Source organism: Atractosteus spatula, chromosome 3, assembly GCF_055471065.1.
Source record: "Atractosteus spatula isolate fAtrSpa1 chromosome 3, fAtrSpa1.hap1, whole genome shotgun sequence".
Lineage (NCBI taxonomy): Eukaryota > Metazoa > Chordata > Actinopteri > Semionotiformes > Lepisosteidae > Atractosteus > Atractosteus spatula.
This window is the reverse complement of record NC_142708.1, coordinates 61,038,909-61,183,087: the sequence shown is the minus strand read 5'-3', so window position 1 is coordinate 61,183,087 and position 144,179 is coordinate 61,038,909. Positions and strand designations below refer to the sequence as shown.

Here is a 144,179-nt window from a genome sequence, read left to right as displayed (position 1 = left end):
TCCTAGAACTAAGTTTATCCAATTTAACCTTTAACAGGCATAAAAAGAGAAAAAAAACATTATTCAAATCAACTACTTTATATACAGTCCACCCAAGGGTTTGGAATTGGCACCCTATATTATGCATCAAGTTCTACTTAGGTGAATCTAGAATGTTGATAAACATGTAAATGTCTTTTGAATTAAAGGGGAAAATGCTAATAATTTAATATTATTATATTATTTAACCCAGCAGGCAACATGTAGATCCATTTAAGCAAAAACAAGACAAATCAACTCAATTTTCAAGATTCATGAGTGGAATAACAATTTTATGTATACATACTATAGTCCTCTGCGCCAGTCACCTACATTTTTCAAGGTTGTTTGAAAAGGTTTTTGCACACAGTACTGACAAAAAAAGCAGGAGAATTATGACTCTCCTAATCTTGTGTCAGGTTGAAAGGTTCTTCTCTATTAAGGCATTCTCTGTGTCATTTGTGGCAGATCAGTGCCAAAAGCAGTAAAAATGAGTGCAAAAAAAGATTCTTCAAAACCATGATGGCTTCTTTATTGAGATGAGCATTTATCTAAAAACATGGTCCCTTATATATAGTAAAACAGCTTTTATTACAGAGTCCTAATGTAGCAAATAGTTCAATCCATGTACTGTAAAAATCGTAAAAAATATACCTTCAATAATGAATCCTAATCCAAAAAATAGTTAAAAGTGAAAAGTGAGCATCTCTCTTTCTCTGTGTAGATTAGATCTGGGAGCTGAGTCAGTGTGTGAGGTTAGTTCCAGGCTGAAAAACAGAAAGAAAAAAAGCACACTACTGTACACCTGAAGAGGCTCTTCAGCCAAGATGTTACCCTTCCTTTTTATTTTTAAGCATGGAATTAATCTTTCTATTTGAAGTTGAAATCTACCCTTTTACGTCAAATTCAAATTGGTAAATCCTCCATTGAGACATTAAAGAAATGGTTAACAACAACAACAACAACAACAACAACAATAATTTCTATTTGTGTAGCACTTTTTATCCCAAAGTGACCCACTTCATCAGAGTGTTACATCACTATGTTACGTCACAGATTTAGTGTTTAAGCACCAGCATCCTCACCACACACTAGATCTGGTAGAATTTTTTTACCACCTGCATTAAGGGGGGAAATTTAGACTGGCAAGACTGTGATCTTTAGCTAGGTCACCAGCATTGACTGAGAGAGAAGAGTGCTTCTAACTCGTCATCCAACAGTAACCTCATTTTCCATGAAAGCCTCCCATCCAAAACCTGTCTTACAGCTGTTTTCCAGCTCTGTCTTATAGCTCTGACTAATGTCTCTTGGTGTAGCACAATAGATTCAGCAAAGTAGTTCCGGTTCTTTCATTAAGATCAAAATGAATGAAACAGAACTCAGAGCAAATAGAGCCTTTCAGTTTGAAGTATGGATTTCTCTTAAATGCAACACTCAGAAAAAAAAACACCTGTTTTTTTTCCTTTGAAGCCCTTAAAATCTGTAACCACATGACCATACTTTTGTGTGTGTTTATTGGGGAGGGGTGCAGAGGGACTGATGGCAGAAATGAAAACCTGGAAACTCCTTTCAGCAAGTTCACCTGTTTAAGCAAAGGTTTTTTCACTCTTATTTTAGAAACAGACTGGATCAAAGGTATGTCTCATGATCACATTCAATGAAATTCAAAAAAGCCTTTCAGCCTTCTGATGTGGTTGGCACATCGAAGGGAGAAAAAGTCGGATGTATACCAAATGTGACTTTTATTTGTAAAAAATAGCTTAAGAGAATGTGTCTGTGAAGGGGGTCTTGAATTGACAAAGTTAGTCATCCAATACTGTACTTCGATGCTTTAGGCCCAAAGGAACAATTGAAACCTAGATCCTGTGCAGTAAGGATAGTAAGGATTGGAGGGAATTTTTTAATATTGAAATGATCAGGAAAAGCGGGAAACAATTATTCCACACGTACTTGGAACACAGGGAAGCCAAAACATATCGAGCATGTTTTTTTTTCCTGAAAACTGAAAACTGCTTCAATTACACAAAGAAAAAAAAGTTATAAAACAACACCATTTTGACAGACCACTTTGGAAGTTTGCTGGCTTCAGTGGCAGTGTTTGCAGCTTTTCTTAAAAAAAATAAAAAGCCTGACTATGATTATTTTGCTAAAGAAACCTAACCACATCAGAAACCAGACATACCATTATCCCTAGCTTTTATGCCACAACCCACAACAGGCCTATAATTAGAGCAGTCATTAAATACTCAATAAAGGTTTTTTTCCTTTGCATTTTGCTTCATGACATTTCAGCACCCGCTATAAAAAGTATGTTTTGGCATTCAATTTTTTTGTTAGATGAGAAACTATCAATGTTTCAGGCTTGCATCTCCTAACCCTGAATGTTGCACCTTGCTAACTCTAGTTAATCTTCCAGGCTTTGAGATTTTTTTATTCAAGCTATGAAACACTTTAAAATACTCACCCCACAAGCCTGTGGAGAAAGAAGATCACAGCAGTCACGCCTCTAGGTCTGGGTCTCGTTAGTATCAAAGAGCAGAGGGATGCCCTTTGGTAGCAGCTCGGATTGAGCCTCCCTGCCATTAGCAAACCATTAAATGAACTAAACTGTACCAGGCTCACCCTCTACTCCTCCCCAAGCAGGGTGCATGCAATAAGGCACACTAAAAAAAAACACGCAACATAGCAAAGCAATGTACAGCAAAACAAAAAAGGTCTTCCTTTCTTTTATCAAGAGTACCGCAGTACAACAGAAGGGTGGTGTGAACACAACGGACTGTGGGAATTGTTTGAAATATAATCTGGTGTTACAAGATTTCATTTGGAAAAAAACTGTGTGTGTGTGCTTAATCATGTCAGGGGCTGTATGTGAATGTGAGCAGAAAAATATGAATGTGGATTTTTCCTATATTTGCCATTATGACTTTCTAAGTGAAGCAAAATCAAATGTCAGTCAAATTAAACAAAGCTGATAAAATCCACTTGTCTCAGCATACAGTAACTCTTTTTTGCTGTTTCTACTATGAATTCTATAAACCAGAAGAGACCCCCAGAAGCTTTGCACCAGGTGCTTCAACAATGGTCTGATGTTCTGTTTCTTAAGCTCTCAAATTGTTTAGGGAAAAACTGAAATGGTAGGGGAAAGGATTCAGTAAGAACAGCACCATGAATTCAATGTTGCATTGTGGACGATAGAGAGATGGTTAAACTTAACTTGTCTGTATCAGGCTTCTTCAGAACTAAGTTGACACAAATTGGATTAGACATTTAGGTATTCTATTGGTTTATGTAATGCAAGCAGCATGTGTTCATCAGTAATGCCAAGCAGGCTTCATATAGTGTTCAAAAATAGTTTGGATGTATGAATGTAACCTCAAATCAAACAGAATATTCCATTCTAAATCAGCAAATTGCCCATCAAGTAATCATTTCATTGCAACAATCAAGTGGAAATGTAGGTCACATGGCCTGCAGGTCTTTCTGAACTAGTTAGAAGAATTTATCATTGACTTCATTCAGCTTCAATACCACGCTGGTCCCCCTCTGGTAACACAGATAGGGATTAGCATGTTTATTATCTGCCAACTGCATTTTATTCACAGTGAGTATGATTATTTTAAATGGCCCATTGATAGCCAGGTGTGTTTTACATCGGTTTGGGTTCAGTCTGGTTTCTACCTTTGAAATCTTAACACAAAGTCACAATAAGCAAGAACAGAAAGGAAATGGGATGCAGCCCTTCACAAAACAAACATTGTTCGTTGTTACTGCCAGACTAGTGCAGCTCTGTCGTATAAAAAAAAAACGTGAGAAGTATTCATAACTGAATACTGCTCTGAAATGCTACATACTGTATGTGTAACAAGACATGCACTTGACATGACTGCAAATGTCTTTCTCCCTGAGGGATAGTGCAGTTCTCACTCACAGCTTTGCAAGCTGGGGTTCTATTAGCAAATCTGACCCACCCAGCTCTGACAGCATGGCTGATTTTGCCCCAGTGTCTGAACAATCCTAGTCACAGTTGTTTAATGACATCATCCAGTTTCCAAGCAGCAATGTCTGGACTGTAAGGCTGCAATCTGATCAAGAAGAAGGTATAAATCAAATAACTGGACTAGTGTATTTACCTAATGTCTAAATTTCCCTTGGTTTCAAGATCTTTTGCTATATGATGATCAACAGACACCTGATCAGTACTACAGATGCCATTACAAAATGGTTCAAAATGTGAGGCAGGCGCAACACAAAAGTCACCCGACTCTATTGCTAATCACAGAAGTTATCACCTGTTTGTGTTGTCTTAGTTTAAATTCAAATATACATTTCTGAAAGCTTACAGAAATTATTTTTCTATTTTTCTATTTTTCTAAGCAGGCACATTTTTCAGGCAGGACACTGTGTAGTGTGCCAAAAAGTATTAGCTCATTGTCAACTGGATCACAGCCTAGTGAATACCTTAGCTAGTTGAACCTAACCTTCACAGTGACACTTAATGTGATCTAACAGGGAAAGAAGAGTCATGTGGTGACAGATTATACAACAAACAAGTGTCTCACCTCACGCGAAACAAAAGAGGCTGCATCCTGGTAATAAAACACCACAAAACTGCCCATGTGCAACGGCTAGATTAAATATTTAAACTAAATGGCTGCCAAGGAACAAAGCAGGAAAAAATTACTCAGTAGTATCACCTATTAAAGCCAAAGGCCCGACATTGAAAATGATGAACCAGTCTAATAAATGAAAGAATAGATCGTCACTCATTTCAACTTCTGTTGTCATTGAAAGACAAATGGGAGCTAATTAAAAAGAAAAATGAATGCTAGACTGCCTATGAGTAATTATAAATTTTGTGGGTATAATGTGAACTACTGGCTGCTGTCAGGTGGCCCATTTTCAGGTCAAGGACTCTCTGTTAAGGGACAGGCAGAGTGCCAAGAGCTAGCACATTGTTGTGTGTAATTGCAGTTTGTATCCCACTAAGAACAGCATTCTAATACTTTGGCAGCAACTTCCCAGTTATTAGAGAGCTAAAATATTACATTTTATTGGTGTACACATGCCTTACAAACAGAATATTGAGCTTAAAAGTAAACACACCAAAAGTAATTTAATATAAGTAGAATAAGTTAATTGCGATCCTGGGACTGCTGGAATACTTTTAGAAGTTTAATGGATGGAATACTTACAGTATGGAAGTTTTCCGTGACTGTAAGGTTCTTTTCGAAACAATGAGGTTGTTCAATGTTTGGTTAAGGTTAGATCCCTGTTGCTTATTCCTACTGAGGGCTAAGACAGAGGCTGGGTCCTGAAAGCACAGGCTCATGATGGGACTCTTGATCCCATCCAAAACCCCAGTCTATGGCACATTGACATTGAAATACACACACAGGAAAACATCAGACATACCAATTCACCCTTTTATGCTAGGTGTCACAATATAATATTCTAGACAAACTGGATAACACCTGAAAGTACATACCAACTTAACTGTTCATGCAGTGCCAACTGAAACCATGTTCGTACAAGTCATCTCTCTTGCACCTGTACTAAAACACATACTTTCTGTTACCAAAATACACTTACAGATTATTAGGTTTATGTTTTATGGATCACTCCTTTTTTGTACATAGTTAACATTCGCGAAAGGTCTTCATTCTGCCAGTTTTCAAATTTGGGAGGACTAGTTAGTGCCCTAGACTCACTGTCAGGTTGTGGGCTCCTGTCCCACGTGAGGCACTGCTGTTGTACCCTTAAGTAAGGCATTTTGCTCAGACTGGTAAGGTAACATGTCCAGCTGTATACTGTAAATGGGACCTAACGTAAGCCAAACTAATTAATAACAATAATCCCTAAAGCATTTTGGAGCTGCCACAAACAACAATAATGACACTCTCATTCTTCTAACAAGAGCTCAGAACCAAGATAACAGATGTTTGGCAGAATACAACCTTAAAAGTACAGTAACCACCAATCTGACTCATTCCCACACAAGCCTTCCCTGTTTTAAAATCTATCTACTTCACTTAAAAAGATAATTTAGTTGATAGTTTTAGTGGATTACAGAAAGCAGTAACAGAAATGTACGGAGAAGTGAGGTGTGCAATGCTTGTTTTTCTACTTACACATTGTTCTCACCACTTGATATTTGGAGCAAGGTCACACGGCCAACACTGAACTTCCAAATGTTCCTCATGGTATTTCTCTCAGGGCTTCGTGACAGCCCCGACTTGGCTTCTGCCACTGTCAAGCCTGCTGAGTGTGAAAACCAATCATCTGTGCAGTAAAGGTTGAAAAACACTTCTTTTGCTAAGGTAATAAAGCTGGTCACCCAGGTCACCCATTTGCAATGGGCCATCATCTGATAAGATGAAGAAATCACAGGAGCTAGACCAGTACTAGTCATGAGATGGTGTTTGTGTGTATGGGGGAGAATTCAACGACAAAAGTGGGTGGACTTATAATTTTATAATAACAAAAAACAGCAGTTCTTTTAGGAATTATCTGGTAATATAACCAGGTATAACCAGGAAAGCAAACAAAATATTAATATTAAATAACTATCAGTAAATGTTATGTAAATTATTGTGTTAATTTACTCAGGAAGTGGACTTGTCCCTCTTGTTGCACATAGCTTTGCAATATGACTGTGTCATTTCCTGTTCATTCTGATCAAGGTGATGAATGTCACCTCTGATGATGAATGAGAGCAATGACATTGTGGATTGTTTCAGTGTCACGCACACAAAGGGTGTCTGATGTGACACTTTGACCTACATGAAACAGAATGTCCAGGTAGCTAGTTGTTTGTTTCAGTTTCATACAGATTTGGTTGCTTTCGTCGTTGAGTAGTTGGTACTATGATAGTAGAAGTCAGATTGTACAGAGTGGCCTGGTGTGTTTAGGAACCTTCAGTGTTCTAGTTTCAAGGGCTAGGGGTAATTAAACTGATTTGCTGGTCCATTGTTCAGGGAACATACTGTCACGATTGTAGTCCCTCCTCCTTAAGGGCGCTCTGGCTTTTTTCACTTTGGACCTATTCTGTGCACCTGCCCCTTGTTCCAGCCTCCTTCCCGTTCCCCTTAAAAGCCAGACACTCAGTCAGTTCCGGGCTCTGCATCTGATTTCCGTATTGTGCGAGCCCAGGTCCTGAAAGCGTCTGGCCCCGTCATGGTTTTAAGTCTCAGTTCCTGTTCCCCTTGCCGGTTCTGACCCGGTTCCTGGTTTTAATCTCCTGTTTCGGATGGATCGCCTGGCCATGGACTCTAGCTTGTTTTTGGATTCCCTGTCTGGATTATTTTTGGATTGTTTGCCTCGGCCACACCTCCCCCGTGCACCAGCGCACTTTGGACACGCCCCCCTGTTTTCATCCCCGTATTCCTGCATGACTTTTTCCCCAGCGTTTCCTCACTATTTCGGATTGTGTCGTCCACATAGGGTCCGGAAGGAACTCTATTGTTACACATACTGTATGAGGAATGAAGCTATAGATCAACTCCACTCCAGAATAAAATACTGTATGTTGGTGAAGAAACAACTAAGATAAGTTGACCTTTGCAGAATGCATTGTTGCTTCCTGTGCACTTTGTTTAGTTGCAAAACCTTTGGTTCAGTGATAATGTCAATAAGATGAAGATTAAGTGAATCACATTTAATTATAATGCTTTGGAAATAACATGAATCCCTTTTACTTTCCTATCTCAATTTAGCCCTAGCTATTTGGACAACTTTTGCAATTTATGACTTTTTCGTGTCTTACTGAATACTGTTGCATTCATGCAAGTCAATCACACGCAATGAATCCTTTAAAAACAGACCACACGCAGATGTGCACTTCAAGACTGCTATATCCGTTAACTAATATGGGAGATCTGAAAGGCCCCCGATGACAGCAGGTCATCGCAATAGGAACACAGGCTGTACACTGTGCAGAAAATGCTGTAAGGAACTGTGTAAGACATACAGTAAGTGCAAATTGTTTTGAAAGATAAGCTTTTATTTCTAAAATGTCCACTCCTCAAATTAACCTTATCTACTGGTGGAACCTGTGTAAAGCAGAACCTCTTTTGGGTGAATTGTTCATTCATTAGCAAACCTGGCAGGAGAGAGACATGATAACTGTGGCTAAGGATCTGTGCCTGTGGCTGGAAGGTTGCTGGTTCAAATCCCGCAGCTGGCAGAGGAATCCCACTGCGTTGGGCCCCTAAACAAGGCCCTAAACCCCAACTGCTCCAGGGGCGCTGTACAATGGGTGACCCTGTGCTCTGACCTCAAGCTTCTCTCCCTGTCTGTGTGTTTGTGTGTCTCATGGAGAGCAAGCTGGGGTATGCGAAAAGACGAATTCCTAATGCAAGAAATTGATGTTAATAAAGTGATGTTATGTTATAGTGGTACTGTATATAGTGATGCACTTACAGTAGGTCGTGCCAATTAAGAAATTGCTAATGCTGGTTTCTGTAGGGGTCTGAAGGGGTCTGTGCCCTTAACGGATGTGGTAGACTCTGGGTTCAAGATTAAATTCTCAGTGCCTAGCCTCCTATGATGCCTGTTCTGAATCTCAGAAGCCATTATAAGACATTGTTAAAGATCAAGTGGTTTGAGTTTGTTTCTCATTGTGTACACCCCTTAATAATCGTCACGTCTGACATTACTGTGTTTGGAACAATTCTCCTATCAGAAAGCACACTTTGGTAAGGTTATTGGCTGTGTATCATGAGCGAGATCATCAGCTTTAGTCCGAATTCTATAAAAACCTCTACACCCACAACAATATCAGATTCTAACCTTTCCCCTGATGACAGCTTTCTGTGTCCAAAAGCCATCATTATCCATAAGATTTATAATTTGTAACTGAATAGTGGGTAAAGTTTTCATTTAATTAAAACTCAATTATATTTTTAGCAAAGTAAAGGTATGAATATGATTTTGATGTATTACACAGGAAATTAAATCCGTGAATTGGCCTAGAAATACGTTTACCAGAACCAAGAAAAGCCTACCCTTCAGAATGAGAAATTTACTGGAAGCTGTGACAACCATTTTCCACTAATTACTGTATACTTAGCTTTGGAACATTCAGAACAAACTGTCGCATTAGCTTCCGAGCAATTACATAAATCTCTTTACAATTCAGAACATTTCCTTTAATATGCAGAAAACCCTTGTCACTGTACAGTATGTGTACTGCAATCATTTTAAAGATCTGTAAACAACTTAAGGAGATCTGCTATAAAAATGCTTAGCACTAAAATAGATCAAGATATATTATCAACATTGCATTTACAACATTCTGTAGTCATTAGCTACAGAAAGCACTTGTGAATTCTCATGTGAATTCTTTTCTTATCAGAACTATCTGTAAAAAAGAAACGTCCAAAAGTAAGCACTGTGGTAAGTCATGCCTGATAAAAGTTTGAAGACAAAATACTTTGGTGCCTCACATGTTGATGTGAAGATGGCTGTTTATACACGGTTCCTCAAGAGGTCTATGAATGGAACTGGTGATTTGGTAGCTTTTCAAATCCAGTGATGGTTTTTTATGGGTAAATAAGAAAAATCGTGGTTCTGGTAATAAGATTATGGCAAACATGCATAGCCTTTGGAGGATGTTTATAATACCAATAAGTACGCTCTACTTCTTACAAAATCTGACCTCCAGCAGTGTACAAAACAGCACAAATGGCAGTGTCTTTGTCAACTAAAGGAAAACCTACCTTTGCTCCTACCACCACGGAGACCTCTAATGAATATTGTTAGGCTTTTAGTTACTAGGTCTCCATGTGTTAACACTGTGCTGAAGAAAAGGTAACAAAAATAACATTTCTCTCATACAGTCCCTTGCAAAAGTATTCAGAACTTTCCTATGGTGTTCTCTTTCGTGAACTTACAAAAATTCCAGAATGATAAATCTTAGCTTGAAAATCATTACCTGACTGAAGAACCTTACAGTGATAGCAGTATTTATTGTGAAATTGTGTAAACCACTTTTATTGCACACAGACATAGACGAGCCAACTACTGTAATTGTGTGGGTCATTATGGTCATTTTGTGCATCTACAGTATATTACAGTTACTTAGGTTTGACACTGCAAGGGGTTTGAATTTAAATTTTTTCTTTGTCTTAAGATGGTTGTGTATTAAATAAATATTAATTGCTACTTCGAAGTTTCAAGACTGCAAGCTTTAAAATGACAAAATGTGAAAACTGAGCAAGGGCTAGAATAATTTTGTAAGGTACTCTATATTAATGATACATGAACATTAATAGATTATTGGTTGACTGGTGTGAACAAAATCCGACACTTGTTTATGATCATTATTTTTTATGGCAACTCAGTTGTACTGCCAGTACGGTCTACATGAAGAGTCATTGTGGAATCCTGAGATTTCCTCCGATTTACAGTACATTTTTATTCTGTATTTAAAACAGCATGTTATCATTTGACAAACAGGACTCAGTGGTGTATTTCACCTTATTACCTCTTGACAAGACTTCTGTAACTCCTATTTGCCAAAACTATAAGAAGTTCCAGATTTAACAGTGTAGATGCTAAAATATTCAATTATACAGTACTGTACAGTATGTGCCTCTCATAACAATTTACCCAAGTACTCACATTCCTGCATTGGTTACCAGTGACTTATTGAGCAGGTTTATAAAGCATTTATATTGAAGTCCTTTATGGGTTAGATCCTAGGTGTCTCTGGGGGATTTACATATGCCGTATTCCTGTCTGTTCCACAAGTTCACTGAAGTCTGACCTGCTGGTTGTTTTATGCATTGAATCCAATGAGGCAGCTGGGACTGGAGTGTTCAGCTGCTGTACTGCATGCCTGAAGATTTGCCATCTAGTTGGAAGAGTTCCCATCTAGTTGGCATCAAGTTGGGAAAAACTCTAGATTCTTTAAGGTCTAAACGTAAAAATTCAATTTTTGAACATTTTCCGTGATTTTAAAGTAGTTTGTATGCTGCATTGTGTTTTACTATTTAGCTTTTTTTATTGTTTAATTTTGTGAGAAAGTGTGCAATGCCCTTGGCACAATGGTTTCAGTAGAAAAATCATTTTGTATTGGATTGCATTTACAGTATATTGTTTGGTAGTGAAAAAATGGGTACAAAGGCCTCACAGAGGAGGTGTAATAATTAAAGAACAAGTGGATACTCAGTGCAAATTAATATCAAAGGTATATGTTAGTTTACATGTGTATTTTTATGTTGTGTGTCCATGTGCTTTACATGTACATTAAGTTGTAATTCACTTAAATGTAGCCCTTGATCATATACCATTTTATAAATCCTGCAAAACTACAAACTGAAATGTCCCATTTAGGAAAAAGAAAAGACTAAACAATACACACAAATAACCTAACATGTAAACATCCACATTCAAAGATCTTTATTGAATTTGACCTTTAAAAAGACATACAGTAAAATATACTATGCAATTTTAAATATTTCATACAGATGCAGCCATTCAAAGTGCGCGTCACAGACACGTACCGCAGGTGACGTCGCTCAGTATGACGCAAGATGACGCGTGGCACCGCAGTACGTGATTGGTTGACCGACAGGGGCACTCGTGGTCCGTTGGTCTGTCGTAGAAAGACTTACAGTAAAAACGTCTTTGCTGTGCCCGTTGTAGATATTGAATTTTACCACTGAAGGGAAATCTTAGTAGCTGAGCATAAAAAGAATAGGAGCATACTGTAACGCGTGTGAAGGCCATAAACGATATTAATTTTGGAACATAAACATACAGTATATACTGTAGCTGGTCTTGGTACTTTAAAGAAAAAAATACACACCAGTATTCCATTTCTCCCTAAACATTTTAAGCTTTGAAGTCTTTAACTAACATGATACCGGAGTCAACAAGCATACTTTTAGAATTTGATTAAAAGGGAATATAATATGGAATCGCGTATCTAAAGAATTTAATAACGGTATTCGTGTGCTGCGACAGGGCTGTGTAGGGCTTTTTCGCCTGCCTGTTCATGCGAGCTGTCTTCTAGCCGACTGGTCTAGGTGCGTGACTAGCAACTGGGAGGTTGTGTGATCGAATCCAGCTGGTGCCGGACTTTTCTTTTAACAAACATTTCTTCGAAAAAATAGAATAGCGATATTATGGACAATAAATTGACTTTTATATTTCAAAATATCGCAACATGAACGATATTTGCGATATTTTGAACATATCTTCCCTTCTGACAGCGGTTCCTCCTTCTATTGTGTGTGTGTGTGCAACAGAGTAAATTTTTATAGAGAAATGGAGGCTGGACAGTATGCGTTACAATATAAACATTTATATTGATTTAAATCGTGTTCTGATTTAAATCGCAAACGCGTGTTTAATTATGTGTTTTTTAATCATAATCAGGCTAATGCATTTCTACATTTTCTGTATGAACCAGCTTAGAGGTTCATACAGAAAGACAGCTTGTGTTTAAATTGAGTGTAAGGTAATTTATGCTTCTAAAGTCATGGTCAGCATTTATTATTGTACTGTGCTGTAAACTTTTTCTGTGCCTAGTCACATTATTTTATAGCGTTTTTATTGCGTTATTAAATCCGGTGGCGCTGTGTGTTAGAGTAGTTTCCTGACTCCCTTGTCACATGGTCTGTGATTGAATCCCATAGAACTATGACTTTATTTTTTAACAAACATTTCTTTGAAAAAATGAAACGTTTCCCTTGGTCAGAGATTAAATAAAACCTCACTCGCACCAAACAAATTTATATTTCTAAATATCACAAAATACGTTCATTGTCTTCCAATCGAGTCGAGTTGACATTGGAAGCCTGCCACACCCGGACTGTTAAACCAACGCATTAGCACGTCAAAGCCCATCGAGGGTATTGAGCCAGTATTGCCTTTAGTATTCCCCCCTCTCCCCTCAATTCAATTCAATTCAAGGTGTTTTATTTGCATGACAGATGGGTACAAGCAGTGTTGGGTATGTATATTGTAACGCTTACGGCAGACAGGCACTGTGTAAGAGCCGGCGCACCAGAGCAGCGCACCGAGGGAGCGTCTGCATTTCTAACTTAGTTTTTAAAATTAGTCAAGCAATATGAAGCATCTCCTTTTACTTAGTGCCTGAGCATAAAAAGAATAGGAGCATACTGCAACGCGTGTGAAGTCCATAAACGATATTAATTTTGGAACTTAAACATACAGTATATGGCTGGTCTCGGTACTTTAAAGAAAACATACACACCAGTATTCCATTTCTCCTAAACATTTTAAGCATCGAAGTCTTTAACTAACGCGATACCGGAGTCAACAAGCATACTTTTAGAATTTGATTAAAAGGGAATATAATATGGAATCGCGTATCTCAAGAAATTAATAACGATATAATTATATTCATGTTGCAAAAGAACTGCAACGGACATAAAAACTCCCTTGCTTTTAACAGAGCGTTCCATAATTTCTAACTACGAAAATGCCAGGTGAAAGGATTTGTAAACATATTTTGTTAAAGCAAGTCAGAACCCATTCAGAGCCTACATTACATTTTAGCGTTTCATTCTGAGCAGAAGACCCTCACACCTGAAGAAGGGGGAGGTGTTTTTCGCTGGAAATCTCGCCTGCTTCTACTTTACAACCGGAGTGCTGGCTGTGACGAATTAAACCGGTATTACAGGTTACAATCACAGACCATGTGACATGGGAGTCAGGGAACTAACACAGCGCCACCAGATTTGATAACGCTATGAAAACGCTATAAAATAATGTGACTAGGCACAGAACAAGTTTACAGCACAGTACAAAAATGCTGACCATGACTTTAGAAGCATAAATTGCCTTACACTCAATTTAAACACAAGCTGTCTTTAGCCCTCTAAGGTGGTTCATACAGAAATGTAGAGATCCAGGCTCAGAACACACAGCTTCATTAGCGAATACATATGCAGGACAACTAGAGAAGACGTTTTACAGAGGATGGATTTTTAGAAACATCCCATCAGTGACATCACTGAAGTCAACTCCTAGGTACTGTAACTGTCGTGTGGATAGTTTCACAAGAATCAGACAAAGGTTTAAGCATCGCTTGTTCTAGATAAAACTGCAAAAAAAAACAACAACCCATAATGTACTTCTTTGCGGCTCTGTTTGCCCAAATCATATATTCACAACGTGAAATCTAGAAAATAATATTACGTAACCAAAATCCGCAATATGGAAACAGAACCTGTGTAATTGTTGATAGATGATGTACTCGTAACATTTTTTCAAGACGAACTACAACATTTAAAAAATGACTTGTATGTACTTGATATCTCTAATCAATCCACGGGTCCCAGCACGAAACGAAAGTAAAACGCATACCGTTTCGCGCTTCTTATTAGTTGCTCAAAAGTAATTTGACCGTATGAAATGCATAATATAAACCTAGAAACATATACGTGAGTAGTACTTAAGCACTGTAGTATCGGTGTTAAGACATACCTCTCAAATACTGTAAATCAAGTTAAAAATATCTCAAGATTCTGGTCATAATGAAACCATGTTTCGTGTATGTTTTCTTTAAAGTACCGAGACCAGCCATATACTGTATGTTTATGTTCCAAAATTAATATCGTTTATGGCCTTCACACGCGTTGCAGTATGCTCCTATTGTTTTTATGCTCAGCTACTAAGATTTCCCTTCAGTGGTAAAATTAGATATGAATATTCAATACTTAAACGGGCACAGTTAAGACATTAAATAGACATATACATACTGTATACAGTACAGTTTGCATACGGTAATATGTTTATGTCCCTAAATCAATCTCTTTTATGAGCATGTGAAAGGCATGGTGAATCACTGTACTTTGCATGATTGGAAAAAAATGCGTGATTGCGAAATGCTGTGGCGTTACTTTTACAAAGACGGTCAATGAAAAAAAGAATGTGGACCAGGGCAATACTTTGAGTTTACAGCTTGTCCAAGGTCATTTATTATTAATACTATTATTAATATCTTCGTTAAAGACTTTGATGGCTACAGCTCAAACATGAGAGGTTGAGCTTTATTAGCTCCACCTTGCGGAAATTCCGGATACTATTATTTTGCTAGCGGTATTTACCGGTAACTCGCGGTATTTACCGGTAGCTTGCGGTAGACTGCGTACAGCGTACCGGAAAATAATGCGGTATCGCCCGCGCATTTTGAATGGCTGCATCTGTATTTGACAGTAAATGTGTGACAGTCTGTATATAAACAGAATACACATGATGTCCTCTATTATTATTCCATGTTCAACTTTCAATTAATATTTTGTGATTTTGTGCTTTGAAAAAAACAAACAAGCTTTCCAAAAAACGCAATATAACTTAACTGTTAAGCAGTTAATCAAAAACTTTGCTTGAACATATTTTAGTAAATCTTAGCTTTAGCTTCTCTTTGGACTGTAAGGTAGCACAGGAGTGTTGTTTGTTTTGTCCTTAAATAATGTACATCACTGATACTCACACTTCATGTGTCAGAGTCACAGTCCTGCAGGGTTTACGAGTAATTCAAACCCCTCAATGGCTAAAGACCTGGAAAAATCGGTAATTTAGACTAATTAAGCTAATTAACTGTGCTCAGGTGGAAGGAGAGCCAGATGCCCCTGTGGCTTTGCAGGATCAAAGGAGAGTATCATTGTCATACTAGCGAAAAAGTTAGCGACAAAATACCTTATGACAGAAATTTCCAATTTAGACTGCTAGGAAAGAAAAGTCACTCTTGAATCTGGATTTTAGGATTTTTGGAATTCATTTAACAGCTGCACTAGTGCTCACTTAAAAAAAAAACAGTTGAAAGCATTAACATTTGTTGTACAAAATTATGTTTGTAATTTTACAAGTAATTCAAGAGTCCATCCCTTTGGGAATTCTGGGTTAAAAGAAAATACATGACTAAATGTAACAAAGTACCCTTATATTTTTTTAGAGCTGCAAAGTTTCTGTCTTCACAGGGAATTTGCCAAGTGGATTGTAATGAGTAGTGCTATGAGTTGTAAATGGTGCACTGTATATAGTATTTGCATATGAAAAATACTCTGTGGGGCAGAAACAAAATGTGAAACTGTGTTTCTTGACAGATGCAATCTTATCATTCAATTTGGTTAATTCCATTTGATTCAGCAAAAAAAAGAGCTTAGGCAAGGTACTTGCGTTTCTCAATAGGTTTCTCTAATGATCCTTTTTACATTTGGAATCGTCAATTATTTTTCTTTGTTTGAGCCTCCCAGATTAGAACTAACTATTAATAATGAACTCGCAACTATGGTGTTCATAATGCTATAGGATAGTAAGGACCTTGCATGCTTCCTCTTAGTCATCTTCATATTGTCTTGATGAGATTTAGCATCAGTTAGAAGAGTGATGCTGATTCCATGCTAATGGTATTGACATGGGAATGGGTCACTTTTGCTGCACAAAATTTAAGTAGTTCAGTCCAGTTCTAGTTATGACAAGACGAGTCGATGAATGTAAATGGATAGCGTACTTAATATTTTAGTGTCTGGCATTAACTTGTCTGGCTGAGGAAATGACAGCCTTGGCCTTAAGATCAAGTCTACCAAAATCCCCCTCACTTGTGAGGAATGACCCAGGGATCCTGCTGCAAGGGTGAAAATGAGGTGCAAGGAGGGACCCGAGAAATGATGCTGGCAAAGGGGTGAGTATTCATACAGAAAGAGTGGAAGTGCAAGATTACAATGTGACCTCCTCCCAAACCTCTAACAACTACTGTTAGATATACAGTATTCATGTACAAGATTTATGGCATTACGTTTCTTTTTAACTGTACCTGTACATGTGCTTGCAATCTTTTTTCAGTCAATATGCATTATCTTGTAAATATGGACATATAAAATCATATAGGGACATTTAAAAATCACCTATACAGATAAAAGGGTAATGTAGCTTTGTTTAAGTGAAAAACCACACCGAAATGCTAATCGCTTCATGCCCACTGAGGATTCTGTATCACAACTGCTAGATTTTTCAATTCAAGTAAATGTCTTTCTTGGTTTTCCCCTTTCACTGTTAACACATCTCATCACCCTGGATAGTTTCTTAGGAAGCTCATCATGGCCAACATTTGTCACAATCCCTGAAGAGTTAATAACTCTCCCATTACACAGCGTTTTGGTAGGGAGAAATAAATTTGGATAAAGCGGTTGGAAAATAGATGAATTGATTATTTTTAACTTTACTGTATAAGATCACTTTATTAGCCATATACAATCTCTTGCATTGAACATCAAGAAGATGGAGTACCTGAAATGTAGTGATCAAACCGATGGCACAATCGCAGCTGGTGGGGTCCAACTGAACAAAGTGACACAGATCAAGTACCTAGGCTCATGTGTCAACTCCGACTGCACTACCCTCCAAGACGCCAAGACGGGAGTCAGCGCCGCTTGGATGAAATGGCGGCAGGTCACTGAAGTACTGTGCGACAAGAAGATCCCTTTGCGCCTAAAATCCAAAGTCTACCGCTCAGTGGTCAGACCAGTGGCCCTGTACGGAACTGAATTCTGGCCAACGACAAAGAAACATGAACAGGCACTCCATACGATGGAAATGAAGATGCTCCGATGGACCCTCGGCTTGACAAGACTAGACCATGCCATGAATGAAGAGGTACGAAAAACACTCAAAGTCGCCCCAATCACTGAGAAAATGAGGGAATCGCACCTGCAATGGTATGGACACGTGCTCTGCAGCAATGACACATCAATGGCAAAGACCGCCCTCGAATTGAATGTGGAAGGCCGCCGGCCCCGTGGACGACCATTTACGCACTGGCTGGATCTGCTGAAAGAAGACATGCGCCTCGCAAAAGTCACCTGCCGAGACGCCGCAGACCGCACGAAGGGGAAAAATCGGTGCAAACAAGCAGACCCCACATAAGTGGGAAAATGCGAAGAAGAAGAAGATACAATCTCTTGCATTAGGAGTTCATTTTTTCACATACCCCAGCTTGCGCTCCATGAGGCACAGACAAACAGACAGGGAGAAGCTTGGGGTCAGAGCACAGGGTCAGTCATTGTACAGCACCACTAGAGCAGTTGGGGTTAAGGGTCTTGCACACGGACATGGCAGGATTCCTCTGCCAGCCGCAGGATTTGAATCGGTAACCTTCCAGCCACAGGTGCAGATCCTTAGCCACAGTGCCACCGTTTTTTTATTACAGTTTTATTACAGGCAGGAAGTACTGTATTAAACATCATTTTAGCTATGCATTAAAACTGAACTATGAAAAATATTTGAATACCTGTTCGGTTCCGTTACTCCCAATGGTATTGGTGGCAGGCAAGTCATGCAATTAACTTGGTAAAGTTACCATAGTAATTTGAGCCAAAGGATGATTAAGAAATTAGCAGTCTAACTGCAGCAAGTGCAACAGGGATGATAAGATTTAACAAGTATTTCACAGTTACAGTACATCTCTCTCCTGGACCATCATGAGTGTGATCTGAACCAGGGGTCTGACATGCTGTGACCTACTGTAGATCGAACAGAATATCATATAAATGATCCACCTGAGACAGCAGTTCAGATCCAGGTTCTGATGGTCCTTCCATTTGATATGGGTTCTGCAATATATGTACTGTAGAAAATGTCTTCAAGCATTGTACTGTACTTACTAATTACAGTATACTGTAGTTGTCAGCTTCCCAAGTGATCAGGAGAATGACATATCAGTACGTAAAAAAACCTGTGTTTATGTTTAACCAACATCAGGCAGCTGAGTGGCATAGCTTTTCTCCTGTTTCAGTTTCTATTGCCTCTTAGACTGAATTTTTGCTTCAGTGTTATTGCTAAGTATTATTGCCATTAGGAAAATTGCCACATGGGCTCATCGTTTGCAATATTACCAGGAGAGTAGAAGAGTTGGTTTCTTTATGGACATACTGTAGTCATTATGCAAAGTCCTCAAATCCCCAGTTAATAAAAAAAGAAAATTCCTTGCAATATTATCATTGCTTAACTGACAAGTGTAGGCTTGAAAACTAGTTTTCTATTAGATAATAACATTTATTTTAGGCATATCATGGGCCCTAGTGCCAAAGCACAGGACTGTTTATAAAACGAGCCGTCCTTTCTCTAACAATTCATTTCCCTTCAGGGGAAATATTCTAAAGTCATAAACTTCTGAACAACGATACCATAACTTTTTCTAAGATGGAAAAAAGGATGAGTTCCAACTGATGTCAGATTCTTTAAAATGCTTAAAAAACTGACAAAGTAAAAATCACATCAAGTCTGAGAGAGGTTTGCCCTTCTTGTTTCCTAACAGTGATAGGAAATGCCATTTTTGACTTGATTGATGCATTATTGCGTGGAAATTGGTTGCTGTTTACGGAAAATTATATAAACACTTGTTATGGTTTCATGCGGGTGATATCTACTGTTACTGTAACATCTTTCTTCTACACAGTTCTTTCCAACTAATGAAAGGCTAGTTGGCAAACTGAATAGCTCTGATGGATGATGATTGTTCGAAAAATGAAAACTAAAGCCAAAATGAATTAGAGGTAATGTAACACAATATCGAGAAAAAATGATATAAAACTGGTAATATATGTAGTTTGAAATTCCTAGTGTCATACCGAGTCATGGATCACATAAAATTAAATACATTTGTGGGATTTTTTATAGAACAAAATTAGATGCTATTTAAACTATTATTATATCTTTTACATTGTAAGATGGAGACTTTACGAGCCAACAACTAGCACCAAATGGAACAGGTATGAGTTGGATGACATTTAAAGAACCTGTTGAATAATCTTTCAAAATGCACGGTGCTCACTGTGTGAAAGAGACATGCTGGAGGCTTAATTACTTTTCCAGTTGTTTTGCGTCTAGATCTGATCTAGCAGATATCGTGTTAAAAATTTTAAATTCGTTTGAAATAAAAAGCACGTTGCAATCACAGCCAACAGCACACTGCTGCAGATATAATCGGTTAAACTCCAGGGCAATCCTAAAGGTCTTTTCAGTCTGCCTTTGTTTTTTTTACTGATAAAGATAAAGCTCAATTTTATGTTAAAAAAATCTCTAGAGCAGTAGTTACACCTGGGGCTACCATTTGGAATAGGATACAAGATACTGTTGGTAGTAAAGGAGCGTAAAGTACTGTATATGCATTAACAAAATAGTTGCATAAATAAACTAAACTTAATTTCTTTCTTTGCTTCAGATTCCATTTTAACCATGAATTCAACTTAAAATACATTCCTTCAGGGACAGCACCCATTTCCAAATGAAGGCAGAGGAATGCTAACTAATTCAGAACTGATTAATGTTAATCCATTTCCTTATTTCTGAAGCCAGGTACTGTAGACACAGAGGGCAGAACCTACAGTAGTTGAGTTTACCTATTTTTCTACCATTAAATAATTAATAATCAATGAATACTTATTCATTTTAATGCTTCTAAGATTCACAACTAATCAAGAACTAGAGGTAGACCAAGCATTCTATTTTTGCCCCAATATACCATATTGTAAAATGAATAAAAACAGGTAAACTTTCAGAGCTTTTCACTATAGTGGAAAATCTCTAGTTTTTCTCTTTCCACCAGGTCACTTTACCAAACAACAGTTAAGCACAAGAATATTTCCTTTCTGTTTTTTTTAGAACTGGATTCATTGTTAACCTACACCCTCAGTACAAACAGTTACTTTTTGGAAAGGGACAGCAACTTTTACTTTGTAGCAGAAAGCATTCAAAATCACACAGAAAATGTGATGTACTGTACAAGTAGTTTATAGTATTAGCCTTTACTTTGTGAGACAGATGCTACTAAAATAAAAACAAAATAAAAGAATACATTTAAAAAATAATTAGTGTTACTTCAAAAGAAAAAAAGATAGAAATAAGAAATGACTCACCTTTTTTCAGAAGTGTTTCTATTTTCAGCGTACAAGACTTTGTGTTGAAATGCTTTAAGTTAGTAAGAAAATTGGTCGAGAACTGCAGATTTCCTGCTTTTATTTTGCTTTCTGTGACTCAAGGAGTCCATTGTGGGATGCCACAAGAAAAAGTTTCACTAAACAGAAAAACATGTCAGAAACAAATGAACAGTGGGTATTTTATGTATGCTAAGTGTAAAAAATTGTGAATATTTGGTATCATTTTTTTACTGAAATGTTTTACTTGTCTAAACATAGCAAAGAGAATAGAATAATTATGTTGGTCTGTATAGAATTATTTTTGTCCACACACCAATAAAAAGAAAAAATATATAGTAGCTAATTTTTGCCAAATCATTGCACTTTTGCACAAAGTAGCACTTTTGTAGTGACAATGACAGAATGTCTAGTGATTTGAATTTCACCAACTTCAGATTTCAGATGATAGTTTCCATATCCAATCCAGTTCTCTTGTGCAGTATAGAAACTCTGGTAAATATTTCAAGTCTGTATTTTCTTACTGTTTTTTAAAGATCCATTTTGTAATCCTTAGGATTCATCTTGTTGGCACCCGCACACAGATAGACACTCGCAAAGTGAAAAACTACTTTATTTTGAGGGAAATTGAATTAACAGCATAGATTACTTTAAAAAATTCAACATATTTTTTCCTTTAAACAAGAACAAATGGATATTAATGGAATGTTCCAACTGTTCTGCCTAGAATACTATCAATGGAGAAGGTATGTTACAGAACATCAGTTGAAAAAAGCACAGCAATATTTTGGAAAATCTTCAAACCACCATAAAGGATGAGCCAAAAACACAAAACCACAATGGGACAAGGATAGAAATTTATTTATGATGCAACTAAAACTAAACATTATGTTGCAATAGATCATTACAAAATGTCCCAGCACATTGTTTATATTTAGCCTTGCTTTAGCTTTAAAGTCATTCCTTTCCTTGTATTAATCAACTTCATTGCACTGCCATTTTATCTTAACAATGGATTTGAAAATGGTTTTAAATGAATAAAAGACACACTTAAAAAAGCAACCAGGCCAAGTAGGCTTTAAAGCAGTAGTTACCTTGACAACCCAAAGTAAGGCCTGTGGATCAAATTGCCCTCAGACATATAAAGAGCAACAAATCTGGAATTCTAGAAACATCCATTTTGCCAATGCTGAAATTTTATGAATGTTTTGCTCATCATAAACCATTTGGGCCCTTTGCGGGTCTTCAATCAGTATCCACACATGCAGTCTGTGACAGTAGGTCCAATTTGAAAGAAAACTTAGACCCACCACCATTCACAATTCTAGATACAGTACTTGTACGAGATGGCTGGCCTTCCATGGAGTACACACTGTTAACTTTTGGAGAACAGAAAGTCACTGAATGGCATGATTAGAATTCATAAATGGTGAAAACAAAAGATACAGCTGTACATATCCATGGATCTTGTCCATACTGCACATAAGATCCACACATACATTATCCTTTGCTAAGGGCTGCATGTGTGATGCTGATACAGCTATAAGGACTTTAATTAACAAGAACTCACAACAGCACATGGGTTCTGAATTTGCTCATCTTTTGTCTCTGGGGGCTGTGTATCTTTTACAGGCTGCCCTTCCCTGCTCTGCCAATGGAAATAGATTGAGCAGCCAGCAAATAACTAAATAATCTGCAACTGATGAATGTTGGCATCAGTAATATAGATATGGAAATGTATCACATCATGGTATAAAACATACCCCCATTTATTATTGCAATGAGGACTAATGATTAAAATTTACTAGCAGGAGGCTGGTTTCAGAAAAAAAACAGCATTCTGCAGACCAGACCTGCTTCTTCCAGCATGTCATTTGGAAGCTTTATGGGAAAAGAGATTTATGAATCTTTACTCACTCTTAATGTTCAAATAATGTCATTACATGAGGAGGGGATTAAGGAATTATATCATTATGGTATGTAAATACACAAGAATTGGAGCCCAAAACAAATCAATGAAGGTATAAATTGCACAAAAAACAACAATAATGTTTAAAGAAGCATTGAGAGAAAACCGTATTTTATGGTTACAGGACATGCTGTAAATCTGCTTTTCAAGACAATTTATCTGGTACAAATTTACACAAATTGCTCCGATTACAGACCTAAGTAGAAAATGGACTATATATGACCTGAGATCATCCAGTAGTCCACAAAATGTTATTTTGAGTTATATTTGCTCCCTGTCTCTCCTTATTAACTCTGGTATCAAAACTAAAATGCATGAGCATACATCTTATGTATGTAGCTTTCATGTGTTGTATCACTATGGATTTCAGAATACATCTTCTTACCTGTAAGGCCTTGAACGGTTTACATATTGACTGCATCAGTAAACTGTTAATTCCCCACACACCTAAACATAATTTGTGCCCTCTAGACTCTGGGTTGCTTTCTGCTCCCAAAACCAGACTCAGGTCTTTGGGAGAACACACTTTCTGTTCTGCATCTGGTTTCAAGGTTAAGTAATCATCTCTAAACCTGTATACTGTAATTACATTGCCAAGATTATTACCTATAATATTATTTTTATTATTCTTATATCAAAGTTAGATATGAAAAGTTGGTTGAATACTCTGGTTTGTAGGTAAGTAAAGTCCATACCAGAACCACAGAGGCACATTAGGCCAGAGTTCAACCTGGGTTCTGTAGCATTTTACGGACTTCAGAGTATGAGACACTACTCTGGATGGGACACAGACCCTAGTTTGTATATTTGTTTGATTTATTCTAATCATTTGTGGTCCTAATGTTTTTTTACATTTGCTTAATTTAGTTGCAAAGTACCTTAAAAGGTAATGTCATGAAAAGCTCTATATGCAATAATGATGATTATTACTACATTTGTTAAAAACTACAGATTTTTAGTGAGTCTTTTTATCATCTTATTGCTTTCTGAAATTCTTTTTTTCTGATTTCCTACAGTTCTGCAAAAATTTAAGAAGGTCATTGTTTTTGTTTATGAATTCCTCTGGTTTCACTTCGATCTTTCAATTACCTGTATGCATGGCACAACATAATTTCATTTTCGCATTGTGGTCCATCATGACATTCATTTTCATCATCTTCCAGTCAATTCTTTATATTTTGGATAGAGCAAGCGTACAAATTTTAGCATAGTGATAAATGTACACATTTTTGTTTTAGGTAAATTAGAAATAAACTGATAACTGTAACAAAGTAAATAGAAAAAGTGATGTACTGTAAGTACCCAAATCTGAACAGTACCGCAGGATTGTCACAGGGATCTGTACTGTAACTGCTACTCTTCTTAATCTATCAATGATTTAGGTTCCAGAATAGTTAATAAACTAGTCAAGACTGCTGATACCAAATTAGAAGAAAAGTACCAAAGAATAGTTCAAAATTAAAAGATCACAAACATTGTAGAAGCAGCCCATTAAATTAAAAAAATACTGTAAATACAATGTAAGCAGGTGACATTTAATGTAGACAAGTGCAATGTGTTACATACAGATACAGTACTAAAAAACATAATCTGAAAGTCTGAGCTCTTAGGTCTACTTATGAAAAAGACTTGGGTGTTAATGTTATCACATCTCTTACACCTTCTAGACAATGTGGGGAAGCAATAAAAAAAGCAAACAAAATTTACGGCTATACAGTATCATCAAAATTTTCAATGGTGAGAGTTTGCTGCAGTAATGTTCAGTGCCTCTTTGTATTATATGAAATAATTCCTATGGTGTTTGTGTAAATCCAAGACATGCCAAAATGCCCCATCTTCACTCGTCGCAGCCTATGAGAGAACTGTAGGAGGAGAATGCTTTTTTTTGGTGGTTGCTTTGTTTCTCGTTGGCCATGTGTGACCATGCTGGAAGGAAAGCCTTTGTGTGTGTGTGTACTGTATGTGGCACAAACATGTTTTTACTGTTTGGTTTGGTGGGTGACAACATAAAAAGGAAAAAAATGAGAAGAACAAGAACTTTAACTGTAAAAACTGAGTGACACACTGACTTCATAGACTTTTTGTAATGGTTGGAGTATTAAACACGAGGAGGGACTCAAATGAATTAGAGAAACTGAAATATAACAAAGTTCTATTACAATTTCAGGAGGAAAGGTACATCCTAATCTCTCACACATCCACTCACCTGTCTTGCTCCCGGGACTTCCAGTAGTGCCTCTCTCTCGTATCCCTCCTGCTACACCATCTGCACCCCTGCTGCTGCTCCCTTGCTCAACCCTTTCAATATTGGAGGGTTGGGTTTGGGGAGCCTCATCCTTTCGTTGAGACTGCCGCATTCCCTCAGCCAAGGCAAGCTACACCAAATATACTCTGCATATTGTGTCTCTTTCACTCATTTGTGAGGATTTAACTGAGTGTGACAGGGCAGTTGAATTAGGAGTGTAAAAATGGGGCAGAGCCACCAGAGGGCAATGATGAGACACTCCCAGAACAGGAGATTTCGACATTCTCACAAGGAAATCAAGAAGTCGGTAGCTCCTGAACACTGTGGCCTTATACAAAGCCAATTGACAGGGGTTGTGTGTTCAGGACACACAGTCTGCCTAACGTTGTGACCCGAAGTCTCAGGGTGAGATCAGTTGCGATGATTTGGAAAGGATTTAAAACTTACAGGATAGGTTAAAATACATATTCAGAGAATTGTCAATAACAGCTTCAGATAGCTTCAATGCCAGCCCACTGGTATGAACAAAGATGGTTTTAAGTGGGTTCAGCCAAGAGAAAACCTTCGGCTGTTACTTACTGTATATTTTTAAGTGGGAGTTTGGCGAGCTTTGAAATGGACGGGGCAGGTACAGTATTATTACAAACTCCTTTTCTAAAGGTTTTATGTGCAGGTTCCCCACAATGCTACCTATTAAGGGTATCTGGAAGACCGAACTGCTGAATAGCCATTTACCCTGTAAATCTCCATTGACTCTGGATCCAACAGGTTTTCTGGGTCTGTAAGTCACTGTTTAAGGCTGTGTAAAGGAAAAACTGATCCCTAAAAAAATATAGTAATAAGCTTTATTTGTATCTGTTTAATCCTTCTACCACAAATGGAACAGTTTGTGAGAGACAAATAAACTGCATTATTCCAGAACTCAGGGATCACGTGGGAACCCCTTGGTTTGTAAGTATCTGTTTACCCCTCTTTTTTAGCAGTTTCATATCTTGATCAAATCTTCCACCAGTTTTATTTTTTTAAATAAACAGTCCAATAGCTGCATAATAAAACATTAAAACACTGATCAGTAATGATTTCATCTGCTATAATAAGATAGCTCAGATCAAAAATGCAAAAAGATAAATAAATTATCCTTATAGCTATATAAACTTCTCTGGACACTCTATTCAAAGAGCTTAACAGGTCACACATACATGTAGCACACACCCAGATGATGCGATGTGTCCGCTCCTCAGACATCAGTTATGAGTGAGAAGAAGAAAAGAATATTGATGTCAATTCATAGATGGGAGTTTTAGAAGACTATGATTAGTAAAGGCCAGGGGGGAATTTGGCCAGGACACCAGGGTTAACACCTCTACTATTTCCAAGAAACACCCTGGGATCTTTAGCGGCCACAGAGAGTCAGGACCCTGTTTTTACATCTCAACCAAAGGATGGTGCCTTTTTTTACAGTTTTGTGTCCCCATCACTCTACTGGGGCACAAGGACCCACACAGATGGCAGAGTCCGCACTACCCACCAACGCCTTCCAGCAGCAACCTTAGCTTTCCCAGGAGGCCTCCCATCCAGACACTGGCCAGGCTCACACCTGCTCAACTTCAGTGGATTGCCAGTTGTGAGTTGCAGGGTGATATACAGTAGCTGCTGGCTATATGTTTCTCCTTCCACCTTAAATGCTGAGGTGTATTGTACGGCCTTCTTTCATTTGTAATCCTTCCTGTGATCTCTTTTGCTTTGAGGATTCTTTGGGTGACCAAAAATTCCTTTTATTCAAACATGAATGCAGGGTGATATACAATAGCTGCTGGCTATAAATATTCTACAGCCACTGTAATCTGTGTTAATAATTTCTTCCAATTATGAGAATGACTTTTCAATACACATCTTGTTTTTCCTGTATCTCTCCAAATTTGAAATTGTAAAAGTTGACCACATTAGACTTTTACTCCCTCTGTGGAATTTCAGGAACTTTTTTTTACAAAGACAGAAGTGTTCCGGTTGATACTGGCACTTACAAATCCTAGGTTATTAACCAAAGAGGCTTGACACTAAACTTAAGTCTACAATAAACAGAATAAAAACAACTGTTTGTTTATCTAAATAATCTAAATGACCCTTTCTTTCAAATACATTTTGAGCACAACATTGACTCAAAGCTGGCCTTCCTGTCACATTCCACGTGAACTCACTCTGTCAATGGTTGTTATGGACTTTTCTACAAAACAATGACCAGAGCCCTTAAAAGCCCTTAAATGACTGTATCCTTCCATTTGTTATCTTTTTTCATGGTGCTATCTCTGTCTTTTACATGTTTTTCACAATAACATTGGTTTGCTGTTGACTTTTGCACAGAGACATTTCATTTGGCTTTGATGTTCTTTAATCTACTGCTTTTTGGTGTTTAGAACACACGGGTATTGTGGCTCTTCATTTGAAACCCTTATGATATGGCTAACTACTCTGCAAAAAAGATACTCAGAAAAAGAAAACAAACAATCAACTGATTTGGATTTGTCAGATATAATTATAATAAATATAAATATTATACTATAATTACAATAAATTTTATTTTATACAGCACCATTGTAATTATAAACAATTATGAGTGTAATGGTTAGAGCCCTATTTAGTTCTGTGAGCAGATGATGTTTTGAATCCATGTATTTGTCTACATTAACAAGGCACAGACTACTGTATATTAAAAAGTCTACCAGTCCACCCATCAAGAAATTAAAACAGGACAGGAGAAAAGAGGCAGCTATGAACAAAAAAAAATTGTTATACTGAAAAGCATTCAAATTCAGCACATGATATTTTTACAATATTTATTGATTTCACTTTTAGCACAATATGTATTATTTCTTAATAGTTATCATGTCTTTAATGTTGATGCTATTCAAAAATCCTTTACTGAGAAAATGTATCCACAGACTAGATTTATCAAGAGCACCAAAGAATGTTGAGTCGAACTGAAAGCGGGTGACTGGTATAGTGTGTTCAGTTGTCAGCAAAGACCAGGAATAGAAAACAAAAATAAAAAGTAAGTGTACCAAGATGCAGAACTAAGAAACACAACAGGATACTTTTTTGCACAAAAAGAAAGAGTTTGGTCAGTGTTTGGTAGAGTGTCCTCTGAGGACACTCCAGTAGGCTGCTTCTGGAAGTGATAACGGTGGACAAATAAGTTGCACTTATCATTGGAAATAATGGAATTGATAAACTAAAAATATTATTTATAATAATTCCTTACACTAACAGTATATGATGCTTTTTCTGGACATTCCACTCAAAGACCTTTACAGATAATAATAACAATAATAATAAACTTTATTTTATATAGCACCTTTAAAGGTGGCTTCTCAAAGCGCTTTACAGGATGACAATAACAATAAATAAGAAGACTACAACAATAATTAAGAAGATTTCACAAGATAGGAGACAATTATAATTACAACAATACAACAATAACAATAGAGGAGACCGTGGAAGGTGGTATTAAGAAGAGCAGAGGGGTGAAGAATGGAACCAGTTAAGTAAAGGCTTTTCTGAAGAAGAAGGTTTTGAGTCTGGATTTGAAGGAGTTTAGAGAAGGTGACTCTCTAATATCCTTGGGCAAAGAGTTCCAGAGCTTGGGGGCATAGCAGGAGAAGGCCCTGTCGCCCATACAATGTAGACGGGCTTGGGGGACAGTAAGGAGGGCAGAATTTGAAGAGCGGAGGTTGCGAGGTGGGGAGTAGGGCGATAAAAGTTCAGACAGGTATTGAGGTGCCAAGCCATGTAAAGCCTTATAGGTGGGCATGAGGATTTTAAAGTCTACGCGGAATTTGACCGGAAGCCAGTGCAAGGACTCCAGGATAGGAGTAATGTGAACACTTGCACTAGACCTGGTCAGGATTCTGGCTGCTGAATTTTGGACATACTGCAGCTTGTTCAGAGTAGATTTAGATACCCCAGGGAGTAGAGCATTGCAGTAGTCAATTCGAGAGAATACAAATATGTTGATCAGCTTTTCAGCCACAGTTAATGATAGCATAGGGCGTAGTCTTGCGATATTTCTAAGGTGAAAAAAAGATGTTTTGACAGTATGCTGTACATGTGGGTCGAATGTTAAGCCAGAATCGAATATAACCCCAAGGTTTTTCAATTTTGATTGAAGCTCAAGTACAGAGCCATCTACAGACAGGGTTACAGGACTGGCTTTACGAAGTTGATGGGGGGTACCAATAAGCATGACTTCAGTCTTGTCACAGTTAAGATGAAGGAAGTTTTGAGTCATCCAAATTTTTATGTCAGAGATGCAATTAGATAGAATAGAGACAGCCACATCAGTGTCGGGTTTGGTATGGATGTATATTTGAGTATCGTCAGCATAAAAATGAAAGCTGAGGCCATGTGATCTTAAAAGCTGACCAAGTGGGAACATGTAAATGCTGAAGAGCAAGGGGCCCAGTATTGAGCCCTGGGGGACACCAGACTTGACAAGACCAATTTCAGACCTGTACCCATTGAGAGAGACAAAGTGACAGCGATCAGTGAGGTAAGACTAAAACCATTTGAGGGCAGTGTCAGAGACTCCAAACACAGTCTCGAGATGAGAAAGTAAGATGTTATGGTCAACAGTGTCAAAGGCAGCACTGAGATCAAGAAGGATGAGTATGGAAAGAGAACCAGAATCAGAAGCTATTAGGAGATTGTTGGTGACTTTGACTAGGGCGGTTTCTGTGCTGTGAAGTTGACGGAAGCCAGATTGGAGGGGTTCGAAAAGGTTGTTTGTCATGAGGTGGTTATGTAACTGAAGTGTGACAGCACGTTCTAGAATTTTAGAGAGAAAGGGTAAGTTGGAGATGGGGCGAAAGTTGTTAAGATTGTCGAGAGCCATGTTAGGCTTCTTTGGCACGGGGGTAATAGCAGCAGTTTTGAGGACCGTTGGTACAATGCCGGTGCTCAAGGATTCATGTATTATATTGAGGACAATGGGACAGAGAGAAGAGAAACAGGACTGGAATAAAGTGGTGGGAATGGGATCTAAAATAGATGTGGTGGGTTTCATGCGCGTAACTAGTTTGTTTAGGGATGCTGAGTCAAAAAGAGAGAAGCTGGAGAGACGGGAACCAGAGAATTTGGATGAGGAGGGAGGAGGTATGGAAATTATATCCGTAGTGGAGAGAATGTGATGCCGGATGTTGTCAATCTTAGAACTAAAGAAATCTAAGAATGTGTTGCAAAGTTGTGATGAGGCAGGTAATGTGGTAGGGCAGTTTGGCTTGAGCAGTCTGTTCATGGTGGAGAAAAGATGTCTGGGATTGTTTTGGTGATTTTCAATGATGTGAGAGAAGTAGGTGGATCTAGCAGACTCAATTGTAACCTTATATTCAGATAAGTAATCTCTCCAGGCCTGATAATGTACATTTAGGTCGGAAAGACGCCACCTACGCTCAAGTTTGCGAGAGGCTGCCTTCATGAAACGCAGATGGTCATTGTACCAGGGGGCAGGGTGAGAGAAGGAGATGGTTCGAGTTTTTAAGGGAGCAAAGGTGTCGAGGGTAGATAAAAGAGCATTGTCAAGTAACTGTATTTTGTCCTCTAGAGGGTCAGAGGAAGAGAAACAGGATAAGGAGGACAGAACAGAATTTGCAAACCTCGGGTGATCAATTGATCGCCAGTTGCGGAAATTTACAGAGCGTGGGGGGGAGGTGTTAGAAACAGGTAATTCCAGATTGAAGAGAATGGCTAAGTGGTCAGAGAGGCCTAGATCAAGGGGAGAGCAGTGGGAGACAAAGGAGTCATTTGCAATAATTAGATCTAAGGTGTGTCCTTTGTTATGTGTAGGGGTACAAACAAACTGAGTAAGGTCAAAGCATCCCAAAAGAGAAAGGAAGTCTTTAGCCAGACTGGAAGAGGTTGAATCAATGTGTATATTAAAGTCCCCTAGAATAAGGATCCTTTTAAATTTAAGGGATAAGAATGAGAGAAAATCAGCAAACTCACCTAAGAAGACTCCACTGGGTTTGGGTGGTCTGTAAACTGTGGCAATAATAGTAGATTGGGGGATAGAAACATTTCAAACAAAACACTCAAAAGAAGAGGGAGGAGGTATAGCTATAGGACTTAGACTGTAAAAAAGGTTGTAAATAACAATGATGCCCCCGCCTCTGCCTGAAAGACGCGGAAGGTCAAACAAACCATATCCAGGAGGAATTGGTTGGTTGAACAGGAGTCCATCGTTTTGTTTGTGCCATGTTTCGGTTAAACACAGAAGGTCCAGTTGTTTTTCTTTGATAAGATATAATGGGGACTCCCCTCCACCACCACCAGTGTGCAGCCCCACCTGGATGATGCGACAGCAGCCATATTGCGCCAGAACGCTCATCACACATCAGCTATTAGTGGGGAGGAGAACAGAGTAACGAAGCCAATTCATAGATGGGGATTATTAGGAGGTCCCTACTGGTCCCACTAACACCTCTTCCAGCAGCAACCTCAGCATTCCCATCCAGTTACTGGCCAGGCTCACACCTGTTCAACTTCAGTGGATTGCCAGTTGTGAGTAGCAGGGTAATATACAGTAGCTGCTGGCTATATGTTTCTCCCTCCACCTTAAATGCTGAGGTGTGTTGTACAGCTTCTTTCATTTGTAATCCTTCCTGTGATCTCTTTTGCTTTGAGGATTCTTTGGGTGACCAAAAATCATTTTATTCAGTCAAACTTGAATGGATCAAAAAGCATGATCACAAAAGCTCACTTAAACACAGTTTAAGTAATGTCTGTGTCTAATAATAAAATAGGGTATGAAATCACTGAGACTCCAGGGCGGGGAAAAATGAGCCCTTGTGTATCAAACATCACAGGTAGGGCGTAATGTTAAATCCAAGCATTCCCTGGTGCTGCTGTCTCTGGCGTCTGTTCCTCCTGCATTTATTTTTACCTGTAATACCTGACAAAGTTGTAGATTATTAAAGTTGCATATTATACCGTTTCACTTCAGTTACTATAACAGCCATGTATTTTAAACACCTATACTGTCCATGCCTTATTAAAATACTGTAAGAGTAAGCCAGAAAGCCAGAAAACACTCTGAGACCCAAAGATCACAGCAGGCCATTGCTATTCTTGAACATCCTGGTAAAAATGTTAACATTTCCCACATGCCATCTCTGAAAAGGCCCAGAAGTAAACTTATACAGAACAAAGGGTCCCTGTCTTCAATTCATGTTAGGTTTCATGTTTTTCCTGATTGAAGCGGAATTCATGATGGTGTAACACTGTTCTAGGCCTTATACAGCTGTACTCATACTGCCTCCACCACGTTATTTAGCCTGAAGTACCGCAACTCACACTGTAAGTTACTCTTACTTCCTTGTGTTTGTGCTTTTCAAACCTAAACAATTCAGTTTGTGTTGCAAAAATAACTTTGCCAATACAACAAAGAGCAAAACACTTCTGCAACTTGCCTGGTAGCTAGCTACCGAATGGGACAAATCTTGCTTTTTTGATTTTAGTATTATTCTTTTCATTGTTTACTTACTAATGTCAAGACATTCGGCTCTAGGAACTCTTGACTACTTCAATCAGTGAAGGTACTTGCTTCAGACACAGGAAAGTGAGGTCTGTTTATTGTGTGTGCAGTCGTGTCACTAGCCGACTGTGACTGTGATTCCCACATGGTGAGCTCAGTTAGCAGAGTGCAGCCAGGGGCTCGCCGAGCAAATAAAAGTGACTCCTGCAACTTTCCCAGGCTCCTGCAGGCTTATAGTGAGGTGAGGGACACACCACTTCTGAACTTGTTATGTACCTACAGTGCATCAAAAGAAGAATGACTCAATGTGCATGCTTCTCAGAGAAGTGTGTCAGCTCTCCCTCATGCTTCTGGCACACTACAGGCACTGTTGCCACGAGCTGAGATGCAACAGAAACAATTCATGATTCCAAATTGGGAGGATATAAAAATGACAACTAAAAACTGTGAAAAAAAAACTTAATGAACTGAATGCTACAATGTTCCTCAGCCTTTAAGGGCCATGACCTATCATGTTTTTTAGGTTTTTTGAGTACAGTATGTAAACTGAGTTAAGTGAATGATAAGTTCAATAGTGTACAGTAATTAAAAGCTCTGCTACAATAATAAAAAAAAAAAACAGAAGATCCCTATTCCCCCTAAAGACCTAAAATGCAGAAACTGGCTCTATTACAATAAAGAGTGTGATTCACCTTTTGGGAAGTATTGTCCTAATGAGAGCAGTTCACTCAGCTTTGAATTGCCCAAACCCAACATGCCAATGCAGGGTGTTTCAGTGGCTTTTCAAAGTCTTTTGGACAACAAAAAAAACACTACCAACAACTAAAACCTCCTTAGTTTTTTTGGGCATAAAAACATTTTCCCATTGGCTCATGTAACAGAAATAAATTTCTGTGGTTGCTTTCAAATTTGAAATTCATGCTGGAATTAGCAAAATTTAAATGTTTTGAACAAAGTTAAGGACATTGGCCTTATATCCCTTGAGGACTGATGTTAAAATATCCATAAATGAAGCCAGGGCAGGGGTCTCCATTGAGCCTCAATCCAAGATTGGTAATACCTGCCAGCTAATGATGAATCAAGTAATCTGTTCAGTTATGAGAAAACTCTGGTTCAATAGGGTGAAGAGTACATAATTGTAGATTTTAGTACTAAATAATCTGTAACGTATCTTCAGAAACCATTAGTTTATTTGATCAGAATGGAAATGTTCCATATTTTTAAGATCTGGTATATACATGTAATGGTTATCTACAAATTCAGATGGACTAGGACTCTCAAGGACCAAGGTCAGAGATCTCTGAATTAAATAATATCATTACAAATAAAATAATATCATTACAAAGCATATTGCTAAATTAATTTAAAAATAAAAACAACCCTTTAAACTACGAGTGAAAATTTTATTCAAGTTTTAGAAATTTAGGATTTCATTTATTTTATTAGGTGGTCTATTGCCCTGGAAATGGGGGGAGGTTAGAGTCTGGTTACCTTTTGGAGAGATAAGAGGGCTTGAGTGTGTCTGCTAGGAGTTAAATGCTGCAGTTAAACAGACAAGACAAAATTCCTGTGGTTCTGTGTATGTCAACAAGTGAGGAAGACTTGGAATCTCCTGATTCCCAGGGGGACAGTCATTAAGATCTTCTGTAAACAAATGGGGTGAGATGATGATGTTGAGTACTTCCTTCTCTCAGGGATACCCTGCATGGTATTCTTGGAGTGCTTTGGAAGGGCCCCACAGTTGTTCTGTGTTAACCAGGACATAAAGCATTTGTTTTTATAGAAAACAACTCTAATGTTTCACAGATACAAGTCAGACACTGATGATGGTCAGAAATCAATTTCTGGATGTTTTGTAGTGCAGTTCTGCGTAATAGAATTTTAGTATATTATATGCTATAGGATCAAACAACAGGCTTTTCAATCCCTAACAATTCTCATTTATTAATCCTCTTTTGGAAGAATTTCCATTAGTACTAAAAAAATTTGCTCTGCTCAAGGTGCTTCAGATGGTTGATGTACTGTATAGTTATGTTTTTTAATAGGGTTGGTTACATTGTTTCAAATATTTGCTACAGTAGGTGAACTATTTTGGCTGATTAATTATCTGAAGCCTTAGACACACTTTGAAGATATTCAATTTGAAATATCTAGGACCTAAAACCCTTAAACTCTTGACTCTCTAACTTCTGAAAATGCGAGGACCTAAAGATGCAAAAATATCTTCAAATTCACTCCAGACAAATGCTGGGAAATTCTTCAAATGAAATTTGCATCCCCTTCTATTACCATTAGCAAGTCTTAGTGGAACAAATTAGCTTGCGATACTGCTTGAAGATAATAGTTACCACAGTATCTCTCCATCTCTACTAAAACTTTCTCAATTTGTGTATTATTCTTTGAAGTTAATATGTTTTGGCATGTTTGTTTATTTTGCTGATTCTAAGCACTGTGGGGCTCACGAGGAATGTCTCAGACAGTAACCAAGAGGAATAGCTCAGACTATTAATATTTTATATCTCATCCATTAGGTGAAAGCATACAATACAGGGCTCTCATGCTTCACATGTTGACATCAGGATTGCAGTAGCACAGCAGAGTTATTTATCAACCAGCCAGTCCCAAAAACAAAGGTAGGAGGAGTACAGTATGAGTGGGGTAATTGGCAGAAGCAAAGGCTGAGACCTTAACCCAGAGACAGTGCTTTTCTTGTTTATGGACTCCACATAGTCTAAATACACAAACAGCAGCAAAGAAATCAGGCTGAAAATAAAGAGGTGAATAAACGATATACTATGGAACTGTTACCCCTTTAGGGTTGGGTAAAGTTTCAAATTACTTATTATGTTCAGAGGAAGAATCTGAAGCTTTCAAAATATCAGAAAGAAAATGGCCTTATCAGAGTATCAAAATGGGTGGTTGGGACCAATATACTTAGAAACGAATTAGCCATCACCTTTTCTAAATCACCCCTGAATAAGAACAGCAGAAAGAAAATGCTTGCACTTTGAAGACTGTAAAATAACTCTACTCAGAAGCGGAGATAGTACAACCTCCTGATACACAGGAGAGGGCATGCTGGAATGTTTCAAAATGGTTTGAAAATAGGTTCTGACAGATCGGGGAGCGCTTGCTCAGGCAGGGCCTTCCTTAAACAGCTCCTTATCTGAGGGATTAATGTGCCTTTGCCATTTGCCATGACAAGCAGCTGCGAAGGATGTTCACAGAAGTTGCCTGCTGCATCTGGTTTGGAAGCAGAGCAAAAAAAAATTACAGCTTTGCAGAAGAGGGAAAAAAACACAACAAACAAAAAGACACAAGGGATTGACCGTTGTGCCATTGTTGCTTATCTTTAATGACCGTTGTGAGCCCAGTTAGCCACTACAAAAGGGGAACTAGAGCCTATTTTATACCTTTGATGCAAATTCAAAGGTTTGGAAGCTGGATTGGAACTCTTAAAGGGTTGGTTTATACAGTCTGTATTTTGCCTCCTGTCATCCCATTTACTGTAAGCTAATGACTCTCTGAAGATGAGGTTGATGTTGCTACTTTATCTACAGCAGTTGTTGAAGCAGAGTAAAGGTAACAGTATAGAAGTGCTGATCAGGCCAAACTTTGTACAGTGTTTCATCAGTGAGCTTCACAGCCCCCCACTGGTTTAATACCCTTGCCCTACACACCTGCCTAGAAAAGAGCTTTTTTGGAAACTATTTTTATTAGAATTGATAATAGGAGGTCTAGACATTCAGCTACAGCACATATATTCTTGATTTTGTTTCCATATTACTAAATGTATCAAAACATTTAAAAAAAGAAGTTTGCTGACACATTTTGGTAAAAGTTAATAATTTGTGCCAGTGTAATCACAAAAGAAGGAATGCATTGTATCCTACTGATTTAATTGAAAGCAATCCCGCTGATTTAATTGAAGCTATGATACACAATCGTACTGTATATATTTCTTTCTTCAATAAAAATGAGTTATTAACAGCCACTTATTTTATAGTGGATCTATCTTGAAAACTATTAGGTATATGTAAATAGAACTAAAGATGAATATAACAAACTGTATTATGTGAAAAAGAGGATGTGGATACTTGTATGGATTATTAATCAGACTGGAATCAGCATGGAGTACACCTTTACTTGTTCCAATGCAGCCTACATGTGCTGACGCAGCTACCTACTGTACTTAAACTATTATAACATCATTGGCAGACTTGCAGGGTAGTGGTGGGCAAAGCTCTTTAGCAATGAAAGAATGCTATATACTGTACATAATTGAGCATAGGTGCTGACAGTTGTGTGAGAAAATGGCAGTGTTTTTTCTTAAAAGAGTGTTGAAATCAAGTCCTTTGTTTTGTGGGGTGCCATCTCTGGGGAGTGTCAGAATGAAGATGACTTTCAAAATGGCACACAAGGTGCCTCAGCCCATCATTACCTCTTCTTATTCCATCATTTGCTGTTGATTGACATTTCCAGCATGTCAAAGGACCCAGAGCCAAGCTCATTCGACCACTGGACAGGCCTGCCCTCCGCACAGGTCTGAACCCTGTTCTTAGTTTTAAATTAGCATGGGTCCAGTAAAGCTGGCAAACAGAGTTGAGTGACTTCAGTTATGTGTGACATACAGTACTTACACCAGATATGCCTTTCTCTTAAAGGGCTGACACACCTGCACAACCATTGTTGATCCATAGTTTGATCTTAGAACACTTGCAATTTCCTTCAGCAAACACTGCAGCTCTAATCAGTTACTACAGATGTGTTAGCAATAATACTTGCAAGACAAAGTGGTGTCAGAATCTCATGAAGTGTACTGCTCACAAGTCACATACTGTACTGTAAGTCAATTAAGTATATATTGCTCACAAAAAGCTATATGTGTGGTGCTGTCTAATTAAATATTTATTAAGACATTCCCCAAATCTCCTGACATTTGGTTGTCAGTCTCTACCTACTGTACTGTATCTTTATCTATGATCACTTCCTGCAAAGCTTAGTCTGTCAAAATTAGGGATTGTCATACCCATTCCCTTGTGTTCATGTCTTCATCAGGTTTACAGTACTGTATATCTAAAGCATTGAGTTGTTCTCATTTTCACCCTTTCGCAAGTAAACAATAGTAAAAGTTGTGCCTATAGAGGCACAACATGTATGGTTTCAGGGTTTTTTTAGTGCTTGTATTTCAAACCAGGATCACAGACTTCCAGGATTTAGGACACTTGAAATAATCCAGAAATATCAAGAAAAAGAGGCCCATTTAGAAGAACAGCAAAGTGCAATGCAGTTACCATGGAAATGAACCTTCCTCATAATATTACTGTAGGTTGAGTTCCTCCAGGCCTTCAAGTGTAAGCACACATGTTTGGTAGTCCTGTATTGTGAATACATATTATGCCATTTACTTATCGCTGCAACAACAATATTAATGGAAAACAATATTGTGGTTATGGACTGAGGCCAGCGTTGTTATTTTATAATAACAAGTGTATAGGAGGAAAGGGTATGTTCCTTTCCTTCGCAACTCCCTACTCCCCTTCATCTCCAACACATACAGTACAGTATCTTGCTTTTTTTCAGTAGTTTGGCATAGGCATAGAGCTTCGCCTGGCTCGGTTTGGTGTCTTCGAAGAGACACCAAATACAATTTTGGGTTGTGTGAGGGAGGGAACGCTGCAGAGAGTTCGGGGCAACATCTTTTTTGCCCCAATCAGTGCAGTGACTGGGAACAGAAGATCCTATTACTCCCTGTTGCTAGTCTTTTACGTAAGATTGTACCTGTAAGTGCCATGACACAAATTGACTGTTAAAATATGATATACTTTATTAACCCCCAAGGGGAGAAATTAAATTGCCAAAACAGTTCAGAGACAAAAAAGAGCATACAAGCACTACACAGACAAGACAATTGCTCCAAAAACAGACATAAACTGTACAGTACTTTCACACAGCACATTAACACAATTGATCAAACTGTACAGTTCACTATTCTTAAAACAAGGCCAGTAAAAAAAACAGTAAAAGTCCAAGATAAAAAATCTTTAAAATCTTTAAAGCTATTCAGTACATGGATGGCCATGGATAAAAAGGATCTCTTAAACCTCTCTGTGGTGCATTGGGGAACTAAAAAGCAACCACTGAAGAGGCTTTTTTGATCCAAAATCACTGTGTGGAGAGGATGCCACACATTTCCCACTGTAAATGCGGCCTTCCTCAGGATCCGTTTTTATACAATGTCCTCCACAAACTGCAGCTGTGTCCCAACAATGGCACCCATCTTCTTAAATAAATCTATTAAATCAGATAGAGGCTTTCTTCTGTATGTTACCCTCCCCAACACACAGATGGATAAAAGACCATACTAGCCACCACACTCTGATAAAACATAGCCAGCATTCTACCACAAACATTAAAAGCCTGAATTTTCCTAAGAAAAAAAAAGCTTTGACTAGCCATTCTTACAAACAAAATTGATGCCCAGTCCTTTTTCTTATCCAGATGTACACCAAGGAACTTGTAGGACTTCACAATCTCTGCGTCAGTACCATGGATAAAGTTGCAGTTCTTAGGCTGAAGATAAGAAACCATGCATTGTAGAAGGCAGCAGATGTCTGATCATCAATAAAGTATGATAAGCTTTAAAGTGGATGATCACCCAGTATCCTATATTTTTATCATTATTTTCCAAAAGCTTAATTTTCTCTTTGCATCTGTGATTAAGACATCTCATTTAATGGGAAAATCTGAATGAAGCTCTGTGCATTTGCCAAGTTTTACAAATAATTTGGGTTTAATCATTTTCAGATTTTAGTCAAAGTCTCTTACAGCCTAACATTAATAACAGTAGAGAGCCATCTTTCCGACGAATAAAACAACTCAGTTTCAAGGTCAGCATGAAACCAGAAAGATTAATCACAAGCAGATGAAAACAGGCGAAAAGTAAAAAAGTTGTAAGAGTGACAAACCACCAACATACTGTAAGCTTAAAGCAGAATGGCAGGATTTTGAATTTTTTGTCTTAGAATACTTGAAGAATGAACTGCTTCATTTCAGAGATCAACCTTACACGTCATTTGCACAGGTTTTCTGTTCTGCCACGAAATCTGATTGAAAAAAATATAGGCAGCTGGATTTATTTAATTGAAGATAGCATGAAAGAAGTTCTTGCTACAGTATTTGGTACTATATTCAGCTTCCACATTTGACCCTACATGACCCAGACAAGACAAAGATGATCTCTTCATAATGATGAAGAGAAAAACAGGAAGTAGGTTAGGATGGGAGTGGACAGTAACTATGACGACTCTTCTGGGATACAAATAACTGTGAGGTGCAGAATTTGAGGAACTCTTTGTTTCTTCATAAATTATAGAGTTAAATTTTATCCATTGATTTAAAAATGAAAATATTTTTGTTACATATTGGATTTGCAGGGCAGAGTTTAAATGTAGTATTAATATTTTGTTGAATTCTTTAGGTGCAAAAAATTGTCAAAAAGGTAGACAACGCAGGATAATCTAGGAGTTCAGACGCCAGCATGTGTACTTTACATTTTTCCTTCTGTAGAATAAGTAAAAAACCCTGTGATTACTTTAAAGTGTTTGTCATTTGCAACCAGCGTAGTACTAAGAGAACAATTTAATATTTTTGAAACCCTTCATCATCTGATCATGACAAAATTCTCTTTGGTTTTCATGTCTGCAGGGGGCCACTGCAAATTTGTATAGTGGGATGGAGGTTAAACTGTTTCCTACAGAAACGATTCCTCTTAGTGTAAAATTACTTCAATATATCCTAGTTTGGCATCCTAGAATAAGTAAGTAATTATCTCTGTAGATGGGATGTTCTGTAGATGTAATGATGGTGGCTATGGACAGTTAAGAGAAATGTGAACTAGGACGAGGCATGTAGATTAGCTAGTAATCAGTGTAAAATTATTGCTTTATAACCTGTGGAAAATCAGAAAAGTGGGTCTGAGGGTGAATGGGGGAGGGGACAAATGTGGTGCAGTTGTGGTTGTGGGTATTTCTTCTGGGCTTGATATTTTCACCTCACTTTTTGTAGCTCACTTGACAGATCAGTACAGTAAATAGTGTATGAAGGATATCACCTGTCAAAGAAAAAATATCACATCTTAAGGGCTTTTGTTTTATGCCAGACTCACCTCTGTCTGAATGATAGAATTTGACGAACAATTATGCCATTATGAGAACGACTTCAAAAACAAGATGACTCTCTGCTGTAACCTCTTTATTGAAGATAGCAGTTTGCTGTATTGAAGACAAAAAAGTAAAGTGACCGTTTCTTTACAATAAAATATCTCAATTCTTCCATTTGTTTAACAGTGAAAGAATTATTTGTACAGATATTTCTAAAATATTTATTCAAATAAATTTAAAGCATGGTTTGCAAGATAGCTACAGTCATCTGGGTTCCATCAGAGTCTTGGGACTATAAAACTGGCATGTTGTTCCCTTTCCTATCCAAGTATTTTTATTAAATGCAGGGCATGCACACCATTTTTAATGGGACCCAGTAAACATAGCCTTAAGGTACAAATAGGCATGGGGTTCTGCAAACATACAGTCCAGATATATAGAATGTTTCTGTGTCTCTTTGAAGTGGAACAATTTATTAAGCCTGCATTAACCTCAGTAAATGTTTCCAGTAAAAATAAAAATGTTTACTGCTAGGACAGTTGTTTTACATTTTGTTTTGACAAAAGCTCTTTTCTTATACTCCAAAATAAATCTTCAGATTACTGAATTTGAAAAATGCTGCACCTTAAGCTGAGTGTATTGGTATCACAGAAACGCTGACAAATTTTTAGGCTACACTGAGCTCCTCTCCTTGGCAACTATTAAATAGGGGGGTGTTAAAAAAACATTTTGAAGTTAACTTAAGTTCATTTTCTATGTCTTCGCTCACACACTGTGCAGTGTTTCAGTAATGGGATGTGAGATTTAGAGTGTCCCTTGACACATAAGAAAAAGTATAATATAAAAAATTACATCAATTGCTGTGACTTATGACTGTGTTTTATTCTCAGAGCTGGTAACAGCAACATTGACAAAAGGTTTCACAGAAATGGAAAACATAGAACTTCTACTTGCTGAAGGAATCAAAGAGAGATGCGTGCACACCACTCTCTTCAGCAGTGGGTCTCCATGTGAGTGACACCTGTGTCTTCTGGATTTCATTCCAGCTGAGCCCTTAATCACTAATCACTAATTAGTGCCTTAACTGATCTGCTTGCTTGTTTAGACTGCAAGCAGTCTTTTTTTTCCTGCACCCAGGCCTTCATTTAGAATGTATCTTAGCCAAAGCACATTTTTCAACACCACAGATATACAGTACAGAACCTGATGCAATTTTGCACATTATCCCCCTTATTTTCTGACTAAAAGGCTCTTAACAAGTGACCGGGTTATGATGGACTGACAGCTGAGAAAGATTAATAATTACTTACACTTATATAGCGCTTTTCTGGACACTCCACTCAAAGCACTTTACAGGTAATGGGGACTCCTCTCCACCACCACCAATGTGCAGCATCCACCTGGATGATGCAACGGCAGCCATAGTGCACCAGTATGCTCACCACACATCAGCTATCAGTGGGGAGGAGAGCAGAGTAATGAAGCCAATTCATAAATGGGGATAATTAGGAGGCCATGATTGGTAAGGGCCAATGGGAAATTTGGCCAGGATGCTGGGGTTACGCCCCTACTCTTTTCAAGAAATGCCCTGGGATTTTTAATGACCACAGCGAGTCAGGACCTCGGTTTTACATCTCACCCGAAGGACAGCACCTGTTTACAGTATAGTGTCCCCATCACTATACTGGGGCGTTAGAACCCACATAACCACAGGATGAGTGCCCCCTGCTGGCCCCACTAACACCACTTCCAGCAGCAACCTTAGTTTTTCCCAGGAGGTCTCCCCTCCAAGTACTGACCAGGCTCACACCTGCTTAGCTTCAGTGGGTTGCCAGTTGTGAGTTGCAGGGAGATATGGCTGCTATCACCCTACAAGATATCATATCAGACACGGCCTCAGGACGTGAGGGTTCCTCCAGCCGCTTAAGTCCAATTGGTCACGTGTCTTGGTCACAAGTACAATAAATAGGATGATGCAAGTAAATTAAAATGAAAACAAGGCCTGTTATTTATACTGGAATCTGGAAACGGGTACCATGCAAATCTAAAACAATGTGGAGACAATAAAGAAAAAAAAAAGTTAAGTAAACACCTGGTTGGGATGTTTTCCATTTTTACAGTGAATGAGAACAATTGACTAATTAGCAGTTTGAGAATTAAGACCATTGCAATACAGTGAAGATGACCAAATGTCTCCTTTTTCTTGGGACATTTCCAGGAATGAAAACACTATGCCAGGTGTTTTTATTACAAAATTGGCAATTTGTTCCATTTTGCCTTTGCCTGTGGATGTATTACATAGTTGTAATATTAAAGCATTTATTGTATGATATTACATTTTCAACATCAAAGCATTTCACAATTATGCCGCGTGCACTTTTCAGTCACTCACTGCGGCTGCTGTGACATTACTCAGCACCTCTGAACAAAAGAACAAACATGAGTCTGAAATTAGTAAGAGTTAACTCAAAGCACTTTGTTGCTCATAGCTCAAAGCTTTTGTGAAACCAAACACAGAAGGGGATCAAAGTTACGAGTTATCGAGTGACTGTACATCACAATTAGTTAAGGAACTCCGCTAATCTAGTACTTTGTGATTTGGAAATGTACTTGTTTACTATATCTTGTATGTGCATCAAACATAAAGAAGCAAAAGCTATCTTTCATTCTTTAACAGTATTGTCTTCCAGCTAAAGAAGTGTACACAAAAATAATCAAGCATCCTGCTCTCTCACTACACTTTGTGTTTCGCAGTGTCCGACTGATAACTACTTTCTTAGTACTGTGGTGCATGAAAAAACAACCTGTGGCTTAGAACATAGGAACATACAGTAAGAAAGGTTAAAAATGCTACTGTAGGTGCTCAATCTGCCCATCTGTCCAGTTTGGTGGTTAGTATTTAATTGATTCAAGGATCTCATCCATCCATTTCTTGAAAGAAACCTGCTTGAAAGTATTAACTTCAACAACATGGCTTAAGTTGACCACAGTTCACTTTCTTCCAGTGTACTTACAGTAGCTTCAGTAGGTAGCTGCGTCAGCATGCACAGGCTGCAAAGGAACAAGTTAAAGGTTTATTCCATGCTGAAAAAGGAAGAAACGAAACACAATGTTTTGGCTCACACCTGAAGAAAGCTCTACACCTGAAACATTGTGTTTCCTTTCTTCTCTTTTCAGCATGGAATAAACCTTAAACTTGTTCCTTTACAGTAGCTTTGCTGTAAAGGTTAATGAACATTTTCATATTTACATTGTGCTTGTTGAAAAGCTGACAGACGTCTGTCCCAATTGATCTTTGCAGTGTAGTTGCTAGTTTCTTTCACTAGGACCTCTGGACAGGTTCTAGGTGGACAGAATTGTGTTGATGTTCAGTGGGCTTAAAACATATGTCCTTCTCAGGACAAATGTTCAACATTGCTAAAGGCAATCTTCAAGGATCTGAGCCAGTCAACACACAGCGATGTTTCAAAAAACTTTACGGGTCATCAAGAGGAGAGGTGTGGAGACAGCATGAGCCTGAAGAAAATCTGCAACAGGAAGGAAAGCAGTTTCAGTGGAGCTTGACACACACACTGAAGAGCCTGAAGCAGGGTGGTATGCTGCCCACTCAAGGGTTTTAGAGAGAAAGAGAAGGGAGATGGGATGATAGATCTGAAGGGATGATGGATCAAGGGGGGTGTTTGTAAGGAATGTGAAATGCAGATGGTTTAAAGCAGAAGGAACCTAGCCTGAGAGTAGAGAGGTGCTAAGGAAAGATAAAAGGTAGACAAGAGCTTGAAAGGATTAAGACTAGGCAATCACAACCTCAAGATACAGGCAGCTGTATTGAGAAAGATGTTTGATATGATATGATGCACTCTTGACTCGTTTTAATATCTACAGTATGTTTAGTCTGCAGTTGGCTACCATTTGGCTAAAGCTGCACATTTAATTATCAAAAAACATTTATATCTGTAGTGAAAGCCACTTTAAATATTGCTAAAGCTGGGAAATCTATTGGATCTTAACAGAACCAAGCACCTAAGAGCAGAGCAGTTAAGCAGTGTGTAAGTAGAAGGAAATGTACACCACTTACAAAATACAATAAATAATACTTTAATAACACTTGCTAGAAATTTCAATCCCCCTGTGTCTCTCATTTTGTTCTCCTTTAGCTTAATTTTCTGCTCTGCATTGCTAGGCATCACAGGGCAATATCTTTATTTAGTCTTAGTATAGTGAAACAAGATAAGCCATACCCTTACTGATCCCATTAACCAGTGGATTTTGGGTTCAAGTCACTACTGCAGGGGCTGCTGTTGCTCTCATGAGTGTGGAGCTTTATTTGGACTGAAATTCTTTAGTGTGTCTCTGAGACAGGGTGGCAAAATGGAATGGTGTTTAAGCACCCATGCTGTCTGATGCTACAATGATCCAGATGAGTATTTCTTTTGTATTTCTTATTCCACTGAATCTGCTTGAGTAAGTAGAAATAATCTGTATGGCTAATTATTATTATTGTGCCTTCTGGACCATATGAAAAAGCCATATGGATTGCTTTACCCTGAAGTCTCAGCTGCAAATAAATAAGCATTGAACAGCTGATCTCTGTTGGACCCGACTTTTGTACCTTAAAGCAGACCCTTATGTGTTCTGGAGCTGTTTCAGTCTTTCTGGTTTCCATATGGGGCAGATGGAACTGCAAATCAGAGAGAGGATAACGGAAGAACCCAACCAAATAGGGACAAGAGCATCCGGCCTACTGAAGAGAGATATGTTCAGTGCTTTTTAATTTTCTGCTCCACTTTATTTTCATCTTCATGGAACAAAAAGGATGAGTAGTCCCAGTTATCTCTGTAATTTCCTACTGTCATATCAGTGCTGGAGGCAGCTGTATTGAGAAAGAAAATATTTTTTTTCTGTATACAGTATGTAACATATATAAGTCAAATCTTTTTTAAAGACATATGTTTCAGACTTTGTTTTTTTTATAACACTGCATAATCAGCTTTGCACAAATAATTTGTGATGAATAAAAGAAGCAATATGAATAAATGTTGACTGTATCATAAATATTGTACATGCACCCAAAAATGTATTGTATTGAAAATCCGTAGAATGTCTTTTGCAATTCGTTGGATATATGGACACATTAAAATGTGTTTCCCTTTCTTAAATAACCAGACCTTAAATTTGGCTTGGCAAAACAGAAAATTACTGCGATAAATCTTTTTTCGTTAGTCTTTACCAACTTTGCACACCATCATGATGTCCATTGTTCTTGGCAGATTCGTTTAAGCTTTCAAGTTGTACCAATTTTCAATTATTTTCACGTAGTCTATATTTTGACTGGACCACTTAAGATTTCACTTCTGCATAGTAGATGGTTCAGAATCTCTTAAATTTTGTTAAACTGACGATCTTAACTCTGTTTTAATATTCGAATCTTTGTTAAAAATATTATATTACTAAAAGAATATGTGTAACATTTCAGAAACAATATTTAACTTAGCATTAAGAGTACAGCTGCCGCACTTTGCACAGTACGTCAGCCTTACACATTCCCACTTCTTGATCTTAAATAGGAACCAATATTTGTCATTTTTCAGTCATTTTGCAGGTACCTGAATGAACCATGGGGGTTTCCTTTGTATTGACCTTTGCCTGGTTAGATTATGTGGGATTATTTTGCAGAGTAACCGGTCGGCATGACACTGTGATAAATCGTAAATGTTTTACATTAGCTACATTTTAAAGGATAAACTTGACAGACAACACAAAGAGAAAATGCATTTGCAGGATTGCTTGGCATAAGAGGACGGACATTAGACAGGAATGGTTAACTCGGGGAACTAAACCTTTATTGTATGTTCTTCAGCAGGAGTTATTTGTAATCCTGGTCTTATGAGAGGGGATTGTCTAGCTTACATATTGTGTCATTAATATTGTGATCCCATCTGTTTTGAAATAAACCGTATGCATCTGTTTTAGGTTACACTCATGGGAACATCATGTCTGATCTCTGGTGAAACCTTTAGAGAACAGTGACAGGCATGTTCCTTAACTGTTCGTGCTGACACACTACAGTATATAGAGATGTATGTATTGGAGGTAATAAAATTAAAAGCAGAAAGCCAGGAGAAGTCTTAAAAGGTTTGTAAGACTTAGCACTGGATATCTGGTGTGTAGTTGTGGCTCATAGAAAAAGCACCTGCCCAGCGGGCATTTCATAATTTTTTTAAAAGCTGCTAAAATACATCCATCATTATACAGTATAAATCTCACTCTTCACCACTTAAGGTCTTTTCATTGCACAATGAGAGCCATATGAGCCCCCCTTTCATCACCTGTAAAATCATGGAACACACAGAAAAATGAAGTGGAAAGTGGTCATCAAACTATGCTTACATTGCACTTGTGGAATCTGATCTTGCCTAAGGTTTTTAAATAAAGTAAATACCAGTCGATGGATTTCTCCAGAATCTGTACCATCTTTTTAAATGGTTCAGTATGTGTCATATGAAGAATAAACATTGATTGGTGGTGGTTTTGCAGATATACAGTACTGGAAATAGTTACAGGAACAAGGGAAATATTTATACATATTGGCTCATATTTTGCTATGTCTATACATAGTAGATTGATAAGTTTTTTTAAATAAATTAAATGCTACCTAATACAGTATCACATTGGTATGTTATATCAATGGTTGTCAAACATTTCAGAAAGGCCTGCAAATGTACTGTACATGCAGTGATACCACTGTGGAAATGTTATTTTGTTTTAGGAAAACTCTGACTCCTGGGAAGGAAATATCAAAAGACAAGAGAGTAGAAATCAAAGTTTTGCTAATGAACACTACTGCTATTGATGGACTTCCACCCAATGTCCTGTTTCATCCAGTGCTGTACACTATTTAAGACCTGATAAGGGTTTATGAAATTGGCACTGCTATAAATAGAAGGAATTAAGGAGTAAAATTCAAATTGTTATTACACTTAGGATACTCTTGTACCCCAATCCACGTTTGCTAAAATAGAAGAAAATAGAATATCTCATGTTGTAACCTTACTTGTATACTCTTATACTGCACTGTAAGATGGATGGTTGTATTTGATTTAGAATTCCACTACCTTAATTTTGAAATTGTCGTGACAGCTCTAACTTTACGACTGATACTATTTTTTTACCATTTAGGAAACATTTTCTTTAAAAAAATAAATTATGACATTAATTTCAAATTGTAGTAAAATAGTATTAGTAAAGACAATCGCAGTAGCAATTGGAGTGCTACATTACCATTGCATTTAGATATGTTTATTTCTACTTGGGACTGTAGAGTCCATGGTGATGCACTGAAAAGTGCATCTCATTTACCTTCCCATAAACCCATTAATAATGTAATGGAACAAACTATTCCCATATGTTAGTGCCTTTAAGGCAGTTGTTATTTATTTTATTAAACGGTGCTCCTTTAGCTGGGGCAATACATGACCATGGAGTTGCAAGAGTTCAGCGCAGAGGAGCGGCCGTCTTTGAGTTTTGTAGACCAACAGTGCCATCTAGCGTCCGATACGTGTATCTAATGCTCCCAGCTGGGAAGCTCAGGCGTTAGAACAAGAAAATCAACCGACTGTAAGAGACACCAGTAATTGTTTTAAATAACCTATAAATAACAAGTTGTGTACAACCATAATCTGCCTCATAGAATTTGTTGAATGCTTCATTGCTATGTTCAATCATTCCTTTCTCCGATAGAACAAGGTCATAAAATACTTCCCTCTTTGAAAACACTGGCTTTGTACTCCATGGCACATGAGTGGTTGTGAGTTACTGTATATTATATATATGGCTTAATCAAAAGCAGAAGAGAAGTGTAATCATGATGTGGAAAGGGAGATACTGTAGGTCAGTTTCTACAGGGCGCTGACAGGGACTAAACGTTCTGTTCAACATAGCGCAGAACTTGCATGCTTGTTGAATGCACTTCAAGTAATCACTGTAAGCGCAGCTCTGGTTTTCCTCGTATCCAAATGCGAATCCATGAACCTGAAAAACAAAGTTCATTTTATTTAATGAAACAAGTGTATTGTATTCAACAACTCAGTGATGAATTAAAAATCGTATTGGTATTTGTAGTCATGTTTAAGTACAGTACACATATACAGTAATCCTAAAAACTACCTTGTGCTTTTTCAAGCGCACACGCGACAAAGTGTAAATACAGACAAACAAAGGTAAAGATTTACCTCGGATTTCTACAGGCCCTGCCACTTTGATCAATAAGAGAGCTTTTTTTCTCTTCAAACAGGGTCACATTGCCAACACTTTAAAGCTGAGCTTCAGATGAATTGCCAACCTGTGTACTGTGGATACATCATGAAATGATGTGCCTACCCTCACTTTCATCCCCAGGAAAGCCGAACGCTCAAACTACCGAGAAGGGAAAGGCACACAACAGAATCTGAGAGAAGTATGTTTGGCAAAACATCTAAGACAGCAATTTAATAATAAATATTTCAGAAAGCCGAGGTTTGCTGCATTTCAAGATACCTCTAATCCATACTCACCAATGTCGGACCAAAAGAAATTGCCTACGGGCAGGCTCTGCTGTGTATAAATTATACCATGTGTGGAATGCAAGTGACCCTGGTTGAGAGACACCGAGAAGGAGAAAGGCTGGCCTGTTATTGACATCTTGGTAACTGATGCTGAATGGCAACTATGCAAGTCCACAAGCAGCAAACCTGAGAGAATTCCTCAACACTATATCTTTGAAGATATCACAGCGTGATACAATCTAATACCAATGCAATCCACACCTACTGTATGAAATCAATTAACTTTATGCATCACTATTAATAGTTTATGGTTTTTTGCAGTACAGTGTGTCAAATCCTAAGCTGGGCAGTTAGAGACCTAGTGTAGTTGTGGATTTTACAGAAGATAAGAATCAAACTTCAAATGTATATGAGGAACAACAATAATACACTATTATGTTTTATGTTATAGGGTCTGGCTATATGAAAAAACAAATTGTCAAAAACAGTTTCAGGCATCACTTCTACAATAATTCAAGTCCAGAATAAAGCATATCTGCTGTGTGTTCACTCACATTCAACAAGGGAAAGAGTTATTGACGTTCCCGAAAATGTATTTTAACAAAACCTCCATTCTCATACTGGACTGTACATATGCCCTAAATATGTGTTCAGTCTTTTATTAACCTTTCTGTAAATCATTGTAACAGCGTTTACACAGGAAAAAAATACAAATATAAAGTCAGTTTAGAATCAGCAATTAGCTTTGCATTTGCAAAGCTGTTACACAATCATTTAATTTATTGCTTATAAAACTGAAAATGGCATTTTGTATTGAAGCAAAAAAAGTTATTTTAAATTTTCTAAATTATAATGAAAATATGTTTTATGAGATAATCAATTCAACCTGCCCTGCTGGCTCATTTGAATTCTCACAGACTTGACCTCTTTAAAAACAATAAAATTAAAAAGAGCATAACTTTTATGAGACAAGATCGTGACCTAAAAATTAATGCCAGTTGTCTTTTAAACTCAACTGGCCAGATCTGACTATTTTACAGTAAAATATTTAACTATATTCATATTGCATCCAATAAATTATTGTATTACTGCCAAACCAGTGTAAAATTACATAAAATTATAAAGGTTAGAAATGAGAGGCCTACAGTATCTTGCCTGTTTGTCAGTTAGAAGCTAAGTGATCCAGAGCATCTCATGCAGTCACCTATTAAAAGAAGCCAGGGTTTCAGCTTCCAATTGTATCCTGTTTTGTGTTTCACTGTTCATATTTCATGTTCACTGTTACATAGCACTGATATGCATCGTCAACCATGTACAGAAATTGTTCTTTCATTTATTTTAGAAAACAGAACTAAACAGCCCCATCAATAATATGAAAATATTTCTCTTCAATTTGTTGGATTTTCTGTTTCTTGGTGTGTTTTTGGTCTTTTGTTCGGAAAATAACATGCAAATTAGATTTAGTCTGGCAAACCCCACTGGCCTAAATGAAAATTAAAAAATCCAAAGGGTGTGCTCAGTGACCCATGCATCTTTTCTGCAACGCATTGACCTTCAGCTGACATGCGACTGTGATGATTGTTCATCAACAGCTTTTTTTTCCAAGAATTAGAGACAAGCTGGTGTTATCCATTTCAATGATGACAACCCCATTAATTTTATACTCCGATTCTCAGAGACTCTGAACACTGCAGTCATCAGAAATTGTAGATCAAGCACGGTTTGGGAGACATTATGTACATATTCTGTAGTAATGTATTTTATGTATTAATAATGTACATTACTAATGTACATAATGCATTTAATCATGTATTAACATAGGGTGATATACACTATTGAGTATTGCTAACAGAAATAGAGGTAGAATTCACAGATTAATTATTTAATTACTGCAGGGTTACCATGTAATATTTGAATCATATGTATTAATCTGCACCATTGCACACTGATCAGGCACAAGATTTCTTAAACCTCTAGATGCCAGAATTGGGAACTTGCCTGCTTTTATTTCTATCTGTGAAGCTTATGATTTGTGATGACATTAATATGTGCACTCAGAATAATACCAAAATTGGAGAGTTCTATAAGGATTTAGTCAGGATCTGGTTCAAGCATCTTATGGAAATACAGTAAATGATTTTTTTTAATCTGAAATGCTAGTTTATAATAGATTGTCACTCCATGGCCCTAAAATAGAAATACAAATAAAATAGCACCCCGTGGTTGTTCTCTGCAGCAGAAGAGACTGCCACATACTGTACATGTAGTAATATTTATTAGGAAATGAGTTGTTTCAAATGAGACTCCTCTATTATGGCAAAATCTGTTTTTATTCCTTTGTAATAAATCTAGACAGTCCATTTAGTAGGAGATTTTAGCTAACATATGCTTTAAGACAAAATGTCCTTTATCTTTCAAAACCATTCTGAAATACTGTAGAACAAGATAATGTCTAGAATAGATAAAAAGTATATGCAGAGAGAATAGAAAGACAACACTTCTTGGCCTACTTTTGTGATCTTTGCTCATACTCTGGGTTGCCATCTTGACATATCAGCCATTAGCAGGACACTTGGATTGAGAGAGCCAATGATATTAATCATTTTATAGTGTATTTGACTGTACTTCAAAGAGTTTTTCTTGTGTTTTCCCTCTGAGATTTGCAAAGAAAATGTCTTATTTTAAATCCTGAGGCTCTGGAGAGAAGCTGGTTACTTATCAACAGTCATTGATTCAGTTACTGCAGTCAGATCAACTAGTCATACAGCTGAAGATCATCAATTGTGCTGTCTTATAAGCACAATTGGGAGCACAATAAGGGGAGTTTTAGAGATGTTTCCATCTGATGGAAACAGGAAAACCATGCAGATTTTTTTAACTGTAATTTTCTTTGGAGTTTACTGAAATGTGTTTTTAAGTTTGAAGCAGATGGTACCTCCAGGTTGAATAGCGTGGAACAATGAATACAAATATCCCTGTGTCCAAAAGCAACAATCCATTCAGTGTGGCTTGAAATAACTGATGGTGTGAATTGAACAGAAAATACATACCACTTGAAAAGTAAGAGTGTCAAAGTTCACAAGCTTATGTTTAAGTGACCTCTTCATTAATTTTTAAACACTTGCTAATAAATGTTTCTTGCAAGGCAAGCACAACTCTAGAAAAATACACAAGTTTCTGTAACCTTTGACTTCTATGAACAAATTTTCTTTGACAAATGTTTTTAAAAATGTAGTGATTTTAAATCAATGGAATAAAAGACTGAATGTGGAATGTTGCTATTACAAAATGCAGTGAACAACAAGCAGGATATTATAATTAAACTTAATTTAGAAATTAGTATAAATTTAACTTGAAGATAACTGATTTTTGCTTCAAGACAGGTGTACTGTAAATGGTCTCAGGAAAGACTGTGCACACAGTTCTGTATACCTACTTTGTTTTCAGTGTTATATTGATTACCTGCTATTGTTCTGTGAGGACAACTCCTTGCCAAGATTCTGGGCATCTCTGCTGAATCAGAGAAACACAGAGATGGATTCTTAGCCAAACACTACATTACAGGTCGCGCAGGGAGGTTTTCCACCATTAAGATATATTTCACTTAGATATCTTTTACTTAAACTTACAGAGCTTTAATATGCATGTACCTGATGCATATTTTGCTCAAACCTAAGCTGTTTATCTAATCATTTTTAATACAAGCTGAAAATTCCCCAATGACAAGAGCAACTGTTTTTCAAGCTGATTATATTTGGACTGACTGTGTTACTGTATGTCATTGCTCCAGACTCCATTTTACTTGCTTTGTGCTTTAATGACTTCCACCTGTCTAAAAGAAAGGGCAGGTGGGAATTATACAGTTGTAATTAGATCCTCATAATTCCTTATGATTTGGCAGAGCTTGCCCTGTCATACTAATTGATCTTTATTTATTAGAGCCCTGAAGCACTTGCATACCATTGTCTGGAATGAAACCTTTTTTCATTTAATGTTTTCACATAATAGATGGCTACCCTTCTATGCTAACCTGAATATGAGATTTTTATGCCAGTAACATCTGCTACATTAGGGAATTCATCATGCTAACAGGAAAAGAGGAAAAAAAATAGCTTTTCTGAAGAAATTACACAAAAGAGGCCCTTTCCTAGTAATAACACAAACAAAAAAGTGAAATCATTAAACATTTTAGCATCCCCAAATATTATCAGATTGTGAGAGAATTCATCCATCCACCTTCAGTAACCACTTAGTCCAGACTGTATTGAGTTAAAGCCTAACACAGCAGGCAATGGACACAAGGTCAGGATTAATTATACTCTGGATGTATCCTTTACAGGACACACACATCAAGGACGATTTAGAGATCCTGATTAGCATAGACAACAGATCCTGAGACTCAAGCACCTGGAAAAAACTTCATACTTAATCAAATTCAGGACCCAAGAGTTATCAATCAGTCAGGCAAACACATGCTAGATTGCTATTTTATGCTTTGTACTACTTAGACAAACCACTTGACCATTAGGTGATTCAAAAAATAAAAAAAATCAGGTTTTTCATTAATGTCTAGACAACAGAGAGCAATGAACCAATAGAGAGCAGTCTCTTATTAATTAAATTTTAACTAATTCCTTGACCTGCTATTTTGGTATGAATCACAGATTCAATGTGGAAATAACTGATACAGGACTGAGAACTCTATACCATTGCTAATGAATCATTTGTTGACTTACTTTTGCTTGCTATTGTTATTTTCGCAAGTGTAAACAAGTTCTGAGGGATGCCTCTCTGTAACTTTGGGTCATGCAAAACAGAAGTCCTCTTTTTAACTGGCATGGCACTATCGCTTCTATAAAGATTTCTGTACTTCAGAATCACATTATATTCTTTTTCATTGCCAAATATATAGCAAGGTACCTACTAGAACATTTTAGATTTCATCTGTGGCTGACATTCTACATTCAAAAAAACAAGATCTTAACTGCTATTAAAGCAATAACAAGAGTCACCCATCATGACTCGCCCATCTTCAGGCCATTATTTCTGTGTGGAGTCAGGACCTTATTTATCCAACAATCTCAACCAGCATCTTCTGAAAATGGTTCCCAGGAGACTGACACACTTTCACGCTTCACACACATCACCCTTTGTGTGAAAAAAGCCTCCTGTTCTCATTTCCAAATACACTTCCTCTTCGAATTCATTTGTGCTCTTATGTTTTTGTTCTAATTTAAAGAATCAAGTAAACCATTAGGTTGACTTCAGTGAAAACATTAAAGGAATATGAACTTATTTTTTTTGCTTGTAACTACAGAGATTCAGTTCCTTTAAACTAATACTTATGATATTCCTTTTACACATTGTAATAGAGTGGTAAACAGAATTAAATGCAGCACATTATGTAATCTTAAGATTACTCCTTTCATTTAAAGTCTTTCAAAGCCTATCACTCTCTACTTCAGGATTTTGTTGTTTAGAACATGTGGATGCTCTAGAAACTCTGCTGTCAAAGCATACCACTTCAAAGAACATGGTTATTTTGCCTTTTCTTCCCTGCTGCTCCAAAATGACTTTCACCTGCTTCTCAAATTGAAGAAGCATCTCTGCTGATAGGGTTTTGAGCGCAAAGATGGGCTGAAGGAAACCATGCAAGAGGACACAGATGAGCTTCAGGAACAAAACACATGCAGGTGGTAGTATTTAGTTGGAATTAAAGGGTATTTCTGAAGGCATATAATAAAAATAATTAATGCTTCAGAATACTAGAAGTTAAGAGGCATCTGTTATTTTGCTTGTCGAAATTTTTCTTAGATACAGCAGACAACAGTTACGTAGATCAAGCAGAGATTAAATTACCAATTTGAAGGTTGAAAGGCTGTTTCACATGGCCCTATCCAGTTCAATTTGGACACAGCAGGAAGCGTGTCTAATTTCTGTTTGCTGCAGTGTTCCAGAATATGAAAAAAGCCATTGCTTGTTACATCTGATCAGGCTAAAGGCCAACCATAATTCTCATCCAAAACGTTCAGAATGTTCAAGTACAAGACATTGATATTTCGCAGTATATGCTGCTTTATAAAGAAAACGGTGCTGGTAAAGAATAGTAAACTTATGTACAAAAATTGTAAATACAGCAACAAGACAGGAATTTCTTGACATCTTCAAAGCTAATTGCAAGAAATAAAAAATATATATAAGCCTTAAACCTGCACCTATAAATTGCTGTGGTATTTCAATTCAGTACTCTTTCCTGTGTCGATTGTAATGCATGATAAGGCAACAGTCCCTTCCGTGGTTTGTTTCACAACAAACATTTTGACAGGTTTGAAATTATGCTCACAAGTTACCAACATTGCTTAGCAATTAAGCAGTCAGTGCTGCTGTCAATAGTGTTGAAATTAAACTTTTGACAGAAGGTAGAAACCTTGGTGTTACTTTTGATTCAGTTTTGCCATTTGAAGTTCATGTTAGGAATGTCTGCATAACATTGCTTGATTATAGTCCTTACTCTTATCTGACAGAAAAATATTGATGTGTGCTTTTATTGTATCAGCCATACACTACTATAATGCCTTTCTTACTGGTGCACTTACTAAGAGACTAGATAGACTTTAGCATGGACAGATTTCTACAACACATATGCTAATTATTACTAATCTGTAATCAGCACATAACTCCAATTCTCTGTAAATTGCACTTGCTCCCTGTGAAATGTAGACAATCCCTTAAAGTTCTGTACTTCATGCATAAAGCAATGAACGGTCAAGCTCCAGGTTATTATAAGGCCTTACTGTGTGAATATATTCCAACACTTAACATAAGAAATGTGGATTCTAACCTTTTTACTATTCAGTCTTCACACAGTAAAATAGAGCTTTCTCTTGTGCTGCACTACATTTCTGTAACTCACTAACAATCCATTAGACTCCGTTACCTGAATAATTTATTTTTAATGTTATTTGTACCACACATTTTCTGTTTTAGCCAACACTTAAAATTATACCGGTCCTTAAAAATACTTCCTACAGTGACAGACTAAAAGAAGACGCTGATTTTTTTTGATGTGAGAAGACATGTGGATTCAAACATTTCTCAATTCTCAAAACATATTGGCAAAGTGCAATCAGTGGATTATGTCAGAATCAAAAGTGAAACACAAAAGGACATGCATTTGAGATTGTATCCAATCTAGATAACCTGAATGGCTTTCCCTCATTTAAGAAAGCTCCCAAAGAATACCCATATACAGTACATTCAATACCAAAGAAAAAAACAAAATCAAATTTACCAAATTTTATTTAGCAGAAAATCCTTGGCAGGTTAAGAAGGCATTGACAAAAATATCAGATTTTGTTTCTATTACAATACCATAAAAATAGGAAGTAGTAAAAAGACCAATCCCTTCTTTTGAAATACCAATACAATGTACTGTAGTTCTTGTACTTTATATAACCACGAAGTGAGAGAGCTATTTTGTCCATGGCAAACACTTGTAAACAAACTTAAAGCAGTGAGCACTTCTGCTGTCTTCAGAGGCAGCAGTCACATGACCAGTCATTTAAGCACCTGGGTCACACTAGAACATTCTGCGCTACATTTCAGAATGGAATGCATGCATAAATTTAAGGCAAAAAAGGTTTGCTATGCAAGGAAACCTTTCCTCTGTAAGCTTTATTAAGATGGCATTATTAATTCCAGACAGAGATACTCTGCTGAATGACTGCCTGTAGGAAAACTGATTTGGAAAATTTAAGCGTTCAGTTATGTGTACCTCCTATCAGAAGAAGCAGTCATATTTTATTGGGAAAAAAAAACACAGGAGCAAGTTTTGGCATTATAAAAAACAGTAAATACGTGCTGAAATGTTCAAAAATCTGCATGACGAAATTCCTGCTTCAAAACATACTGTATCAAATACATAGACTACTGTAATATTAACTAAAGCAAATGCCTTAAGTGCTATATATTTTTTTTTAAAAAGAAACCCCAGTGGCAGTTTACAAAAACAAATTCCTTACGCATTTAGCAATGCTGTTCCAGGATCATCAAATCTGAGGCCAATATGGTATCAATATGTCTTTCCATCATCCAATTTGACTGCAGGTATGCATGTAAACATATTATTATGTTCCTTAAATGAAACTTGAAATGGGGAAAAAAAGTGCAAAGATAATACACACTGGAAAAAAAAAACTATGGAGAAATACCATTTTCTTCTTCAACATATTTAGCACTTTTATCTAAATCATTAAATGTATCAAAAATAAAATTTTGGCTCTATAAACATGCAACATTGTCTGAATAAAGATCTTAATTCAGAGCTTTATGTTTGACAAGCAATGCTGTCATGATACATTTTAATGGTTTATTAAAAAAAACACGATCACCCAAATGTTCTCCTAGTAACAGAAAATATCAATAAAGAATATTTTTGTAGCTCGGATTTGGTGTCCTAAGCCAATTAATTAAAGAATGATGGTATGTGGACAAATACATACTGTTCATATATTGTAGGTATGAACAAAAATATCCAATAAATGAAAAACATCTCAGTGTAGTGCTGTAACAAGAATTCATACTGTATGCCTTGATCAAAATCTTAAGAAATTCTACAACAATTAAGTTGTACAATAAGGTCACCATTTTCTACAAAGAGTACAATATGCTTGTAGGTAGTTATTCAAGTACACGATAATAAATAGTTAATTCATCAGATTTTACACAAATATCAATGTCAAAATTCTGTTATTGCATGTTGTTTCAAAAGGCATTATAAAACATGATACACACTGAAGGTATCACAAATCAGAATATAAAAAATAACTTTCACAGCATGCTATTTTGTTCAAGGGGGCCAACAATGCTAGGTAGAGAATGGCACTAAAATATTACAAAAAAATTACAGACCTTTTGGTCTGAAAGTATCACTGTGGTAATTCCTTGTTAGCATTAAGAGAAGCAGAATAACTTTAGAACATGCTAATTTCCAGAAAATATTGCTTTCTTAAGAAAAATGTGGTTCATAGAGACAGGTCTTCATTTTAGCCTTAACCTTTTAATGTGCTTGTTTGCTTTTATGGAAGCCATTACAGCACTCTTGAAATGTCAAAAATAAATTACAATATTTTCTAATGAAAATATCTGTTAAATGATAAAAAGGATATTTGTACAGTTTACCAATTAATACTGCAAATTCCTATTACACAAAGAAAAGGTAATATTCTAATTAGATCTTAAAGGGCTTCCTCAGAAGAGCTTCATCTGTCAAATATTTTGGTATGTGTTATGAATCAGAACGTGGGCAAGAGATGTAGTTTTATTTTACCCTTTTACCTACTTGTATGTCAGAGAATGAATTGAAATTCATAGTAGTTTAGACTATTTAAGTCTAAGTAGTTTAGAATCTTAAATTTAGAGTTCTGTCTGTCTATAATACCCAGGTTTGTGTTTCTTACATGCACATCACAAATGTGCTGCACTTTATAGAGGACGGATTTAAAACCACACAGTGACGGTCTCGTTTGACTCAGAAACAGAAGATGTGCTTGTCTGTTGGATGGTCTCATGAGTCCCAGAGTCTAGTGTAACTCCTGGTTTGGTTTTAGCAGCCTCACTTTGTCTCTGCCGGCAGCTTGCACATCATTAATATCTGTTTCAGAGCCTTCTGGACGTCTTCATCCATCTGACCCTGTGAACAGACATGAAAAACAATCATAATTACAAAAAAGTAACCACCTTCAGCAGCATTTTTTTGTCGCATGAGCTTTCAATTCCATGTACTTGAATAACTAATAATGTCCGGCACATAAAATAAAGACTCCAGAGTTCTTTATTGGAATAGTTTTAGTTGGAATAGGAACTCAATGTCTTGATGAAGATGCCATGGATTTCATACAGCACAATACTAATTAAATCTCCTTACACACCAACCACTATAATCTATAATATAATAAAAAAATACTAATCGTTAATTTTTAATGGGCAGATGCAGTTATCCAATGCAACTTACAATTTTAACCATTTACAGTATATAGTAGGGGTTTTTACTGGAAAATCCTGAGTGAGGTGCCTTGCTCAAAGTTACAACAGCAGTGTCATACATTTAACCCTGACCACTGCACCACACTGTTGCTTGTATATCAGCATATGCACGTTTTAAAAGGCAGACTGGAACAAATCAAAAAGCAGGATAAGGACTGAATAACGTTTGGGGTGAGCTTAGCTTCTATAATACCTGAAGCTGACAGAACTTGACATTATTAAATGGCTATTCCTAGGCACAAGCACTGGCAGTAGAAGAAGAGAATGGATAATGCATCTCTGTGTAAATTAATGTAAAAATGAAGTCTAACCTGGACAGCATACAGAAGGTGCATCCTATAAACAGACACAATCTCCTGGTGTTGCTTTTTAGACTCCTGTAAATGAAAAGGAAAATAATTTAAATTTAACATGTTAAAAGGGGGGCAAACCCCCCATTCATCTATGCTATTAACAGATATGAGAGCCCACTTAAAAGAACAAAGACATTTAACATTTTACTGGTTACAGTAATTTCTATGCTTCTCAAAATAATCATTGAAAAAGAACATGGTTAACCTAAAAAGTAAATTGCACAGATCATGCACTGAGCCCTTGTTTTGATTTCCGACACTTTGATCTTACGAAAATAGTACAAGAGAGGTCTCTCAACACTGTTGCTCTGTTGCATCAAGAACAATGTTTTCCACAACTGTATGTAACAGTCTGCTCACTAATGCTACAAAGGAGAAAATGAAACATCTGAGGTAAACCTGATCTTCAGAACATTGTAATCGAGGGCTCTGCACCCAAGTTATCCTCTGGTTACCAATTCTCACTGTGGTCTGATGGATTAAACTTCAACAATTGCTTTACTTATTACTTATTTAGCAAAAGCTAAGGTAATTTCTAGGGATTTACTCATTGATCATTTTAAGCTTCTTGTAGCACCTAAAAGACTTTGGCTCTCCACAACCAGGGCTGCTGACACCAATATTAGTAGAAGATTCACATTATGGATAAAACAAACATCTTATAAATTTCAAATCACTTACAGCAAGCTGGAACTGCAGCTGCTTCACTTGTTGTTGAAGAGACTCCATCTGCTGGTTCTGTCTCTTTGGGGTTCCTGTTGTGTAGGACAGCTGGGAGAGACTGTTCAATGCATCCTTTAGTTTGCTGACTTCCTTAGTCAACTCCTCAATCTGTGCAAAACAGCAAGTCTTTCAATAATGCAAAATGAAAGTAGAGTACGTGTCTGTGGACCACTAGAATAGCATGATAAAGTATATTACAAGACTAGCAAAAGAACCGTTGGACTATTTAAGTCTACATATCTACAACAACAGACTTTGCTGCAAGACTGAATGACAGAGAAGACTAAGCATCTCACATCAGAGCATTCCAGTATGATCTTACTGCATTTCCTACATGGCTTAGCTCTAGGCAATAAAATATAAAATAACTATTAAAATAACTATTTACCTTTTTATCTTTGTCTTGTTCAAGGCTAGAGAGACACTCAACACGTTTCTTCAAATCATAAATTAGTTCTTGGGCCTCCCTACACCTGGTCCGCAGCTCATCACACTCTTCATCTTTAGATGCTACTATTCCCTGAATAGTCTGCTTTTCATTTCTGGCTTCCTTAACTTCTTGCCTTGCTTGGGAAACTTCTCTATTCAACACTTCCTGCTTCTTCAAGGCCTCCTGTAGGTCTAGCGTTAGCTGTTTTATCTCACTCTCAAGGGTATTCTTCAGCCCCTCATGTGTACTTCTGGGTACCAAGTCTTCCTGTAGACTGTTCTTCTCAGAGAGCTGCTTTTGTAATGCGTCAATCTGAAGTGTCTTCTGGGAAAGCTGCTCTTTTAGCTTGTCCATCTGGGCTTCTAACTCTTTGATGGCGTTTCCAAGAGAAGAAACTACTTGCGTATGGTCGCTGAGGCTCACAGAATGTTGCTTTTCACTTTCAGCCTCTTCCTTAAGTACTGTATTTTCTTTCAATGCTTCACGGTACTTGGCCTCTGTCTCTGCCAGACTGTCTTGCATCTTCTGTATTTTTTTAGTAAAATCCAACATTACGTTCTCGTGGTGCTCCTTTGTCACGTATTCTTCAAGCTTCTGTTCATTAAGCCCAGTTTCCTTCTCATAGGTGGCGAGTTTGTTTCGAGCAATGCTCAGCTCACTCTTTGCTTCACTGTATGAATGCGATAGCTCAAGCAGACGTCTCTGCAGCCCATCAATAGTCCGGCTCATTTCTGCTTTCATATCATCAAAATCTTTGGCAGCTGATTCCACAGGTACTGTACCTCTCAGGGCATCTTGTAACATTTTATTTTCTTCTTGTGCTTCTTTATATTTCTCAAGAAGCAGGGCCTTCTCTTGGTTTATGTTCTCTATGTGCATGCTATATGAATTTTTCATTTCTTCGCATTCTTCTGCCGATAACCTATTACCCATGGACTCCACATTGCTTTCCAACTGCTTTATCAAGTTGGCATCCCTTTCCTGCTCTTGCAAAGCTCTCGAAAGTTTGTCCTTCAGATATTTAATTTCACTTTCATACAGCTCTTTCAATTCTTGCATGTTGGGAACGGCTTTGTCTTCTTCAGAAACAACTGCTTCTGACTTCATTTCATCGCGAAGAGCTAACACTTCTTTCATCGCATCCTCGTATTTGCTCTGCGTCTCTTTTATTTTGTCCCTAAGTTCAGAGACATATTCAGACACTTCGTCTGGACTGTGCTGGAGAACATCTGCAGAGCCAGGTAACAGTTTGGCCTGTAGAGTTTTTTTCTCCAGCTCAGACTCACTAAGTTTAAACTGGAGGCGCTGCAAGGCCTCCCGAAGAACTTTAATCTCTTCTTCACTCTCCATTTGCACTGACTTCCCTGGATCTTCCTGTTCTACAGAAGTTGAGCTAGGACCTAAGGCAGGCTCTTCAGAAACAGTTTCTTCATCTTCTTTTGCTGGCATGTCATGGGCTTCCATAGACTGGTCAAAATCATCCTTAGTGGAGTGGTAGGAAGCATTCGAGTCAAAGCTATTGGGGCGAGAGCCTTCCTGTTCACCGTGTTGACCATCTTCCTCACTCTGATGGGTCGGCCTCTTGGAGAGCCAAACAGAAGAGATTTTAGAAGAACTTATTTTTTAAAGGACTGTTATGTCTTGAACATTAAAATGGTAATGAATACATAAAGAGATTTAAATGTAAATATAAATAAGCTTAAGTATTTTTTTTTATTTTACAGTAGCATTGTTTGCGGCATTTTTGAATGACACCTGAGCAGAAAATAATTTCAAACTTTAGAAAAATTTTGAGTCAGTTCTATGATTAACTGAATCAAGTATTCAACATTTTAATTGTGTGGACCTAATCTCTTAAACAACGACGAAAGTCCTGTAGGCAAAACACAGCCTTATTTTATACTTTTTTTAATAATACAGAGTGAACATCCAATCTCATTTGATAACATATGGTGCTATGCTGTGGACAAACCAGGACCAAAAAATAGATTGCCACCATTTGTATTTTCATTCCCTTAACAGAATCAAAGTTGCCGAAAAACTGTTGGCCTACAAAAGATCTTGTACACTTGTACATCTGTAAACACTTTACAAATCAAATTGCAATATTTATCCAAGCAAAACCTTGCAATTATTGATAAGCCTACCTTTAAAATGTTTTCCACCTGCTGATGTTCCAGTGAAAGAGAAGCAATCTTTGCTTGTAATACTGCTACTAGATTTCCTTCTTCATTTCCATTTAGTTCCGCCTATGTGAACAAGGAGAAGTAAAAACAGCTCTTGCTTATTACATAGGCAACTGTAAAGTTACTTTTTAACAATACAGAAAAGCCTCTCAGTGCTTTCAACCCAGATAGTTGCTAGTTTCTCTTTTTTCAATTTCCAATGCTGATGCAGATCTAAAAAATATGTTTAATTGTAATTATAATGTTTTTGCACCAGCAGACATTAAGAAATGTCTCTTTGTATTCTGTCTGTTGCTTACTTCTTGTCACCACTGAATATATTTTATTTAATAGCTATAAAATCATGCAAAAAAAACACTTCTTATGCTATATTATCTAAACGCTACTGTGAACTAAAAAGTGTTTCAGAGATTTAAAATTGCATAAACCCAGAACTTTGTGATGCAAAAGCAGGCACTGAAGTATCACATCCTTTAATCAATGACATTTCTGCTTCTGTATTGGCTAAACCTAAGTTTTTGTAGCATCGTCCATTGTTTTAACACTTTAAAAAGACCTCATATACTATATTTAAAACATATAAGTATTTGTGTGATTTTTTGGGTTTAACTGTCCATTAGTATTTTTCTTTCAGAGGACTACCGTTAAACACAGATTTAGTTATTTGGTAAAATACAAAATAATCACTGTTATAGGCTTACTGTATACAGCACAACAACAAAATATTTTCCTAATCATTAAAACCTGTACCGTATCTTTAAAAATGTCTCATAGATAAACTTACTGTATTATATGCTTTCTCTAATGTTTTCATAGCAATCACACCAAGCCTTAAGATTCTTTAAGAGAGTTTTTTTTACACTGAGATCAAAAAACACCTTGGGACAATATGTGATAGGTGTAAGAAACATTCGTACCCAGCAACAATTAGATATTTGATCTTACTCAGGGTGAGAGAGTTATTTTCAGTGATGGATAAACTGGAAAAAGAAACCAGTTTGTTCATTTGAAGGCAAATTACATTAAAAGCAGTTCAGTGTGCAATGCTGCTGGTATCTTCTTTCACTTCTCTTTGACTTATTAAGAAGCTTTCTATGGACAGAAGTCAAACATGTTTAAGCAAAATGCCCCTTTGTGTAATTTTGTTTAATGCTTAAACATTAATGCAAAAGAAAGGTACTTGCCTGGTTGTGGTTAAGAATTACATTCAAATCCTGAATAGTCTGTAACAGCATATTCCTCTCTTCCTGCAACTTCTCAATCTCTCCTTCAAGCACAGTGTTTTTCAGTTCACCTTGCTTCAATGATAAAATACTGTATAAATACAACTGTATAAAATAAATAGCCCAAACTCTGTGATTTAACAACGAATAACAGAAGAGTAGAATATCATGGGGTGTACTCCTTATTCTTTTCTGCTTGTATTACTTAAATCACAGCTTTTGCTTCATCATTACAAGTTTTACATACTAAAAGTAACAATTTATTCATTTTATTCAGGCAGACACTGAACTAACTTGCAGGCGATCAGTCATGATATCACACTATTTCAGGTGCTAAAGTACTTAGTTTGTTTATAGTATACTTACTGGCAAAACAGGAACTCCTGTCGTGTAACAGGCATTCTATTGAATTATAAAATTTGTTTGAAAAAACTATAAACATTTGTTTTAACCACAGAATTGAAAGCAGCTGGGTATGGAATTAAGATTACCTTAATGTGCAGTTCTGTGAATGAATCATCATTACTCAGGAAAGGGGTTTGGGATGGAGTCACAAAAGGTGGAGAAGAAAAATCACATGACTGGAAATTCTGTAAAGAAAGAAAATATTCATTACTATTGTGCTGCATTCATGATGTCCACAGCTTTCAATCCATCCATCTTAATCTCTGAATTGTACAATATTTAATGGTAAATATTCATCATAAGGCTGTGATAGGAATTGATTGGAGATAGACCAGCACTCTGGACATACTGTATATCTGGTCTGCATGATGGCAGTCTGCTTTGTTCCCTTTACTTATCTAGCTTTACAGACCAAAGGTCATGTCTATGCCACCAAAGTTCAAAGTTCAGGACCTGAAGAGTCTTGCCACAACAAACCTCATACATTCATTAACATACTGTAGAGCGTATTATTTAACACAGAGACCCGATCCTCAATGATGCTTAGCTCAAGGATAGTTCTATATTTCACTGAAGCAAGTTACAGTTACACCCATTTTCTGTATACAACTGGGAGTATACTGGGAGTTTACTGGCACAATAAGGGTGAAGTAACTTGTCCAAGGGTACAAAAACAATGTTGTACCTGGGATTGGAACCCACAGGTGAGTCCTACTACCCTACCTACTACTTCTACTATTCATTATTGTATAAACAATCAAAAGTGTAAAAAATAACTCAACTTTTTGGTGACACTAAAAGGCTGCTACAAAGCCACTGATGAACTGCACATTGTAGCAGTCTACCACTGCATTAAGCAGGAAACAATCAGAAATATGAGGCAGGGATGCACCGATATGGAATTTCTGGGCTGATAATGATTACCGATAATTAACTGCGTGTTGCGGCTGAGACAGATACCGATGATGTTGTGGCGACAACATCATACAGAGCCGGCAAGGCAACATCAGACAAGTCGCGGCGGCTGGGGAGAGTATAACGGGGTTCCAAATGCTCAAGTAGTTGACGGATCCTCGATCCTCCACAATCGAAAAGGGTTGGTCATCAAGTGCCATAAACCCCATGATTTTGTCTGTGATTGCTTTAGCCTTCAGACCGTCCTTGGCAAATTTTCTGCAATTTTCAAATGCCTGTTGGATAGGCGTCGCTGCACTTGCTACTGTTTTTGTTTTATTGCTAATGCTAGCTGCCTCGTATTCTTTAAATAAATCATTGGAATGACGAGTTTTCAAATGAGTAATTCGATTAGTGGTATTGATATTCTTTACTTTGTTTCCCCCTCGCTGTACTTCGGCTGCAATTCTGTTGTCCTCTGCTGAAAAAGTTCCACACCGCCGACATTTTCACTCTGCCGCAACTGTACTGTACCCAGTCTAGTGCGTCAGTGTGTGCATATAAAAAAACTAGTTGCACAAACAAAAATAGGGCACATTATCTGTTGTAATTATCAGCTGTAATTACAATATCGTAACGATAATAAGAATTAAATTTTCCTATTTATTGGAGAATAATATATCGGCCTCCGATAAATCGTGCACCCATAATATTAGACTTTAATTTTGCACAGCCTTAGAATAATCATGAATAATAATTATAATAATCATGAATCTTTAAAAAGCCTGGCAGTTTATTACTGCAATAGAGAAATTAAAAATAGCCTCAAATAATGGAAACCCCTTATTTGACAACAAAGATGCCAGATGCATTTGAGAACATTAGCAAGTCTGTGCCAAGTTAAAAAGTTCAAATACATTATTTTTACCACTTGTTAAGACCAAAGGTCAGCGATTTGCAAGCATTTACAGCTGAATTAATGATGGCATCAAGATGAGGTCTCTATCTGATGTATTGATAACACAAGTAGAACAACACCATTATGCAAAACCTAAAAGTCATTAGTGCACACACAGTATACGTCTGGGGAACAAGCCACGAATGAACAGGGCTCCCTGCTTTGATAATGAGGCTATAATATCTAAAGCACATGATTGTAAAAAAAAAATCAGACAGCATAAACGTGTAAACAACAGCTTGTACAAACCTTTTGATTTTAGCTCAATGTGTAAGTATATTACTGCTTTTAACCCTATTAGTGAGAAATTTCTAAGAATTCTAATGTACTATTTCCAAAAGGACAAACAAGTGCCTGTCCATGACTGTAAACACAATGCACTGTATACTGTTTTTACAAGACGCATCCTCCTCAGTGGGGTTAAAGATATTATACTACTACTACACTACTAGGATTCTTCATGTGATCAAGAAGTTTGTTAAACCAACACAATGCATAGAACTGTAACTGCAGTTGTTCTACAGAGTTCACTTACAGTATCTGAAGTAGTTTAGTAATATATTGATTTAAAATGGACATGAAAAGAACAGCCTGCAGCTCAAGGTGTATATCTTAGCGCTGTAGCCTCACAGGGATTAATTCCAGAAGGGGGTAGAACATCACACCAGCTTGAAAATACAGAGACATGCAATTACCTGCAGAGGACTAATAGGTGGAGGTGGAGCTTTTCGTTTTTTGGGAGTTGTGCCTCTTTCCTCATTTAACCTAGTGACTTGATCATGCTGAAATTTAGTGACGATAAAAAAAAAAAAATCCAGGAACGTTTAGTTTGGTTAGTACAAAGATGAAACTCAAGAACATTTTTTGCAATGATTTCAAAAGGTGTAATTTTAATTCCTTTTTTTAACATTCACAAGTTAGGGTAGAGAACATGCACTGCAAAGTGGAGGTGTAGTTAAGTATACAGTAAGCAGACTAACGGCAAAGTCAGAGCTAAGGAAGAAAGGATGCTTTAGAAAATGGTGAAATTCTTATGTGAAAACCAAAAACCGATACAGTGACTCACTGCATATATGGCATAGTTTTATCTATCTCAAAAACCTCTTCAATTGAGGTTAATTTAATCGTTTTATTTTAAACATGTTTCTATAAAAAAACAAATAGCCCCCTCTAGGACACTAAAGCATGCCTTAGCATTTTATTGGTCCTTGTGACAATTTAGTAAAAAACTTGGCTCCCACTACAATTAATTACTTAATTACTTAGACCTTTTTTTTGTCCATTGTTCATACTGATTTTTAACTGCAGCTCACAAGGCCCAGCACACCAGCACTGTTCAATAAACTGAAACAATATAACACTGATCATTTATTACTGAACAACATTTATTTATTAAAGAATAATGCTTTTGTCTGCCACTAAATCACAGATCATGCATCAATGCAAGTACATACGTACAGGTATTTTTGTTTACATAAAAATATCTTTGTGCAAATAATGGCAATTCAAACTGCCTCACATTCTTCTATCACTATTTATGGGAAACAAATTCCACTTGAGAGGTTCAAGTGGACAGCTGCTTCACTGTATGAATGCTGATTTTTTTTTCTTTTTTCTTTTCAGCATGGAATTAATCTCATACAGTGCATACTGTATGCGCTTAAAGATTTTCCAAAGGCTGCTGAGATATGAGCAGTCTTTTTAAAGAGGACAGTATACTTAGTTCAGTTACATAAAGAGGAGAAACTTAAAACACACATGAAAGAAAACAATACCTGAAGTTGCTTTGGTGTCTTCTTATCTGTTCCAAAAATAATAGGAGATTAAAAAAATCATAAGGTGACATAACAGGAAAGCTAGGAAAATTATGTTATTCTTTGTACAGATACAATGGTGTTATGGCATAACACTGATATGTAACTGTTACGATGCATTACAACGTTTTTATTTTAATGTATTAAAAAGCAGAATTATTAAGGATTCAAAACTCGTGTGTTAAAGAATGATTTACAGTACTTTCATGCTTAAATATAACTTTAATATAATACTTTTACAACACAAAAAATTGACTTACAGTAGGTAAAACTACAGTAGCTTTAAATGACCTTCAGCTGTGATCTCTGGATTGAGTAGTTTTTTGTAGTGGGACTGAATCATTCATTGAAATTAAATGACAAGATGTTTTCCTGAAGATAGACTACAGCAGCAATTCTAAACAAGTCAGCAGATGTCAGTGTTCCTCTAAAAATGTACTTAAGTTGCAGTAGGTCATTTTTGAGAGTTAAAATAATTCTTGCCACTAGGTGAAAGCAAATCACTCTTTATGGCTATTGATACTGCTTTATAAAACCAGGCTAAAAAAGTGGACAAAAGAATCTCTTTGCAGTCACAAATTATTTTTGTTAACATAGCATGATGATTTCCCTTTTCCTTACATAGCGTATGATGCAGGATTTCATATTCTTAAACATTTTTATTCTTCAAATGCAAGATGTAAAAGAGAAGGCAAGAGTGACCAAGAAAAAATACAAATCAGCAGTATCTGTGTATTTCAGAATTTTCAGGCATGTCTTGTTAATGTGCTTCCATATTTTATTTTGAAAAAGCATGTGAATATTTTCAATAAAATACAGTATATACTATTACATGTCACCAGATAAGAAGTTGTACTACAGTATGTTACACACAAACTGTATAAGGAATTAATTTGTGTGTGTATTTTATTGTTTCAATCAATACTGGAAAATCTGAAAAGCACCTCTAAAAGCTCAAGATCTGGCTTTGACACTGATGTTGAAAAAATCCTAAATACCTAAAAAACCAAAGGAATGAAAATATTTTTTTCATGGTAACATCATATAAAACCAAACACAAATGACAGGAATTCCAGGCACGTACCACAATCTGGGGATAATTTACTGAGGGCAGCCTGCAGCAGGTTAACAACCTCTGCGTTCCCAGACAGCTTCGCATAGTGCAGCACATCATGGCCGAGCGTGTCCACCAGCCTGAGGTCAACACCCTTCTGAATTAGGACCTCCACTGTGGGCAGACTGCTGCTCTCACTTGCTAGCATCACAGCTGTCCTGCACATTGGATGATCACAGAGAGGGTGAGATGTTATTCACAGTGACCTTTCATCTCAATAACGGTGTGCTTCCCACAGAACAATCCCAGCATAATTTCTCCATTTCCATGATTGCTGGTGGAAGGTCAGGACATTAACCTAGCAAAGTATGACTCTCAGAGAACTGGGAGAGACATTAAGATTACAGTTAAACCCTAATGAGGAACGTGTTGGACCTACAGCTGTTCTTCATTGTATTACTTGCTGAAAAGAAAAATATGGTAATTCACACAGACCTCCCATTTTAACTGGTTTAATCCATTACCTGGCAGCTGAGGTTAATTTGTCATAACCCTATTTAACAGTCAATTAGCATTGCCCCACAATTCAGTTCTCAAAAATCATTCATAATTACCAAGAGCTTTCTCCTCACAATTTAACAAAACCTTCCACAACCGTTCAAACTGGTGATTACTAAATAATCTACATCTAATGTAGAGATCATTTTAAAACCCAAATGTACTATTAATATAAAGTAAGAGATGTATTTCAAAATCTGGTCGAATCTGGTCACCCCCACTTAACAATACCGTACATAAAAAGCAGAACAATAAAAACCAAACTAAAAATTATAAAGCTGCCTCCGAAAACAAAGCAATAAAAAAGATAAAACAAAAAAGCTAAAATCTAAAAAAGGAGCTTTTCAGGACAGATTTAAAAACACCCCCCTTGTCTTTTTTTCAGACCTTAAGGGCATAAAAGCAAAAGGCAACAAGAATCAGCTGAGTGAAGATCACATGGAGGGACATAGGTACATATTAGCTACTGTATATATAGTGCCTTGCAAACACATTCGCACCATTTCTCATTAATGTCCCTTTTAAATTAAAATACAAATGAAAAACCATTTTAACTGAATAATTTTAATCAAAATTTGACTGCTCAAATTTAACACTTTTATGGATCAAAAAACTTGGATGTCAGTTAAATGTCAGCCAGCACTGTCATGTAGAGCTGTGAAAGCAACCTGGAGGACTTGAAACGAGACAAGAAGCCAGAGCAAGGACTCCAAGAAGGGAATAATCTTGGCGCTTGACCTAGTCAGTATTTTAGCTGCTGAATTCTGAGTAACGTGTGTACAGTAGTTCTACAAAGTATTGTATGAAGGGTATAATCAATCATTGACAAAAGGAACAGTTTACTACAATTTTTATTTTCGTTACTCAAATGTAATGTGGATAATAACGATAATGGACAGAGAAAAAGTATAGAATAGAATTCATACACTATGTACGGTGGTATTATATGTAATATTGTTTGGATGGACTGTTGAGAGTTATTGCTCCTGTGAAAACTTATTAAAAATGCTTTTTATTAAGTGGACAGTAGTACAATACATATGGAATTACACTGGTTTAAATGTTGTAATCAGTTTACAATTTTGGCTTTATATAGTCCAAAGATTAGGAAATAAGCAGAATAGTCTATAAAAACAAGAACAAAGAAAGAAAATTCCAATCCTCTCTAAGAATGATGATGAATAACTTATGAGGCAAATCTAGAAAGTTCAGATTACATTCTATGTGAAGAAACTTGCTTCGCTGTCATGTGTCTAAAATTGAATTGGAAGGGAGAAGGAATAACAAGCTAACTCATAACCCCCTAGTACAGACCAAGGGAGACATTTGATCCCTCCTATGAGGGTTTTTCTCTACATGAATTATACAGAGAAACAAATCCCAGATGATTTCTAAAGTGCTTTCATCTACATGGGCATTCTTTTCACACCACATTTGGAGTTCTCCACGATATGTAATATACTGTATGTTACAAATTATGGCTTCAGCCTACTGCCAGTCAATGTATCCCATCTGTTCACCAGGCATGACTTCAGCTACACTGTAACCTGATACCTGTGTCTTTACTTGAAAGGGTCATCAGGATAATTGTGTGGGTTCCAGAAGGAAAACTGGCTGTGCTGCTGGAACAGATCTGCAAGCCGTGGTCTTGTTCAAGGGACAAAACCCAAGCTTGTCCACCTTCTACCTACTTGAAAACCCGTTTAAAAACATAGATCACGGATGTTGTTGAACATGTCAAACATCACATAAACATAAAAGGTAATGAGTCAGTTCAAGAATGTTAAAATGCACATACGAAAGAAAAATATTTTATTTTGAATTCTCACAACTTGCAATATACTGAATATTTCATATTTAGTGGCAAAACCATTGTATCTGAAGTAACCAGTGTCTTAAGCATGATCAGATTTATAGGTGTCTCTGGAGAAGTATCTGGATAAATGCTGCTTAATTTAAAACAGTAAGACACAAAAGACTGGGGCAGCAGAGTGGAGCAGGTGGGAGTCCTGGAAGGTTGTGGGTTGACACAGATAAGACACTGCTGTTGTACCCTTGAGGAAGGTACTTCACCCAAATTAGTCCAGTAAACTAGCCCACCATATGGGCAAGTCTCTTCAGATAGGTCAGAATGATATACATATATACTGTATATGAAGGATGATTTCTCTATGAGGAATGCAATATTACCTTCCATTCTTGTCACATGTGTTGATATCAGCCCTGTGGTCTATCAGGCTCCTGCACACTTCAGTGTGAGCGTGTCTGGCAGACAGGAGGAGGGGTGTGCACCCATCCTGAGGGAAATCAAATAGTGAAAAAACTGAACATCACATAATTCATTTACAAACATGCATCTCAATTGAAGACAAAAATCCCCTCGCATTACTCAAGACACAGCCTGTTCCCATAAATGCTTACAAGCTCAAAACAAATGTCTGTAGTGAAAGTAATCAGGCCATAGACTGCAGAATTATATCCGCGTTAAAGGTCTTACTGGGTATATAAAAAAAATAAAAGGTTCTTGAGCAAAAGTGTTCATTTTTGTTTATAACCCCCTGGTTATATTTTCACATTCAGTGGCACGATTATGAAACTAGAAATATATTTTTCTGGCTCCAGTGAGTTTGTGCTCATTAACACCACTTTAAAAAATGCATTTAAGAGGTCATGACATTTTTTTTGCATAATTTAAAGCGCTTGAAGCTAAAACATATCATGTGCTTAAGAGGTCATAACATAAGTCATTTGCGCATGTCCCTTTAAGGTATTATACATGTGATTATAATGTCTTGTGTAGCAGTTCTGAAGGGATTATCAAGCCATTATGCTGCAACACTCAAATAAAGCAGTACTGTTTATTTTAGTAAAGGTATTTTTAGTTTCTGCTGACTGCCATGCCTTTTATTGCTTAGCTGGAACTGAATCATGTAAGAAATGGGAACCATGACTCCACAGCATTGCAGAGTAAGTGATTCCACAATGTAACAAGTCGCATTGTAATGAGGTGGCACTGTAAATAGTTACATTTTTATATTTGCTAGCTATGTTCAAGTCGAAGCCAGTTGTTGGAAAGCTTTTAAATAGCAATAATCTGGCATAAACATAAATGCCAGTGTTGTGCTTTCCTAGGAAAATAGTCATAAGAAGTTATTCTCCACCACAGAAAATACAAACATAAGTTGCCACCATGGCGTCTCTTTTCTAACACATGCTGTGTGTAAATCCCTTAATTCAACAAATTGCAACAATTTATAATGTTGGTGCTGTATGTGCCAGAGACTATTATTTAAAGTAATATGCTGTTTCTGGAGAATGTGTTTGTCTAGTGCCATTTCCAGGTTATTAGACAGAAAACATTTTCCATAGGTCAGACCAAATGTTTTCCAAGTACATTCCAGACACCCCATGCCCTGCTCTCAGATGCATATTTAACAACTTAAATGTGTGTAGAATTCAAGGTTTCCAAAGTACCAGCAGAGCTACAGTACTCTCGTTGCTAATGCCACTGCAGAAGGAGAAACGATGTGGGACATTTCAACACATGGCACCTGGATTAAGGCTTTATATACAGTACAGAATACATGTGTTGTGCCTCTAGGTGACTTTTAAGTATTACCTATTAAACATTTATGTATTTACTTGTAACAGGGTCCAAATAAAGAATTTATAAGTACTTACAGTACTCACCATTTTTTAGACTACTATACCCATTACATAGGGATACCTATCCCCACATGTACATGTATTAGGTGCTTGTTGGATGAATATAGAATTGGATTCTGAAATTCCGAAAAAAATAGAAACCTATATCAAGGACCAATAACCCCAAAATGGTCTGTACTAATATTAATCTATCTTTCACTTAAGAATTCTTCTTTTAGTGCCTAGCAACCCCCTCAGAGCAGTTTAGAAATATACTGTAAGTTACATTGCATTTTGTACTGCATTGAGACTGAGGATAGCTGTTTCTTACCAAAGGATTAATATTAACAAGTAGTCATTAAGTCATAAATAATACTAATTTCAGAAGGAGATGTGCAAGGCCTTTTCATTATTCAATTAACAATTGATTCACTACTGGGGAAAGTGTAGTTACAGTATCCTACACAGCCTTATTCAGTGAGTATAACATGGTTAGAGTACCTACTGTAACTGACAAAGTAGTAATAAATACCTAATAAACATTTCTTAAAAATACATATGCCGAACGTATATACTGTATTGCGATGACCCTTCAGAGAAATATACTTGTCTTTCTGATAAAGGATGGATAGATGTGCTATTTGCATGGTTATGGTATATTGAGTACAAATGTAACTTTAAAAATAATCTCAGTATCTCATTGCTTTTTCAAGTAACATGGAATAGTGTCCATCTATCCATTCATCTTCTAATTCCTTCATCTAGTTCAGGGCCGCAGGAAGCTGGAGCCTAGTCTGGCAAGCACACAGTGTAAAGATCTACAATACTAATCATTTGTAATCCTTGTGCATAAAGGCTCACTGTTACTAATAATTAACAAGGCCATCAAGACTCACGTGGCTCTCACACTGGAGTTACACAGCCAACATGTGCTCCTTATATTGCCAACAGATCGTTCAAATCATAATAAAGTGATCACTAATAAATGCAGAATGTAAAAAATATTGGTTCATTCAATTTTTGCATTTCATAGACACAAGACGTACTGCAAGGCTAAAGCCCTCACTGTACAGTTTGAAGAAACATTCCCAAATATAGCACACATTTCAACAGATAAAAATTGTGAATTATGGCTGTTGGCAAACTAGAATTACCCAAGTATTTGGACAAAGTTTTCATACCCTGTGGTGGAAAACACAGCATGGAAACATAACTATTTTTTCTCCTGTAAAACAATTTATAACACATTACATTATTTTTAATAACATTTTTGCAAATTTTTAATAATGTATATGCATATATTATCAAATGTCATGTCAAACACTGGCAGAGAGAACATTTCTTCTTTGAAACCAGGACTTCCAATGAATTCCAGATGTGCACTCTCCCACTGTCATGATTAACTGACAGAATTACTGGAATCACTGTCAAACGTGCAAGGGAACTATTCAAAACGCATCTGAAACCAAATGCAAAGGGAGTTAATAAAACTTGTTTTGTTGTAAAAGTTGACAGACTAATAGCTCGAAGATCTACATAATGGACTGTTTAAAAGCTCCTAAATTTAAACAGCAACACAACAACTTAATACCTGCCATTCAACCATTTTGAGAGAAATCTGCTGCCAGCTAAATTTTAAAGAATGTTTGGGAGAGAAAAAATAACATTTCGAGAACGTTTTCGACTAATCGGTAAGAATGGAACAGAAAATATCAGTTTTAAGTCAGAGATAATAACTGTGATGTTTAATTCATACTACTGAATCGTTACTGAATACCCTGTGAAGAGACATCAGGATGCTGTCAAACAGCCAAAACCAAAGGTATTTTGTTTTAACTAGTATTGAGATGCATAATACCTTGGCATAGAAATGGCACAGAAATGTATGCATTTTAATGTTCTGCATTCAAATGATTTTTTATGATACTGGTTTTGTTGTCTGCTCATCTTTATAGACCTCCTCCTTCTTTATATTGTTCCAGGATATTTCCAACATATATAAGGAACCACAGCTTTAAACCACTGAGCTCCCTGCCAACAATCCACTGTTCAGTTACAAGGAATGTTCTTTTTTAAATGCAATAATCTCTTTTTGAGCTTGGCTCCCTTAATCCTGCGGAGACCTACAGTGCTGTTACCATAAAACCCTCCGCAAGGCAGTACCTCTTCCACGGCTATGGGAAAGATGCCCCGCTTTAACAACCTCTCTCCTGCCAGGGCATAAAGAGGATTATCAGACCAGGCGGCACAGGCCTTCCTTGCCATCTGGACTGCAGCTCATTGGACAGGGAACCTGCCAATGACAGAGCTATGACCTGACGCACATCTCTCTGCTGAAGGAAATGCCAATAGGAAGAGCCCGGAATTAAATGCTCAAAGGCTTACATGTATGGTATATACTGTTGCAGAACTACTACAAAGCACAGCAAAGCAAAAAATACATATACAATAGCTAATAGAATATACAGTAGCTTTACATACAGTACAGTTGATGACTATTTTAGCTTTTAAAACTGGATACTTAAAACCTTGAGGTCCAAGGTATCCCCAGGGCCTTGTCCTGTGCCACTTAAAAAATACCTCCTGAAAGGCCACAAATACTTTTGTCTTGCTACAAAAATCCATGACTGGAAAGACAAGAAAAGTAAATTGGGTTTAGACTATGATTATTCTACACAGATTGGCCCTTCTGATATAGCATTTTTGCCTTGTTTATATACAACTTGTGCTTTGTTGCATATGATATGGGAAATGTTCGGTCTGATTTTAATTTATTACCAAAGCAGCATCGCATGGTATTTCACTTGTTCTCCAAGGTAACAGTAAAGTGCACTGACATTAGAACAAAATGGTTCCCCAGATAATAAATGATGGTTTTAAAAGGACTGCATGGACAGATTGTGATGAACTTCAGTACTACTTTAAAGACTAAATTAATTAAATGAACTGATACAGACATGCATTGCAAGCAAGAGAACAACACTGCCCTTATGAGGTAACTGATCCTTTAAGGACACCAAACGCACTATACACATGCTATGACTTTAAGAGAGTGATACAGTATATGCAGACAGAACAGCAATTCATTTAATCGTCTGCTAGAAATAGGTTTAAACATCACAACAATCAATACATTGTTGGCAATGAGTACAGCCTATAGCCTCTCCAAAGCTGACGCTTACAAATAATGGTTCTGAAGGAAAAAGAAATGGCTTTAAGTCAAATGACTTTCACAGCAGTTTTGTCCTTTTAATAAATGGCATGAATGTTCAACTATTTTAATCCATCACAGTTTTCCACGTAATAACTTTTTAAAGGGTGATCGATTAGTAATAAGAATTCCAGCTTTACGAATTATGCTACAGTACAGTATATGCTCAACTATGATGACATCACTTATCAGGATTAAGCAAGAAAGGGTGTTTTGTCAATGACATTTTCCTTCAGTTCATAGATTATATTTCTTGCATTCAAGAACTAATACATTTATCATGAGGGATTCAAGACAAAAACAGTTGACATAAACAACACTTCAACGATATATTCTATCAATACAAAAGCATGAAAGGGTGTTTTGTCAATGACATTTTCCTTCAGTTCATAGATTATATTTCTTGCATTCAAGAACTAATACATTGGTCATGAGGGATTCAAGACAAAAACAGCTGACATAAACAACACTTCAGCGATATATTCTATCAATACAAAAGCATGTGAAACATAGCCTATCACTTTAAGAGATGCAAGATTCAAAGCTGAATAACAAGACTGAGAAAGCAGGCATGTTTAACATTGCAGAACACAAGCCCAAGCAAACCACAGACATAATTAGAAAATGCATAAACTTTGTGTCAGCTTAATTTGAAATGTAGCATATTTTTAAGAAGTTTTAATTGCATGTAGTTTTAGATCAACAAAAAGAACATATAATCACTATCTTAAAGGATAAGAAATTAACAAGAGCAGCTATGCAACTCATACTTGTGCTACTACCTAGCAAACAGGACAGGCCTAATGCTCACCTCTTGTTTGCAATCGTTATTATGATTAACAGTTAAGAATTTCTTTTGACGCACATTAGCAAAACCTGCCTGCACATGATCTTGTGATATTTAAGTTCCTACAATGTAACTACACTTAATACATCCAATAAAATTATACATACCACATCTTTGATGTTTACAGGACACTTGTGCTCACACAGCAGTTGGACAATTGGTACACTTCCAATCGCAGCTGAAAAAGAATATTCCTTATTTTAGTGAATTTAAGTGGAACAAAGAAAAATAGACAATACAGTATATAGCAGTCACATTTTTAGATTTATTTATCATTCCATTTAGAATATTGTCACAGGTTAACATTCCAGTTATGATATTTTGTTTGCAACATCTGGTGCTGCTACTCACGACACATAGCAGTCTGTGACACAGCCCTGCTGCGGAAAGCTGTGCCAATGCCTTTATTTGTATCTCTTTATGGGGGCAGCAATTTCTGGCGAAAATTAACGAAAAGCAGAACTTTTATGGGTATGCTTTTTTACCAAACCTTATTATTTCTAATTCTGCTCCCTGCAGTAGAGTTCAGCCATCCCAGAGGAAAGACTGTGTACTGTATAATGAAATACACATGCACCCTGTTTAAGATCAATGATGAATCTATTTTAATTCTCAAACCCATGATCCTGAAAACAACACAGGCCAAGTAGACTATTTCCAATCCAACAGCACACACAAGAGAGTTACAGACGTTCTCCTATTCCTATGTGTCTTTTGGTCCACAGCCCTAAAGGTAGTAATTATTTTGGATAAAGGGAAAACAACATGCTTGTCTAAGGTAACTAAAATACATTTTACAAGGCAAGTACTTTTTGCAAAGACCGTTGGATTTTCTAGTACATCTGCAAGATACACAAGGTGTGCAACTAGTATTAATTTCCTTAAAAACAAAGATCTCAAGGTAAAACATTACAACGTTATACAGATATATACAGGGCGGTGGGGTGGCTCTGTGGCTAAGGATCTGCGCCTGTGGCTGGAAGGTTGCCGGTTTGTATCCCGCGGCAGGCAGAGGAATCCTACTCCGTTGGGCCCCTGAGCAAGGCCCTTAACCCCAACTGCTCCAGGGGCGCCACATAAATGGCTGACCCTGTACTCTGACCGCAAGCTTCTCTCCATCTGTGTGTCTCATGGAGAGCAAGTTGGGGTATGCAAAAAAAAGACAAATTCCTAAAATCTGAAATTGTATATGGCTAATAAAGCGATCTTAGATATCCACTTATTTTCTTTTTTTCCCATTCATAACTTACACAGGGAGATATACATTTAGAAGAACAACAACAACAGAAAAGACACTTGCATACATCAAGGAACAGTGTAAATTTTGTTTAATTTTATTTAATACCCCTACAGCAGAAGACATTGAAAACCTTTTTTCAGAGTAAACAGTACATTACCGATGCCCTCCAGGCTTACTGTTGGGAAAACACCATAACAGGGAACTGAGATTCTGTCTTTGGAATGTGCCACTCATTATAGCTCAGAATTTAAAATCGCTTTACTCCAAAAGTGCGTTTTCTTTCACACATCGTGCAAACTGCCAGATAAAAGAAGCGTGGAACCTGGAAGTCACAATGCATCTTCCTGAACTTCATAAAGTCCTTTGATGTGTATAGGGGAGGAGGGGGGGTCATTAAGGAAGGACAATTAGTTTTTCGCTAGATAGGATTGGAGAGCAATTTTGTCATAAACACCTGGAGAGCTCTGAGTCACACTATTGTGGAACTAAAACTTGCTTGTTGTTGCTCACCCCAATTTTGCAATACCTTACTTGACCAATGTTTCCATTTTGACACTAAGGTGCATCATCAACAGTTCTGTCTCTGGCCAGATGTGAAGCATCTACTCATCCCCTTTAAATCCACAGATGCCAATAATTTCCTTCCTTTGGAGCCCAAACTCAATTTTTTACAAGACTTGACTGACCTGCAAACTAATGATGACGTGATGAAGTTACCAGAAGAGAAAAGCACTCGGCTTGCATTTTCAAAGGAATCAAAATGAACGTTCAGATTAATGCCACCTAAACTATACAAAACTTCACTCAAGCAGGTCCTTTATTTGAATAGGTAAGATAATCTAGATCACACTCTCCTTTGCAATAACTTGCAAAGAATTCTCTTTTGTCCTGGTCAAAAGCTTTTGTGGTGCTTCGGTTGTCTGCAAAATCTGAAATGGGAATGATGGGGAACTTTTGCTTTCCAGGTGATAATGATGTGACCAAAGATAGGAAATCCTAAAGAAAACAAGGACATGTAGAAAGGGAAGTAAGATGCATTAGGGCACACCAAGTCTTAAAACTACTGTTATGGTCAAAAGCCTCCCATGTAACTAACCTACTGTAACTAAAGAATCATTCAATGTATTCACACTCTTTTCAAGAATCAGCAAATTCCTGCCTTGAATGAGTCAATTTCTTTTTTACATAACTTCATATTTTCTGTGTTTGCTTTTTAATATACTGTTTGGAAGTTTTTTTTTTTGCTCTGTCCCAAAAAAATATTCTCCTTAAAGCAACAATGTCACATCTAGAGAAGTAAAACATCTGTCTTCTAGTTCTAGTGGACAGCCTTTCCACTATTTTTCTTCCATAAACTATTTTCGAAATCATAAGTTACAAAATTTCAAACCATCACAAGCCCCATCTAAAATTAAAAGGAATAATGTGCTTATTCAGTAAAAAACAGCAACATGTAATCAAAATAAAAATTATTTGACTGTAACATTTCATTTAAATTTTGTGTATTTTTTTCCTATAATTATGTCTTTTAGGAGTTCAGTACTAAGGCTTTGCTCCAGCTGGCTGGAACTTTGATCCTTCTAATAAGACAAAACTGGTTTATTTGGGATTCACTAGGCTTCTTGGCACTCGGGAGTAAGTACAGCCACCCTGACATCCTAATCTATCGTCGCAGTTAGAGAGTCTGGATTTTGACATTTAGATACAATCATGCTTGAACGTTTGTGAACCCATTGCATAATTTGAGATTTTTTGTTTTTTTTTAACCACACAATGCATATTTAAATCATAATTTAAATAAAGTATAATTATTCACCAATTTGAGTGTTTTGAAAGAAAATGTCCATGCAGAAAAATAATACACACAGTATACAGAAATCGCGGAGGTATAAAAATAAGTGACAAGCCTGAAGAGGTCTGGAAGTCTGTTCTCTGGACAGATGAGTCCATAATTGAACTATATGAGCACAACAAGAGGGTCCATGTTTGGCGAAGAGCCAACACAGCCTACCACCAACAAAACCTTATCCCTATTGTCAAGCATGGTGTTGGGAGTGTCCTTGTATGGGACTGTTTTTCTTACTCTGGCTCTGGGCAATTTGACATCATTGAGGGAATCATGAATTCTGAGAAATATCAAGGAATTCTTGAGAAGAATGTCTGGCTTTCAGTTCGAAAACTCAAGCTGGGCACAAAGTGGATGTTTCAATCAGACAAAGATCCTAAACATTCAAGTATGTCCACTGAGGAATGGCTTAGGAAGAAGAGGTTCCGTGTCCTGGAATGGCCAAGCCAAAGCCCTGACCTGAATCCTATTGAAATGCTGTGGCAGGACCTGAAGAGGGCTGTTCATGCAAGAGATCCTTCAAACTTCACAGAGCTGGCGGAGTTTTGTAAAGAGGAGTGGGGAAAACAAATCCCTCCAGCAAGATGTCAGAGACTGATAATTGGTTATAGGGGGCGACTGTGTGAAGTTATTGCTACTAAAGGAGGTGCCACAAGTTACTGACTGAAATTTACTCATTTACTTTTGCACACAAGAATATCTGGTGATTTGTTAAATATCACAGTCTAATAATTTATGAGTTCAAATCCCTTTTTATGTGTGGGAAGTCTTTATTTAGGATATTCATTCTATATATTCATTAAGAGTTCAGGTTCATATAATATCTCTATAATATCTAAAATAATGACCACCTTGTGAAAAAGAAGCAAATAAAGTCATATAACTGAAAGATTTACTGATCAGATTCAGTGTTCTACTGCAAATTATAAATATTATACCACAATGTTAACAGAGCAAAGTCATATCATAATCATAATTAAAAATTAAAATAAAAAAACACACTCCTAGAGAGTGCTATGAGGTTCTGGCACAATGTCTGCCCATTCCACTAGTCAGCGTAAGAACATAACTACGTAACAAATGAAATGAGATCATTCGGCCAATAGTGTCCGATAGTTTGATCCACCACTCTCAAACACAAAGAAACCAGGGTATCAGCTTCAATGTGGCTGGGCAGCTTGTTCTATACTCTCACAACCCTAGAAGTGTTTCCTGTTGAGGGTTTTAAATACACTTCCATGCAGTTTCTGCTTGTACTCCCTGGTTCATGTTCCACTGCTCATTCCTAAGAAAACTGCTGGGTTAAAATTCAGACCCTTTGGCTTCCATTTGTGATATGCCTTCTTGAATTTGATGACGAAGGCCTGGAGATACCAATCGCCAGCAGAGAATGTTTTGTGTAGTTTTAACCATTTCTTTACCAATCTGGAAATATGCTCTAGAAGAGTCATACTGAGATGTCCATTTTGAGCCAAGCCTGAGCTTCTTGGCAGAACAAACCATGTGTCTGTCCAAAAGGTCGTGGCACAAGTTCTTGAGATTTTTCAAAAGCCTGAGCAAATAAAGCAATGTAATAGTCAATCCATCACATTCACTGATGTGTTCGTTCATGCTCGCCCTGTGTTCTAATCAGTTTTACCTAGGTTTCCTCCTACCTTCAACTAAAATGCTGTTCTTGTGTGTCTACCTTATGTATCCTACCTCTGACAGGCAGCTGATGCTGGAGGGACTATCTCCTTACACCCTGTGCTTCCAGAAAAGGCTCTGGGCTGCTGTGAACCTTTCAAGGAACATCTTTCTTATAATGGATGGATGTGTAGACAACAAAGGTGAACTAAATTAATAGGAGTAGACTGGGTCAAACTATACTCAATTTGTAAAAACCACAAAATATAAAGTGAAATTAAATATGCATGAATGCCAGACACTCCCTCTCAACAACAATGAAAGATGTACAAAGATTAGCGTTACTTGAAATTACCTGCATGATGAAGAGCTGTCTTCCCGGTACTGTCAAGAGCCTCTATCACACATTTGCTCTGTTTAAAGAAATGAGAAAACTGCCTTAAGAAAAACTGACCTGTCTTTTTCTTTTAATATTGGATTCGAGCTTGCTTTTGAAAATGATCCATCATAAAGTTTGAGTTTCTACATGATGAGGAAAGCCATCTCAATCTCAAATTAAATCAGCAGTTGTTTTTGCTGTATGTTTACACTCTTATCTACACTTTTGAATGTGCACAAAATTAACTCGATCAAACTGATCACTAACATCAAAAGGGTTTCAGCAGTCACTCAAGAAAGAGAAGTCAGCTGTTGTAATTACTAAGCACCTGGCTGAAGGGGAGTTTTCAAAACTGCAAAAACATGGAAAGCCTCTACTAGACAAGTGAGTTATATTTACAGAACATAAGGGTTTCATCAAATGGCATTATGCCATTTGGCTCATCTAGCTCATTGGGTTTTAAGTAACTTATCGATTCAGGGATCTCATCCATTGGGATGACATTTGTTTAAGCCTGAGAATGAATCTGGTCATTCTTTTAAGAGCATATGGAAGGTTACAAATGAGGGGAGCCCATTCGTTAGTTAGAAGCTAATTGATCCATGGATCTCATCCATTTGGTTTTTGAAAGAAGCCAAGGTATCAGCTTTGACAACATGGTAAAATCGCTCACTCAATCCTCCCCAATTCTTTGAGTAAAGGCACGCTTGCCTTCTCTTTTGGATACCTGAATCGGGTTTCTTCATAGTCTTTTTTGTTGAAGACTAAAAAGAGCCAGGACTGTGCAGACACCCAGCTGAACTGGGATCAGTCTTAGGTTCATGAGAAGATACCAGATTATGCTAAGCAAATCCGGTTGTAATACAAAATGGTAATATAAAACTAAATTTGTGGAAGATGTTTTCTTTTTTACTTAATATGAAATTATTATGATGGAGACACAATCATACATGCATGGACAAGCTACATCACATTATGCAAATGCAAAAAGATTTGCTAACCTTTGACTGTGACTGCAAAATAACATGCAAATGGTAGAGAATGATGCAAAATGACAACTTCAAGCAGAACCGCTTCCCTCACTCTGTGCATAATAAAGTACCTCGAAATATCAAACGGAGAACAAAGATAATACGACGGAACAGTGACATGCTTAAGGTTTAATTTGCAATTACTTCAGATCCCACAAAACCTCTTATATATGTGGTTTGACAAAACATTTCCTGGCTCTACCTTCCAGCTCCAGGCAGTTAACAGAGGACTGATTACCTGAATCAGTTTTAGGGCACATTCCTGGTTGTTGTTTTTGGCTGCAAGGTGTAAAGGACTTGAACCTAAAAAAATGAAAAAAATTACAAGTTATTTATAAAGCCCAAACCAGAATCACAAATACCACATTTATGATTACAGTATAATGCTATCAAGTATACATTTAGATATTATCTTTACAGACACTCTAAACATGCCTTTACTTGATGAAGTGAAACTTGTATTAACAGCGAGTTTCTTCACTCTACGTTTCCATGCTAGGCAACACTGTCAGTAGCCACAGCACGGCTATCGTCTTAGCATTATATTACAAAAATCTAAACATTTAGAAAGAAGAAAACACACAGAGGTATTCCAGTGTATATTAAAAATATTTTTAAAAATGTTTGACGTGGGAAAAATACAGCCCCTGCTAGAAGTAATAGATGCATGTAATGCTTCAGGTAACAGACAACGAACGGTCAGGAAGAGCTGAGACACACCTGAAGCGTCCGGGACCGAGGCATCAGCTCCATGTGCAAGAATCACCCCCAGACACTCCACCTGCCCCTTAGCTGCTGCCCAGTGCAGGCTAAAAAACAAAGGGCTACATTTACCTCAATATCCTCAGCATTCATTCAAATCAAATCAATTAAATGAAAAGTACAATACATGTTGAAACTAATGATATTATTAAATAACATTTAATACTTTGAAAAAACGGATTAGAAATTTCTCAATTCCAAAGCTAAAAGATCCATAGACATGGACAGTCACAAACAAGTTTCACAAACAGTGTAATAAATAAATCCCCCCAAATATATGTTTAAGGGGTTATCTAAAACCCCATTTTCTCAGCTGGAAGAATAATAAGCAGATTTTTTTCAGTTCATTAACAATCAATAAATATCACTGACCCTCCCAAATCCCAGGATATACGTCCATGATCAGAAAGCTGCCTATTCCTGTTGAGGGTCCCAGCAATTCAAATCCTATCCGGGAAGCACAGGACAAGTCCACTGCCAGGGACAGTTTTGGGATACCAACTAACTTGGCTAGCATGTCCTTCAATAGTAGGATGATATTGGAGCACATGCAAAAAACCCATGTGCACTCAGTGAGATCATGACCAGTCTGGAATTGAACCCAAAACCTAAGAACTATGAGGCAGCTTCACTAACAACGATGCCAACCCCCAGGATATAAAATTAAATTTTATAGAATAGATTTATATAAAATTAAATCAAAACAAAGCTCATATACAGCTCAGTCTCTTAAAAATGACACACTCATTAAAAACATTTTTATATCTGCCTTATGCACATCACAAGGGATTCAGAAGAAACAAAGACCAGATTGACAGATGTTTTAAAGGTGTCTAGGTATAAACACAAATTAGAGCAGAAGGGATAGCCGCATATACAGGGTGAGCTTCCCCTGGTAACACAGTATTTTTCTCTTAGCATCTGCTCTATATGGCATAAAGTTGAGTGTGATCCAAAGAAACATTGTCTGATGCTGGCAATATCTGTATCTTAATTTTGCAATTTTGAGTTAGAGTTTGAAAAGTAAACAAGTGGATTAAAAAATACAATTAGAAGACTAGACTGATACAGCACAGGATCTTTGTCATAACCAAAAAAAACATGTGACTGTTGTATTGCACAGTATGTACTTTATCAGAATGAATGGAAATTCAGCAGGTCACAACACATCAAACAAGCTACACTCATGGTTTCACTTTCCAAATTAAGGAATAATGACTCAGCTCCGAATTTACAATTTTAGGCTGGAACATACTCTTCAGGCAGGCATAATTAAACCCCAACCCTGGGTCTGAGATTCATGAAGTGCAATAACACAAGAGTGTAGAGGATTTCTGGCCTGTATCTAACAAGAGACAATGGTTATGAAAAAAAGGTATTTTTTCCACACTTCAACTTACTGTATATTTTTATTCACAGGCATTGTAAGTGAACAAAAAAGCTTTGCCATGTGGTTCTGTTAATCCCTTTTAATGAGATGTAACCCCACTTTTCCAAACGGGTGCATTTGCTGTATGTTTTCCAATTTGTCCCATTGTACATTTATCAGCAACTCTTGCAATAATGTTTGTAATTGCAATTTGCTTTCAATATTCAGTGGTGGAACCTGACTAACTTTTATACTTCTAGCCAAAGTTTCATGTCTATGGCCATCTTAGACATTGTCTCATTAATGCAATCACAAGGCCCAGCGTGTTTCAGCTCTGCACTCTCAAAGAGGAATATGATCTTTTGCAGAGGTAAGAGCAGGGAGCTGTGTCAGCGTAAAAGCTGCAAAGGGAGCCAGCAGGGGTGAATTTCATGCAAAAAGCAGAATATGAAAAGAAAAAGCAATGTTTCAACTGTAAAGCGTCCTTGAGGTTTATCATTATTGCATTGTTTTACTGTCCACTTGTTATAAATGCAAATTTCTTGGAGATCTTCATCATAAAAATGGCCATTTCTATTTTAACACAAATGCAAAGACTCTGTTTTACTCCAAGACCATTTGTTTACATCAGAATTAAGGGATACTAAGCGTGCAAAGAAGTCACTCTGCTTTATGTCCAGCAGGTAAGATCAGATTTATGGATTATATACAATTACAATAGAACATAACTAATAAATGCTTATACACATTTCAGGTTCAGAGAGACCACAACTTTATTTGGTCATGTTTATAATAATGACAGTGTGCTAAGCTAATGTCTGTTGTTTTTTTTTTATTTAAAACGGTAATTTTGTTAAGTGCCACAAATATCGAAGGATGCCAATGTAAGGAGTATAAATTTATGTTTTACCTGTTTTTCCTTTTTTCAAACAAGTATGTAAAATGTAGCAATGCAGGGAACACTTTAGAAATGTGATCATTAGGGTCCTCATAATATTATGATCAAAATAATACCTTCAGAGCCTTGCTTATTTACTTTGGGCAGGCCACTTCATATTCTAAAAAATCAGAGCCTTCAAGGTTTTCATTTAATAATGAGCTCCTCAAAATCAATAAGCTGCACAGTGAAAAGGGAATTCGTCACAAACCAATCATCACAAAATCATGCTTTTTATTTTCTTCAGTGCCAGTTCATTCTGTTCTGTTCAGACAAATCCCTTAAAAAAGATCTAGCAGGCAGGTTTGATTTCTTTTCACACAGCTACATCCTGTATCCTGTTTGAACAGGAGTGAAGAAAAGATACAGCAGCTTCTGTATGGAACTTTGCCATGATATCAAGATGTACTATTTTTTCTCTTCTTTTGTATTAAAGTTCATGTGAATGAATCATATAAAGAACTCTTCATTGCTTCCAGGGGATGAATAAACCTATAATCTTCACCACATAGGGGGCAAAGAACATTTGTTGCTCATATGATCATTCTACTTTGAGTAACAATTTCACGCTCTTTAAAAAAATAAAACTTTACACTGAAGGGTGAAAATGTGGGAAATCACTTAACCTAAGAAATACATTTATGCTGTCATGCCAATATTACCATTAATAACTATAGAATATCTTAATAATTCAACTTAAATAAAAATTAAAATTAATATGCACAGTAACTTTCTTTAGGTTAGTGTAAAAGCTTTGGAGTGTAATATTTCCCAAAGCTAAGGAGATTCAAGTGTATCCTAACATGATGTGCTGTATAAAGTGACATTCTGTAGACGTCCTGCCTGTTTGTACAGTTTTCCTAAGGAGAACAACTGGGGCTGACATCACATTTAAGAGAAAACCTTCTCATCAATATTTGTAAAGCAGTTTCAAAGATAGCTATCTACTCAGGGGCTAAATGATATATATCACTGGATTCTGTCCTCAGAAATCTGTGAATATGAAGATCTATGAGATTGTATACACAAGTCAACAATACATAGTTCTCATTTTATTCGCTTGCAGCTTATAGAAAAGGACAAATTATCCATATGTGCAATATGTTATAATTTCAGAAGGTATTTCCTTGCCCTATAGCAACTTAATGCTTTTGTGGTTTTAATTGATTTTGCAGCAGAAAGTTGCCAGCATCTGCTTATGTACATTTGAAATTGACTTCTGTGTACAAAATGGAAATACTATACATACAGTTTTACATTTCTTACCGGCAAATATCTGGAAAATAAATTAATATTATTAAAATAACACAACTTTGGATCCCTCCACACCAGATAGATAACAGAATAGCAAGAAATCTCTCGAGATTATTCACATTCAAGGGGAATTACAGTTCCAATTTTTCAGACCTGGCATGAACAAAATAAATTCATTGATAGTATAGCAACATTTTTACATTTTAGCTACACCATTTATTATTAACTAAGCACAAAATCGGGAACTTTGTGAAAGTACTGTATGGTCGCCATGTTGTTGTAAACCACTGGTCTCACCACAGGTGAGAGCAAGAGTTCAAGCTCACTTGTCCCTGTAAGCAAAAAGGAAAACTTTGGCTATAAACAATGTTAAACTTTTTTTGGCTTTCTCAATTTGCGTATATATTTTAAACGATGCCTCACTGTCAAGCATTTGGCTGTGCATGACAATAGTGGTCACACAAAACAGAGAATTGGATCAGCAGAAAGTAAAAAATGTTTCAAGAAAAATAAAGAAATATTTTAAGGAAAATATTCAACTAGTCAAGTGATGGGAGATAAACGTGAGCACTGATGTTGGTCCTGTCAACAAGACAAGATTCAGCACAATGTATAAGCGGATAAGTACAGGTTGTGCAGCAGACATTTCACTGCAGAATTATTTAATTGTGATCCGCATGAAGAGTTAGCAAATGGTATTTGTTGGCAAAGTCATCTCAGTCAATATATTGAATTCAATTCAATTGCACTCATTCAAACCTTCAGTGTAGATAAAGTATCTAAAAATCATGTTGCCTTGTATGGATCAGTTTCATAAAATTATACATACATTTTATACACAAAATTTCCTTGGTCTAAAGCATTAGCTTTATTGCAACAGAAATAGAATGATTTTCAAATATTGTCAATCTGGGATAAATCATGAGTATTAAATTTTTCTCTGCTTTGGATTTTACATGACTATGAAGCCTGACAGTTTATAATCTGAAATATATTCTCAGTTCAGATACAAAACCAAAGATTGTGCTCGAACCAGGAGCCATTCCTACCATTTTTGCCCATTACAAGCAACTGATGAAAGAACGTATGAGAGGGTAATTAATCTCAGTGCCTAATAGAAAAATGGAAAAAAAAATCTATCTTCACAATTTAACTTCTCCTTTTTATCATAATTATGTTTAAGACGTGCATTAAATATGTTTATGACTAAGAGCAATATTTCTATCAGATTCAAAGAGGGCAGAGTGGTGGCTCTGTGGCTAAGGATCTGCGCCTGTGGCTGGAAGGTTGCCGGTTCAAATCCCGCAGCCGGCAGAGGAATCATACTGTTGGGCTCCTGAGCAAGGCCCTTAACCCTAACTGCTCCAGGGGCTCTGTACAATTGCAGACCCTGCGCTCTGACCCCAGGCTCTCTCCCTGTCTGTACTTTCATTATGGTTCGAAAAGCACTCATCAATGCCGATTCTTTATAACCCTGAAATGTAAAAATAGCACTGTATTTCCCCTTTATCCCCTCTAATCTAACCGACAGAATTATTCAAATCATCCTTCCATCCACTTTCTAACCGTTTTATCCAATTTAGATTAGTAAGGAGCCTACCCCGGAAAGCAACTGGCGCTGGAAGGATACATTACCAATAAAATCCTGCATTTTTTCAAACAACTTTTCAAACCAGATTTTTATCTATAAATCTTTTACGTGGGCCTGGACTTCTCTAAATGGAAAATGTCCAACAAGCATGTGGACATCCGATTCAAGATTTGACAGCCTGGAATGGTTATTGAAAATCTGGCACCAAAATAACCATTTTTCACTATACCGTATATAATGCTCATGCACAGCAAGATTAATCCCCCATGTATTTCTGATAAGCAAGTACATCCAATAAAACCCAGTCATGCAACATATTCACAATACGTCAGGGTTTTATAAAGGTTATCCTTTTACAATGTGATTTCCTTACTTGAGCCTTGGGATTCATCAGGCCAGGGCTGGATGACAACCACAAGACACAGGGCCTCCCAGGAACTAAGATTGAAACCCCTGGCCTTGACCCCTTTGCTTGTTTTTCAGTTATGGATAAATGTCGTATCTCTAGCTATGGAAGAGCTGCTAACAGCAGAGCTGTGATCCTGCATAGTAATAGTCCAGTAACTGTTAGCATGGCTAACCCTTTCATCAAGAGTCTTTGTGGTGCTTGTTAATCATTCGCAGAAAAAAAATCAGTAATTTAGATTTTAATGTGGAGTTTTTCCAATCATTCAGTACAATATCCAATTGGAAGATACAGTATGACTTAAGAAGACTTAAGTTGCAGTTTCCCTTGAAAGACAAATGTGAATCTGATATTCAATGAATCTTGATTTGAATATACTAGGAAGGCCAAAAACTGATCATAGCCTGTCTTATAGTATTTTGTTGTAGACTTTCTTATAGTGCTTTAAAGCCTATGTAATGCCCACAGAGCAGAAGCAGCAGAACAATACTCACGCTGACTTTCCCTCGCTGTCCAGTTTTACAGCATTGACTCCCTTCTTGCCCAGCAGGGAGGTGACCTTGTCCACCTCCCCATGTTCCACAGCATTCAGGAGGCGGTCATCGTTCTTATTCCACTCATGACCCTGCGAGGAGAAGCACAGAGCAGTCATGAAGCACACATCATTGCCATCCAGAGGGCCACACACTCCCTTCAGGAGGACATGAGGTGCTCGTGCACATTACTCAGCGCCAAAACACTTTGCTTCAAGCATGACTGAAGTGGAGCAGTCTTTTTAAATAAATTTACAGGGTTGTCATATTTGCAGGTTGATATGTACATGTTGATACATTAGCCATCTGTGTGCAAACTTGTACTCTAGGATGCTGCAGTTTAACCAATAAAAATCAAACAGTAGCATATACATCACTAAACCCCAGCCTACTGTCTGAAAGCCTACACAGATGAAGGATGTTGTGAAAGGCATGTGAAGACACAGATACGGACCTATCTAAGAATAGTTTCAAACCCTCCAAAACCTAGTCCATTGTGTAATTTCTAAGATTCAGATTACACTAAGTTTTGTGTTGGCATACAATAACAGCTGTATGCAGCTGGCTGCAGCTGCCTTGAGCATTAAAAACTGAAAAGTGTTCCATAGAGGATCCGAGCCTCTGTGCTCAAGGGAAGATGCTGCACTGATTGAAGAACCATAATGATTATAACTCATCTGCTGTGTGATATTATATCTCATCATTCTAATACATTCTGATTTTCCATCTCCTGCCTGCAAAAGATGTACAGAATTCTACCCAAACATTTTAAACCAATCAGACAGAACTTTTACTATGTATTCTCCAGTTGAACAGATGGGATCCACTTTTGTCCAAAGTGACAGTTCACATGTAACTGATTCTCTAGAGCATGACCAGTATGCAATTGGGCCAAAGCTAGTCTGGGAGCACTACAGAATGAATTTTTATTTGCACCATCTATTTTATTTCTGATCGGTTTTCTGTACTTGCAGGTGAAACATCTACAGTACATCAGATAAAATATTTTGTCATGACAACACTGACACAACATAGGCACATACTGTATATACTAAATCCCCAAAAGTAAAATAGAGCAATACAGTCCTGAGAAACAGCTGAATTCTTTACACATGAAAGGCTTGCATGTTTGAACACCACTCCTGCTTGTGACTTTTAGAACGGGCTAATCCAGTTTAATCTTAGATAAGCATTATTATCCTCTTTAAGAAATCTTTGGACTGTCAACTTAATCACGTTCTTAAGCATACAATGTAAGCAAGATGCATTCAGGTGAAGCGTCCCTCTTGATGGAAGAACTACCTTAATTTCTTATGCGTGGCAGAAGAATGATTAAGTCGAAATAAAAAAAAATAACTGAAATACAGTAGCAGAATTCAAAATCTTCACAGGGTTGAATGATTTTATCAGATGGCAAGCACAAGGACAAATCTTTAAACATTACATATACCATTTGTGAAAAAGACTAGTACCTTTTAAAAAATGCCAAATGTTATGTCCCAGTGTGTTTTGTTGCTGTTCCACACTTCCTGACTTTTATTGTTCTCCCTCCCCCATTGGCCCATCATTATATCATTGTTTCTGTGACATCATTTTCAATCAGCTTCTCAACCAATCAGAACTAATCTTATTCAGTATATAACATGGAGGTTTTCAGAAGGAAGAGGCCTTTTGTTTGACTTTGGTCCCACTTGGTTTTGCTTTGCTTCATTTCACTTTTGGTTATTGCTTCGGCTTTGTTGGTTTGTTGTTTTGCTTTGTATGTGTGTGTTTTCGTATAGCGTCGGCTTTTGATGGTTTCTGTTCGTCTCCTTGTACTTTCGTTTGTTTGTGTGTTTATCCTTGTTTCGCCATTACCTTGCCCTAATGTGTTATATGTTCAACCTTTGTGTTCTTTTGTACCCTGTTCCTGTTGATTACTCTTGTTTTCCCTTATTTGTATTCCTAGTTCACTTGTGTATTTGTGTGAACTTTTGTGTTAAGGCTTAGTTTAGGTTGTTGGGTACATTTTGCACACGTAGTTGATTTTGTATTAGTCACACTAGTTAGTACTGGTGAGTGCAGTTTGTCTTATATGGTTTTGGGTAGTCACTGAAGGTTAGCTAGGGCGTTTGAAGACGCCGAAGACCGTGTGTTACGGGTTTTCTTTTGTAGTTAGGTCAGTTTCCCTCACTTTCTTAGCCAGATCCATTTTGTTTGTTGTTTTCTTTTCTTTGGCACCACTCTAGTTCCCTACCCCTGTGTGTTATTGTGTTTTATTACGTACCAATCACTTATTCACCTTAAAATAATCACTTGTTATCACGCTTCCTAAGTCCCTCACCAGAACCCACCTGTATCCAAAAATTATCCTAAATGTTACACCCCTTTACCCCTAGACACTTGGGGTCATAACACCAAATAAGAAAATATGAAGGACTATTTTTAACAGCAGTCCTGTGTCATCAATATTAGCAGCCATGAAAACATTTTAGCACTATCAAAATAAAGGGTTGATACTGAATTGCCTGAGATGGATACTTTATTGATCCCGTGAGGGAAACTGCAGTGCAACAGCAGCTTAACACAGACAACACAGCAACAGTGTAACGAATGATACAATAATAATAATACAATACATACAATACAATCAGTACAGTGAGAAGTGCACTACAAAGAGTTACTCACAGTCCAGAACACACAAAGAACAGAACAGATGTGCTTTTGTCCAGAGATCCTTATAAAAGTCTGATCATAAAACAGCAAACTGGAACCTTAAGAGCCTCCTACATTAAGCTCAGCCAGAAGAGTGAGTTACAGAATCCAGATAACAGTTACAAATTGCCGATGAAGTCAGCTAACAATACGGGCAAAGAGCTCTCAATGGCTACACAGCAGAAACACACCATCTATCAGCAGGGCCCGGCCAAGGCCTGCCTCACCCCTCCAGGGCTGGAAGCAGCCCTCCCTCTGCATGGATGGCAGATTCATGAGGTCTCCCCCTCATTGCACATGTAGGTCATCCGCTGGAGAGCAGCCAAGCCTTTCTTTGGTTTAACAGGACAGAAGCGCTGAGACCTCAGATATGTTTGACTGCAGATGCACAGAGATGTAAAAGTGAGCAAAAAAAGATGACAATAGAGGAGAGGTATACTGAAAGACGTGTGATGAAGTTGTCTGGAAAAGATGAGGACCTCAGCACAATGGGCTTGGTACTGAAAATTAAACGACAACTTCAATTTGGGGTGCAGCGATATTTTTGCTTGCTGTTGCATAGACCATCACAACACAGTAAGAGTGAGGCCAGCTGTATTTTCTGTAGTGTGCAGCGCAGTATTGTCACCTGCTATAAAACATCTCAAAAGAGCGCTGTTTGGCATTATTTGAAAGTCCCTGAAAACAGTAATGCGAGAGTTGATAAAAAATAATGTGGTGTACAGATTTCACATTGGAGGCAATACAGCAACTTTAATACATATCACCTAAAGATACATGTATGCAGCTCCAAAAATAAACAGGCCAGACGGACGCTGGATGAAGGAGACCGCATCACCTCTTATTGTGTAAAACACCATAATGTGCATCCTAGATATAAGCTCATGAAGATCCCAAGACAAAATAAATAACAAAGCACTTAATGTAATTAATTAATAGTTGTGCTAGCCTTTTGCCACTGTGGAAGACACTGAAGCCTACTATCTCACTCCTTACACTCTGCCTAGTAGAAGGCTTATGTCTGACATTGTGCTACCAGAACTGTACAGCACTGTTTTGACATTGTACATATATATATGTTTAGGTATACAAGTTACAATCTCTACTAATGAAACCAATGAAAGTTACATTCAGATTTCAAAAGCTAATTTCTAGTGTTTCTAGTTCTCAAACCACTAACAAAGCAAAACATTTTGAGTTTATTATTTTGTTTTGCTTGAGAAAAAATAAATTAAGAGAAAAACGGCCTAATCAAGCATTTTAATAGAATAAACGTTCTATAAGGGAAGGGAGTATAGGATTTTAATCAATATTCTTTAAGTTCTGTATATTTATAAAAGTGTTCTATATGTTTTTAAGAGAAAAGCAATTCCAGAGTCAAAAACACTCAGTACAGACAAGGCATGGATCCCTGGATTCCCCAAAATAAATCAATGGAGATTTAAGGATCACACACTTTTAGGAGCCAGAGGTCAGGCAGCTTGTCCCTATTTTTGGACTGGGGCTGGAAATCACTCCAAGGTGGCCTTTAAGGCAAACCTATTTCTGTCACCTGCCAATTCAGCCTGCGCTTAACATTCTGCTGGCCAGGCGAAACTCAAGTCATAAAACACACACACATGCATCACTGTGGTGGCCTGTGCAGCTGAACTACCCGCCTGCACTCCTGGAATGTCACAGTAAACAGGGGATTACAGATAAGCACCTGAGATGTACTGTACAATAGCTGAGGAGAAGAAATCACCCTGCACAACAAGCTAACAAGCCAACAAGAAGTCCTCTGCCAAGTCATTGTAACACTTTGTAATGTTTTGCTGTGTGTGTTAATATTAAACTTGTCTAAAGCGTTAAGAAGCTTCATTTAAAAGCAAGACCCTTACCAGTGTAGTGTGATCAATGCCCTTATTGAGTGTCCCAATGCCAAGGACTGTTTTTGACAGTCAAAGCAGTGCGCAGGCTTTACTTGTTATTTAGCAGCTCCAAGAACAGCTGAAAAGTGACCCGTGTGAAAATACTTGTTTATAGAGGTACGTGACAAAATGACAGTTTGTCTAATGTAGATCCCAAACACAAGCACAAACATAAGGCTTTTAAAGAGTTTTACAATTTTACAGAAGCAAGGCTCCATGCTATATCTATAGCTATATGCTATATTAAGTGCAATTTTCATATCTCTAAGCGTTGATTCTCATAATTCTGTTTTTTAACCCAGTGAACTACATCTGGTAGCCCTTAATGTCCATCCACTTAAAAAAATGACAAACACACATGGTTTTAGTCAAGGTTTTCAGGTTTAATTAGAAAAGAAAACACTGGCAGAATGTGTTAGAAATTTTGGAGACACTGTATGTTAGATAAGACTCATTTAGTTTGTGCATCTACTGTATGTTAGAATCTTCAATGTTGCAGAAGTTGCAGAACTGTTCGTCCACCTAAAACATTTGTATCAAGATTAAGAACAAATCATAACAGATTTCGCTAAACCAAGATGCAATCTGAGATTTGTGTCTGCTGCACAGATAAAGATTATGTAATCATGACCACATATATTTTAACAAGGGATCACAAAGAGCAGGTACAGGGTATGAGACAAGCAACACTTTTGAAACTACTATGTTAACTGCTATGTTATTACCTGCACATATGAAAGCAATTGCTGTGTGACGACCTGAAGCTATCATTTGTACAGCTTGTAAGTAACTGACCTTAGTTATGAGTTGTTCCACAAATGCATGAGACTGACTTAATGTTGTTGCACCATATGTTTAATATCTCCTATCCAGCACACACAGATGGAAATGTGGATACAGTACTGCTTTTGCAAGCAGTGTTATCATTGGACCCTGATGGAAATCATTTACTTTTACCAAAAATTTTGTAATAACCTCTAAGTACGCTATTAAAATGTTAGCACTATTAATTATAAAATTACACAGACAAATGAGATGAAAAGATATGTATGCTAGTTCCAAGAGACACAAGATGGTCTTTAATCCTTATTTGTCACTAAAAACAAGCTGAAAGCTATCACTGTTCAAGACTTGCAAACTGTACCTGTAGGTACAAGGATACGAGGATCTGCACTTAGTAAAACAGCAAACCCCCTCGTTCACAGCTTAAAAGATGAGCGTGATTAAACACCAGCTGATTTGACAACAACATAAAACCCGCACATGGAGTCGAAATGCTGCAACCACACGGGAAATTTCACACTTCTAAGTACCACAAAATACTGCACAGTGATTTCTTCCAGCAACATGACATGGCCTGGGCCTACAGCTGAAACACTGTGAGATGGCAGAGACCCATGGAAAAATGTGTTTAAAGCAGTCTGTCATTTTTAGCATGCAACTAAAGAGGTCATATGCAGTACAATGCACAGGATGTATAACAGCTATGACGTGTTTATAAAACACTTGTAAGAAACGGGAAAACTCCCCGTTTTTTGGAAATCCAAAAGGAAATGAGAGAAATCTTTGCAAGGTAAAATCTTTCCAGTACTCATCAGTTATGTTTAATTAGCATTTTCCCCCCTGTGACTGATTCTGTGCCAGTACCGTGACGAACAAAAGGGCAAAGCAGGAAACGATCCAGGACAGCCTGTGTTGACACCAGCCCCGTACCTTCCGAATTTCAAACTTACTCTGTGCTCTTTCATTTACAATAAGTCATTCACTCCACTTTCTGCTAATGGGAAATATGAGGAAGGTGATCCAACAATCTGGAAGTCATTTCCTCTTTACATGCTGTACAGCTTTATCCAGGAAGGACAACAACCTCAACGACAGACTGCAGAACACATGGACGCAGAGATCAGTGCAGTTCAGCCTTAAAAACTGAATACAGCTTCTTCTGTTCATAACCTTGAACAACTGATCATACCATTATCTCATGAACTGCACATCTATTTTAAAATCTTAACATTATTACCCATTTTAACATTTTATCAATGTAGTATATTCTGCAGTAATGTACAGTAGTTTGGGAGAAAGACAAACCTCAGGCAATTCCCTGATAGACTTTACTTCCCAGTGTCTGTTGCTTTGGAGCAAAACCTTTGGAGCGAAACCCATTGGCTCTACTTTTGTGTGTGTGTGTGTTATGACAGCCCCATCCTCATGTCCAAACTGTTTTCCTCAAATCAAACAAGTTAAGTCCAAAAATGTGCAAAGACGCGCCTGATCACAGGCTGATCTTTGTGAACACAGCTTTGAGTCTGGATCGCTAGATCTGATCCAGTCTGGCAACTCTAGATTTATAATAAAAAAAAATTCAACAGGTATTATTTCTTAGGGCAGATGGATGTGTTTCATAATTGCTTGTTTGTGATCTTGAAATTACTTTATTCTCCTCCTTTTAAGAACAAATTTCCATGTCTGAACTTCCACGTTTGGAAAAATGCAGTCTGTAATTGAAGTAACACTAAGGTAAAAGAAGGGCAAAAATAAAGCAAAGCCGGTCTTCTGTTTTGTGATGGTATTATAAAAATTATAATAAGGTGAATAACTGAGATTATTTGCATAATATCTCATACTTTAGCTTTTAAGTTGAGGTAAATAGAAGCATTTTTATTTATGGTGACTGTCTCTGCATTACTTCCATAAATCTCAGCTTGTGTCAGATGTAGGCCAACAGTTCATAACGCGAAGAACAAAAAATTACTCTCATTCTCAGAGAAGCACGTGGGATGAAGTCAGTAAATGAGCATGTACAGTACACAAAGCCTCCAGTGTCCATTACAACAAGTAACATCGTGGTTGCCAAAACCTGCAGATTGCCCCAGAAACTACAGAAAACAAGAATTAAACTCCTGTCCGTGTGACCTTAGCATGTTTTTAGGCAGAGTTCTGTTTTTCTTATTCCTTTATTTTAAATCAATTGATAAAATATTCACATTTATAGCACCAGCCTAGAGCCTCCTTTATACAGCAAGGTGTTACTGGAGCAACCTGACTGATAGGTCTTGGCTCAAAGGAATATCCCAGCTGGGGTATGAATCTGCAATTTCAGCCAAGGGTTTGTAGAAACAGCCCAAAGAGGTGTTATAATCCATGGTAAAGAATTCTTCCATGACTGTTCCTCCTATAACAGCACAGCTCTGCTTGCAGTTAATGAGGCAGTGCGAGACTGTGGGACTGGCAGAATTGTGCGTGCAGTGCCTATCACTAGACACCAAACCCAAAATCTGCTTGGCTAGAGCTAGAAATGCCAACTAAGCAAAAGTTTTCCATTTCTAAACTCTGCCACCGCAATACTTTTCCACTGCATACATTTGTCTGCCAATGAATATTTACTGTACTTTCAAAGAATGAAGTGCCAAATGAAATGTGCTCATTCCACACAGTATAGTGCCACTCATGTCTCTCTACTTGAGCTGAACTACTTTGGCTACCATATATCATGAGACTGGTAGGAACACTCCCAATATGTGGCGCCTATGCTCAGCAGTGTAAAAAGCTGTTATTTGATTAACATACTTATTTTTGTTAGCCTTTTAAGCTTTTAATAGCTATACCGCAGCTTTACTTGGCAGTACAGTGCGTCTAATACTGTAACATTACACATCTCACTGTGGACTGTGCTGCACAACACACCAAGAGGATACCACTAAACACCATTAAAGGACATCAACACTCATGCGGCTGCAGTCCTTGCAACAACAGGAAACACTTAGCATTATCTTGAGGGGACTTGCTCAGCTAAACAACTGTCTGGCAAAGAAAAATATCTAACAATGCCACCACCTCCCTTTCACATGAGTAAACATTCCATTCTTATCAAGATCGGGGTTTGACAAAAAAAAGAAATGCCGATATTTTGAAAAATAATAACTGACAAACACTTGCTTTTTAAATATCCATGTCAACACACAGGCATTGGACTGGTGAAAGATTATTTGTGACAGGAAATGCCCAAATTGACTTTAATACCACTTACATGGCGTAGATTTGAGGTTTTTGTTTTGTCTAATGATTCCTTACTACTTATGAAAACTTAAATACAAAAGACGCTATGACTTTGCTCACTTCTGGAGCGCTAAGGAGGAACCCAATACAGAGGGCTACCTCATCATTCTCTCAAGATGAACAGTAATTGTAGCATCTTCGCAAGATCCATAAGATAGTGAACGCCCTGAAAAGGGTAGAAGAGGACAAAAAATAACCAGGACAACCAGTATGATACAAAGGCAGTGATTGATAGTGTTGAATGATACCATTTGCAAACGTCTGTGTAGTATAAGAAAACTTTCATAAGATCTTTGTAAAGCAGATTAACTATAAGCAATACCCTTAATGCTCAAGGGTCAAACATAAATACTTGTCAATTATATCAATGTTAAACTACAGTGTTATAATGAAAGGATACACCACATACTGTAACATCAGGATCACACACTTGACAAGCGCAGCAACTATATTTAATAATATATAAAAAATATTATAATAATAAAACTATGTATAATACAGGTCAAATGCACAACATTCATAATTCAGATGGCAATGTTAATAGAATAGAAACCAGTTTGTTTTGCTATTTCCACTAATAATTATCTTCAGTTCACATACTTGCACTGTGAACCTTCTGAAACAAATCTGCTGTATTGCTGTAGTGCCATCATAAAGAAGAAAGCCATATTTATCTCACTGAACCATATTCTTTCTAAACATACAAGTCTAGATTTGGAAGAATGTTATTTTATTCAATTTTTGGAACTTGTACTAATTGTCTCTAATTTCAAGAAAACTAATAGCAGTGACCTGTTATCCAAATCTTCATAAAACAAGTCATTAACACGGAAGAATGTGGGGAGAGCTAAAAAAGAAAGTTATTCCAGCTATGCCTTCCTGTTGTCTTTGGGAGTCTCAGTGTTGTTCTTACACAATTACCCCGTTGACTGAAAAATGTGGCCCTGCAAACTCATGCTTATTTTAAAAATAGGCAGTAACCTTATCAGTTTCCTGCAATTGAAAGCTATGCACTCCTTGGTAAAGAACACGATCAATTTGCCCCAGCCTGGCGGTGGCTGCCAGATATAGTTAAACATTAAGCACTACGCTTAGAAAAAAAACACTGTCAGTTGCTGATAGTATCAGCAATTAGGAAAGGATATGGAGTGAAAGAAGTACAATACAAAGGAAATGTTTGGACTAGAGATTTTATACTAACGCATAAAGAGTAGAATCGGCAATAGCCATACATATCTCACTTAAGGCAACAATAATTCATATTGTTCACATGACATTCTCATGCTAAATGCAATGTTTTGCATTGTATTTTGAGTATGATATAAAAGGTTTCTCAGTGAAATTAGAAGCTTTTACTGGGAGAGAAGATATTTTAGTTTTTTTTTAAAAAAAAAGGTTTTTGCTTCTCCTTCAAAACAGATATTACCCCTCTACTCTAAATTGCTTAAATCAACTGACTTTTGCACTTAACTAGAGGGATCTGCAAGCACAATGCTCCGGACACAATCACTGGGTTAGCAAGATACCGACTTAAATCTGTAATGGATTTTGTGGTGCACTGGGACACTTGCAATGTGGAAAGGGGAGACAGTGCAACACGTAGTCCATGCAGTCTATGATCATAGTATTATAGCCACAGAGCATGTCCAGCTTTCAGAATTCTCACAAACAAGATCCATTAACTCATGTTCCGAAGTCTTCTAAGTATGTTAAACAGAAACAAGGCAGCCATTTAAAAATTTGCTAAATAACTATTTAAAAACTGCTAATCCTATTCCTTTTGCAGAGAGGTGTTGGACCCCTAATCTTCTTAATTTTAGACGTCTGGCTGGCGGCCATTGCAGACACAGGAATGCATGGGTAATTCTCCAGTCAGACACATCTCAGTCAAGTAGAGTTACAGTACATGCATGATACGGGGCCATATTCCTCTCTGGAGTAATCAAATTCAGTTTTCTCTTGTCCATAAAAGCTAGGGCACACTTTTATTTTCTCATTGTAAGACACACAGCTACCTTGGCTGCCACATAGAGGCATTTATTTCAATTTCAAATGAAACCAGAAATAAAGCTTTGTCAAAATCCAAAACAGTGAAAGCACAATAGTACAAGAAAAATTCCAGAAAAGGTTTCCGTTTTCATCTTTTGCCTTGCATCTCTCACAAATCAGACTTTACATCACTATGCATATAAGAAAATTAACCTCTCTTCGTTCCTGGCATATTCATGTGACAAAAATTCCAAATGATCACGCCACTTGAAAAAGCATAGGGAATCTAAATTCACCTAAAACCATCTACCAATGTACAGCATTTTCTAAACCTTTGGGACACAGGTTTAAAAAAATGGAAAAATGTTTCTAAATATGCATATATGAGGAATGCACTTGTAGAGATCTGTGATTGTGTTTCCCTTTTTCAGGATAGGAGGAAGTGAAAACTTTTTCTTACCAGAAAACTCCTCGGACTGTGTAGTGGCAAGTTTCATCATCTAGCCACACTAAGGCACATAAAATGGCCTACATACCTCTGAAACTTGTGAGACAAAAGAAATTCAGAAGCATTGTGTTAAGCTGAGCTAGGATAGGTCTGCGCTGTCAAAAAAAAAGCTTTGTGTATCGGTGTGAATGCTACAGAGAAAAATATATTTTTTTAAATAAGTTAAGAAGAACGGTTAGCTTGACAGTGTGAAAAGTAAGTGGCCAGAGGCAGGAGAGGCTGAAGGGAGTCCTTAGAGACCAAACATTATTTACAACGACTGTAACGGGAAACAAGATTTTTACTCTTTTACAGTACGAGTGTCTCTGCCAGACCTTTCTAACCATTCCAACTTTCAGTCTGTAATAATTTAACTCCACGTAAACTCACAGTACATCAGAGCTTTTAAGCACCATTCCAAAGCAACTGAAGACCACAGCTCGGACTGATGTTGCGTCAAGAGCTCCAGCTGAGCTCTATGTCCCAGGTCCGAGCCTGGACCATGCTGTAGGGAGGGTGGGATTGGCCGGCCATGGTTAACTCACCCCAGCAGCCTCCCTGGTACTTGCAGGCATGCTGTGCTGCTGCTGAGGTGGTTATCCTTCAATAAGATCTTAACCCGCAGGCTGTGGTGCGTACCCCATGTTAGAAGACAAGTGGCTCAAAGGACTCTATCTACATTTCTTCATTCTCCTGTGTGTGGTTGCAGGGTTCATAGATCCAAACCAAGACTTGAACAAAACACACATGGCGATTCCAAAACAGGGTGGAAACAAAAAAACAACTAATTGGAGATTCCTTCAATCTTTTTTTTTTCCCATTTTTGCAATAGGCAATTTTCAAAACAAAAATTAAAAATAACTTGCTGTACAACCATATAGTGTAAACAAAGATTATACTGTAGCTACAGACCAATTCCAGTTTGTACAGTATGTTGTCATACTAAGTACTAAGAAAAGATCAGTCACTGCCATTTTGTGTTTATCCAAATGATCAGGGGACAATCTCCCCAACCATACCCTGACTTCTTTCAAGAAACAGCTTGATGAAAACCTTGGATCAACTGACTGGCTGCCCAACAAGTTATGCCTTTCCAGTCTACTAGCTTCATACAGATCAAATAAATACTTCTGCTCAGTTTCACCTCACATTAGCAGCTCTTTTAGTCTTAAAGGCAGAAGGGAAAACATATTTCTACATAATTTTTCAGGACATTTTGATCAGAAAATGCTGAAACTATTAGTTTGTGGAATACTTAAAACTGAAAGTGAAAAAGCACACTAGTATCCGTATTTCCCTTCCACAAAATCAGCCAATTCTCTCCTAACTTGTAAGTTTGGTTAATTATTGACGCTCTGTGGAAACAAAACAAAAATCTCACTTCCATATGCTAGGTAAATTGAGGCTTTTCCTTAGGTCTTTTTTAGACATTTTTAAAAATGTTTTACTTTTCTGTGTTTTAACTGTTACCATACCGATTTTTTGGCATAAAATATTTCAGGGAAGTGACACTCTACTCAGATAACGCAGCTGTTCAGCTAGGATTTTTTAATACTTTTTGTTCCATCTGAAATTTAGCAATGCATGAAACTGAGGAGATCAGAGGCTTTAAAGAAACGTCTTGTCAAGGTTCTCATTGCTTATGTTTCTCTTATATTATCTTAAAATATTTTTTAAAACAATTCACCTGGAATACTGCAGCAGACTGATATTTATAGTAAAAGCGATTTCTTTTAAGAATAAAAATGAATGTGGGACTAACTGGAACTACTTTGTCAGAAGAATTAATAATAAATCTCAAATATATCTGTCTTCAATTTGAACTTGACATTAAAATGGCAGCTACATACAGTATGAAAAAAATCACAAACTATCATGGGCTCAAATATTATTTTGAATCACTTTCTGCTTTCAAAATAAACTGAATGAAAGTACTATAATGAAGGTGTAGGGCTGCTATAATGCACAAAAACATCCACTGCACTTCTCTGCAAACTCCATCTAGTGTTTCAGAGGCTTGAAGATCTACAGCTTGAAAGAATATATGCATCATGCTGTGAGAAGAGAACCACATATCATGTTGCCTCTGCTTCAGCTGATCTAATGGGTTATCTGACATTTCCATCAAACTGTATAGATCTTGCACACATTGACGACTACATGATGACTGCCAATTAGGTTTAACACATTTACCATGTGCAGCTTTCAGAGATGCAGAAGACACCAAGTGCAAGATGAGCCACTGATAACTAGCGTCAAAAGGGTCACCTGCAGTTGTGATGTTTAAGCCCTGGTGCATTATGGCACAAGCAATACTGTGCAGATATACTCTATCTAAGAGAAGATCAGCCTTCTAAATTACTGCACTGATTCAATGGTAGCTTCTGTCCAGATATAATTCTTCTGAAACAAAGGAGGATTGGCTTCATAGCACACAGCATGTAATATCATGTTCCACAGAGACATTACAGCTATTCCATTAGAGGGACGACTTTTAAATGGTGAAAGTCAGTTAAGATCCTAATCTCTTAGTACAATTAATAGATTTGCACCAGAGTAATACTGTACATCACAACACTTTAGAGTGGATCAGACAAGAACAAACCAAAGCAGGAGTATGAATTTTTACCTTTAATAGATATTACTCCTCAACCTACAGTAAATTACAGACACATCATTCTTTTTTTTAAAAAGAGTGTCCAGAACTACAGTGTACAGTAAAGCCCCACTTCTTGAAAACGTACCTTATCTGCGCCTTGGCCAATACCAGACGTACTGTGCAGATTTATGTGAAAAACATGCGCCTAGAGAGAGAACTGGCAAAGACAAACAGCAGCTGTTAAAATGACTTCAGTCCCCCGAGTCTGAGAGCTTCACTACATCTAGTATTTAAAAAAAAACTGAGACAGCTTCTTTTTCTAAGAAAAACTAATTCATATCACTAGGTTGGATCTTGAGAGAGATAAATTCTGTTGTACTGTAGATATAAAAACAGGAACGAGTGTAGAGGTATCGTTTTTTTGTTGAAATGGCTGGGTCTGCACTTTTCTCTGTCCTCATTTTTTAACCTTACAAATAGTTCACCCCAGGTTGGATCAGCAACATATAAACCTGGCTGAGCTGTGAGCAACCAGCTGACAAGCATGGGTCTCAGCTTAACTTGCATAACTTGCAACCAACTTGAGGGAGCTGGCCAGGTACGGTAGAAGTACCTGCAAGTCGAAGAAAGCCTTGCTTTGATGCCTAGGACAAACTTTACATACATAGGAGCTGAGACGTACCACACTCTGTATGTTCCCAGGAAACACCTGCAATTACTAGAGCACAAACTAGGACCATCCCGTTCTATAATGTTGCTTAAGAGCAGAAAGTTATAAGAAAACATCAAGGTGAACAAAATACAGGAAAAGCTTAGTTTAAAAAATGTATTTTTCCATGTATTTCTGAGATTTTTTGCTTCCAGCTTCAACGATAGAGGCGGTTAAACATTTTACATAGTGCAAACATTTGCTTTTCTGATGTTAAGTGGTGTATTTAAGAGAGGAAGAAAATATAACATTTTCAGTAGAGCACATGACATTAGGTATGATTTATCTTTTTACAAGGAGAGAACAGAAAAGAGAAAACATTTTTCAGCACTGAAAGAAAAGTTCTTGTTGGTTTGACAACTGAGACCATGTTGTATAATGTCAATAAATATCCACTGCACCAGTGAATTTCCCTAAATATTCATTCTTCTGTTCAACTAAGACATAGCAGAACTCTCTTGCCTTAAGAAGGTTTTGTAAAATTAGATTCTGTAATACTACTTCCTTGTTCAGAAATAGCCTCTCCTGTGCCAAAAATAAGCATAATTTGACTACAAGAAAACCAAGTCCTCAAAATGTCTCCTAGGAAGAGAGGCATGGCAATGTGGGGATGATCAGCAAAATGAACCAATTCCCTACAGCATGCGACAAAAACTAGCAGTTTAGCTTAGCCGTTAACATGCAATGTTGAACCTGCTGCAGCAGAGTGCTCTACTTTTCCCTTTTAAATAAATTAATTTTGATCGGCTTTCCTTCATGTAACAGATCTTAAAATACAGAACTCCACATTTTCATTTGTCAAAACCCAGATGACATGGTTTCAAAAAGATTGGCAATGAACAGAGAACACTAGTAAATTGTTCTTTATATAAATAATGCAAGTTATTGCAGGTAATTCATTGTTAAGACGTGACAAAACAGCCATGCAACAGATTTGGACAACACAGGATTTTATAGTCTCAGTTTTGCTCAAATTAAAAAATGTGTCCAAATTTGCATTATTGCATTCTTTCTTTGCCCTGCAAGTTACATTTGATGTTGCCAAAGGGAAATTGACTTCAGGTGCATTTGGTTAACAATGCAAAAGCTAAAAAAAAAACCAACCAACAACATGAAATAAAAACCTTTCCCTCCAGCAACTACAAAAGAAAAAAAATCATCTTTCTAAGTGCAGTTCCGGCTGATTTTTTTTTTTAACTGGGCATGAATTCTAAATGTATACATTACTATGAATTCTTAACAAAAGACTTCGGCTCAGAAGAAATTCTAAACCATTAAAATCGGGGTTAACAAACAAATGCCATATGTTCGTTTTCGGGCAGTGTTCCTGACCCAAGAATTCCAACCCCACCAGAAAGCCTTCTGCTGTAGAGTGGTGGCAAAACACGAGCTGCTGAAAAGCAAGGTAACCTCCTGGTTCTAATAAAACTGCCATTTCTATGTACAATTCAAACTCACTCTGAAGTATAATTAGTCTGCCGGTGAAAAAAATGGATTACACTACAAAAAAGCTCTGGTGCTGAATTCTTTCCAAACTGGGTGTAGAATCACAAATGATGAAGTACACCATCTGCACACTGTAATGAGCTTGTACATTATGTAGCATCATGACTTAAAATATATACTTGTTTGTGTAAGTACACTTGACATTCTTGGTATGTCTTCTATAAACGCAGAGATCTCTTATTCATCTCCTAAATTTACAATCATGCTGCTTCTACGCCACATATCCCATTATCTTTGACAGGTCATCTGTCATGATTACTTCATTGCCCTTGATCATGTGGGCAGCCCTACCAAGGGCTCTAGTACCTATGGTTTTATGGATGTTTATTTTAATGCATTTCCAATGGGCATTCATTAGACATTTTAGTGTTGCAATAAATTCCATTCTTTGCCTTATATTCATTTGTTACATTTCTCCTGGAAAGCCTGAAGGGAAATTTCCTATTTTTTTAAAAGTTCTATGGGGGGAGAAAAGACTAAGGAGGCCTACTGGGTTTTCAGCCCTGCTCTCAATTTTCACTGCTGTAGTAAAACAAATGAGATGTAATGATATGAGCACCTAATTCCTTTTCATTTTATTTTCAAAACAAAATCTGATCGAGAATATGCTAGTGTTTATTTTGTAGGATTACCAGTATTCAGTGAAGCTCACAATTCTATGCGTCATGTGATCCTGTTACAGCAGGCAGCTCAGGCAATGAAGGAAAAGAGAACTGAACATATACAGTAATGAAGATAGGAACCTGCTTATGCTGCAAAATAAATGTTTATCAAGAACCACATCTTATTTTTGTTACACAGATTCTTCCCAAAGCTGCAGCTGATTAAAAACCTTGATTTTTTTAATCAAAAATTAATTTCCATTTTTCTTAGGCTTATGAGACCAGCTAAACCAGCTATAACATAACTTCATATGTATTTTACTTATTGTTATCAGCTCTTCATTTTGTTGGATACCCACAGTACGACACAAATGGGTCACTGATCTGTGCAGAAACTGGGTTATATTCAAGAGTATCTGCTCATAAACCCTGAGCATGTTATCGCCAAACACAGTCCCACAATTATAGGCCACAATCTGGGAGACCAAGAGTCACAACATTTGGTCTGGAATTTTAAAGATCAAGCTCAAGTATGATGGTTGGGGGAGGGGTGTCGAGTTGCTACATAGCTCCCTTCATAGTGACTGCTGGCTGACTCCTGACTTCCCAGTTCTTGATCAAGTCCTAGGATCTCACCTGATGCCCTTCCTGCTAGTTCATTCGAACATATTTCACACCCTCATATAACAAAAGCTTTCTTGTGAAATGAGGATGTGACAGTTATGCTGTGAATGTCCTTCTCTCCAAACCTGAGCCGAGCCCCATTGTACTGTACATCTGTGGGATGAGTTGAGAGGTGGCTTCTAGGGTTCAGATACCAGTGAACAGGTATGTGCTTGTCCAGGCTCTTTAAGGGGAAATGGGAACAGAACCCCATAAGACTGCAACAACAACCTGGTACAAAGCATCTGTTACTGATGTTCAGCTTGTTCTGCTTCCTAGGGCTTCTAGTCTTGACGTACATGAAAACTATCACCATGCTTGCGACAAAAAAGTGTAATTTTCCTTACAAAATGTTATGAATTGTTGGTAGTTAATGTAAGAACTTTTCATTAAAGGAAAGAATGTTTACAGGGTTTATAAGCATTTGTTTACCTCATCCAAGGTTGTCCTTGATGAAGAGAAGTTGAAGTATATATAAATAATAATAATAACCCTATTTACCAAAAGATGCTGTAATACTGGCTTTTAAAATTATTGTAATGACTGTAGCTATCGTAAATTCTGGTTGATGCTGAAAACACATTGACTGTACTACATGCTAACAGTCAAGATTCTGTGACAGAAGTGACAAAGAGTGACAGAATGTTTATTTTTAATGCTACAGGAAACCTATCCCTTCACTTATAGGAGAAAGCTTTGAGACCAACCCCACTAAACTGATGTTGAATAAGCACCTTACTTCAGATCTACTCCAAATTGTTACTGTTGCTTCCATTGCTGGTGCTGTTGTTGCAACTCAGTCACCACTTCAGCAATTGTAAAAACTAGTTTGTGAACAGTGCCAGTTTACATGCATTGTAAAGAAGGGGACTGTTTTAATACTTGATTTTATCGTTTCTGCAACGCCTATAGTCTTTACCAGAATTATCATTTTATTTTTGCCAAGTACAAAACAGTTACTGTTAGGTAGAAGAGATTTTTAATGATTTTCTGGGAATTTAAAAGCAGTTTCTCAACTGAAAATAAAGGATGAAGAGATCTTTCTCCACTCACCCAACAGTTCAATTGTTTGATTATCCCTTCCTTCCTCAGTCCCACCAGTCCCAATTACAGTAGATAAATATTAAGAGCTTTACTGTTTGTACTATTAAGATGGTCAAACAGTAAAGCAGGCATCATAATCAAGGCTATTTCAATGGCACATAAATGACTGATAGCTTATGTTTCTATCCTCTTTCAATGTTGCTGAGGCCTCTGGCTTCACACCTACTGAAATGCACAACTCGGCCTATACAAATTAAAGGGAGAATTGTATATGAATGTGGGGTCCATCGGGACTCCCTGTGGTTTAGGATTACTCATTCAATCCCTCTTGTAGCCGGTCCCAGGAGATACAGTGGCTCTCTCTTCTGTGTGAGGAGGCATGCTGGGTCCAGCCCTTATCGCCTTTGTTCTGTGGACTTGAGCAGGCACCAGATTGGCTCTTGCACCGAGACAATCAGGTCTACCCAAGGAACGTGCTGGCCTGACGCCAAAGGATTTACTGAGAGGGGATTTATTTAGGTCTTTTGTTTGTTTAACCTATTTAGCTGCACTTTCATTTTGTATTTTAATAACAGGGAAAGAAAGAAGTCTCATCCTGTTCGGTACCTCTGAGCATATTCATTTGTTCAGCTCTTGTTACCATTTTGTAATATTAGGTTCGCTTCACTCATGTTCCTCAAAATGTATTTTATATCATCAGGAATTACAATTTAATTTGTGTTTGAAAACAAAATAGTCGTAGTCTGATTCTGAGGGCTTAAGGGAAAATTCTTTAGCAGGCTGAACACTAAGGGGATATTGCTGCACAGCCTGTATGAAATCATTTGTATGTGAGATCTGAGGCACCGAATTATTATGACCACCACATTTACCTCACTGCTTTCTATACGGATGTCAAATTTAGGGATTCATATTCAAAAAAGCTAGAATGCACAAGCAAATATCACAAATAGGTTCTGTATAAAAATGGAAAGTTGTTCCTTTTAATGTTGTAGTGTTAAAGTTCAACGTTCTTCAGCACATCATTTGTAAAGAATGACCGGGTGACCGACATACTAACCGCTGATTGACTCTGACCTGATATGGGTCTGCCTGACAGCTCGGTCTATTAATGTAAATGCTTAGTGAACCGTGTATGACTTTCTTAAAGGACCATTTTTCATTATTTCTTCACTTCTAGAAATAATATCCTTTTCTGAGAGAGATCCAAATCTGGATACCAGAAAACACTGCCAAAACAGCTCTATACTAGGATGTGAATAAAGCCTGTTATACCAGATACCAAAATACTTCTTATTTTCAAACTTTATTTTCATATATTACTTTCAGAAAAATACTCAATTTCCTTTCTTTTAAGATTCATGTGCAATCTGAAACTAATGTACTACAGTAAATAAGAATGTGATACAAAGAAAATACACACTGTAGATGTTGTTCCTAGATTTCATTTATCAAGGTGTCTTCGGGACAATGGATTCTTACAAGTGACAATGGGAAAAAAAAGGGATAGTATGATCACTACAACCACGATCAATCAGAACTACTCGCAGTGCAAACACCACTCTGTTATTACCTGGCAGATGGGCACATGCATGAATAAGTGCAGAGCCTTTCTGGAAGCAGTAACCAAATGCTGTTGTAGTTCAAAGTATTTCATACTTCCCTTTAACACTGTACAGTATGATCAGGAGAACACAATTCATCTCCAAAGTTAATCTTTTTTAAGTCTTAAGTCTTGGTGATTAAAGGCCACAGGAGTGATTGCGTATTTTTATCAGCAAGAATTCCTTAAATTCACAGACATTTGGACCAAAACAAATGATAGACATAAATCAATTAATCCTTGAGGACTCAGTGCCAGCTGAAGTGGACTGGATTCTTGGCTTCCATGTGACGTTTCATAACCTGCGAGCTTGGATGACAGTCAGACTTCACAGTTAATTTCACATGACCAGATCACACAAACCAGAATACCATTAAGCCTTGGATAAAAGAAGCTAATAATAACCTGTTATGGTACAGATCTGCCCTCCACAAACTTCACTTTGTTTACAAAAAGAACACCAAAATGAAGTTTCTTTCCAGCTCAACACATTAACAATCTACTTCCCATTCAAATGTTTCTTTTGAGTGAAAAGGATGTAACAAAACATTAATCATTACCTTTGGGAAACCTGAACCTCATAATTTCTTGGACATACATTTATACTTCTTGTAAAACTGTTAAAAAACCCTGTCGCAGGTTAGATGAATAAGCAAATACACACTCTGTATAGGGGAAGAACTGCACATAGTCATTGTGTTCCCTCCCTTCATTGAATTTAGGCTATACCTTACAGCCCTGTCTCCCTAGTATGGTCCCCAAGCTAAACAGGAGTTAAAAGACACCTGCTTTGGAGAAACTTTCACAAGACACCCTATTGATGAACCCTTTGATGACAAATGTTAATCATCATAATGAATTTAGTTATTTCATGTCTGTTGAATAAAACAAAGTGCACTTACTACAAAAGATGGCTATTTACATGATGATAACTGTGAAAATTGTGGCAATTGTGGGAAAAAAGTTGTGGTAAATTGCATTTGATGCACAGCATACATTTTGGAAATGGGACATTTTGTAGCTTTCATGTCGACGAACACCATTGGTGCAATAATTTCTGAAAAAAGGAGATTAGAGAGACTTGTTTTGGACTGTTGGTTGCATGTAAATGTGCACCAATATAACCCTCTATTAACCAATCAAGACACAAAGATTTCTAAACCCAGTTTAAAAATCTATACAGATTGACTGGTTAAAATGCACCACATGACCCTGTTTTAAAACTATGACTTATACAGTAGACCGTCTTCTCATTTAACCCGGCTCACATGTTGAACATCACTGCACCGCACAATTACAGTTCTAGAATTCCATTGTCTTCAACCATGCATTAGTATCTAATCACTGCCTCGGAGCTCACACCAGCTTGTGCTCCAATCATCCTCCCCATTCACGCCACTAGTTTCTATGCAAAACAGAGAGGCCAAGCAAGCTAAACACTGGTGTTAACCTGCCTTAACCCCTTCTAATCCCAGACACACTTGCCCAATTTACAGTCACTGAACATAAGTAATTACCACATTACATGTGGTAGGTTGACTCTGCATAAAGCTGCTCTATAAAGCTGTTCTCAGTCATAAAAGTTGCTGGCGAATGAGAGTGCACAGGGCTACAACATACATTTAAGATGCATTTTGTGCTTAAACTGGAATTATATAATATTACACACTGCTGTACTAATGAAATCAGACACATATGGCATTGGGATCATTGCACAGCATAACCAAAGTGCTGAAAACGGGCAAAGGCAATATCACAGTAATCTGTCAGTAAACTAATAATAAAATAGAAAAGATTAGTCAGTTTACATATTCCAACAATAAGCATGAAACAGGGAGCTGTCTTTAAGTGTATAATTTGAAGCACTCTAATTATCATCAGAGAGAAAATGTGTGCCAAGGAAGTAACAAACCACAATAAAGTGACATTATCATCTTATGTGCCAATTTATTCAGCATGTCAAACAGTTATATTTACCATACAGACTGATAGTCCTTTCTTTCTACTTGTTAAGGCCTTACAATATTTATCCAACAAAAGCACAGTTCATGTGCTTGCAATGCATGCAAGATTGTATATAGAGTTGCAAAGCATGTTAGTTCTGAATTATCAATGCTGCTAATTACAGTACTGTATACACTAAATACTCTCATGAGGTTAACACAGCTGGTCCCATTGAAATACCAAACATTTTAAAATATACACATCATACAAACGAAGCATGCTAAGCAGAATATTTTAATATAAGATCTCATGTTTATCAGCACTTTTTTTCCACTTGTCTCCTGTGCTGAAGAACAAGCTACACTGCTCACTTAAGCACATCTTCTTCAATATCCTTTCTGGAGACTTTGTTTATTTCACACTCAGTCATGCAAAAAAGAGGGTGATGATATATACACATAGTAATATTGTAAGGCATCTCACCCTACACAGAACAACTTTGAACTAAACTGTCTAAAACTGAACTGTAACCTCTGACAAATGATCTGGAAAAAATACTGGAGTTCACAAGTAATACACTGCAACTATATGCTATGACACTTAAGATGATATAGATGGCATATGACACCATAATACTGCAACAGCTTTTAGAAGTTTTTTTATTACTTGTAACATTATTATAACTGCTTGTGAGGCGAAGAGGATGACCAGAACGTACGCCACTCCTATTAAGGTTGGGCGATACTGTACTGTACATGTCAGAGGTTCCAAAGGAAAAGGGATAACAGGATGCAAGACACATTGGTCTCTCAGCATTCCACCAAGACTGGGACAGGGTCTGACACTAGAAATAAGCTTAAGTTACTGCAGTGTAGGGCAACATTCAGAAAGACAGTTATACATTGGAAAAACAATTAGAAAACAGATGTTAAATTATATTTCAACTCATTTTGCTAACTCTTTAGATGGACAACTTTATTTGCTACTTATTTACTAGAACACAAATATTGATATAGATCCAGTAGATTTTAGTGATGTTAAAATAGATTTTTTAAATCAATCTTTACATTTGTATTCTTTTAATACCCATTACAGATTGGTAAAAGTTCTGGCAACCTTTGTCTTCTTAACACTTTTGAACCCCTTTGTCATACTTAAAAAGTATGTTTTTTTAGAAACAATCATGTTTTCATTTGCGATATCCTGGATTTTTTTTACTGAGGAGAAAGTGTTAAGAGCAGTTCCTTGAAATTCCTGACTCGCCCCTGTGTATTATGGGCTCAGGTCTTATGACTGGAAAGTACACACACACTCACACCAAGGACATCCTGATTAACCTTGAGACCTCCCCCTGCAGTCAAGGAAGAACAATGCAGACATTCACAGAATCAAGGAAGCTTCCAGGATGTTGTCCGGAATTCTTTTGGACATACAATCCTGCAGGGCAGAACATGGATGATTTGTCACACCTCTTGTTGGGAATTTCAGACATTAAATGGCTATTGGGCTGAACTGAACAGCAGGCCTCAACAGAAGATCAAGAAGCCATACAAAAGTATTCTTGGAGATGTGATTTGTGAAGGTTGCCCAAGGCAGATGTGGACCCATGATAAAATCACACCCTAATCCCAAAGGACCAGGAGGGATATTTCGAGGTGCCAGGGAGTGATCATTTAGTGTCCGCCATCAGGCAATGTTAGCTGACAAAAGATAAATACAACACTCAACCTCATGAATTTAGCTGACAGAAACATTCTGTTGACCGATACCAGTCAACTGCAGCTAAGATTTTCAACCTTCAATCAGGAAAGAAAAAAAGTTTAAGGAGAGAAAAAGGAATGCAAACTTTAATTTACCAGCTAATACAGACAGATTTATTATTTAAAAAGACTTCAAAATGTTTAACATTGTAAAAATCAACTGGGTAATATACTGGGTTTACAAAACTATTCTAATTGGTGTTCTTTTTCCCAGGTTTCACAAAACTATGAGACATTGGCATCGTGACAAATTTCAGTTCAATTTAGGCTGACTGCTCCCTAACACAAGATGTCCTAAAATAGAATCAAGAGGATATTTCTTCTCGATTACCTCTATTTAAAAGCAGCTCTGGTATGGCAAAGAACACAAATATGCCCACAAAGTTACATGAGCTGCAAATACTGCATACTTGAAATATGAGTCTTTCTAAGAAAATGCGAAAAAAAAATCAATAAGAGAAATGAGACAAATGCTGGCACAGCATCAGACGGTTTTTGTCTTTAAAACCTTTGAACAGCTGGAGTTTTACAACACATCTAACCACCCTTTCATATGAAAAAAACTGAGGAGGAACGTTATTGGTACAATCAAAAGGCATGTTAATCTGAATATTTATAGACTAAAGCTGGGGCTCTGCTTGCCCAAATTTCTTTTCTGACTCAGTTACAAGTCGCTTTCTGTATTTCTTATAAAATTCTTTTATGAATGATTAGTTTCCCTTTGGGAAAGAGGTCACAGACGAGGTCACTTCCTGTCTGCACCAAGCTACTGTAGTGTCTAGAGCCACTGTCCTCACCACAGTTGCAATTTGATACCTACAAGAAAAACTGGAAAGGTGGTTTTGAAACCAAATAAAACTTGAAAACCCCTTTTTAGAGGTATAATTGACTGAAGTGAATCTGTCTTAAATCCTATTCAAATACCAACAACCAGTAAGTATTCTGTTTTGTTCAAGTTTATAAAGCAAAGACAGCCTGGAATTTGTTACTCGTACTGCTACAGGACACTGTGTTCAAATTGGATAGCATGCTTAAATTACTGCCTAATCTGATATAACTCAGGTTCTCGGTTTGGCAGAAAGCTTTAATCTCTATGTAAACTGATAAATTGTTAGGATTTATTTTATCTTTGCGCTGCTGATTTCAGGTTGGGCCCTAAATCCACTGTTTTGGAGTAGTGTTATACATCACCACAGCCATGTCAGAGCCCAGAGCTCTGCTGACAAAGTGAGCTCACCTTACTGGAAAAGCCTACAAATGATTAAGAACAAAGTCATAACATTCCTTTATTATGGATATAGGCCTTCTATAACTCCTGTTCACTTTAATTCAACACTACCTTGTTTAAGTTCATAAAGAAAATGGTTTTATAGACAGTAAGAAGCTTCTTATTTCCTTTCCAGACAGAGTAACATAGTGTACTGTACTACAATATGATTACTGAACTGGGAGGGATGCTTTTGCAACTTAAACCAGTGGTCAAACGTGTTTCTGGGTTCCAAAAAGGGAAAAGATATTTCGGACCGACACAGTCTATTTAAATTTAGTCGATTTTGTATTTTAAAACATTCTCTTCCTAAAGAAATGTATCAACAGATTTTGATGAAAGCAAAGCTACATTTCGTTTTCCCCAGTTTTGTCACAATGACCTTTGACAGCTGATATAGGTCTTTCAAATCGAAGGTGAATGGCACATAAGAAGCATTTAACAATTAAGTAAAGTCACTCATTTTTTTAACATTTAAGAGACAGACTTCTGTGACTTGATGCACTTCAAACAAATTATAATTATTTAAATGGATTGCCTCTATCAATCACACAGAAACCGTCATTTTAACACTCCAAAAGGCAAGAGTATCTTATAAACTGCACCACTCTGTGTCACTCTGTACATATAGCACCCATCGGGAGCATAGGCACAAACTAATAAAAAGCATTTACTGCAATGTTGGTATTAATAAAGCACAAATTTGTGTTGTATGAGTAAATCTAAGAAGTTGTAAAACACTCTCAGTGTAATAAAGACAGCGTTTATGAGGGCAAGAAGAATGTTCAGAAAGTTTTACATAGTTATCCTATCAGAACAACACATGGTCTCACACTACCATTAACGTTTCTGGTGTGTGGTCTTATCTTTGGATTACACTTTTTTGTACTGGAAACAGCTATTAAGATCTATAATACAGCAATCAATTTGGAGCTTGGAAATACAACAAAGTTGGATCAAGGTACCGTATTCTTACCAGTGTCAAGTTTCAAGGCTCACTTTGCTCCTGTAGCATTCCCGAATAATCTAAATATCCGTTCATGTTCAGTAGAGAATACTAGGACAGCTTATATTGGGCGTATCAAGATTTACATATTTTGCTTCTCTGTATTGTTTCATTTAATTCACGATTCAAGCTAAAAATTTAAGTCAATCATGGACGTCAAAGTGCTGTGGCTCTCCTAAAAAGACTCAAAAATAATTTAAGTTGATTAGACAAGGCAGCAAAGGAAGAGGAAATAGATCTTTTGATAAATATTTGGAAGAACTGCACTTTTTCTCTAGTATTATGTATTAATTATGTTTTAGTTCCCCTCACTGTTTTATTACAAATTGATGTTTGAGCAATAGAGCTCTCGGAAATAATTCTGTGGGGGCAGATTTGCTAAATTTCACAACTGGTTTACACAATTCCTCTAAAACAGCCACACTCCTCACTTTATTCTCAACATAATATTACAGATAATCTGTAGTCTTGAAACAGAAAAGTTTCCCACACGCCCACGGATTTAAACTGTCTCTCGTGTCTCAAGGTGTAGGTCTACAGTAAGTAATGAATTTCAAGGTTATGACACTTAAATCAGTAGTCTGCCAAGACTTTAGAATAAACTACGATTTATTTACTCAAAGAATATGAGCTATTCAGGAAGCTCTGAATGAGATCCATGCCTTGGTATGCTTGTCTGCTCTGCTTTGACAGAAAAGACAAACAGAAACGTATTACTTATAAGACCAGCTATACAAAAGTAAATTAGGCAGAGGGCCCATTTGTGTTCTTTTACTTTTGCTGGGTAATAACAGACATGGAAAACTGCATCATCCACATCAGAAACACCTTGCTAGCCTCACACTAGGAAACAAACGTTCGTCTACAGATACACAAGCGCGGATGAGCTTTAAAGATTCAGCCAACCGAGCAAATCAACAATTCCAAACCCAAAACCTGATGGTTATGGTCAGCTTGAAGGTGAGTGAATGTTTTATATTCTAATCAGGATCATGGTTAGACAACCGTCATACAGTCATCACTATATGATTAAGCTAAATTATTGCATCATCAACTCCATTTAAATAAAACAACAACCTCTTAGAGGAAACTTGGGAAATCTAAGACTGTATGTGTCACATCTTGCTGTCTTGTTTACACAGACCTTTAAACAGGTATTTCCCAATAACGTCTGGCATTTTTCTCACCTTCCTTCATTTACTTTTAAATTAATGTAGGAAGAAAATGGGCACAACATTAACTAACCTTACCCTTCTCCTAACCAGAGCTGACTACTTGAGCACTATCAATCTGTACTCTGTACACAGTGGTAAAGCGGTACTTCACTTTAACTGTGTTGGGAGCTCACTGTGCAAGAGACAGGGTGTCATTCAATCTGTACAGCAACTCACTCCATGCAGCTCCACACTTCTGACTTCAATATTCACACAAACATAAATCTGTGTACTTCTGCTGTCTAAACCTACAAGCAATCCATAACAGACTTCGAATACACATTAAACGTAAAGCTTATTATTATAACAAGCATAGCTATGAATCCCACAAGAAAAACATCTCTGATGACTCTGTATGATGAGCAATGAGGTAGTTACCTTAGCTGTCCCTTACAGCTAAGAAACATGAAGAAAGCATCAACCCACACAAGAGAGACAAAAACAAGGACATCTGGCTTGTGTCAATTCCTCTCACCACACCCAGTGACCCCAATACATAATGGCAAATAGCACACACATTGAACTCCAGAGCTTCCATCATAAAACCGTTATGACAATAAAAGAAACAGTTAAACCCCTTTTTTCTTATTAATTACACAGAAAATATTAATTCAATGTACTTTTAACCACAGTACTGTATCTGGTTTCAGAGATTCTGAGTACGAATGAGGTACAGCACTATAGTTACACGAGATTAAAGTAAATCAGTGAATAGAAACAATAGTCAAAGACTCTAATAAATGTATGCAGACAAGGTGTTTACTGTAGGTGTTTACTGGCATCACTGTATGCTGTAGTCTACACTTTACCAGTAGCAGTGTATGTAGCAGTTGCAAAACAGCCACATGTCCTATATGTTTTTAATTCTCTGCCTTTGTTCTCAAATCTATTCTATTTATTAGGGGCTTAGATTTAACACACAGTACAGAAATACTTATTAACGTAACTTTATATGCTGTAGACACATGTGAAGGCAACTCCCTTCTTCTCCGTCTTGTGACTTAATGCCTAGCATGAAGAGTCATTCTAGTGGAAACGAGTCACTTCCTCAGAGTTTCTGGAAACTCCCAATGTCAATGTACAGTAGAACATTTATGATTTAATCCAAAATGCCTCTGTGTCGCATTTATTTATTTTTTTTAAATCCACAGTCGGTGGAAGGAATAAAGCTAACTTCTACAATTGACTCCACCACCTGCATGTTTTCAAAATCAGTGCTGAAATTGTGTAGCTCAGAGTGACTCCTCTAGGGGTGGCAGAGACTGGATTATACTGATACTCTGGCTATCAAAGACTGAAGCATTATCACCCAACAGCACCTGTTTTCAAGGCGAGGAAAGGATAAGACTCTTCCAAAATACTTTGCTAATGTGGCACCAAAGCATTTTCTCTACAGGGAAATCTGATTAGGAGCTTTTGACTATATCACAGACATCACAGGGTTTTACAAGTTCATTTTGTAAAATAAAGAGATAAGGATGAGTATCTCCACTGTGAGATTTGTTGTATATGCTTTACAGAAAATGAGCAAATACAAAAAAAGATTTAAAAAAATGATTTTGTAAAATCGACAGGAATAACAATGTATCCACTATACCCTCCTTAATGACCAATAAACAGGACAATTAAGGTATTTTGCATAGAGTGACACTTCTAAATTTTATTGTTTATCTAGTAAAACAAATATAGAGCAATTTTAGAACAGAAACTTCAACAAGACTAGGCCATTTGGCCCATTTAGCTCATCTGCTCTTCCAGTACCTAACTGGTCTGAGGATTTCATTCAGTCATGCTTTGAAAGGAGTGATGGTACCACCTTCAGCAGGATGGCTGAGGAGATGTGTTCGCTAGATGGGACAAATGACCTCATTTTTAACCTTTCCTGACCTTACTCATGCCTTCATACCTAAAGAAATTGACATAATGTGTGCTTTACTCAGACCAGAATCCAACCTTGTTGTTTTCTGGTACACAAAATAATTCCATTAATTTTGGGATTTAGGCTGAATTCTGTGAGAAAGATGAAAATGTTGTGTAAGAAAAACATGCAAAACACATTTAATAGTTAGGCCTTTTCAATATAAAAAGGTGTCTAATCTTCAATTCCCAGCCTGTAATATTTAAATATTTAATTTACCTTTCAAATCTAACAAAGCAAATTGTGCTAGAAGTCTTAGCAGGTAACTTTATCCATACAGTATCTAATAAATGTAAAAGGAGCAGCTAACACTCCTTCTCTCTAACCTGATGCATAAAGTACAGTACAGTATATAGAAATATTCTCTGTTGAAAAATAGTTTTACTTTTATCTATAAAATACATAAATTGCTAGACTATTGTAAGAGTTGAGCAGATTTAAGCACGCAGGACTATTCTCCTGCAGGTCTTATAGCTGTTTTTGGAACAATCATTTAAAACTTTGATAACATGTTAAAAAAGAACCCATGCAGCAGACAAGTCATTGCTGGTTCGAGTTTGGGCTATCATTAGTTTACTGTGGTTTCAGCTCTTCAAGCAAAGCCTCACATTGTACAAAGAAGTCAATCATGGCTACATGGACTTGTGTCAGCAACGATATGTTGAGTTTACAGTAACAGTAACCTCTTTCAGGTTACTGGACGGCTGTATTGTCCCATTTCTTTCAACATCACTTCTCAATCACTGCTAATTCTTGTATACATGCCGTGTGACTCGCAAAGTGATTAAGAAGGGGATGGCTCTGACAGTGCACGTTTCATAAGACAACTTACACGATTCTTATCCCTTCCTTCAGTGGCATCTATGTCTCGGAATTAAAGGTGAAATAATTAACAAATGATGATTTTAAATTGCACAGGGGTAATTAAAATAATTGGCAACTCCAAAAAGCTCAAACAATACACCTGGCTGAAAAACAAGAAACATTAAGACGTCTCCTCAGTTTTCAAAAATCTTGGTTAACTATGGAATGCGTCTTCTAATGCAGAACTGGAAAGGTGCTTTACACAGATTTCTTGGGTCGACAGAGATGTACAGTAGTTTGATTGTATCACCTCACATTCTTGAGAAGTGCCTCAGCTTTACTACTGCTACATGCATGTAGGATGAAACCCTGCGCTTGGACGGCTATTGTTTTCTGTGCTGAACTTGCCAGAGGTCCAGGAAACACTATGGGTTTTCAAACTCTATTCAACAACAGTTTACATCACCGCCAAAGACTAGCTTACAAATACTTGCTGCAATCACATTAAAAAAGGATCTAAAGAATGTGCAGGGAAACCACAAAACTCAAAATAACTGAAGAGAGAAAAAGCAGAATGGGCAAGTGGAAACGGTTGTATTAAAAAGAGGTGTTTTCATTGGAATGCTTGTTCTGGCTCCAATTAGTGATATTACCAATGGACAGAAATACAAAAGGACCCACTTTTACTCAGTGAACACATCTTATTTTTGAAAATGCAGAATAAAACCTAAGAGGCCATCCCCTTGCTTTAATACATTTCTGTGTGGTCCACAACAAACTCAATCCCCTGATGGGAGGAGTCCTCCTTCTGTAGTTTTGCACACACTCAGAAGAATTAAAGACTCTGCGACTCACAATGACCCAAGGACCTATGGTGAAAAAAACAATGCGCCTGTAGTACAAAAGTGTAAGGATCAAGCCAGGGAGTGTCTAAACACAGAATGTTCATACTTTACCACCCAGCAAGTCATACTTTGAAAAACAACAGAATAACTTGGATTTATCCTTTGAATGTCCCAGTGCCATTTTATGACTAGCATATTAAAACATTATTGTAGCTTGGTAGAGTGGAGGTAAAGACTGGAAAAGTTCTGCAGAAGCACTGATGAATGGACAAACTGGATTAGGATTGCAAAAAAAGTGTTAGGATCCTTTGTTAGGATGAAAAGCACTTGTCCAAACATGTTGTGCCTTTTGTGTTTGTACATAAACAGACGTATTGGAGATTTAAAAACAGTGTCCCACTCATACTGTAAATGAAATCCTCCAGTTTATTTGCAGTGAAACAATGTTTTTTTAGGACTTAAATGGCTCACGCAGGGATTCAATTAAATAATTGACTCTCCAGTGAACTGTAAAATCGCAAATCCTGTTTGTGGACTTTCTTCTTGCCCCTACCCAACAGGAGGCTACCTTTAGAACGGGGTTTGTAATTTGCAGATGTTAAAAGGGTCAAAGTTGTGATTCCGTCCCTAGCTTAAACCAGAAAACAAAAAACCTCCCTGTCTCTACCCCAACCACTTAGATGAACAACTAGCTCAAATTAGGCTGGTCAGCTCTTTGTCTTAATATCACTGAACATTATTGTCCAAGAAGGAGGACCCAGTTTGCCACCACACTCCTTGAAGCTAAATATCTCCGTGTCCATAAAAGCAGGTCCTTAATCATTGCATTTGAAGGATGCAATATGTTTGAACATTTAATCCCCAGTCCATTGGTGCCCCTCCTGATGAAGCTAATCTGTTTGTTTTTTTTCTCTAAAACAAATCAATACCAGGAAGGACCATGCAACCAAAAAAAGGGGAAAAAAGATTCCAACAGTGTTGTCTTGCTTCAGTTGAATTTATAGAAATCACAAAACCTACAGACTTGGGTACTGCAGCTCAATCTGAAAGGACTTCACTTTTCACCTACCTGCTTTTGTGTCTCAACCATGTGGTGCACTGTGGTCAGGCCAAATTCAATATTCCCCCTTACGAGATATAATCTGAACCGACATCCAGATGCATTTCTTACCAATGGTGAATCATACAGATCATTTATGCAATAAACATAACACATGACATTCAAAAAGGCAGGGCAATTCATGATGATTCTAACACCATGATCTACAGGGTCAAGCGATGCTATTAAACATAAGCCTTGAAATTAAGATGTTCTGTATTACACTGCTGTGGCTGGTGCTGGCATGCAGAATAGAAATCACAGAGAATTAAATTTTCCCTGGCTCCAACTTGCAGGAGTCAAGGCCAGTTTCCATCCGCCTCGTTCCTCAACACAGACAACTCTGCCAGATACAGTGAGCACAAAACCATGCAGCGGGAAACAAAAAACTGTACTTACATCACTCTTCCTGAACTTTGCTTTAAGGCTCTTCATTTTTGTACATGCAGTTTCACAGAAGTCAAAAAAGCCTGTGTGAATGAAGTACAATCGTCAATTTGAGTGCTCCTCCTCTTAAAAGAAAAACACATTCTGGGCGTAATGTGCTCTCCCAAGCGGTCATAGCAGACCAAACAAGTGATACTGTTCAACACATGAGCCTCCATTGAAGACCGGCATAACCGTTATGCTCTTTTAATAAAGATGAACAAACGTAAAATGTTCATTTGCTAGTTTCTTCGTTTTGTTAGTCTAAAGTAAGCAGCATAACGGTCTCTCTCTCTATATTTTTCCTACACGTGCTAAAATGTTTTAACTACAATAAATCTTAACTAGATTCAAATTTCACCTTGCTTAAATCAATTTTCTTTTGTGATAGGAACACATCTGCAGCGACGTCTCTTCGTAGTCAGCATATTTCCTCCAAATTACATGACAAAAAGGCTCTCTACGGCTTTAGTACACTCTCCATTTATATTTTTTTACTTGGCAATCTTTTCACTTTAAGAGCCATCCGGACAATAAAACACATGCACTTTTTTTAAAAGGGGGTGAGGGTTATGTTTTTCTATGAACGTCTGTCCAGCACTGTCCGGCTCCGCGACAACAAAACCCCTATTCATTCCCCTACAGCCTCTGGTCTCTCATTCGTCAAGCCAGCGAGCTCTGCGCTCAAAAATGTTTTAACTTCGACAAATGTTTTGAAGACTTACCACATAAAAAGTTGAGAGGCGTTATAAGCCAACCTGTTGAACAGTTCCCAAGTTTCACCCGAGTAAAATAAAAGAAGAGGAGAAAGAGAGGCTTAAAAATAATAATGAAACAATCTTTTTTTCTCTGAGCTCGGGGAGCACCGACAAGCGCTCTCGCATGTATTAAGTCCGCTCAGCCCATTCAGTGGCCTGCGAAAGTGCTCGGGCGCTCTGATTGTTTCCCTGGGTTGAAAGGGTGACGTCACCCCTGCCCTCGTCACAGCCGACTTTTTTGCAAAAGCGGCGGCTCAGTCAGGCGGTGTTGGTGTACTGCTGTCCACGGGTCTGGCCGCTCAGCCGCCTCGCCCCCGGGCAACGCTGTGACACACACACACACTCCAAAGTTTGTTTCCAAAGAAGTGGTGCAACAAGAGTTTTATTTATTCTTTTTGTTTCTGAATGAGTCAAGGCTTTGAAGCGTTACGGAAACTTGAAGGTAGTCAGTCAGAGCAGCTTCATTCATTTGCAAGTCTAACAGTGTTTTGCTCAAGTATCTAATTAGCCTACTCCCTTATGAAATAACACAGCTATCCTGCCAGATGTACTGTATTTTGTTGTTATGGGAACTACACTTGGCATTCGGTTTCTGTTCTGTGGGAAATGCTTTTGGAGAGAGGGAAGTTTGTTCAAACGTGCAGAAGATACTGTACAATCTGTTAGGTTTACATCACCCACGCTGTGGTGTACTATCATTTAAAGGTGAAATAATGTCTTGGAGGTTTCACAGTGTGCTTGCAGGAGGCAAAGTATGTCATGGTGCAGTAAATATTTCCCTCTGGAAACACAAAAATATTTTAGTTCATTTGTGTTCTTTGTGTATCCTTAATGAATACCCGTTTTTTCTATGGTTTGAAATATAAAAAGAACAGTTTATAATGTATTTTAATAATAATTGTAACAATACAGTTTCTTTCTCACCTTCAGTCCTTTCTCATCACATCCTTATTGTCATCAACATTGACAGGCTGAAGGCACTGAGCGATTTAAATTTTGAACAGAGAAGACTATGAGGGGTCCTGATTCAAGTTTAAAAAACATTCAAAAGCACCGACAAAGTCAACCCAGAAGGGTTTGCTTCTGCCGCAAGAAGCAAGAGCATCTCAACGCTAAATGAAAATATGCAATGACAAGATCACTCTTCAAATTTGCACATGTATCCTCAATTCACAAGACATCTGTTCCCACCCTAATCTATGAACTGCAAACAATGTTCCCTTGAAACAGTGCTCTGTTTATCATCATTGTGAGGTTTTGGTCCAAGACAGCCTAATATGATTATCATTTCTTTCAATTACAACATCTATTCATGGCTGGATATGGTGAACAGATGATGTCTGCTCTGTAGACATTCAATTATCCCTCAGCACTGTTTCTTTATTGAAACCTTGTAATGCCCACATTTTAAAACTCTTCTTGTTCTTTAACTCAGTCAATTGTCTGTTAATTCTGTGAGTCTGAATTAATGCTTCGAATGAAGAAAATAAAAGAGAATATCTCCTGCTGCTGTGATGTATGTACAGTATGGTTAAGATAGTAGTTCTGTTTACTCTGCCCTTAGCAGTGTGTCTGTTTACAGTGACAGATTCCAGAACCTTTTTACAGGGGAGCAGGTCTTCTGGATCTTTTTAAATCATCTTTAGATAACAGCCTCAAACACTTTCATTTAAACTAATTAAGTATTTAAATGTCTAATTTTAATGTTTGTATCTCTACAAATAGTGTACCATTGTGGTCATAATATAATTCATATTTTTTATTTGTTTGCATACTCTGCTTCACTTTAGTTTTGCTTCGGTTTCATAATTCTAAATTTTTAGTTTTTCTCAAATTGAATTTGCATTTTACATTGATTTACAAATATCACAATTGAAAGTCTCTGCAAATTTCACGGAGAAAAAAAGGAGAGAAAATTGAAATAATATTAGTCAACATTTATTGTGTTTGAGGCAAGATTCAATATATTCCATACAGTATATATTCTGTACCATACTTCTATCTTAATGGTACAATGTTTATAATAAAATAAGGTCATTTTATAGTAAGGTTTTGTAGTAAGGTAATCATGTTACACTATAAGAGAGTTTGTCAACCTCTATTCTGGCATCTTCCAGATTTTCTTCAAACAAATCTCTTGGTTACGTAATTGAAACCCTAACTGAATATATAATATTTATAATAAAAAATAGCATCTGAGAGTACCAAGGCCAGAAACTTTAACGCTGAACACCAGGCTTTTATAGATACTTGAATTGACATTGCAGGAAAATCCATGACATTTTACTGTTTGCTTCCTGCAGTATTTTCATTATAGAGCAAAATTAATTTATTAATTAATTTAATTAATTAATTAAAGTAAGGAAGTGGCAGACAAATTCCACAAGCATGACAATACTGCAAATGCAAAGAAAGACTGCAGAAAAGAAACACTTTGCTTCAGGCTCTGTAGTGGAGAGAAAGAAACCAATAAATTAAGAACAGAAAACATTCGTTTAAAAATAGCATACATTATGTGCAATTACCTTGCAGCCACTAAGTAACAAATGAAACAATGGATGCTCTTCAATTTGTCTCATTAAAGATAAATTTATAATTTCTCAACAAACTTGATCCTATCATGTTGAGAAAGTCTAATACAGTGATAATATATCTGCAGCACAGCACCAGACACAATACTGAGGAGACACAAACACAGCAGTATCTTGTGAAGTGTCTTGTGTCTTGGTGGCAGAGCTTGACACAGATAATCGTGCTGAAGGTAGATGTGGAAGTGTTGGACTCGTATATTTAAAAAAAACGTCCAAAGATCACTCTGTGGTTTTTTAGTTTCTGAAAAATATACAATTTACATCATACATCCCCTTTGATTCAGTTTGGAGGAGAGTCAAATCTGGGGCCTGGCTGAACCCACACATATACTGAACATGACCACTTCTGTCACGTCTAAACATACAAACCTAATGACAGATTGGATTTGTCTCCACACATTTGTGTATCTGTTACAGAATTGTGTTGATTAAAGGAGCTATTCAGATCGCCAAATCCAATCCTTTTAGCTCACATCTTGTATGCCCTGTTTTATGTGTTTCGTTGGTTGTTGTTTCTATTTTGGCTTCTACAGTGTTTAGCTCATTAACTGTCTATAACTATAACTACAATATAATCTATTAACTGTAAGAAAATCTAGAAAATGAATACACAAACATGGGCCTTAAATAGGTGTGTGTATGCAGTCAAGATAAAAGTACGACTAAGGGTTAATTACACACTGAAAAGTAGAAAGAAGAAGCACAGTGTTTAAAATGTAGAGGCTTTTTCAGGTGAATACAAATTCAGAAATACAAAGTACAAGAGAACACAGGACAGAGCAGGTGAGAACTGGCACACAGGTGAGAATGAGTAACCACAGGAAGGGGGCTCAGGAGGGAGGTGGGAAAAGCTGAAATCGGTCAATAAGAGAGCAGGTTTAAAAAGACATACAATAACACGAAAAAATGGAACAATCACACAGTAAGTTAGTAAACTGTGTGCACTGGCATCCATTATATGGCATCTGGCATCTGTTATAAAGTGGGAGCTTCTGTCCTCAGAGACCTGTCCTCATTCTTTGATGAGAGCATTCTTGAGTCCAGTCGGATTGATGGATTTATTTACAGGCACAGAATATTTCAGATTTACCAAAATCATTTCTGTCAAATCCAAGTCAGCTGATTGGCACAGCCAGCACTGCCCCTGGACCCTTAACGCTCCCTTGAATTGTCCTTCTTTCTCACACACGTTTCTCAGTCCACGAACAACTACAGTAAATTAGACCCTGGACAGAATGGAGAAAACATTACTAGGAAACAGTAACACAGATATCCCAGACATATCTTTTTGCATAAACATGATAAATTCTTTCTGTTGGTCCTTGGCTAAAAGTCTCATATTTTTATGAGTATCTACGTACAAAGTTTATATGAAATGTATAGTTTCTAAAGAGATTTCACTTGGTTACTAACCATACATTATTTATAACAAGAGAAAGACAGAAACTAGTAGTACATTGTAGTCCATGTATATTATGCTTATTATCAATTTTTGTAAGTGAATAAGAATTCATATGAATGCAAATGGGTTTTAAAACTGCACTTTTTGTGCAGTAGGGCTGTTTTATCTTTGTAATATTTCCTCTGGGATAGTACCCTCTGTTGCAGTAGGGGGTAGTATTAACACTGCTTACAGAACTTTCATCATCTTGGTAATACAGGATAATTAACTGAATGTATGGCTTCTTTGTTTTTCATAACCATGGTAATTTAAACACATCTGTGTTTAATTCTCAGAAAAAAAAACTTTAGCTATGCAGTGCATTTTCCATAGTGAATGTTTTAGCAGTTTCACTGAGTTGTCATCAAAACATGAATGTCACTGCATTCCTGTTATCACTGAGACAGAATCATCCTAAAGGATATCAAAGCTCTTTAAGTGCTGGAAGAGAACTGCATCTTCCACAGCTGAAGTACTCAGTTTGGACTCTTCTTCTCTCCAACTGTGAATGAACAAACTAAGGGTTTGCTCAAGTGTGCTCAAACAGTGTGCTCAAACCTGTCCAGCTAGCTACCTTACACAGCAGAAACCCAAGTAACCAACTGGACAACCATAAGTGTTACCTTAGTTTTCCTGATGCCTTTGTCCTGTTGTTTGTGATATGGGTGTCTACTGAAAAGAAACTAAGAGTCTTATAATGCATTCTTTTGGGTAGAGTATAACTCCTCTGTCCTGGAGGCCACAGTCTAGAAGGATTATAGGTTTCTTTTGTTGGGAAGATCAATTAAACTCCTCCTTTATTAGTCCAAATGTGATATTAACTGTCAATCTGGAATAAAAAGCTACGGGCACAGCAGCCCCCTGGAGGACACGTGCTTGTTGTCTTTCTGTTTCTTGTTTTGTATGCTGGAAAGCCCAGCTTTCTCGCTGATGACAGAGGATGGTTTGGCTAAAAGCAAAATAAGCCTCAATACTCCTAGTAATAAAGTGCAGGTGGGTTTCTACCCACATAATATCTCTTAATGTGAAACCCTGGCATCCCCCATTTTCTCATTTTATGGAATCCCATTACTCATGCTCTCTGGTTACTCAGAAATCAAAGGGTCATAGGGTTGCTTTTATTTTGAAGAGATTTTTCTGAGGAGCCTTGGACGGTTAGAGGCTATGTGTAATGGGGATCAAGGAACAGAGTGAGTTACAGAAGTGATGTCACCCCCTCTGAAATCTAGACAGTGTAGAACTCTACCATGGCAGGAGGACCTGGTCTTTTGGAGTGAGAGCTACCCTCTGTCTAGGAAGGGGCAGCCAGTGTAAATGCCAGCAGGGGCACTGCTGCCACTGTCACATATGCACCTGTTTGAGTGAATAAGAGGAAGTGGCAAGGATCTCTGGCCTTTTCTCTTTGCCATAGGAGTAGTCAATTCCTCCCCCAACACTGCCACTAGGTGGAATCTTCCATTTTGATGCTCAGCTCAGCAATTCATCTCAAACTGGACCGAGGAGAAACCCAAGCCAAAATCAAAGCCTAGCATCTTATCACAACTCTTTTGTCTGCTGCCAGCCAGTTAGCAATCCCAGCTGCCTCTCTGTTGTTGTTTTTTTAAATCTAAAGCAAAATCCTGTGTGAGCTTGTACTATCCAATGATCAGACACCACACAATCCCACAGGACAATTTTATCTAGGGGCAGTAAGACACCACTTGTTAAGTGGCTCAAAGTTAGCACAGAGATGTGATGTGCTATCAGTCACTCACAGTCTTATCACTATGAACAATCAATCACAGATGACTGCCTACCCTGTGGAGTGGGGTTTGTTAGCTCAGTAAAGTTACCTTATTACTGCCTTTGAATTTCCACACAACACATTTCCCCTTCCAGAAGATATTTTTTAGATTCAAATGGGTCAGTAAAGGCTTTTAACTCCAAGAGCAACCTTATAGTCCAGAAATCATTATACTTATCTGGGTCCTGTTGTTAGCAAGCAGTTGACTCACAATACTAGGGGATGTGTGGAGTCAAAGTTGCTTAAAGTTTCTTTGCTGCATCACAGCAACTCCTGAGCTGAGCTGGTCGGATACCTGTGAACTTGTAAACATGTAATGCTATTAGTAAAAAACTCCTATGTCTAATGCTCAGCCGTGGTGCCTGAACTTCTAAGAATAGAATCAACTGTTGACAGACTTGTAGCATAGCACATTCATGTAGTGTGCTGTCTCTGCATGCTGGCATGTAGGTTTTGCTGTCTGAACAAATTGGCTCTCAAAAACCGTAAAGTTTAAAAACAAAAGTAATTTGTCACTCTATAAAAAACGTTGTGTTCTTTGTTTTAATAGATACTGTACACTACGTGGTCATTTCTTAATTTAGAGCACTGCAGACTGCACCTGAATTGTATCCGGCTAAACAAACTATTCCTTGCTCTGGTGGTGAAACAGAGGGTTTCAACTCATGTTCCCTCTCACCGTTCAATTACAAACATGTGATTTGCAGTTTTCATTTATTTTATCTATTAGAGTTCCCTAAGGTCTAATCTGTATTAAATTTTCATCTGTTCTCTCTCCACTCCTGAAGTCTGCAGTCTTGAGCTACAATATAGGAGAAGAAAAGGTAATGGCCATTTGCAACAGGTTTCCTCTGCATTGCATTACATATTTATTATTAACATACCATGAATTAAATATCCATCTTATATGTCTTCTCCTTGCAAATGCTGCTCTTGTTAAAGTGATTAGAGTTAGTATGCATCCATTTCTGCTTCTTGGCCAAATCCCCGAATGTCTGCCATACTGTTACAGATTGACATAGCTCAAAGCCTACCTCTTGCTGAGAATAAAATTTATGATTTTGCCAAAGGCCTTTGATCGAGTAGAGGTTCCCACTGTGCTTAGTCATGATCTTTTCTCATTCCAATACATGCCGTTCATGATTTCTGAAAAAAGTGAATTAGCATAATTTTATTACATAAGTAATTTTCATTTTACACAGCAGGGTGCAGTGGTTAACACGGTCTCCATTCTTTGTGTCGTGAACCATGGAGCCTTCAAGCAGATAAATGAAGGGGTTGCTTGAGGACAGAAATAAATTGCTTTGAATTTTTGAACCAATGGCAATCAGCTTCAGTCACTTGCATAAGCCTTGTCGTGATTCTGCAAGCACAGTGTTGTAGATCATTTGTAAAGCTTTAACTTCTGATAACTCAGAAAAATCCATTTAATTCATCTGAATGAATAACCTGTTCCTTTTTGGAACATTGCAGAATACTATTTGCATTAAAAACTCATCTAAATATTTCTAGTGCTCTAACAAAGTCATTAGATCTATACTGTGGTGTAGAATGGGGTATCCCCAACCTTTGAAACATCATACAACACATAGAAAGGAGCCGGAGGGATTGGTTTTTGGTGTCTGTAATGTTAGTCAAAACGTACACCATGTGGCCATTTCAATACCTCTTCAAATACTTTCGCAATCGTGGCACATGGCACATGACATCTACTCTGAAGCAAAAAATATCCCTTAAAACAAAGACCATGACAATTTACATTAACATGGAATACACTTGTCACTGCCTGCTTTTCTGAGTGGTCACATGAGCTGTACAAAGTACACGCAATACAGGCTCAAAGCCGTCTTCATTGGAAAAAGTGTGCTTGAATAAGCCCAGCCCACTAGCAAATAAAATAATCATACCTTTTTTTCTGTTCAACATACCAGACAGGTATGTCAGAGACTTCTGGCTGGAGTTCCAGCCAGTTACTGTGTATTAAACGGAAAGCTGCCCTTTCTCCAGAGAATACCCAAATTAAAACCCTAACCCTTTTCCTTTATGGTACTACCCCAATAAAGCTCTCAGGGAACAGCTCTCTCTAACACCCACCGACAACACAACAAGACAAAATTGGTGCTCTGTTGTAGGATCATTCTGTCCAAAATCAACATTTCTCTTTGAGTAAAATAAAATGATAACAATGTCTTAATGGCTCACAGATCATTCTCATATTTAACCTTGTTCATCAGTTGTGAAGTTCAGTATTATGTTGCACAGCTATCTACCTATCCTATCACACTCTAGCACTCCACCACCACAAAAATAAACATTCTCTGGCAGAGAGAAGTGAGGAGGGAAGCATTAAAGGCAGAGGTTGCCAAGCAGCCAAACAAGACTGATGCTTAAAGCCTAGGTGCTTCCTTTACTAACAAAAATACAGACCTGCAAAATATCTGCTGTGTCTGTGTTTATACTGTAGCAAAGGTTTGCAATTTCAGGATAATGCATAGTCTACACTCATTCTGTCCAACTGACATTACTTTATTTTGTAGTCTCAGGATAGCTGTAGTCAAACTGAGCAGTCAATGCCTATACTATGCATTTACCATGGTTTACTAAGACAATTTAAAGGTTTTGTTAAATCTCAGTTTGCTTCAGCACGCCTTTACCATTTTGCGAGTGTTTTTAGTGTTTTATATACTGTACCTTGCTGGTCTTTTTGTGCAACCACAGGATTTCTGGTTTGTGTTGCAAATCGAGGGACATTGAGTAATCAGACAAAGAAATAATCATTTACTCAATGTAATTCTTATCACTATTTCACAGATCCTAGGCTACAAATCTCTGCTCTGACAGCTGTCTTGAGATCTGAATTTGATGTTTCAAACTGTTTGAAAGCAGGTACAGGTAGGTACAGTATTATATATTTATATTTTTGAAAAATTCCAATGAACCAGTATCACTTGACAACATACTGTAATATTTTTAGAATCACACCTTTAAGGTTCCTGGCATTTATTAGAACACCTGCAATTCTTTGTATATTTCTCCTGTGGTACTGTATGTGTACACTTTAATGTTGAATGAGAACATTGTGTGCCCATAGCTCATTTCTTTTAAAGTAACCCCTTCCTATTGCATGAATGGTTGGAAAAATATGGAGGTAAATTTGTGGAAATCCTAGGAGGGATATGACAGCTGGCTATGAGCATCTCGTGAGAGCTGTTATTGACTGGTTATAAAACAGGATGCTCACAGAAGGGAGATGCAATGCTTGCCATGCTCTTGAAAATCCCCAGATCTGAAGGAAGAATCCACTTATACATATCTTTCATTTTGTTGTTCAATATGCACTTGAAATATCCTATAATATCAATTGCTTACTTGGTCCTTAAGTGCTTATTTGTCCCTGTTGTTGCAATTCACATGCACAATGAAGGATTAGATGAACAGAAATCTTAAAACTGAATGGAACAGAGGGGCTATTGGGAGTTATTCATCTCTATTGTTTCAGTTTCTGGCTCAGTGTGGTTTGTTTATCATTTATCATTATTGTTTCTGATTCTTAACTGCCAAGTCTTGGTTCACTGTGGGATGTTTTCCATTGTTTTATGCACTGTTTGAATTCACGGTGGTTACATACAGTCTATGCTGAGCAACTGAATGTTCTCCAGTTTTGCTACAAAACCTTTATATGAAGTAAATGGAATATCCACTAGAGGGCAGTGCTTGTTAAGATAATCACAAATGTAATCATCAGTTCATGGAGTTCTCTTTTGAAATAAAGCATCTTTTGTTCAACAAAACTGTTGAATGTTGAACTCCAGTGTACAAAATTACTGAGATAGAAAATATGTTTGTGTTATATACAAGATTAAATGATTAAAAATAATTTGTTTCCAAGCATTTCAGGCAAAAGTACTTCAGCTGTGTACAGTAGATATAAATGTAAACATAGTGCAGTAAAAACAAGTTTACTTACTAAGCATACTGAAACTTAGTATTTTAACCACTTAAACATTGTCTGTAACACAAAGCGTTCTTACCTTTTTCAGCCTACTGTATGTAAATCTATCTAAACACCAGCATTTACATCAGATTGCCTTATTTGCAAGTCCTCAGGAGCTAAGCAAAACTGGGTCTAATCAGTTCTGGGATTGAAGACTCTGAATGAAAATCAGATTGCTGTCATTAGTGGTGTTGGTACATCTGTTGGGTGGCTCCCATTAAATTAAAAAGAATAAGAATGTAGCACAGAAATGTAAAAAGAAAATACAACCATGCAGATCAAAGGCTTTTTCTAATGACCATTGCCAAGCTGTGTGAATTTTTTCTGTGTTTTTAAAGTTTGTGACCCTTGTATATAAGAGTACAATATTTCGTGCGTCTGTTTCTTTGAGCAAACTTTGAGCAAAATATTTCAATGTTCAATAACACCTGAACGCTTTGTAAGTGTATAGCTTACAAAGGGCCTTGTTTTCTTCTCTTCTGATGACAACAAAAATGTCTTTCTGTATGGGACTACATCTAAAACAGAGAAACAGTTTCACAGTAGCTTGTGACAGTCATTTGTGGATGTATTTTTACATTTTTAGCATTTTCTATTCTTGTACAGCAGGTGGCAGTACTGTGTTATTGTACCTGCCTTTCTACACTCATTACAAAATCCTATACCAGGGTTGTGTGGTCCTTATCCTGGATAGCTGATGTGTCTGAGGTTTTCATGCCAACCTGGCACTTAATTAGCAACACTGGCTTGTTACAGCACAACGGGACCAATTTAATGGCTTTTCTGACGTCTTCAGGTGCTGCTACTTTAAGGAGTCCTTGAAAATCTACAGAAATACATGAACACCAAGACCAGGATTTGACACCGCTGTCCTATACTGTCTCTACTTCTCTCCACATCCACTGTAGGAAGGTAGCAGTAAAACAGTTTTATATGTTGTTGCCTTGGAGGCAATTGTTTGAAGCAGTAACAGTCTTTTGTCAGTCAACACAGATACAGTACATCTGTGACCAGTTGGCAACCAAGCTGAGGAGTCTGAAGAAACCACATACTGTATGAAAAATACTTTGATGTTTATGTCTAAGCATCTTTTTCACTGTAGACAATGCGGGGAAGCAAGAAAAAAGGCAGTCTTAAGATACAGAGTTAAACGCATAGAACTTTTACCAAGGGATGTTATGTAAAAATTGTACAAAGAATGAGTACCTCGTTTGTTGTTTTCAACTCGTCTCATCAGAAAATATATTATACTGTATATTGCAGATCTGGGATCAGACAAGAGAACAGCAGGCATATACAAAAGACAGGCTTAATGATAATTAAGCTGATAATAATTGAAGAAACCCAATTCAACCATTCAAAATCCTTAAAGACACTGACAACATTAACCCTATGGTCTTCTTGATCAACAGAGAAACACAAACCAGAGGACACAACCTAATGAGAAATGCATGTAAAACTGAGCACAGGATGCACTGCTTCACACAAAGGGTTGTGGGAGTATGGGATAAGTTATCTAGCCACAATGGCAGAGGCAATACCATTGTTTATTTCAGGATTAAGCTGGATGAGATCTTCAGCTACCAAAAAACAAAATTAGATGGGTGAAATAGCCTCCTCTCATTTGCAGACTTTTTCTGTTTTGTATGTTAAATTTGATTTAATACTATACAGTATATTGCAAGTAGTTTTGTTTTAAACATTGTACTGTTGTACTGTGTATTGCTTCACAGGTTTGTAGCTGTGTTTTGAGTGTAAGCTGCCTTGCACAAAAATTAACACCATGTAATGAACCGTTCACTTCGGCTTGGTTTCTGAGGAATAAAGATACTTCAGGAGGCAGCACAAAAGCTGGCAGGATGGCAGGCAGCCTCTATCTTAAAGGCAACATCAGGAAACAAGAGATAACACTGGATCTTCATACACAGATTCAGACACAGCAGTCCTTTCTCTTGTGCATGAAACAGCTATCCCTGGACACCTGAATCAATGTCGAACTCCCATTTGTAATTCCCTTAGGGTCAGTGACATCTGGAGAAGAAGGGTTTCACATGTTAATGGGAGCCAGGACCATTTGCCCTGACTGGGCAAGTCCAGAAAGTCTTATGGCATTCCTTTTCCCCACATCTGAAACATCTGGGCAACCAGGATCTTATGGCCGGGCAATTCCTGCTGCAGTGTCTTCCCCCATACATATGGACATAGTGAAAAAACACAAAACTCACAAGGCCAAAATGTGACTGGAGAACACAAACAGCCATCTTCAATTTCAGTCCTTTTTCCATCTTCAGGACTCCGTATCCACTCCAGGAACACGTTCTTAACAAATATATACATTAACTGTACTGTATATCCTCTACATGGCCACTTGTCAGGCAAAACCTCAGCACCTTCTAATGCTCCATCCTTCGAACTTTTGTTCTTTATCGAGTTTCCTTTTTTTGCTGTAGGTTTTGCATTTATTCCATTAGAATAAAGTGCCTGATAAAAAAAATCAAAAGCAAACGAAAGAAAGCCACACACTGAAGTCAGAAAGTCTCACTCTTGTCTTTTATTTTGCTTGTTTTATAAATCCCATCCAGCAGTTCAAATATTTTCTTATTTTTGAGATTTTTTAACAGCTTTTTTGTATGTTGTGAACAGTGGAAGCTTTTTGAATGTGGTCCTGCTTCAGCTTTTACTTGCTTCTTAATGAATACATTAAATGCTAGTCATTAATTCACATTGTTGTGAGTACTCAAACATGTCTTGAGTCTTTGAGCGTTCACTGCGAGAGAAATGGGAGAAAAAGGAAACACAATATCTCCAAATGTTTTTTTCTAATTAATATCTTACTTCTTTCTGCTTTCTGGCACCCTGCTGTTTCTATATTCTGTTACTTTCTCTGACCAGATCAACATACAGTAACACGGCAGAGTTCCAAGGCTTCAAAGCTAAGACTGTGTGAGTGATCACTGAATGATCACTCAGAACAAATGGTCTTTCATTTTATGTTACCAAGATTTCACTGGTCCTTGATGAAACATATTCTCTCCATTTTCTTTTCATTGTCATTTATTTGCTCAAATCTTTAAACTGAAGTTAAATGTTATATTTAGCTCTTTAATTTTATTTACAGATATTTAATATATTTCATATACAGCAACAGTTGTTACCTACCATTGTTCACTGCGACCATAAACAGAAAATGTACGAAAAAAATGATAGAGCTATTCAATGGATGTTAATAGCTAAAATATTTAAGTGTCATTTCTTTGCTCCTTGCTCTTTAATCCTAGTCCTGGAGAGCCACAGATCCTCAGGTTTTATAAACATCTCTAAATGGTGGCAAAATAGAACATGACTAATTGAGTCAATAATTGGCACAATTATGTAATTGACAGCTGGAATGCAAATCAGAAGACCCTGTAGATCTCCAGAAGAGAGGCTGCTTTACGGTGCTCATTTCCAGGATATTTCTGAAATGAAAGCTGTACAGTAAATTCTTGCACTAAACCATAAAAGATGCAAGGTCTGGCATTTGCATTTAATTTGGCATTTAATGACAGAAGTTTTTCCACAGAAACCCTGGCTGCATATGCCAACAGGAAATAATATTTAGCCACTCCATGTCTTTGATAGCTCCAGCTCCTTACAAGGGTGCCTGCCCCCCGCCCTTCCCAAAACCAAGATCAGCCCCATGAGTTTGTCAAGCAAATTCTCAAAATGTGCCAGGTCTTAAAATGATCAATATAGACACCCAAAAAACACAGCTTTCCAGATGATTGTGAATCTGTGGGATTTAACCACACAGAGAAAATGTTAAAATCATTAAAATGGTACAGTAGCTGAAAGCCTTTATTAGGCCATAATAACAGTGTTTATGTGGGATTCAACATTATGTGCCTTGTTATTTTATGCTTCTCAACAGCAGATAAAAACCTTCACTTTTTCAAAACAAAAGTTTCCATCTGTATTATTGGCATTACACCCACATCCTCTTATTGCTGATAATTTAATGCAGATATTTCAATTTCCTGTGTCTCTAATACCATGGTGTTTAGGTCACTGTATAGATCTTGAAGAATTTAGTCCGGAGGTCTGAAGTGCATAGAAGGCCTGTTTTTGTTCCACTCTGCTTAGTCAATTAACCTAAATTAAACATATTAAATGAAACAACTAAATAACACATATAAGATTTTTTTACAGTGGATTACACATGTTTAAATTCCTCTGGACGTTGGTTGGAAGTATTGCATTATGCAGCTAATTAAATAATTAGACTAGCTAAGTAACTGAGAATTTGGATGGCACAAAATCAGAAGATACCAGAACCTCCAGGAATTGGAGGAATAGGCTCTGGGCTGTCACAGCCCTCAGCATGAAAAAAAGCATCTTTCTAGTAATGAATAGAACAGATGGATACTATTCCTTCTGGAAAGATGGAGACTGAGAAGAATTTTGTAAAGCAAAGGTGTAATGACAGGCACTTTAAAATAACTTTCTGAAAGATAAGATGACAAAGATTAAGAAATTAAATCCTTAATAAATAGTTTGTGTGTCAAACCAAATGTGTTATGGTTCTGTAGATGTTCTAAGAAAGTAAAACAAATTGTGAATGAAGACGTTCAAGTAGGTAGCTCTGTCAGCATGCATAGGCTGCAAAGGAACAGGTAAAGGTCTATCTCATACTGAAAAGAAAAGAGATACACAATTTATTTCCAGATGTACAGTGTCTCTTTTCTTTTCAGCACGGAATTGTGAATGAATATACCTTTTTTAAAAAGGCTTTGTTGAAAATAAAATCTGTGATGGATATTTGAAAGGAAGGCTAACACACCTATTATATCCTATATAGTATAATACTGTATACTGTATTATATACTATGTAGTATAGTGTAATCATATTTCAGCCTTGAAAAGGTTTTAAGAAAAGGTTCTGCATAATTCAGTTCAGAACCAGGATATGCTATTGCATTATTGATAAAAATGACAGAACATTTTGTATTTGTTAGTTTTTCTCCAGATTTTAGTCTGTTTTTATACTGTTTTGCCCCTGACATTACTGTAAGTCAAGAAACATATTTACTCTGACGAAATCAACTCCATTGTGGCTAAAATAAATCTTTTACTACCAAGTAAATTAAAATCACTAATCCCTTTTTTTGAAGCACACTAATTCCCCACTTAAATTCTTGATAATTTAGCAGATGTTCAAGTAAGTCATGTCATGTTATATAAAGCACATCATCATGTGAATTAGTTTAAAGTATTTTTTATTTCATAGAAAGGATATACAGTAGTTTGTTTTGAATTGTTTCCTTATTTCCCAGATTGAAGGAAGAATATTGTGCCAAGGTGTCACAAATACAGATGACATTCTGTAGGAGGATCTCGACAAAGAGTGAGCTATTGTGTTTTCCATTCCTATCTCAGAAAGGGTAGAGTGTGTGCACTGTTGTGAAGTCCTCTTTCTTTAACATTGTCATGTTAATTCCAGCCACGACTTTTTAATGACAATTGTTTGCTAGGGGCTTATTGTATCCATCACATGACAAGCAGAATTAATTACTGCATGTGAAGTTAGTGATGTGTGTGGATGGGTCAAAGTACTGATTGAATCTAGACCTAAATCATCAACAACCAGGGGGGTTTGCAAGAGTGCAGTAGCATTTGGCTGTAAAGAACACTAAATTAATTAATTAACCCTGGATTGGATTGAGACTTGTATATGGTTGTAATTGATTAGTGTTTGTGGTTATGTCTATGAGGTAAAATTGTACTTTGAATTTTTTTATTGTTACATCTCTCAGCTTTATTTAATTTAATTTGCATCGGTTAATAGTTCTTCCAAAATATCCTAAACTTGTTTAAAGCTGTCAATTTTGCATTGCTTCAGGACTGCAGACTAGAACGTTAAGGAAATATCTAGTAGCTTGAACTCTTGATTTATGATTTTAAGTGATTTTAAGTGTGTCATGTAAAACTTATTGTACAGAGTTTAAATACAAGCACAGGTGAAATAAATCTTCTGTTTTCAACTCCCATCATCAGAGAGCTAATAATTCTTGGTCAAGCTCACACAAAACAATAATAGAAACTCATCGAAATGATCGTATCTAAACTTAAAGCCTTACAGTACGTTTCCTTAAATCAAGTCTTTCCTCATTCCAAAACCATGTTTACTCTTCATAGATGATAGAGGATAGAGGAGCTCTTGCTACTTTTGATAGAGGAGCAACATGTTAATTTGCAATAATGTATCAGTGAGAACATGTGCAAGGCAGGAGCCTGGGAGCTCCATTAAGGCATGATGCATTAATTATCATTCACAATGGTTTAATAGTAATGTAGAAATTCCGTCCAATACACACATAAAATAACAATTACCAAACTCCAATAGCAAGAACTGAGTGATATGAAGAAAGGGAGGGTAATTATCTTTTGTGAGCAAGTGCAGTACATCTGAGTCCTGTACACTCAGTTCTCAGGCTGAAGGAATTATTACAAAATGATATTTTTCTTCAATTCCCTTGGCTTCTGTTGCTACATTATACTGTATCTTTTTTCAGGTGTCTAAACTGAATTAATCTTTGTTTGATTACTAAGACAGAACTGGATCCTGGGTGGGTTTGGATAGCAGAAAGAAGCTTTCAGCAAATAATGTCATTGTTTTGGCTGTGGGACAGGCAGCTGTATCCCTGTGTAGTGAACACTTGCAAATAGCAATGAGCTGTCATATAATTTTGTTCTGAGGAGATTATAAACGACACAAATGAAATGTGCAAATTTAACTGTGCGAACATCCTACATTTTATTGAATTATACAAATTGTTTTTGGCATTTAGAGGTGTTTTGCGGTTTATTTATATTTATATTTGTCTAGGAGAAAGTGATTTAATGTTATTTAAATTACGGTCATTTTTGGCAAAGTAATTTTAATTTAAAGTTGGATTTAAAAAAAACAGAAGAAAATAGGAACAAAACAGCATAATACCTTCCCACCAACCCACAACCCTCATGGTACCAGCATCTAACTTTCTGCCTGTTTTATAATATTGTATATAGGAGACATGAAACAAAACCCTAAGCACTCCCCTCTGTACAACACAGAGTCAAACTCTCTTTGATGCAGAAAACATATAAAACATTTTTTTTTCATTTTCAGACATCTTTAGGATTTGAAAGGGTTCCAACTTGCACCCATTCAAACCTTTTTGAAAGGTTTTTGAAAGGTAACTATATATATTGGCTAGAATGTGCAAAGTCTACCGATGCTATTGTTGCTATAAAAGTGCAAATGAATATTGTACAAACAGTCCAACAAAAACCATTCATGAAAACATTAGCATGCAGCATAATCCCTCTTGAGGTAGTGAAAGCATTACACTCTAGTACAATCCACACTAAAGAAGCTATGCCCTCCTTTACAAGTCCCAGTGCTTTACGGGATGGTTCTAGTTTTATGAAAGACTGTTTGAGTTTACAGATTGTCATGGAGTTTTTAAGTGTAATAAGACAACTGACTGACTGATCTTTTCAATCAGGTATATTGAAAAAAAAAACAGGACATTTTCCAAGCCAGTTAGCTTAGAAAATTTCCACTCCACTCCATAGTGGTTGAATTCATTGGTTTATCACAAAGATAAAACAGCAAGCTATCCTTTATTATAAACAGCAACAGAAAGAAAGGAATCGACCGTAATTGAATCTCAGCAGGTCATGCTAAAATGATAACAGAATCTGTCTTAGACAACTGAACTTCAAAGATCACAGAGAAGAAAGCCCTCCTCTACCATCTAAGGTAGAGTTAAGGTTGAGTTTTCTATAAACAAGATAACGCATGCATTAAATTATATTGCTTGTATCTTGTGGTATTTAATAGAAATGGACCGAAATCCAAAATACCTTTGCAATCAGGTACATTAAACAAATTAAAGAATATATGGACAGCTACACCAATATGTAGTGAATTAATTTTTGTTACCTTCCCTCTAATTCTATTTGTGTTAGGGTGCTCCCCCTCCTCCCACAGGCCAAAGACATACTGGTGGGTTCATTTTCCTCTGGGAAAACTGGACCTGGTGTGGGTGGGTGCCTGTTTCTGTCTGTGTTTGTGTGTTCTCTATGAAGAACTGGGATAGGCTCCGGGTCCCCCTTGAACCTGTATTGGATGAAGTGGTTAAAAAATAGATGAATAGATGAAATTTTCCCTTTATGTGTTCTGGTAGCTGTCTTGAATGTGATACAAGTTCCCTAACCATTTTCAGACTCCAAGCCTACTCAGAATGTTTTACTTTACTTTAAATCTGAATGGTATAATTATAATAAACTTTATTTTATATACTGCCTTTAAAGGTGGCTTCTCAAAGTGCTTTACAGAATGACAACAACAATAAATAAAAAGAATACACAAGATAAAACACAATTACAATATACAGAGGAGACCATGAATGGTGGTACTAAGAAAAGCAGAGGGGTGAAGAATGGAACCAGTTCAGTAAAGGCTCTTCTAAAGGTTTGGAGTATGGATTTGAAGGAGTTTAGAGAAGGTGATTCTCTGATATCCTTGGGGAGAGAGTTCCAGAGCTTGGGGGCATAACAGGAGAAGGCCCTGTCACCCATACAATGTAGACGGGCTTGGGGGACAGTAAGGAGAGCAGAGTTAGAAGAGAGAAGGTTGCGAGGTGGGGAGTATGACATTGTACCTCGATTGTAAAGGAAACCACCTGTCCAGTTGAAACCTGTTTGGAACCAGGCAGCAGAGATTGTCAGACAGAGATTTTGAGATAGATATCTTTCAAGGTGACATTCTTGGCCAGTTTAATAAAGTTATTTGTTTTAGGTGCTTGATTAAACTCTCTAGGAAATAACTCTAGGACCCCAGCACTACTTTGAGAGAGTTTCGGTTTCTGTTTCATATTGCTAGAAAAATAATATCTAATATATATATGGTCAAAGTATTTACTCAGATATTTAGTAGACCATGTTTTAAGCTCAGTGGTATATACTGTACAGTACAGCATACTTGCAATCCCGAATATTATATACTTAAACTATTTGAGTGAGCCCAAAGGAGAGTTACTCGTGTAGGAAATGGGTTATGCAACAGTGTGCATCAGTATTGTGCCGTAGCACATACTGTATAAAGCCTGTATCTTACACCACATTTAAGGAAACAAAATAATTCAAGTGAGGTTTTGATTATGATTACATTTAAATCTGCATGCTGCTTGTTTATTTCTAATGAAAGCCGCCTGACTGCTCAAAATATCAGATTTTTAATTGCAAGTGTCAGCATTTAAAAAGGAGCTGAGAAAATACCTTTTTTTTGCAGAACACATAGTTATTTTATGGTATGCTTTGAACTTGAGACATCATGAGACAAATTGTTATGTGCCATCTTGCCAGCAAACCACATCCACATAGTCTGTAATCCATCAGATTGTGTGCATACTATACCTCTTTTAGAATTGCCAATGATCTAGACAGACTGCGTAGATAATACTAGTCTATGAGATACAGTGCAAAAGATAATATTGATGTACAGTACACCTCAGGTTTAACCACTATGCTACTAGCGTGGCATAACGCGGGGGCGTGTTCAGTGTGAGAGGCGGAGACCTAGGTTAAGGGTGAAGCATTACCTTAACCACCACAGGTGACCTGGCTAATTTAGAACGCGCTGCAGCTGTGGAGGCCCTTTTTAAGAACACACAGCACTTCCCCTGGAGGGACGAGTCAGCAGGATTCGAGTCCTGAGATCTCTGCAAGGAGAGAAGATTATAGCGACAGTCACAGAGGGATTTTGGAGAAAGGCCAGGCTGTCTTTTGGTTCTGTTCGTTTTCTTTTCTTCTCTTCTCTTCTCCTCTCCTCTCCTGTCCCGCTATGTATCCTCAGCGGGGCTGGTTGAGTGTTTCTGGGTCTCGTTCTCCTTTTTGTCTAGTCTGGACCCCGCTAAATAGGGACAGTCCAGTCTAGACATTGTTATTCCAAGCGGCGCATTTTTCTTCCCCCCCCTCTTGGCTGACCTCGTACTCGTGCCTCCGCCCCCTCAAATGGGGCGTTGGCTTTTCTGGCGTCCGCCGTGGCTCCTCCCAAGAAGCCGCACTGTTATATCCAAGATTTAAGGGGCCAAGAACCACGCCCAAACACATCAGTTAACAATCTGTCAGACACTTCTTCCTCCACCACCTCTCCCATGCTGTTTCTCACAGGGACGTTTTGGGCAGGGTCAGGTAGGTTTGCACTACAGCGTGTCGGTATATGAACCCATCCCTGCTGCCAGATGTTATTTGGATACCCTAACCTGCAAAGCCCTCTGATTTTATGTGCTCAACAATGTCAATGTTTTTTTTAAAATTTATTTTAACTTGCTTCTGATAGGAAGTAAAAATAACTAACAAAAACAAATTATTGTCCCACTAAGTCTAGACTGGCCGAAGTTTCTTGAATTGATCACTGATAAGCGTCATATTCTTAGCAATTAAAATCTTTATAATTCTAGCTTCTGAAAAGAGACCTTAATGTGGTGTACTCTGAGTGAGCTTCACCCTACTGAGGATAGATCTGCTGCATTCAGAAGCCATACAGTAGAGTGATTTGTCAGCTTTTGGAAGATTTATTTTACTTTGTTTTTTATTTATTGTTAATTTTTTATTTGTGAAACTAAGATGAACAAACAAATTCAGCAATTCGTTGGCCAGTGAATGAAACGGATGGGCTTCATTTCACTCTAAAATTTCATCATCTTTGTTCATTTTGTTTCAAAATCCTCTTCTAATGTTCTTATGAAAGGAAGGG

The 144,179-nt window shown here is 37.2% G+C and overlaps 1 protein-coding gene across 2 annotated transcripts; it reads right to left on the bottom strand.

Annotated features, from left to right (window-relative positions):
- Positions 1-56,646: 56,646 nt before the first annotated feature.
- Positions 56,647-123,762, bottom strand: rai14 (retinoic acid induced 14). Of its 2 annotated transcripts, XM_088912136.1 has the most exons (18): positions 123,555-123,762; positions 122,803-122,873; positions 90,646-90,776; positions 84,553-84,641; positions 84,071-84,135; positions 82,778-82,835; positions 77,818-77,888; positions 72,198-72,304; positions 69,480-69,667; positions 68,357-68,382; positions 67,277-67,363; positions 64,816-64,914; positions 64,286-64,399; positions 63,063-63,164; positions 60,874-62,496; positions 60,444-60,593; positions 59,721-59,786; positions 56,647-59,056 (listed from the first exon to the last, which is right to left on the bottom strand). In XM_088912136.1, the coding sequence occupies exons 2-18, from the start codon at positions 122,836-122,838 to the stop codon at positions 58,979-58,981; spliced, it is 3,090 nt and encodes a 1,029-aa protein (XP_088768262.1). In that variant the 5' UTR covers positions 122,839-122,873; positions 123,555-123,762; the 3' UTR covers positions 56,647-58,978. The 2 variants fall into 2 exon arrangements, with proteins under 2 accessions (XP_088768262.1, XP_088768263.1); XM_088912137.1 differs by lacking the exon at positions 67,277-67,363.
- Between the last annotated feature and the right edge of the window lie 20,417 nt (positions 123,763-144,179).

Coding starts and splice junctions, on each gene's coding strand:
- rai14 (XM_088912136.1), bottom strand. CDS start 122,838: ATGAAGAGCCTTAAAGCAAAGTTCAGGAAGAGTGAT. Junction 64,400..64,815: donor TCACAGAACTGCACATTAAG/GTAATCTTAATT, acceptor TTATCATTGAAG/CAAGGTGAACTGAAAAACAC. Junction 60,594..60,873: donor AACAAGACAAAGATAAAAAG/GTAAATAGTTAT, acceptor TGTTTTGCACAG/ATTGAGGAGTTGACTAAGGA.